Raw genomic sequence first — 144,179 nt, 5'->3', positions numbered from 1 at the left:
AACCATCAGTCCATTGGATCATCTGTGACATCTTCCTCTAAACAGTGCTCTCTCATAAACAACTTAGGAGCCTGCCATAAATCCATGGTATTTTTTATATAATTACAGGAGCTCAGTTTCAGTCATAATCTAGAAACATATGGACAGTAAGAATTTACAAAGGGAACCAATTGCAGCATCAGTCCTACAGGTCTTACATTTACAGGTTCTAGCAGATGTTTAGTCTGCAACCCTTGAGAGACATAGAGTCTTATGAAAATAATATTCTGAGATCAAGCAACGATTTCTTGAGATATGACTATTAGAAGAGCCATCCCTATGACAAAGACATACAGATCTCCAAAAGACTTACCAAGATATGACAATAGAGTCTTCCTTGTTACTATTATTACTGTTCGTTCTGTTCTGAAGTGACAGACATTCTGCATGGTCCGAGTGTTCCACTTGCAAGAGGATGCAGACATTTTGTGAAAACACATCTGTGTCTCATTTAAATCCTGCAGGGAATGGATAAAGACTATATTAAAGGCAAACAAAAAGTTAAGAATTATATGGTCAGAATATCTGGTTTTAAAATAATCCTATTACTTCACAGGATTTTACACTTAGTTTTGCTGGCAATGCATCATAGGAAATTAAGATGAAAACTCAGGTTTTAGGAGGAATATTGTTAGATCTGCCTAGAATGGGTTAAATTCTAAGCTTAAATTTCTGTGATTCTAAAGAAAATTCAGCTCTGACTCTTAGCCAGAATGCATTGTACTGTTAAGGACCCATAAAATGAATCACAGAATTTATTTTCGTTATTAAAAGAAGGTAAAGGGAAATGTTAACTTTCAGTCTTTTTCACATTAACTCAGTATATGGAAGAATAAAAAAAGAATATAAGAACTGAAACTTCCTTGCCATAATTTGCCTTTAAGAAAGGAGAAATAATAATAAAGGGGAAAATTTTAAAAAACAAATACTCCTTTAATAGTCTGAAGATGAAAAGTTTAATAGATTTCCCTGCTTTTCCAAGTGTGGTTTAGCATTTAGAGCAGAACAGCAAATCTTTTATAACTCTGGCTGAAATTTTGTACCCTAGGAATGCTGTTAATAATATAAATTAATAACCTAAAATACAAGCCAAACATTTTGAAATCCATTCATGTCTGAACTGCAAATGAACTCACAAGAATAACTGTTTTTCCAAGGCTGTATTTATAAATATGGTGGGGTTTAGATACACTGTTCTATAGAAACATTACAGTTCTGTTTGTCTTGGCACTATGGTTATTTGATGTGATGTGTTCTTTTATTTTGGTGTTACAATGCAGCAGCTTCACACCCTCCTTCAGTTGTATAAAAATGTTGATTTGAATAGTGTTCACTGTACAGATTAATCATATTTCCTCACTCCAGTACCATAAATTTCTATTACATCTGACTTTTGAAATTTTCATACTTGGCAAGACAATACAGCAAAACCTGTAAAGATAGTCAGCTCCCCCTCCCCTCATTCAGTATGTAATCTAAAACTGAATGCAGAGTAAAGCTCTTTTAAATTGCTGCCACTGATGATTACTCTGCAGTAGGAGGTGAATGTAATCATATTTACATAGTTTAATCAAAAGTCACCAACCAATTGCAGTAACCTGTAAGTCACACTGTGCTGCACAACCTCAAGATGTGCTGCATCGCCAGGAACCGGCACCGCTTCTCTCATGCGTAGGGACACAGAGTTTAACATGCTAAAGCTACACAGAAAAACAGGGTGATACTTGACAGATACAAAGAAAACAAGGCAGAATGCTAGAAGTTAAAGCAAACTTCTAGATGTGACCTTTTCTGCCCTTTCTCTGGGGCTGGACCTTCTGATGACTTACATGCCATAAGCTAAACCATGTAAAAGCTGTATTGGGATGAGGCGAGAGGGGTGAAATATTAGCTGAGAAAATGACAATGTTCTTTGTTGGTGATTTATTCTAGCTTCAGTTAATGTGTTTTCTTAAGCTTTTGGATACTGTCATCTCCATTCTAAATTGTTAAGTTTCAGACATGCAGCTATATTATTAAAAATTCCTTTTGATAGAATTAGACTATCATTACTGGGTAATGAGGAGAACATTACAGACTTTGTGAGGAATTATGTCTTCCAGGATTTTCAACTAAATTAAACTTTGGTCTGCTTTAAAGAAGAAATTGTCTCTGAAGTCTACCGTTTCCTTGGTGATATTTTTTATTCTTGTGTCATAATGCAAGTAAAAGAAACATTTGGAACTTTTGTAAGATGACTTTCTAATACTGCAAAATATGAAGATCACACAAAAATTGAACGATGCCAAATGAATGGAGTAGAGAGCATGCAATTATGACTAAAGTGAGATTAAATAAGTAAAGGTTAAGTGCAAGCATGACATGATAGAGCAGGGAAAAAGGAAAGGAAAAATTTCACAGTGATTCTTTTCATAACTCATACACACAGGTTCAATAAGTCAAAGATAATTTATGCAGATCATATATATAAGTGTTGTGCAACTCAGAGTACTATGAAGTTGCACAGGTAGTCAAGTGACTGCATTAAATGACAAAATAATAAACAAACACACATAGAAGGCAGAAATATTTTTTAAAATTAGATGTTAAAGTTATTTCTGCTTGAGAAAATATGACTACAGCTACCCCTGGGGTCCATATGCTTCTCTGAGACTTGTATTCTCTTTCTCTCTCCTTACATACCACACATACATACATATATATATATATATATGTATGTATACACACACTTGTGGAAAGGCAAATGGAAATAAACACCATAAAATGGAATAAACACCAACATCTTTAAAGGAAGACCTCCTTTCAATATTCATACTAATATCAATGACAACAGAATACCTTTAAAGAGAAGTTCCTGGGTTTACCTTCGAGAACAACCACTACCACATGTGCTGGCCCCCTTTTCACCTTGCAGAAACTTCCAGAAGCAGGACTCCTGAAAGCACATATTTATTCTAGGGCAGCCAACTGCTGTTTTTTCAAGAGTTTGTCAGATCAGTGTCACCCTTTTGTAAATGAAGAGCCATTATGATCAGAGCCAGCTGACTCTTTGAGGATCCATATGTAGAAGCACTCTTCACGGGGCAGATGATCCTCTCTCACATTGACATTATTTGATGATGATGTGTTACTATTTCAATCGGGAAAGGTCAGAGCTGGCACTAAAAGAACAGTGATATATTAGTCAAAGGAAAATTGCTTGGCAACCCATAAAGCACTCAGTACTAGCATTAAGACAAAAACTACAGGCAGAATAGTAACAATACTACAGTCCAATGGTATTTAACTGCTGCCCCAGCGGGAAGTCTAAGGATAATCCCATTTATTTAGCAATTTCAAATCTACAGTTCTGTGCCTTTTTATTCTCTCCTAATTAAAGTAATAAATAATAATTTTATTAATAATGGCCAAAGCCACTGTCTGATCTTGATTGTTTTTTTCCTACAGTCCAATACTCTTTCAAGGATTAATGAAATATTAAAGTTTTTTTGTTAGAAGAGGAGAGAGACACAGAGCATTAGCTAAACATTTGACTGTTATACTGCAAATAGGATCAAGTACATTCTGTTTTTTAAATTTGATGTGGATATTTTCAGAAATCTGAGAAGACATAAGCCTTGATAAACCAATCTTTTACAGAAGAATATCTCAATCAGTATTCTAAGATAAGTATTCACTAGTCTGGAAACATATAAACTTCATTAGGAGGCTAATTGTGGATCAAATCCTGTGAAACTGAGGACATCCACAGCAGTGGAATAGCCAAGAGCCAAGGTGTAGGCTCAGTGCTGAAGCAGCAGTGGGAGATGATGCACCTCATCCCTCCAGTAAGGAGGAAAGTGCAGCTGCAGACAAGGGCTTGTTGGCCTGTGTGAGGCCTCAAGGTCATTACCTAGGCAGAACAGCAGTGTCTTTTGAGAGAATTCTCTACTTTATGAGTTGAAGTGAGAGGAATAGAAAACACTTCATAGTTAGGATCTGTGCCTAATTTTTCCACAGATGAGCATTCCCCTGGACTTTACATTCCTCACAGCAGGGAAAATGGCTGCAGCTGGACTACATGTGTGCAGTGTTTTGTTTCTTGAACCAATCTACAGAATGTTGTTTCCAAATACAGTTTGAAGAATAATAGGAAATACTAGTGAAAAAGTGTACTGTTAATAGATCCTTTACCCCATCATTCCAAAGCACCTACCAAAATATCAGGAATCGTTTACAAATTTTCAACTTATTTTGCCAATGTAATGAATACTTTCTCTAAATGGATTTTTTTCTCTGAATCACTTGAAAGTCTTCAATTAATCTAACCTACTATTTTATAGTATGCATTAAAATATTAACTTAGTTCTTAGCATCATTAGAGCATTTCTTAAATGCACATGTCCATCTTCAGTAATGCTGGCATCATAAGTGACTGTCAGAAGTGTCTTTAAAAACAAAGACAAGCTAATCCTAAAGGAGAAAATCAAACATGACAATACTTAACTTTCTTGAAAATTCCATTTGGGGATCAAAAAGCCAGCATTATTTTATTTTATTTATTGTTGAGGAGTGGGAAAGCAAACGAGCGAGGCAGGATTTCCCTGCAATTGTGTGGAGAATGGAAAACTAGAGACCATGAAAGAAGTCGAGATAAGGTCTCAGGCTTTAAAAGACTAAAAGACTTCTGTGGAACAGAGAGATCTGAACAGAGATGAGACAGCTTGAAGAAACAAGCCTCTATGGAGTGAACAAAGTTACAAGGTTTCACTATCAGAAACTAATTTCATCATCATTTCCACCATGGAAAAATGAATCACAGGTGCTCCTTGTATTTCAGAATTATTTCTTTTTTACATGATAAATAATACCTGCTAAATAGTTTGGACCATACTAATCATGTGAAAAATCATCACAGGTCAAGGCACAAGAAGATAATAAGCACTGCCTGAATATGCTAACAAGCATCTCCCTTAAGTAAAATGAGAAAGTGCATCTGCAGCAGAACTAGGAATAAATGTATATGTCAATTTAAATGTTAAGATCATTGTCTTCTTTTATCTTGATGGTGACTTTTATTTATTTAAACAAATTACAGTTTCTGTAATCATTGTGTGTTTTTTTCTCTGTCTTTAAATGGAAATTTTGAAGCTTATAAGGAATCAAGGCTTTTGGTGAGCTCTGAACTCTGAAGTGAAGCAAGTTCAGGTTGTTGTAGAGCAAGAAGGGTTTTACCCTGTTGCATACAGTTTGCAAGCAGAAGCTCTGCTATTTGGGAACTCGGTAGCAGTGGAAGAAAATGCATGAATGTAATACACTCGAGTGCTTTAAATAATGTGTGACCTAATGTACTGCTTTAAAATATTAAAATTTTAAATTATGAACTATTCCTCTTATACTTGATATATGAAAATGTTTCAGCAATTTCCATTATATGAACAATGAAAGCTGATTTGGAATTGCTGATCCTGACAACTTTACTGAATTGATTGTAAACCTGGAGGAAATGTACCCCAAAAAACAGCTGGCTACATAAGGGAAAATCCACAAAATGGTTGAAAGATAATAAAATAGATGCCAAAAGCTTAATTTTACCATTAAGATATGTATGCCAGTGGATATATCACTCATTACATGTTGTAAAGACAAGGTAAGTAGGTTACAAATTCACATCTTACATTACAATACAGTATTTATGGTAAAACTGGCTTATTTCTAGCATGGCAACTTCAAAGTCCATCAGCCTGTATACTTATGCCCAAAGCAGAGAGAAAAAAGAAAAAAGAGTTCCATATTTAAGAAATAAGAATCTCTAAAAGAATACTGGTTAAAGTATGGGTATTAGAAATAAATAAATTAAAAAAAAAAATAGAGTGTTAAAGACAAAACATTCATCTCATCATCAGAATGTATGAAGAACATCTACCAAGGAGTTAATTTTTTCTGATTGTTACACCTATGCATTAACAAGAAAACAGAAAGACAGAGTTAACTGTTCTGAGGCCAAAAAGGCATGGATTGCTACAGCCTATTAACCTGCCTGGCCCTGGACAGCCTCTCATTGATATTAGGCTCCAAACATAACTGTCTTGGGTGATGTATTTGGAATATCTCATCTGTGAATACTTACGTCTGCTTCATTAAACTGAATCTTAATTTCTTTTCTTGTGCTCCTCATTTTTATGGCTAATACCTACTAGGCCAAATGTCCTTTGAAAAGCATAATTTGGCTTGACTTTGGGACAGCACTATAATCCCCTGTACTGTTCTACCTTCAAGTAAGAGCTCTCTTTGAAAGGTAATTCCATCTTGCCTTTTTGATGTCTGTTACCTTCTAGATCATTTATTTTGTCAGCAAATACTGAAGAGAGGGTTCCACCTTCTATAAATTGCTGCTTCCTTGTTTGTATGGCAGTTCAGATGGATTTTGAAGCCTTGAATTCAGACTCCAAAGCTCCTCACATTAAGTCCCTTGGCACATCAATCTTGTTGACTTCACTAATTAGTTTCTGTAATTTCTCAGTCTGCTCTTTTGGAATAAGAAACCTCAGTAACCTACCTGGTTTTGTTTATCCTTCTATTTAACTGAAACTGTATCAATTCATGCTCATTTACTCTCATTTATTCTCTTTGACCAGCTAACAGCCTAACCTCCTGTGGGTTCACTGCCTGCCCGGACTGAAGGCATCTAATGACTAATGCCTCCAACAGGAGGAACTTTCTGTCACTATTGGCAGCACTTGCTCCAGTCCATACATGCAAATGTAACATCTACTGTAATGACACACATCTTGGTAGAATTCCTCTCTCCTTAACACTAACAATCTCTGCGTCTATTTAAATCTGCCCATGGAAACTGGAGCAGAACAACACACTGACTTACAGAATATTTTTGCACAATCTTTCCCACAGTGATTTTCTGAGTCTTGCCTCTTTCGTGCTGTGTTTCTTCTGAAACATGCTACACCAGTGCCATTGCCTCCTTTGCTTCGTTTCAAACCCAGCTTTCTGAAAGGCAAGAACTCTTTGGTTTCTCTGTTCTAGTTAGGATGGCTTTTAGTAGTATTTCCACACACACACACCCCCCCCCAATTCTATTTTTTTTTTAAACCATGATCACTTGACATTAAAAAAACCCCAAACAAACTAAACACAACAAAACCCAAACCTCTGTGAGTCAGATACTTCTGCACAGGAATACCAACACACATTCTGGAACTTCATTCAGTGGTACTCAAGCTCTGGCTGTAGCTATAGCATTTAAGATAGCATTCATGCTGTGTTGTAGCATGAGTGTCTGTAATATTAGTAAAAACATTGTCCAAAATGTCTAAATCGGAACCCATGTTCAAAGGACTTGTACAAGTGTCCTGTCATGATACAAACAGAACAAATGGAGCAGGGGATGTCTCTGCACATTGGACTGCATCATTTTCAGATGGTCCATAGATATATTTGATATACTATCTTACATCTATGTGTACATATATGAGAAACTTGAATAAGCATAATTTAAATGCAATTATCTCTGTTATGTATGGTTCATTAACAAAAAGGAAAACCAATCCTCCAAACTGCCAAACCATTGCATGTGGTTTTTTAAGCCTCATTTTAACTGTAATATTAATCATCTATATTTCAACCCCCACATTCTACTTCAACTATTTTATTTTTTTCAAGTTTCTGCTTTGAAAAGTGAAAATCAACAGTGTTATTCAATCTGGTGTTCTGCTTTAATATGTAACAAAGGCAGGATAAGTCTTTGTTATTTCTCACATCATCTTCTTTGCATTTGTATTCAACATATATTTGGGCTATTTTTCTAGTCTTTGACTGAACAATACATTAATTATTCCTTCTAATTAAAATCTCAAATTAAATTTTACACACAGATTGCCTATAAGAAAGTTGTTTTTTATTATGTTATTTAAAGCACGTTAGTAGGATAATATATATTGCTACAACTGATGTTATACTTGTTTCCTGTAGGAGTTTTGAATCTAAATAGCAACAGACAAAATAACAAAAGAACATTTTGCAAAGAATTATTTACTGGATTTCTGGTTTAGTTCTGTACCAAGTTTTTTCTACCTTGGACCTCAATGCTGGCTCCAGGACATGTTACTGTACATCTGACCTAAACTGGTTTCACCAAGAGATTTCAGTATGCTCATCACAGTCTAGTTTATCCTTTTGCTTTTTAATACTGAACCAAAGATTTACTTCATGTAATTGATCTATAAATATCTTAGAATGAAACAGTCCATTCAACTGGGATCAATTTAAGATTTTAATTTCTACACCCTACATAACTTTAACCTCTAAATATCACCCATGTTCTCAATCTGAGTAGCTGCTGCTGCTTTTTTTGCCTTTTTTTTTTTTTTTTAAATCAGAAACCAAGCCTTTTGCAAATCCACGGTTCAGAACAGAACCTGATAGTGAAACTGCCCTATTAATTCTACTACACGTTGCATCTGAAACAAGGTAAAGGACTGTGTGCAGAACATCAAAAGGGCATTCCTAAACTGAAGCAAACCATAAAGAAATAAAGAACCGACTCTTCAGGGTGCTTATTATGTCAAGATAGGAGTTGTTGAGAAGAATTTTTAACTACTATAGTGTAAGAATTGTTGTCACAGTCTGGTAAGAAGACAGAGTTGGAAACCATAAAAAAAGAAGTTATCGTTGTAATGAGCTTTGGTCAAAATGGGTAAGTACTTACTTGGGATTATGATTGCACAAAGACAGACACTGGGGAGATGGACTTGACATTGATTCCTCAGCTTCTTTTCAACTTGAAATGAATTCTCAAACACTTGCTGTGATTCCATTCCCATCCAATGGCAAGCACTTCATTGCAATTAATTTCATTTTAATGGCTGTTTCAAAGAAAAACAAAACAAAACAAAAACACACACACACAAACTTCTTAAAAAATCAAACACATCCCTTTTAAGCAGCACTCCAAAAGATCTGCTGGTTGTTATTTCACCATATCAGAAGATCTATTCAGCCCTTCACAAAACTGAAAACCTATCTTCCATTACCAAAGCCATTTCATTTTTAGGGATCAACTTTCAGGCAAGTCATCCAACATGACCAACGCAGAAACTGTCATAAATGTCTCCATATTTCGAATTGTGAATTTTACTTAGTTACAGCCTACAGCAAATAAGTAAAATAATGTTTGAAATATGATGACCAGCAGTAGTCAGAGAAACAGAATTTAATAACTCACAGTGCAGTGTTCTTCAGCTAAGTTAACTTCAATGTATTTATCATAAATAAAATGTTACCTAGTCCAATGAATCATATGTTTGAACTTAATAAGCAAGCCGTAAACATAGAAAGTTCACCATATCTGGGTAAGCTCATGGCAGTACGTGTTCAAAATCTGCCTTTTATCACGTGGAAAGCAGACATATTTGCACAATGAAAACAAAATATTGTGGAAGCTAGCTCAGAACTGTTTAAATCCTAAAGATAGCAGGTATTTTACAGAGCATTTTTTAATGAAATAAAATGATGAAACCAATTATTTCAAAGTAGAATGTTATTTTGCCTGTCAGTTCTGCAACAGCAATATGTTCCCTATTTCTACATTTATTTAAATCTCCAAGAATTCCAGCATCTTAAGACCAGATGACTCTTGTCTCCACATCTTTTTACTGCAAAATATAACTGCCCAAAACCAAGCAGGATCTGTCCCCACAGTCACTCCAAATATCATATGGAAAACCCAAGTCCATTCCACATGTCTGATAAACTACCTGTATGCTGAGACTGTCCTTCCTGGCTTTGGTCATGCTCTCCAGCTTCCACGCCATTACTACTGCCTTCTATTTTCTCCTATTCCTATTTGACTTAACAGCTTTATCAAGGTTTCAACACAGTTGTTCACACCAATTCAATCCCAGTTTAAAATTATAAAATATATATATATATATATAATTTTTATACCTGGCAGGAAAAAGAGTGATAAAGAGTTGCAGAGGATTTGAGAAAACTACATCATTGATACATTTGATTTTACAAGCTTAAAAGCCTCCAGTATTTCATAACATGCTTGTGCATAGCCTCTATGAAAAAAAGAAAAGAGTTTGGATACTTTCATAGAACATTTATAACAGGAAACAAGTTTAAAGACACAAATCTTTGCTAGCAGCAAAAAAGCTGATGTGGATTCCCTTTGACTTCTCTTTCACTTCACTGGCAACACATGATAGCATCTGGTTTTGACAGGAAAATAAAAGGAATTAACAAAATGGTAACTGAAGACATGTTCCAACTCTGGATCCCAATTATAGCCCACATTGCTTAAAGCTAGGAAATGTGCAAACATCTAACAGAAATGAAGGAGAGAAATCTAATGAAAAAGACAACATGACATGAGAAAGCAGGAGCAGAAGCAGCTAATTAAACCTATACAGCTGTAATGCAGAAGAATTATTAAGAGAAGCAGAAGATGGTGATAAACTTGTAGATCTCTTATGCTGAAAGAAGATTTAAAATTAAACAACCTGCAAAACACAAGATATATATGCAGGGTTGGGGATGTTGCCTAGAGAGCATAGAGGATTTTTCCTCAGCTGTAACCTACTATGCCATCCCATCTACATACCAGAGATTGCACTGGACAGGTTTGCCTCTTCACTGCAGGGTTTTAATAACAAGCTGTATAGTGTGCATTATGAAAAGTTTTTTTCTATCCACCACCATTACTAAGAGCAATCAAGTATAAGCATATTTAGCAGAAAGCATTCATTTCACTTACAAAGACTCATTCTGTAATGAAAATCATCTGCGAAGTAGATAGTAGTAGTAGTAGTAATAGGTACCTTCCAAGTAAAGAAATTTTATCAAGGAATCTGACCTGGTCAACTTCCCTACCTTAAAAAACAAACAAACAATAAATAGCATACAAATAAAACTACTCCCTGCTTTCCAGAAGATAAAAGTACACTAGGGAAATCATAGTTACTAAAAATGTGGTCCAGCACAATTTCCTATGAATGAGAAACACCAGTTTTAAATATTCAGCCATTTCTCACTTTGGCTTCTGATGCAACAGGTTTTATTTCCTGGATTTCAAGGGTTATACAATTCATTTTCCTTCTCTAACATGCAGACTTGCAGAACATAATGAAATGTGGGATTGTAAATACTAATGCTTTCTCACTCACGGGAAGAATAGAATCAACTCCTATAAAAATGATTTCATATTTCTGAGTTTTATTTACCAAATAACTCAAAAACTTTGATGTGTAAAGAAAACATAACAGAGAAGCATTAAGTAGGCTGGTTCTTAAATTTACTAGGAAATAGTTCTCCTTTTTAGTGGCATGTTTTATTCTACATTGGAAAGCTAAAATAAATGCAGCATACCCAAAACTGAGCTGATCAGGAGTATCTCTTATTCTTGGTGGATGGTCTAACTGGATTGCTACACAATTTTTTCCTCAGAAGAATGAAGCTACGCCAGAGTTTTTGTTAGATTTTAAGTATGCAAACTTAACACCAAACCCAAAAGCTAGAGTAGAAAACACTTAACACCCTCAGTAAAAACAATCAATATGAAATTTCTAGAATGGAGTCATTAGTATTACAGAAACAGAAGGAACAAAAGTCTTTCATAAATATAAGTTAATTTTGTCATTTATTAATTTCCAATTTATGGTTCAAAAAAAACCAACAACAAACCACAACAAAACCAAACCAAAACCAAATGTTTTCCCAGTGGATTAAATAAGATTCTTTTGTTTCCCTACTTCAGGAGGAATGATACGGAATTATCAAAACAGCTTGGTCAAACTTCTAAAAATATAGAGATCCTCTCTTCTGGGTTTTCTTCTCTGACACACTTATTAGACCTTACTGAATGCATACTGCAAAGTAGTAGAGGTTCAAAAACACAGCTGGCACAGAATAGAAGAGCACTTAACCAGAACATGGGGTCCTCTCCAAATATCCAACTTTACTTTTTTCCATTTGAAGACTCACCACAGTCCTGCTTCATTTTATCCTCTTCAGCTTGAATAATCCCAGCTCCTTTAATCTTTCCTTCTGTTGTGCCTTCAACCATTCTTGCTTGTATTATTAAAATTGTGAAAAAAACCCTATTAAAACTATCTAACCTTTTATTAGCCTCTGCTGGAGTGCTGTGGGCCTTTGTGGACTGCCCAGTAAAAGGGAGACATGGATATACTGGAGGGAGTCCAGCACAGGGCCACGAAGTGCTTAAGGGACTGGAGCATCTCATACCAGGAGAGGCTGAGAGAGCTGGGACTGCTCAGCCTCAAGGAGCAAAGGCTTGGCTGGGATCACATCAGTGTGTAGAAACATCTGACCAGACAGGAGAAAATGGGCACAAACTAAAACACAAGAAATTGAAAATTGCATATACATGGCAATGGGTTGCCCAGACAGCTCTTGGAGTTTCCATCCTGGAAGATCTACAAAACCCAACTGGACATGGTCCTGAACAACCTGCTCTAACTGACTGGTTTTTGAGCAGGGCTGTTGGAATAGATAATCTCCAGAGGCTCCCTACTATTTCTTTCTTTGAGTTCTTAACTGGCTGATTATTTTTACTAGCCTCTGAAACTGTGGCATTATTTTCACAGAAGAATGCATTACGAGTGCTTTTATGAATAATAAAATTTTTATCACGACCAATTTTGCTTAAGCTGAGCAGAGTCAAAAGTTATTGCAATTAAAGAGAGCTGCAAAATTGTCCCTTGTTTGATAACCAGTAATAGTTATAATTATTGTTCTATTCAGATATTAGATATGACCCAGATACAAAAAGCAAACCAAAACCAAATATCCCTTGTACCAGCCCAGCAGTATGAAATTAACTCTTACTATTAAGCAGCTGCTTGTTAATTTTGCTGAATAATTTTTAAAAGAGCAGATAATTTTATATTCCTCTACATCTTTCTAATCTTATTGCCAGTTGGAGTTGTTGCAATTTATTCTTAGTTACCTTGTTCATGTGTTTGAATAAAGACAGCAGAAACGCTCTCAGTGTCTGAAACAAACAACTGTTCCAATGACCACACTTCTCTAAGTTTGAGCAGCATCCTTTAGGCTGATGAAAAGGTATAAACTAAGTTTACATTTGAGAATCCCGGCAGGCACCACCATGCTCTAGCTGGCAAGTAGGGGGCAGGATATTCACCATGCCCTGGCTGAGCCCCCAGTATAGAAGATGTGGCCTCCACTGGAGAAAGCCCAGCAAAGTGCCATGGAAGGGGTTCAGCTCAGGAACCTATGGTGAGATGAGACTGAGGGCATTAATTGGGCTTCTTTATTCCAGGATGAGAAGGCTAAGGCAGGAGGATCCACCAGCAATCAGCCACCTAATGAAAAGCCTCAGAGAAATCAGAAAGAGACAATGACCAGAGACACACAGTGCAAACCAGGAGGTGATGGTCACAGGGCCCTGTGATGGAGAGCTGGGCTGGATACAAGGGAAGAGGGAAGCATCAGACCATGGCTTTGGGACTCTGTGGGCATTACCAGTTCTTGGACTATTTCAAAACTTGCCTGGAGAAGGCCATGAGCAACCTGAATTTTCTTCCAAAATTGTATTAATACAAATTGCATGGACATAACTTCATTTAAGTGAATCTTAGTATTTAGCCTTGGTTTGAGAAGGAGTCTGAAATGAGAGACTTCTACAAGCAATCCCAATCTGATTTTTTCTCCAATTCCTGCTGCATGATGCTATATAATCAGATATTTCTGAAATATTACAATCTGATCTGTATTTGAGACTCCTCTTTAAATCATAGTGATTTTATGGTTCACTTCCTATTTTGAAGAATTTGCATTGAAGTTAATACACATATTAATTTAAGACACATTCTTTCATAATACATCTCATCAGGGCCATTTTATTTAAATATAGCATCATATCTTTGTTTCAAAGCTTTTCTTTAAAAAAATAAAAATAAAAATGCATATTCCTTTGAGACTTCTCCTCCTCTATTGATTTATTCTTAATGAAATGAGCAAGAAGCATAATTTCATATCTTTTTATTTTACTTTTCAAGGTATAATGCATCATTTAAAAAGGAAATTTAGTTCTAAAAGTTGCTGTTAGGGACCATAAAGCAGAGAAATAATATGTAGTTCCTTTGCAAGGTTTTTATCTTAACAGCATTACTAACTGTGACATTTATCCTGCTTAACCTCACCAAATGTACCCTAGGGAAATGTCAACAGAGTCTTATGGTTTTAATACAAATGAATTATCAAAGAGTTTGAATAATGTAATCATCTTAATGTATTCAGTTTTTATAATGAACATCTGTTACGGGGATAGGGAAGCAAAGTGACTGGTTAATGTAACAATTCAATAAACAATTAAATGTATAAATTAATAAAACTAATTTTACAATTTTAACTATTTGAGTAACAACCTGAATTAACTGTCATTTAAATATTCCTTACATTCCTTGTTTCTACTGGATACATTTCTTCTTTGATGGAATTCATACAGGCTTTCTAGATGCTTGTTCTGGGTATAATCCTGTTTACAAAGACAGCTTGTTCCCTAGATGGAAATCTTCTCCCTTGAGTGATGTGTATTTGTGTTCTTAAAGTTCCTGCCAAATCTCTTACTTCACGTGCCTTTGCCAATAATCCTTTTGCAGTGTATTTTCTATCAACTCCATTTATTAAGAGGGTTGTTTTCAAACATCCTGCTAGCATACATTACAGTCATTCTGCTCTCATGGGAACACATTCTCTAATTATCGAGATGGTCTAACAAATGTCTCTGATATTTACTGCTATCATATTTTATTCTGGCTTTATGACTTGTATATACATTTTTGAACATTTACATGAACGATACACATTTTTTCAGTCTATACTCTTTTGAACTATGTTTTATGAATAATTCCAAGAAATCATGAAAAAAAATTAAGGAAATTCTGCTAACATTTACAACTCAGAAAATAAATATCCTCAGCTTTATCCGATTTGCTGAATGACATTTCACTCAATCTCCACACTCTGAACCTTGTTCATACACTGTAACCTGTTTGTTCTTGTGCTCCTGAAATGCAGATATTTGAATATACTTCAGGCATATTTTTCAGCTTGTCATCACACATCCAGATAGACAGGACGTTTTAGGTTCTTGCATACACCAGATGCAAATCTGATACATTGAAATTACAGTCTCAGACATCCCGTACCAGGTTGGTTCAGGGCTTGATTAATCTGCTGTTGTCTGATGTTGTTTGCTTGACAGCTACTATTTGCTATTCTTGTTAGATGGTGATAGTGCAAGCTGCATCTGGAGTACAATGACAGTGAAAGTTACTAATGATTAAAGGTCTTCATTACTCTTAGATTAATCACAGAATCAGAGAGAGAAGTCATTACTCTGACCACAACCATGACTTAACTGGAGTTTAACATATGTTTAAGTGTTATTATAACATTCAGCTTTCAGATTTCTCACCGAAATCTACCTCCTCAGTGTGAGCGACTGTGTTTGGTATGTCGTGTCTGGGGGGTTATACACCTCTCTGTGGTATTCACAGATTCTGGTGTATTGGCTAGGAAAACCCCCACGTAGTTCTGAAGGAAAACAAGTCTATCCACTTGAGTTTTACACACTAAGCTCAGGCCTTCAAGAAGTTCTCTGCCTCCTGTCAGGATTCAGGATCAGCACTAGAGTAACTGCCCATCTATTTAGTAAGAATGAGTATGGTGATACACCTTACAAATCTGGACATGAGAATGGTGTTTTCTCCCTTCATATAGAAGTGTTGCAGTCAAAATACGTAAGAACATAAAATCATTTTGTCTGGAAAAAGACCTTTAAGATCATCAAGTCCAACCATCATCCTAGTACCTTGCAAAATCCACCACTAAACCATGTCCCTTACTACCACATCTACGTGGCTTTAAACACTACCAGGGATGATGACTCACCACTGCCCAGGGCAGCCTCTCCCCCTGCCTGACAAACCTTTCCAAAAAGAATTTTTTCCTAATATCCAATCTAAACCTCCCCTGGCAGAACTTGAGGCCATTTCATCTTGTCTTGTTGTTGGGAGATGAGACCAACCCATACATCACTCCAACCTTCTTTCAGGGGGCTGTAGAAAGCTAGGTGATCTCCCTTTAGCCTCCCTTTCTCCAGACTGAACACCCCCAGGTCCCTCAGCCACTCCTTGTGAGACTTGTGCTCCCTTCCCCTGCTCTGTTGCCCTTCTCTGGACACACTCCAGAACTCCACCTCCTTCCTGTCATGAGGGGCCCCAAAATGACCCCAGGATTTGAAGAGCAGCCTCACCAGCACCAAGTACAAAGATATAGTAGGCAGGTTCAAATATGATTTAAATGTACATTTCTAGCTGTTCTAGAGAGTTATTTATGCCATCCTAAAAATCTTCCCATTGAAACTATGACATAAGAAAGTGAAGATTTCAGAAATCACGATTAGGCAGAGTATGATAATTACTCCTGAAAATCCATGGAGAAGGCCCTTGGAAGAGAGGACTCCTGGCTCTCAACAGCCAAGGGAATAACTGTGTCTCATTTCTGACAACTCTGAAACCCAGGCACATAGGCAAGTTTTCTCACAGGGAAAATCAGTCATTTCAGTCAGGAGCTAATATAGAAGTTGCTCCTGTCAAAATCACAAGAACATATGCATAATTCTCATTCTTGCATTCATGGTATTAATTATGATTCACATTACTAAGAAGCACATAGAGTAGGCAAACCAGATACCTGTGACTTGGAATGTAATTTATTCAGTTTACTGTGTGCTGGGTTTGATTACTTAGTTGAGGATGCCCTCATCTGTCTGTCTGATTATGGCTTTCTTTTAATTTCAGTTTGGTTACCACAATCCAGCCTGGATTTTACTGTAGTTCATGCCCCTTTACATATCCCACTATTCAGCTTCAATGTTTTTCAAACCACTGGATCACCTAAACCCTCGTCACATGAGGTAGACACACATCTGGATGTTCCACAGAGTTTTCTGCATATCTTTTTTTTTTTCCCCTCTATACACAAATTACACTGAATTCTTTTAGGAATGGTGACTCTGTGATCATCCAGATATCTGTGTCTACCTCAAGTGATCCAGGGGACAAGGGACTCTAGGTATCAGGTATGGTCTGAGTGTAGCTGGTCTTCCCTTTCAAGCAGTAGGGACATGGATTAACTGGGCAGGAGATCTCACCTAGGGCAAGATGTGAAATAGAGACTAAGCTGTGACATAGAAGTAGCAATATTGCAAATGAAAAGACACCAAAACTTAGATAAATCTTCCTGGACTATCTGCAAGCACTAGCTGATTTTTTTCTCTTCATATTTAGGCAGAATTCAGGAGGATTACACTTCTTGACATAAAATGCCTATATTCTGCCCCAGTTATACTTTAAATGCCTGCTGTGAACTAAGCCTTGGTCTTTTAAAATTAATTACCTTTAATTACCAGGTTCACTGTTCTGTCCTCTGAAAGTTGTCACTTCATTTACTTTGTTCTAATATTTGCTTACCTTCCCAGTTAAACATGACTTCTCATAAAGAAATTCTCAGTTGTATGGCAGGGTATTTCTAGCTAATTTCCTTAATACCCAAAGGATGCACATAATCTGGACTCTGAGAAATGAGTATTAATTTTTTTTCCTGTATCCTTTGATACAGGATCCTCCTTTGATCTTAGTTTTTACAAGGTCAGTTCTAAGCATAACTTCATAATTTTCCAGATGCCTCCTCTAGTTTCATTTTCTGTGTCCTTCAGCATTATCAGTCAGAGGTAAATGATAAACCAGTCTTTTTTCCATGCATTATTTTCCACTTCCCAAAGATTTCACTGCTATGTTCCCTGGAGTTTCATTTTGCATGCCAGAAGCCAAGATTCCTTTGACATAAAACTACCTCTCCAAAGGTTGCCTTCCTATGGCTTCTGCAGTTACTAATTTTCATTTTCATTAACATTCCATGTATAGGAACAAGCACATTAGATTTCGGTAACGCATAGAAAATCACAACTGGTGCCCCCCAGTGTGCTTCTGGAGTCAGCTGTTTCAGTTTGTTTCTTCTCTTTCCACACATCCATTTTAATATTAAGCTGAAATCATCTTACATGTTTTAGATCAGGTGCCCCTCAAACTCTGCTCTCTCCCACCATCCCCTCTGCCCCAGAACAGGTCTTGAAGGCATCATGGTTCATGCAGACCATGACCAGGGCTGCTATTGAGAAAGGATTCCTTGCTGAAATTGGTAATTATTTGTCCTGGTAAGTTTTGTGTGCCTTTGCACTGTGCTTTTCAGGGAGAGCTTCAAAGGCAGAGGGGAAAAGCTCTCCAGGATTTTGACGATGACTAGTATATCCATTAACGATTAATAAAATTCTTTTAATGCTTGAAAATTAAAAATAATCCAGTGTTTTAGGTTATATTAAAATAATAACTTGGTAATATTCAGTATAATGGATTATAAGATATAAATTGAATAATGGCAGAAAATCCAAGAAGTCATCTGTGATAATGATTCTGTAATTTTAATTGACATTCAGATCTTGTTTAAACATTGGCCTATTGAACAGTAAGTCTCTGTATTTAATTGAGTTTAATGCTGAAATAGAAAAGGTATTTTAATTTTAGATGTGGCCACTAAAAAACCTAAATTAAAGTGATAAGAACTGAAATCTCAGGGAATTTAAAAGCAAGTTTTTCTTAACTTAGTAAAATTTCTTTTACTGGGCCTAGTCTTTTTGAGGACCTGATTTGCTATATATGATTGTCCCTATTTTATTTTGCATATTTGCATATTTCTAGTATTTTTTTTCTCTTTCCTTTCTTCAAAGCTGAGTTGAATTTACTTTGCAAAATATGTAAGGGGTTGATGTTTTCTCAAAAGTATTATGAAGCACATCATTTGTTTTAGTGCTGCCAAAGCTAAGAAAGGAGGGAAAGCTTGAGCACAGACTTCTCACCCTTCCCCTGAAGTAGAGCTAATAATGAAGATTTGACAGGAGAAATAGCTTTATCTTTACAAAAAAATTTCCCTTACAAATGTCTGTTTTGACTTACAGAGTCATCCAAAGTTCATCCCCTAATATTTTAAAGAAGTTTTTTCCTATTAAAACATTAATCATTTTCCAAATTATTCAGCTTAATACAAAGACACTTACACTCCTGAATTCTACACACACTCTTCCTCACAAATTAGGTGTCTTAGAAAAACAGTCAGACAAATACTCCATAAATACACAGAGCATCACAGATTGCATGAACCACTGGCCAATATACTGCTATGAAAATGTTCTTTGGAATACTGCACTGTATTTGTTACAGTGTTAGATAAAAGAAAATAAAAAATTCAACAGAACACTATTCTGTGGAATTGTAAATAAAGATGTTTCATTTTTAGATTAGATAATTAATCAGCCACTAAAGGTTCTATAGACTTTTAAATTATTTTGACCAACAAAACATACAAGAATGTGTGCATTCCACTCTGTCTTCCACAGAAAGTTGGACTTAATTCCAATTTCTCTCTTTGTTTTGTCTTAGAATTTCCAAGGGTCCATGTGAAGCAGTGTAGAAATTTGTCTTACAGCTGCAGTAGCTCCATTCCCCACTCATCTCTTTTCCCTACCCTTCCCTGGTATCCCTCACAATCCCATTACTCATACCAGCAGTTTTGGACGCAGAACAACAGGCTGTGCTTAGTCTAGCAAGCTGCTTGTTGTCTGCTCTGTTTCTTTTTCTTTCTCCACAGATTATTTTTTTTTCTTTTAATTACACAGCACATTTGTTCAGAAGTGGGTGATTCCGCTCAGTTGTTCTGTTTGCCAAAGCCACTGTGCACTGCTTTGTGTCCTGAATTCTCATACAATTGTCCTACAACTAAAAAGTTTAAAACAGGGTTTAGCCTCTGGGTTCTGTTTTTTCTTTTCAAATGGGAATCCATCAAAAAGAATGGATATGATTTTTGGATTTGGCACTTCAGAGATTTGTAACTGACTTGTCCAAAATTAAGTCACTTAAGTGTTTAGTGACTAAGTGGGGAAATTTACTAAAACGTAGGGGATAAAGCAGTCCATCTCTCCAAGAAAACTGGAAATTATTGCAAAGGATTAGTCTATATTTGTGCACATAGTGCCCATCACACACAAAAAATGCCAACACAGCAAAAAACACACCCCTTGAATTCAGCAACTGTGACTGTAAGTCGCCCACCGGAGGACCAAGTCAAGCCCTTCCTGCTAACACCAAGAGGACTGGCTTGCTGAAAAAAGAAATTAGTCAGAGCTTCTATCACCAAACTGCTTTATGATACAAAGACAGACACACAAAACTCTCATGCACTTCAGAGCTAATTTTTTTAAGAGGAAAATTGAACACTGAATAGCAGTCTCAAACCAAACTAGTTTCTAACTATTATTAAAATAAGGCAAAATTAAACGTTCAGATGTATTAGAGAATATATGATTAATACATTCCCTTCTCAATACCAGATGTTCTTTTCTTCTAAAAGCCTAAAATTTGTGAGTAAAAAGAAAAAAAAAATTCTTCTCCATTGCTGATAAACAGATAATTAGAAGCAAACTAAGCTTGAAATTAGATTATATACTTTTACAAGAGGCTGTATACCTAAAGAATTATAAACTAATTGCAGGGGAAAAAAGGTAGCCTTTAATTTGTTGAAGCACAGGATGAGGCAAACTTTCAGAGACTAAGCTTGAAATGAGAGCCTTTTGTAGTACAAAAACATGATGAGACAGCCTTTCGTAGCATTTCAAGCTTTTCCGTAATGTATTGTCATTGCAGCCAAAGAACCTGTCATATATGATAATTTTCAGAGTTTTGAATAAGAATCTTGAACAGATCAAAACCAACTTTCAAGTTGCTTTGTAAATATATTTAGAAATTACTTTCTATCATAAACAATAGCTCTCTAAGCACTTCAAAAAGAAAGCTGTTAGTTATGTTAACTAACGAGAGTGATGTTATTTACTGAGACTAGTTTCCAACATGTACAGTGGATACAAACATTTATGTAAACAGCAAAATACTGGAATGACTTTGTAAAGCCTATTTGTACAGCAACCAGATTCAGTTACTGCTGAATTTCATTGCTTTCAGTTCTCTTAATATACTGAAAAAAAATCAACCTAAAAAAAAAATATCAGTGAACTGACTCAGCCCAGGGAAGATGTGACTTGTTAAATATTTGTAAATATATTAGACTGCACAAACCTCAGTTTCCTCTGATGAATAACCTAGGGGACAAAAATCCCAAATCTTCCTGATGCTGTTGCTCACTAACCTCAGAACAGTCACCATTTTAAAGCTGCAGATTTCAGTTAAACGTATTGGCAAATGTTGGCAGTGAAATACATTGATAAACGTGTTGTACAGAGAACACCCAATGAACAGCTTATTGCAGGAATCCCATCTAAGGAAGGCCAAGCCAAGGCTGACAGCAAGGGAGATAGCACCAGAAAAAAATATTACATATTCCCAAAAAGATTCATGTTAAGAAAGTCATTTATTTATCTACCTGATTAGCAAAGAGGAGTGATTTTTCCATTAATTATTCCATTTTCCATACTGTCTAGTTGATGCTTTAACAAACCAGTTGGCCAGTCTGCTCTCACGGCTCTGACTTACTTCACAGGAGACTAGTCTCCAAAGATGCTACAAGCCAAAAACTGTCACTAATTAGTAAAGTAATTTAGGAGCTAAATTGAAAAAAAAAAGGGGCTTTTTACATAATGACACTTGGAAAATGAAAAAGAGAAGTATTTTTTTTCATGGGAATATTTTCATTTCCACAGGACAAATGTGAGGATGTCATGTTGCCAGAAACATACTACTAATTTAGGAATGTGCAATGTGAAAAGTACTTTTCTTTATTAAAAATTTTATAGAAGCTGATTTTTTTCCATTACATCCAGCTCCAAATCCTTATTTCATTTTGTGACGAGTGTTGGAGGAATTTGTACTCTTAGCTTTCCCTAAATGCTGTATGTTGAAAGATACTGTGCTAGCTATTTAATCTTTATCACTGCTATATAGGGAGGTTTTATTCATTTTAAATCATACAGATCCCAAAACAATAATCTAAAAGGCAAACTTAACTGAGTTCCCTTGGAAGCACACCACTCAGATTATTTTCTCTAAATCTCTAAGGCCATTAGCAGAAACCTGATAAATGAGAAATAGCACTGAATAAAGAGAATGTTACTGCAAGGCTATAATTTCATTTCACAGAATTTTTCTAATAATTTAAGTTTTTAATAGTGCCAAGATTAACTGAGTCATACTTCATTATATAACATTGCTTCAAATATTTGAGCTCTTTTGATTTCATTAATGGAAAGTATTCTTCTCTCTGTGAAAACTATTAGCACTGTTATTTTAAAATAATTTCCCTAACTTTTATTGTTCAAAAATGGGCTAGTAAACTATCCAAATAATTACCAGTTTTCCTTTTGTTATTATGGATACTGGTGGATATTGCTGAATATTCAAAAAATCACATTTACAAATCTGTAAGTTAATTTATAGTAGAGGTACATATTCAAAGACAAATCACATAATCTCAATTATTCTTGGTTCAGCAGTTCTGTGTGCATGCACACAGACAACAAATATGCCAAACTGATGAAAAACAAATCTAAACAAACACCTCCTTTCAAGTTCTTGCATAATCCTTCCTGTGCAAAGCAAATATCTACCAGGAGCAGCTCCAAAAATCTCCCATTAATTTCCTTTATCAGCATAACTCCCTTTTGTAACATTCCTTTGCAAGGCATCCTTCTCCTTGTAAGCTCCTCTCCCTGTTCCTGGTGGAGATCAGGCTACATCACAGGGATCCTGCTATATTCTAGTGGTTCTTGCCCTTTACCTGGTGGCACTGGGACAAGTGTTTCCTCTGATTCTCTCCCACCTCTGACAAAAGATGGGGGCAGATAACTATTTCATAGTCCTGCAAGGATGGAGGTGGCTGCTGAACCTGGCCTGTGTCCAGTGCAAGTCAGACAGTTTGCACAAACATTAATGACTGAAGAAAACTATCTTGTATTTTCATCAGAGGGCACTACATGCCCAAAGGATTCAGATTTCTGTCCCCTACTCAACATTGCTTCCTCTACTCAACATCTTTAGCCTAGTCTCATTTAATTTGAATTTCACCTTTAAAAGAGGGATTTCCACCCCAGTCTATTTGAAGAGCTTTTACTAGAAAAATAGATAGTTTCACCATTGCATAAATCAATAGATTTATTTTCCTAAAATTGAAGGTCTTTCTAATAATAAAAACAAAAACATAAACAAGTCTTACCTTAAAAATAAAATGGCTTAGTCAAATAGGGATTTACAAAACACTTGTAAATTTCTTCTTTACTACAGCCCTAGTAATTAAGAGTTGGACAGCATTTAATTAGCTTGTCAAGTCAAACTACAAGCTTTTAAATGTACTTTTTTTTTCCTTCAAAAGAACTGTATCAAAATTTTATAATCTGCCTCTTCACAGACTGAACCTTCCTACTGAAAACAAATGATTTTATTCCTTCTGGAACTGTGAATCATGTCCTAAATCCCATGCCTATATCTAATACCTCCTGGACACAGACAGATCAAACACAAAAAGTTTAAGCCTTAATCCTCATCCCCAGACAATGCAAGCAAGTTCAGAAAGCAAACATATCATGTGTCTGAAAAAGGCTGGTTCTGCTCCAAAATCAGCCCAACACAATCACCACTGAATGCTTTTGTTGCTTCCACACCAGTTTACCCTTAAAAAAATACTTGTTGTGTCCAACAATGAAGTGTTCGTAATAGCACTACAAGATATTTGTAAGGATAATTACCTTTCAGATCAACAAAACTGAGAAAATGTGGAGGTTTTTTTACATTCTTCAGAGTAACTTGAGGATGCAAATGCCTGCATATACACAACCTTTTCAAATTATCTACCACCTCTCGTCAAGCAAAACTTGCTGCATGTGTTTTAGGCAACAAAGAGCTGAACTTTCAGATAATTTTAGCAGTTTAAAAGCTTTATTAAAATGTCATTATGAAAAGTAGCAATGATTCCTGACTAAGACCATACTGCAAATGAAGAATATTATTGTTCAGAGGTGGATTAATCATGTGCAGGGGCTTTAGAAATGCTTAATGCAGTTGTTTTTTGCTTGGGAGTCATTCTGTATTACATTCTTCAGTAAGACAATGAATAATTCTTATCTAAAGAGCAATTACAGATCCCTAATTTCAACTCTTTCATTTCCCTTAATTAGAGAAAGTACCAAGGGCAGAAAATATAGGCAAGCTCCAACTGCCATTAACAGTAAATGAGATTTGTGTAAGTAACTTATTGGAATCCTAAGCCTCTCCACATGCACTGCATATGTCTGCTACATAATTAGTATATATGTTTTTATAGATGCCACATATTCTCTCAATTTCTCAAGAGGTGAAATAACTTTCCCACTTTTGTGACCATAAACAAAGATGACAAACACTCATCAAGCAGTTCCCATGTTTCTCCTCTCTTAAGACGAAGAGTTGATCCAAACATCGTGTTGTGCAAGATGCTGTCCAGACTGCAGGACCCAAGGCACACTGTGCCAGCCCTGTCCCTAGCTATGCACCCGATTTTCTCCCAGAGAACACACAGCCATGTTCTGAAGAGATGTCAGAGAAACACAGATTGTACTCCCACATCCTCAGTTCAGTCGCATTCTTTGTAAACATACAGTCACATTTTATTTTGCTAGCAAGTTTGATTTTGCTTAGAAAGAATTTTTTGCTATGCTAGTTCTCAGAATACAATATGACTTATGGGAATTCCACAAATGTAAATGTTACCACAAACAATGTCACAGAGCTTTGACTCTTACAATGTTGTCTTCTCTACTGTCAGCTGGTAGTATGCCTGTGAATGCATACATTCTTATTTGCAGAGTCGATGTTTTTAAAAGTTATTAACAGCATGTGACCCCATGTGGTAGTATAATATGATCTAGCACTTTCTCTAACATGATTTGTTGGGTATATTAAAGAAAATCTAGTTATTAGGTGGACAAAGTGTCTTTTTACCCCACATCTTTGAAAAAGCTTGCAATTTTCAGAGAAAATCTGCAGCACGACTCGTAGGCTTAAAATTTTCATACTGTAGAACATGAAAGGATTTTCAAAAGATTTTTCTGTGGTAATTTCTTGCTATATACTGTAGGTGATAGTTGAGAGTGTCTAGACTAAAAATGAGATGTTATCTCAGAGGCTCTAAGAAGGTTTGTCTGTGCTTCAACATCTTTTTAAATGGCAGAAATTAATGCTTCTTAATATGATGTCATCTTTTACATTTCTTTAGGGCAATTATGGTCACTCCTCAGTAAAAAGAACTGTTGCCTGTCCCCTACCTACCTCCACTCCATTAAAGAAAACTATAAATAGACTAGATTAAAAAGTCCAATTCTGCCACTGGACATAGGATCAGTAAGATATTAATTCACTAATCATGTCTAGATATGAGAAGTACAAACTTTTCAGATGACCTGAGCAAAGCGAATCATTCTCATGGAGTTAGATAATAATCTTTTGTGTTGTTTATTCTCCTCTACATTATCAGTATATCTTAACATGCAGAAGTTCAATGATCTCTGGGTGCTCTGCAGATATCCTTTTGCAGGTGAATTTGTTTTCTGTTTGAACTGTGCTTGTTATTTGCCCACTTTTTACATAAGTATTTCCCCTGACATCTTATGCATAAAAGCAAGTTCCATACCAGAACAGGTGAGCACCACCTTAGACCAAACACAAGGTGAATTAGTAAAACAACCTGAGTACCGAGAGTTTTTTGGGCGTGGGAAAAGAAACATGAACACTGCATTGTCAGCAAGTGATTGCACTGAGAATACATAGATGCAAGTAGAAGATAAAGTGTAGAAGACTAAAAGGAAACAAAAATATTGGCCAGACATCTGCTACAAAATTCTTCCCACACTTAGTTTTAAAAAATTTAAAGAAAATTTTGTAACAATGTAAAACAGTGCCTTGGATTTTTTCCTACCCTGCTATTTTTAGCTCTGTTTTTCTGGTATCTTAATTTCTCTGGCTGTAATGTTATAAATCTGTTGGTCATGTTAGAGGGAAAACAGAACAAACAAAACCCCCTTGATAATCACAGAATCCTAGGGGTTGGAAGGGACCTCAAAAGATCACCTAGTCCAGCCCCCTGCCAGAGCAGGGTCACCTAGAGCACATCACACAGGAACTTGTCCAGGTGGGTTTGAAAGTCTTCAGAGGAGACTCCACAACCTCTCTGGGCAGCCTGTCCCAGGGCTCTGTCACTCTCACAGCAAAGAAGATTTTTCTGATGTTTACGTGGAACCTCCTATGCTCCAGTTTGCACCCATTGCCCCTTGTCCTATCACTGGAAAAAACTTGGCATAACATAATCCCTAAGTGGGAAAATAAGATCTGATTTTGGTGGAAGCTTTGAATAGCAAACTTCTCTGAGAGCTCTACCTGAAGATTACTTTTTCAACCAGCCATGCAAATGGCAAATATGAAATAAATTCATCAGCACAGCTTCTCAAAGGCTGTGCCTCTTTTATTGAGTGAGTTAACTTGGAGCTACTCTCATTTCACAAAAATAAAATTTGAATTTCTATTAAAATAGGTCAATTTTATTTTTTTTTTAATCTCCCCCCTCCCTCAGATGTTATTTGCTTGTACCCTCCTTTTATATGGAAAAATAGTAATGCCACTGACCTCTTACAAGCACCTCTCTAAAAGCGTGTGCAAATATTTACAAAATCAGCAATTTTTTATACAATGTGGTAGCTGTGATATTGTTTTGTATTTTCTAAGGTCTCATTTTGTGTTATGATAGGCAATTAAACAGCTGGTGTATTTCAAACAAAGTCACGGTTGATGAAGTTTCTGTGCAATGTTATCACAATATTAAACTATGTAAACAAGCACACAGCAAGGGTGACAATCTTTTTCTAAATTTAGGAGCTCTCTGATAGATTTATAATGTAACTCACAGAATTTCATTTCCTTAACATTCACTACCATATTTGGATTTCTTATCTGTACTAAACAGTTGACTTTCATCTTAAAGAGGCTATCAAGAATGTATTCCATACACTTAGAATGTTGATAGGTTGTAGGGAGAAATTAGAACAAGTTGAAGTTGCAATTGAACACACCAGCTTAGCCTACAGGATTTTTTTAGTTTATCTTTGTTATGTACATTATTTGGGAAAATATATTTTTAGAACAAGATAATGGCTATCATCTTGCATGTAATATATAATGAAAATGTTAAGAGGTTTACACCACATCAGCAGATGGAGAAACTTTTCTAAGATTTTTGCTTTGATTTTTGTGTTTTGTGGTTTTAGTTTTTTAGTTTCATGTTCTGTTTTTCTTTGGTTTTTTGTTCTTGTTTTAAGTTTACAACAGTTCAATTTCTAATCATATGGGAGGAGGAAATCGTGAGCCTCAGCTCTTATTATAGTTTGAAAAGATAGGAAAATTAATTTTTGCTTCTAAAAAATCAAGGTTTATTTGCAGAACTGTTCTTCCTACTTCTTTGATGCTTTCTATGCTGTCTCCACCATTAAAAAAGCATTACTGGAGGGAGTCTCATCACCACTGTTCGTATCTACCCATATAACCTTGTCATTAAAGGGTTACTAAGCTTTATACTGTATGAAATACATCTTCAAACCTAATTCGGTCAGAGAATGAACAGGTTCCATGGGAAAACAGATCAGAGTTGCTGCTCTTTAGATCCCTAGCCCTAAGATGTAGTTAATTTTGAAGCTTCTTCATCTCTCCTGAAGCAAAATTATGCAGCAAGATTACACTGGTAGGCCTGGTGTACACTTCAGCATATGATGATAGATAATATTCTTCTTGTGATTACAGTATTCTCAGAAAGCACAAGAGTCACATTTTATCTAGGGATCTGCTTTGGTTTTCTGGGGTAATATTTTATAACTCAAGTAGCATTTAATTTCAAGGTAACCAGTTCACAGTAGAGCAACTTCTACAGAATGTTTATTCTTTTTTTCTGAATAATGCTCACTACTATAGGTATCCTCAAATTATAAATAAATTAAAAGACCTTTGTAATTACATGAGCAAGACACAAATATTAATTCCACTATGCTGTGGAATTTTTATTACTCTTTTATATAAAAATTCCCTATAGTATATTCACTTAATTCCGTTAAAGAATAAAACAACTACAAATCAACTATAGCTCATCCAAGTTAAAAGCCTCTCACAGGAACATTGTTTGCCTAAGGAATGACAGCAAAGCACACTGGGATCCTGAAAGCTGATAGTTAAGAGATGCATTAAAAATGGTTGGTATTCCAGCCTGGATATTCATGTTGCAGAAGACTCAAATGTTCCATAGTTTTTATGAGTGTATGTACGATTGATAAATAGACTCTTAGCTCTGTAGGATAAAGGAAAATGAAGTTTCAATTTCTATAATTTGATTATTAAAATTCACTTTAGACTATAAGATATTTTAACAACTTTTGTATGTTTTATTTTTAAGCTTGTTTTATCTATTAATTAAAATAGAATGTGAGACGATCCTTTTAACTTTCAAAGTTTTACAGCTATGCCATCAGTCTCCAAATCTGTTCAGCTACTGTAATAAATGTGATCAGAAAAACTTTCTTCCAAACCAAATCTGCCTACTTTATGATTATTTACACAAAGTTCCCAAGAGTGCTTCAGTAATTAATTAGTAGGAAACATGCTGAAAAGGGTAATAGATATGGGATATCCATCCTTTTTTTTTTTCATAGATACAAGTTCAAGTTTATTTGTTATTAAAGATGAGAAAGAGTTTCTTTCTTTTTGTTTGGGTTTTGTGGGGTTTTTTCCTGGTGCCAGATAAAAACTGTTAATTGCACATCTGGTTTTAGTCCATCCATTTCTTTCCTGGCCATTAATACAGAATTCTTTAAAAATGTCTAAAACAAAGCACTGAACAAACAAAAAAAAAATGTCAGACACATACCCAGCATTTATTCTGCTAAACACACAGGACAGTAGACATCCTGAAGACTCAGTGGAATCAGGTGTGTGAAACTGATGTAAATGTCAGAAAATCCCTCTGTTAGCCTGTGCTAGCCAGAATTAAGGCACCTATATCAGAGTCTCTGAATATGAGCAACTGTTAAACATCAATCTGTAGCAGAAGTAAACCAGCCAGAAGAGGTAAAAGGCCCACTAAAGATAAAGCTCTCCAGAATGTGACTTCAGAATTTTTGAATGCACTTACTCTACAAAGTGTCAGTACCATCAAAAAGACAGTTGAAGTTTTGACAGTAGATACTTCAAAGAGACATGATGCTTTGATGTTCATGAATGTAGACTAAATACCCAGAAAACAAACAAACAAACAAACAAAAAAACACAGCAAAAAGAATGGAAAGATATTCAACAAATATAACATACATGTTTTGATTAGGGGGTTGTAAGAAACAGAAGATGTTAATAATACAATTACTCAGCTTGAATAATAAAGTAGCCTCTGGAGAAGTATTTGCAGAAGGTGAACAGTTTTGAGTCATGCACAGAGCGAGATCCTGAGCCAACAGATTTGTCAGTGTTACTTCCTCAAGGCAAACTGGGCCAAGACAGCAGATGTGCACCAACCGAGTGGCAGGACTCACCAGTGTGAGTTACTAACACAAGTTAGTTTTGAATGAAATCTGGTTCAAATCCCAGCTGCCTTCAGCTTAGGTCAAGTTATCCTATCATCTCTTCCAGTGTCCTGCAAACTTTCCAAAGATAATTTCACAGAAAACAAAAAGAAACCAAGTTGCATATGGTTCTGATATCTTGGCAGCAACCTACCTACCTCTGTTTTAGAACCAGGCATTTCAGCATGCATGTAGGTCTGTAACCCTCCAGGGGACAGGCACACTCCAGAAGCAGGTCAGGGAGGCTCCTTCTGCACACATTGGTTTTGCAAAGGGCTGTGTTACACAAGGCTGAAATCATTTTGAAATCAAAGACTGACTGAAACAGATTTTCTGTCAGATTTCTGTGTCAGAACAAGTGCACCGTGAAGGCTTCCCTCACTTTTCACAGATTAAAATGAGATTGAGCCCACAGACTAAGATCACAAAGCAGCTGTCATCCCCTACTCTGAGAGCAAGATGTAGCTATGCTTCTGTACATGGCAGTACAGCCAGCTAGCTGATACCTGCTCAGGAAAAGGCAGCGTTCACGTACAAAGAAATCCAAGTTAAAAACAGTGTCCTGTGTAATAAGTGGTATAGGAAGTAGAAAGCAGTGTCACTGCACTGGGACAGTAATTACAAGGCATGATGATTCTCTAGTATAGTCATATTTGTATTCTCATGTCCACTTTGCCTGCCTTTTTGAATTTTCTGTTTCGTTGTGCACCTATCTTGCTATAATTGCTCTTGCTTTTCTGTCCTCAGAGTATGCACTATTATTAACTTATTAATCTTTATTTTCCTGAATGTCAACCTTAATAAATATGATTCTATGAAATTAATGCAAAGCAAAAGCAGAGATGAATAAGTAATGAAATATGTTATCTTTTATTTCTCCTAACATCTCTCAATTCGGTCACTACCTCCTCTGTTTTAATGTCACTGCTTTAAGATCTCTAAACCGACAAGCACAGACCTAGAGATGCAATGTAGGAAACAGAAACATGAGTCCCTCAGGCAAAATATTAAATATTTCTTTTCCTTTTTTGAGAAATATCATTTATTAATAGACAAAGCCACTTAAGTAGATATTTCTTAACAGAAGCTTTTCTTTCCCTTTCTTGAGAAGGGAAGTCACGCACCCTGTTTGCAGAGCTGTCATATAATGTTTCAGTAAAGCCAAAGGAAATGTGGGTATTTAAAAAGCTCTTTCAGGCAAGGAGTATAAGGCACTGAGAGTTACTAAGTGGCTCCTGTTTGGGTGAAAAGCTTCTCATGACAAACTGCCCTGAAGGACAACTTGAAGATTCAAACAGAATCTTTCTTCCTCAACAGGGAAAAATCCCTCAGATGGCCAAAGCTCCCAGTACAGCAATTTGACTACTGGTTTTGGTCCCATTAACAATGAAAAGTACAGCATGTATTATAAAGAAAGCACTACATTATTTTTTAATATTTTTTTTTTTTTGGTCAACCTTCTTTCTTCTACGTGTTTCATGGAAGTTGACTGACGCTTCTGTAATAAAGCATCTTTGGGTTTCTTGGGCAGCTGAGGTTCCTGACACTGGGGATGAACAGTCAGTTTAACACCATCAGTTGAACATGAACTAGTAGACGGTGTGGGAGGCTGTGAGAAAGCAAGATCAAATAGGGGAGTCTGGCCTCTGAAACCTTCAAGATGGAGTCCTCGAGCCCTAACTAATAAGAAGTCAAGCCTTTAGGAAGACAGAAGTAGGAAAAAGAAGCATTCAGGCAGAAAGAGAAAAGAAAAACATATACACAGAACTGTTATGACTTTTGTACTCATCATCTTACATTGCAAAATACTCAGAAACATTTTAAAGTGAAGCATTTCTATCTGAAAAGTGCCAGTTTCTTCTTTAACAGAAATAAATTGTGGGCGATTATTTACATTTGGCAAATAAAAGCTGAGTGCCTAATTCTCAGCTCATTTCAAATTTGTGCTTTTGCAATAAAAGTTGGTAAGGGATCAGTTTGCATCCCTTGAAGAACTGCCTTGAATCAGTAGTCTGAGATGTGAATAAACCATTATTCTGTCAACTTTCAGACCTTCAACACATCTAAGAGAAAGACAGTGCAGAGTTTGGAAGGCTTCCCAGAAGGTTCCTGAAATTAACTATCAATGAAGTAAAATCTGAATTAAGAAGAAACTGGCTCTTTGCAGATTCAACAGAAGAGGCTGCTCCAAATGGGAACATTTACATGTGATCAAATTGGTCCACTTTCCTAAACGATGATAGTAAGAGGTTTATGTCTAGGAGGAAGAGGGTGAGAATTTATAAAGAGAAACCATATTTTGTCAACTGACATACTGAAATTATGCAAAGAAAACTGACCTTCATCTTTCTGTGAACTGGAAGACCAGAAGAGAAGATTATAATATTTTCAAGATTTTCTACCTGACTCAGTAGAAAACAGTATGAAAACAAGACAGAAACAACTTATCAGCAGATATTGTAATTTGCACAAGCACATGATCTCCTCCATAATCTCAAGTCAAAGTATTTTACTTGTATTCAAGGAATTTCAAGATATCTTCAGTAAATCATTACATTTCTCTAAGGATTTTGGTGATTCTAATTTCACTTTGTAAGAAATATCATTTTAGACACCTAATACTTTTTAATGTAGAGTTTCATATCAACACTAGTAACTGCAGGTTGGAATTAATTTTAAATGTAAAACTCACTGAATTCTCAATAACTATATGGTTTGGTCACAGAGTCATAAACCTCAGGTCTCCCATTGGGTTTGTTTTTTTAACCTGTAATTAAGTTTTGTTTTTTGCTGTTTTAAAACCTTTAATGTATTGATTCCTTTAAGTTACACTGTGCTTTCTTATTAATAATATGAATTTTATAACCAGCCCTAGAGTAGGACTTAAAACTGCAGTGAAATTGAAAGGGTAAATAAATACACATTTTATAATGATTAACTATAAAATTTCTTTAAAGTTAGTATGCAGAACTAAGTTTGTAAAGCCAAAGGAGCACATTACTATCAGCATGGTACTTCTTGGTTTTCTGTGGCTCTGGTAGCCCTAGTCAGCAGCCTGGACTGAAATGAATGCAAAATACATATATTATTTTTCAGCATGTAAGGACTAAAGAAGAGGCTCTGATTCTTATTATTTTAACTCTGACATTTTGTCTGACAGGCTTCCTTAAAGGAATAGGCTTTCTTAATATCAAAGCTAATCAATTCCTGCCCACTGTTGTACAGTTCTTTTAAGTATTGTACCTGTCATCTTTATTTTAGGGTCAGGATCAAGAAAACTGAAACATGAGTACTCCTGTTTTAGGACCTCCTGAGACCTCAAGATAATAAGTTTTGCAGTTTTACTTTTCAGAGTAGTCTCCTGGAAAGCTTCAAGAGAGATCAGAATGCCATTTTAAGGGTTTACCATCTCCCTGTGAGATAAAGATCTTTCTGAAAGAATTAAGAAGCATGAACTGCACACTTAAAAAAAGTTAATAAAAATAATTGTAAAAACCTATCTAGTCAAAGAATAGGTATTTACTAAAATCCTAAGCATCACAAGTTACTCAAATAGAGCATTTAGTGATTTATGATGAAGACACAGAATTTGGAAATGGCTTAGAACTAATGACTTCTGATGTTAAAGCAACCTCTGAGCTGAGGTTATACGGAGTTTCTGACATATATTTTATCTATGACTCATATAATCTCCAGGTCTTATTATCATCTTAGAGTTCCTTTAGTTCTTGAAAAAAGCCAGAAAGATAAGCTTTCATGAAGCAAGTAAATCCATTTGAGGACTTTCTTGACTCCAAATCTGCTAAGATCGAAGTTTCTTCCATTCAGTTTTCATTCCTAGTCAGCTACAACGCTCAGACTGCAAGATGACACACCACTGAATTAGTATGCCCCCTTGTGAGCAGGACTGACATAATGACATTTAAACTTTTCAGGTATATTAAATAGGGAAACTAGCCTAAGATCATTATCTAAAGCACGTTACATTTGAAATACAAGAATTCTGTTCTACTACCCTTAAAACCTATATGCAACAAAAGAGCTCATTTGATCTTATTTGTAGCTCAAGATTCTGTATTAATTTGTGTTCCTCTGATGGTTTTGTCCACCTATCTGGAAGCTGGAAAGATCCCCAAGCCCCAAAAGCATTAGACTGCAGTGTCCTGCTGATGGGCAAACTTCTCAAAAGTCAGAATAACTGTCCCCAGCTTTCCAACCACAAAAGCCTGGTAGAGGTTTGGTAACGATCCAGTCTATGTTTGAAACATTTTACCTAGCATTCAGGCTCTTACATCCTTAATTCATAATAACATTTTTACATAAAATGATCTTTGCTTCATCTCAAAAAAAAAAAAAATTAAAACCATAAATTAAGATATTTTAAAATGCTGTAATCTTGTCTATTAAAGTCAAATGAAATTAAGTATACCCATACTTTTGTACAATATGGCAGAGACTAAAGGAAACCTTTAACCAGGAGCAGAAAGTAAGCTCTAAGGCTTCCTGATGCAAAGAATGACATTAATTATTTTTATTGGAAATGTAGTGAATAGTTAAGCTGGGTGCTTGAAAGCATCTGAAGATTTGTTCATTAAACTTATATTTATGTCATAATCTGTTTGCTTATTCAACACTAGTGTTACATATTATGGGGTTTAGATACATGTTGCAGGAAGGAAACCTATCCTTCAATCCATTAAAGAGAAAAAGATCAACTTGGTAAGAGAAAAGATCTGAAGTCCAAAAGATTTAGATCCAAAACCAACACAGGTTTTAATCCACTGTTGCATCCTTAGAAGATATACTCTACAGAGCAACAATTCCCTTCACAGAATTATTCCCAATGTTGCAGTAGTATCCAAGTCCAGGTCAAGATTAGTGTCCCATCACATTACAATATATTCAGGCACAAAATCAGATAGCATTTATTCCATAATTACAATTTAATTCCTAGAAGGTTAATTTGACCTCAACATACATTGAAATGCTAATTGTATTTCACCTATTCATAATCAGCTAGGCAATTTTATTAGATATTTGTAGAAAGATGACAGCTTTTCAATGGATTTTACAAGAAAACAGTTTAATTTTCCCACTTATCACTAACTATTAATATCTAATTTAATCAATTTCTTTAAGGACAGAGAGCAAGCAGTCCTTCAAACTATTCCCACTGTCAAGTGTGGCTAAGAGTTGGAACAGTTTATGCACTGTTGGCATGTTGTGGTCTCTCCTGAGACACAGTGAAGCAACATTACCACATTTGTTTCACTGATGAGAACACGTTTTCCTCTTTATCTTGCCCATTTACTGTATTACTCCAAAGTGAAATAAGCAATGGAAGAGATCTGTCAAAAGTTAGATACCTCCATTTCTGAATGAGTTTGAATTTACACGTGTAAAAGGACATCAGTAATTTTCTCACATTTTCCTAATCTTCCCTGATGGATTCAGGCCATGCTTTTCATTTACTCCAGATGCGATAACCAAACTGTCAGCTATGTTTCAGCTTTTCCTTTAATCTTTCCCTGGAGCCAATAATAAAAGATTAGTAATTGACAGCAGTAGCTAGGCTGAGGGTAATGCTTATTTTAAACACAGGAAGCAAGAGCTGTGTTCTTTGAAGGGATAATTTGTGGGAAGCTAGAAAATTAGATTATTTTGTTATCTGTTGTGTAAATGACAAAGAAATTCAGTGTCCTTAAAATGTCAAGGCAAGTCTAATTAAAAATTTACTACTTAATTTGAAGGTGGGAGAAAAGAAGTAAAGAGGGGGAATGGAGCAATGTTTACAAGTAATTTAGAAACTTTACTGGGAAGCATATGATGTTAATAAAAGTTATAAAAATTATAAAGGCTGTACTGCTGTTCTGATGTAAAAACATACCGTCACTTTTTGAACCATACAGACTCTCCTGAAAAGGAAGTAGCCCTTCTCATCAGAAGCTAAACATATACAACACATTGTCAAGTAGATATTAATGACATCCTCATCTATATTTTAGAAGTCCAGAGCTGGGAATGAGAGAAAATTTCAAGAAAACATTGAAAAAAATTTACCTTCCCTATAAATAAATTCTCCAACCACATCCATACTTCACTAAAGTTGTCTGCACAGAGATGAATTGCACTTTAACTGTGAAGTCAGTTAATTACACAGCCTTCTACTACACCAAGTAACATTGCACTTCTCCTAGATTCTATGCAGAGCATATATTTGTTTCCCTTGTAAATTGAGGGAAATTGCATGGAGAACATTAATACTTTGGGACAGATTCTGTTTTAGGCAGCACAGCTGAGCTCAACTTCACTACTGCATGTAGACATTCATTAACTAAGCCAACAGGATATAGCAAATTTGAATTGAAATATTAGTGCACAACTTCATTGGTGTGGCTCTAACTGAGAAAAGCTGTAGACAAGATGTTGCCATTGACAGCAGACCACATAACACACGTTTTGCTGAAACAAGGTACACAGCTTAAGTATGATCAAGAAATTTCTGCAAGTAAACACAAATTACAATTTTATTTTCAAAAACAATGTTGACATGTCTCACTAAATTATCTATCTTTAAGCTGCTAGTACCCATTTCAACTTTTATTTTCTGTTTATTAATCTGGCTTTAAGTTACGAAGATCTTTCTTATAAATCAGAACCGTGCATAGACAACTGTGTAGGTATCTAAGGCACAAGGTACCCGGACAGCTGATGCTCAGGGTTACCCCGCTGCAATCCTCATGCTCCCACAGGTGGGTGTCACACCGGTGTGGCAGAGGTGCTATGCCACCTCTTGCCAGCTGGGAGCACAGCAATAATCTGAGCACCTTCCTTGGCACTAACCTTCTCCTACTAGTAGCGTCTAGCGCCTTATCTCAGTCACATTCTGCTTTTCTTGTAACTAAGGAAAAGTTTACTGCAAAATACACAAAAAAAGCCAAACACAATCCAATACTGAGATCTTTTATAGATAGCACAGATGACAGCACCAGGGAACAAAGCAAAAATGAACAAGAAAACTGGAAAAGCAAAAAAATAAAAATAAAAATAAAAAAATAGAAATGTCTTTTAATTTTCCAACCCTTTTTAATTCATAAATATTATGGCTTTCATGGAAATGTGCTGCAATGCCACTGAGCTGATTCAGTAGCAAGGAACTTTACCCAAATCATCACAGCCTGACTTATGCCTTTTCTGTAAATGCAAAAAAAGACTTAGAGTTTACAAATTAGCTTTGAAATATGATATTGCTATTCGCTTACAACATACTGTGCTATGTGACTGACTTACAGTCATGCACATGGCAGACAGCTGAGTATGGTACATTAAAAAAATCTGGCTATATTTGTTTATTCTTTCAAGCTTCACAATCATTTCTGATTTCATTCTCAAGAGATGAAAGCCCAGTTCTCCATACAATAACTCACTGGTCAATGAGGAATTTGAGTACTCTCTGAAAACAGTCTCAATATGGAAGTAGTATTTGTAGAAACACATATTTGAGTTAGATGGTTCCTTGTGTTCTGTGCTGTCCTTCACAGAGGTCACTTGGACTATTAATAGACAGAACTGTGGTTTCACTAAAAATGTGTGAAGGGAAATTGCAAGAATTTAGGAGAAAGAGAAAGGCAGAAAACATGACAGATCACTATATGTCTATCTTTAAAGACACTCTCACTTTCAAAAACATATTTGGCATTTGCAATTATAAAAGCCCCCATAGTTTTCTGTCTAATTTAGAAAAACATTTTCTGCAATCAAATGTCCAGAAAAATTGATAGAAAATGGGATGGTATCTTCCTATAAATACTTTATGTATGCTGTTAAGTACAGATTCTTTCTGAACATTTACATTGTTAAATTAATAACAGCCCCATGTTCAATTAACATTAAGACTAGAGTTCAAGAGTACATAGAGTGATCAGCTAGATTTGACTAAAAGCCTGAATAAATAACTAGCTGCTTCATTATTTGTGAAAGAATCTAAAGGTCACATAACTCAATATTGGGATAAATTTTCCCAAGGCAGGTAAGTGAAACAATAAAATGCTTTTTATGGTTACAAATTAGCAGATAATTTTAATATTTGAACCTTTAAGAGTGGATAAAGCAGCACAGCAGGATGATTTATAAGATGGATTTTTTAAAATAGAGAAAGAAACACAAGAACATTTTCATAGTGACTCAGAGTCCAAGAATCGCTGAATTCATAATCAATATCGTATAGCAGAAAAATAAACAGCTAGGATCCCTATATCCCTAAATTGAATGGAAAATATTGACAATGTAAGTCTCTAAAGAATTGAATTTCCCTGTTGGGAGTTTCACGATTTGTTAATACAACTCTATTAAGTACTATCTCAAAAATCTAAGATATTTTTTTATTTCATAAACAATAAAGTAAACAACAACATGTTAGAAAAGAAAGACTGAAAAAACATCTTTTAAAAAAAGCTAGATGGAAGGTTTTTTTGTCTCTATTTTATTTCCAAAAAATGAAGAGATATGGAGAGTGCCTGAGTCACAGGTGCCTCCATAATGCGGTGATACATATTTATTCATACATCTTAGACAGGATACGTTTGTGGGAAAGGAGTTGATCACAGTGAGAGACTGCATAAAACTTTTGTTTTATGAAAACAAAAAGATGCAAAAGACCTACAAAGGAAAAAGGGATCCTTGATAGGGTACACTTGGGAAAGCATATTCTGTATTTGTGGTCGATATGAAAACATTGCTTTTGTAACATGAGAGAAGGGATGCAGCCCACTTTTACTGCACGAAGTTGGCAACAAGATCAAGCTTTAAAAGCAAAATCTTTCTCCGTTATGACCAAACATCACAGCTGGGATTTCTTTACGAGATAAATGTCATTTAGGAGCATTGAAAGGGGATTCCCAGACTCATTTTCCTTGTCCACAACTTCACTTCTCTCTCCCTGCTTGCATGAGAGCCTGTGTCGAGGTGCTGCTGCCGAGCGTGCCCACCTCCAGCCGCTCCATTGCCCGCAGGCCCCATCCAGCAGCAAAGCTGGGAGACAGCCCAAGTCTAATGGGCCAAAACATTTTAAGGAGCACAAGATGATTCTGGTCTCAGATACGGATTTCACTGAGTGACAGAAGAATTCATGTGTTTCACAGCAAAACCTCAGAAGGAGGACACTAAGAAGGTTTCCCCACAGAATGAAATCACATCAAAAGGAAGAGGATGCTCCCAAGGCAACCAGAGACATGCAGAAGACAAAATGAGAGACCCTCTTTCTCTTGCAAGCCCTGGCCTAAACCCTTCTCACTGAAAGAACTAACAAGTGAAATAGAAGCAGCCCGGAAAAACCCATGGGCCAAGAGCAGACAAAACAGAGCTGATCTACCTTGTATTTCAGAAAATAAGTAAAAATGCAACACCCGAATTAACTGTTACCAAAAAAAAAAAAAAGTAATTAGAACATATTTTCATTGACATTTATAGCTAAAAGTTATTTCTTAACACTCAGCAGAAGTCTGTTAAAACTCCATTCTTACTTCAGTTGGCTAAAATTCACATAACTAATGAAAGCAACAGTAAATCTGGACTCTAGAAAGTACAATTCCACTTAGCCATGACAAGGAGAAAAGCAGTCTGTGTGCTAAGATCCATTAAATACCAGAGTAATTTTAACTGTTCAGTAAATGACTCAGTGAAAAAGGCAGTAAATCATAAAATTAAGTCTTGGTGGACTGAATTCATTCAAATCTTTTTCCCTTCCCAAATACCCATGGAAAACATAATTTTCCTTCTCTAAAAAATAAAGAACTTCTAGACTTATTAATAGCTAACACAGTGCACAGGACAGCTCTTGACAGATTCTTTTTTTAATTATGGATAAATTCTACTTCAGAAAATGTACTGTTTAGACATTAAGCTGAAGAAATACCAAAAAAGAAAAACAATCTTTAACAATATAGTTCATAATTATGGAAGTACACTTACAAAATTGCTTGTCTCTTATTTTTCTGAGTTCTCTCTTTTATAAAAGAAACATGATACTGGTTGAAAACAATCCAACTGATAGAGGAGTCTTCATCAAAACCATCTTGTACTTTGTCATAATAAAAAAGGTTAGCAGTAAAGAGCAGGATTTTTGCAATGAGATATGAAAGAAAAAAAAGTTAACTCCAACATCACTTAGAAGTAAATGACAGCAGCACTGTACAAAAAAGATGCACTTACTTTAACAAGCTCCTAGTGATGCAGAGGCCTTTTAAATTGCCTTCTAATGCCATTCCACAGACCTGTAAAACCTATTAAAAACCATTTAGGAACTTCTTTCTGTGAGAAAATTAGCTATTAGCATGTCACTCTCAGACAGGGTTTCACTGATTTTGTTGCAGTATAATAAACTGGGGAGTTTTGGTCTCAAATAGAATTTATCAGTTATGGGGCTAAGTTGAACCCATGTCATTGAACTGAAAACTTAAAACCAACCTAGAGGGCACTAGGTGTAGAAAAATTATCTTGAATAAATTGGCAAAGCAGACACCAATACTGGTTCCTTTTGATGATCCATCCACAATTTTAGCCTATAAAGTTGGAGATTAAGGAATTCCCACCATTTAAAACTTGGACATTGAAACAAAAAACATGCAAGTAGAATAATTTATCTTAACAAAAACTGCATACATATTAGTTAACAAAAATTATGGTGATACTATAAAGACTATTTTCTCATGAAGCAGCAGATATTGCCATTTCTTTATAACATTGCTGATGGGTCTTTACTAGTAGACTGCTAAGCAATACAAAATAGGAAGGGTCTTGCAAACAGTCTTCTGTAGTAAACACCCACAACAGTGTCCCCCATGTTAGCCTGCCCCTTAATTGTCACCCAGAAGCTCTCAACACCTTCTTCCTTCTCTCCTAGGTAGAGCTTAATATATTCCAGGTGTTTTTTCACTTAAAGAGCAACTCCACCACCTTGCTTTGATGACCTATCTTTCTTAAACAGTATGTAGCCATCCATGACAGCATTCTAATCATCTGAGCTGTCCCACCATGTCTCAGTAATTGCAAGGAGATCATGGCCCTGTGACCACACACAGATCTCTAGCTCATCATGTTTGTCCCCATGCTGGGTGCATTGATATAAATGCACTTCAGCTGGGTTAATGGTCCTGCCAGCTTTTTGAAGCTCTAATTCCCACCAGACAGTTTGCAGATGCTTCCATTACACCTGCTGTTAAAGCCAAACAATTCCAATTTCAATGAAACTGAGTGGTAAATCATAGATTTTCCTCTGAGATAACACTGGCTTTTCTGATAAAGCTCATCTTACTGCAATACCAGTTAACTTGTTTCTTCAGTACAACCGGATTGTGCCCAAAAAGCCCTCACACTGTATAATATTGCATCTATTTTAAAATAATATATTGCTATAGGGTATGATTTATAACTGAAGAAAGATACAGTTGAAAAATGTCAACGGTTTCATATGGAGCAACTGAGTTTTGAAACCTGCACCTTTTTTCTCTTTTCCCTCTCCTTCTTCATGTCTAAATATCACCTACACAGGAACATAAAGAGCTGTCTGATTTTAGCTCTTTGGACAAGATGTAAAAGACTAAATTACAAGGAACAGTTGGTTTGAATCAAATGGAAATATTGAACACATTAGTTTTTAGGACCAAGATCTGTGAGACATTCAATAGTCTAAGAGGCTGTGCATGGCACACTCCATATCTATAGAAGGTGTAGAGATTCAAACCCTAAATGGTTTGTGCCATATGCCAAACTGTTACTGTAATTTATTCAATTCCAGGCATATGAAGATCACTCGTAATAGCAATGTATATGATCAGTAGATATGCCACTGTATTTTTTTTCTCTTCACCAGCCATAAATAGTATTTACAAGTACAGAGCTAGTATTCAGAGCAGTAATATTCAATATAAAGGCTTGTATTAATACTAATCCACCTGCTAGGTCTAGCTGTTTCTGCTGCATCTCTCTCACCTTTCAAATCCCATTTGTAAAAACTTATTCAGGATCACATTCTTTAAAAACATCAGCTTAAAGCTGATGACCAATTTACTTAAGTTATTACTGAAAGTAATGACTACTGGTGGTACTGTTCATCAGCAGGTGCTTTTATTACAGCTACAATGCACTGGGCATGTAGCAAGGGCAGAGGAGACAGACTGAGAGAGGTGGAGTACATCACAGAACTTTCCAACTAAAGAATTTCTAAAGTGGTATTGACCTTTTCCATCTTCCACTCCCTTCAGACATACTGAATTTGGGGATGCTTGTAAGAGATCTTTTGAAAGTATTTAAGTTTACATCATGAAACAAGCTAATGATACAGGACATAGGAATATGAACTGAAGTTGGGATAGATTATTACATTAGAAACTACTCAAGCAGTATTCAATTTCTTTTGATGAAGGACTCAAAGTGTTTGGGTTGTGTACTTCTGAATATGCAAGTGGAAGTATCTGCAGTCCCAGTTTGATTCCAAACACATTCAAAATTGTTGCTTCTTTTTTGAAAAGATTCTCACTGCGAGCATTTATTCAGAATTTTCATTTTGACAGTAATTAAGATAAGCATAAAAAGCTGTCTTTCAAGAGGGCATGATGACAAGACAGTCAAGATCGTAATGACAAATATTGGCATGATTTACTTGGGTAGAAAGCATATTATTTCTCTTCAAAGGCAGTACCTTGATAATCATTATGATAAAATACAGGTAAAAACTACAGATAAGCTTAACAGTGGTTAAACATCTCCAGAAACCAGCTTTGGGAGATTAACAAACAGAGGGTATTTATGCCATTGACCCTATGAATATTCTCCAGTAAAGCTGATTTTGTATATATTATCTGCTACTGTATTTATTTGATTTTGAAGTTTATTTTTCTTTTGCAAAAGTAATCTTGTTTTGAATAAATTGTTTTCACTGCTTTTATCAAACTTTTGCAATAACTTTAAACATGAATATGCATGTGTGTTATTTATCTACATCAAATGTTGTAACATGCTTTCATCAGAAATTCTTGCAAGTTTTTCAGGGTTTTTTGTCAGAATGGCAACTCTTTTATATAGCAAACCCTTTACACAGTTAATATCTTCAGAGTAATGAAGTTTTGAGGATGACAGATTAAATCCCTGAAGGTTTACAATCTTGAAAGTATTTTTCACAGAAATATTCCTCTTTTCTTCGTTGCAATTATTAAGACTAAGCACAAGTTCAGAAAAACACTCTGCTAAACTTTCTAACTACACATCCTACTCATCTAGATTCACAATATATTCCTATTTCTAATATTATTTTTAAAAGAGGTTTTGTTATCTTCTATGGACTAAAAGGATAAGTCAAAATCACATTGTACCCAAAGGTGCATTTAACCTTGAATGAATTACTTTACGGCCTAGAAATCACTTACGAGATGTGGAATTGGTATCTGAAAGATACAAACTAGAAAGAAAAAGAGAGTTCCTTGTCAAAACAAGGAAATTTAGCTCAGCTGACTGAGATATCCTATTAAACTCCATATTGATTAACATTACTAATAACAGAAACCTCACTGTGTGACTTGTGGGAAGAAGAGGGAATGCTCTAAAATGCATCAGTAAAAGCAAAACTCACTGATGAGCTGGGATTTTACTATGATTATGAAGTTACAAGAGGATAAAACAAACACCTCTTCCCCCACACATATAGAAATTTACATGGGGGGGATTACAGGGGCCAAGTGAAAACTCTACCCGAGATACAACTCTTATCAACACAATTTTATATGGAAATTTGGTGGGTCCATTTTTGGCTTGGGGCACCTTCTGTCATGCTTATTATTAACACATGCTATGTAAAGCAAGATGAGATTCAGCTAATTTCACTGTTACAAACTACCTCTGTTTTCAAGGAGTAAATTTTCTACTACAACCTGAGGAATTTACTGAATTTCACAATCCTAATAATTATCTTAGTGAGGCAGAAAAATACTAACCCCCTTTTGACAAAAGATGGGTCTGACCTTATGATTATGGCCACTTATTATCAAAATGAAGTGATTTTTGATCGCAGAGGATAACTGCACATATTTTGTATCTTAGATGAAGTTTTAAGAAAGGGCATCCTTCCTAAAAAAAACCTAGAAACTGAATATGTTGACTTTTCTTTTAGCTTATCTTCAACTAAATGCAAACTCATGTACAAACTGCCTGTTTGTTAATGGAAACTGGTAAACAGTTCCAAGCAGTAAGGACTTAGAGAACGTGAAGAGCTTCATACCACAAGTAGCAGTTGTATAAACAATAGCCAAAAGCTGAAAACAAGCCCCATTTATGAATGAATTTTTATGATCTGGTTGCCCCCTGTTGTGGGGAATTGAGCTCTATGACCCAGCAGTCCCATTGCACCCTCTCTGTCCTTTATTAACTTGTATTTATTCAGATATACCCTTTTAAAAGAAGCTAAGCATCAACAAACTGAACGTGGAGTAGTACAAAAGGCCCAAAGGAAGGTTAAAAAAAAAGTAATGAAAATCTGTGTAGTTTATGGGAGTCTAGGGAAATCACAGCTCCAGCTCTCTCTAAGTTAAAATATAACAATTTCATTTTAAATAGCTTTTGTGCAATTCCAGACAGCTTCAGCTGATACAAAAAAAAAAGCATATTTTGCATTTTTCTATGATTCAGCCTCAGAAATTTGCCTCTTGATGCAATATGGATACATGTGCAAAAGGTAATTCTGAGGTCTTTAGCAAGTAGCTAACTTTTCCAGAGGAATTAGCAGACTAAATCTTTACTGGATCCTTACTTGAAAGGGCTACAAATAAACCTAGAGGAGCATATATGCAACACATTGATGAGCAGGCTGTTTTTATACGTTGATGAAATCTACCCCATGACGACTTTAAGGTCTCTACATAATTTTCTGATGTGTTTCAATCCAATCAGCTCCTCTCACAGATAAGAAATGTCTAAAGCACTGTCCTGGGACAGTATTTTACTACAGAATCTCAGCACACACCATTATCTTTCCCCTTTAGACAGCAGCATATTAAAGCTGTCATGATTCTGCTATACGTTTTAGCAAGAGCCCACTTTGCAGGCCTAGATACTGATTCCTAGGCAAGTATATTCATAGAGATATATATATGCACACATATGTACTAATTGACAGTACAGATTAGGGATTGTTAACTATATCCTTGCTCAGCCACCACAAACTCTGACAGAACGTCGTGGGCACCAAGCTGGAGCCACAGGCCTTGCTTGTGTAAGCATTAACTCTGACCCTTTTCTGCTTCCTGCTTGTCCAGTCAATACCGTATAAACCCACTTACCCAAAATCTCTGCTATCGTTTGCACTGGCCTATCCAGCATTTTGCCAAGAAACAGATGAACAACATAGCAGATATAGAAACAATGTGAACAGATTAATGCTAACAGAAAGAGTTAATCAACCTTATCATCATGTTGGGCTTGAAAAGGTCCTCAGAACTCCCACTAAGCAAAACCAACCCCCTGAGGTTGGCTGAGCAATAAACAGATCCTGGGCAGGATGAAGCAATAGTGTCTAATAACGAATTTTAATGCAGTTGTCAGAATTGTCATTAAATAGATTCACTTCAACATGTCATATTTTAGTTTATTTTGCTTGGAATTAAAGAACTCCTACTCTACTGTATTTTCATTGTGGTTTGTTTTAAAAGCTTGAAACCAGTATCAGATTTCCTCTATGTAACAGCCAGCTTGTTATTCCTGAGATACCTCTTTGCTAAATATGGGGGTTTTTTGATTGATGAAAAAATTACTTGCTTTATTCACGGCATATTTTAAATTGAAATTCCCTAGCTATACAATATACAAAGTCTCACAAGCCACAGAAACTTTAAGCTGATTAAAATTGGAAAAAGGAAAAAAAGACCCCAAAAAACCACCTAAAACCCAAAAGAAGCAGGTAAAAACTTTGACCTAAAACCAAGTTCTGCAGCAGCAAATCACATGCAGGAGACATGTAGCTAAGCCAGTGTCACAAGTTGACAAGCATTCCCTCAATTATATCACCCAACATAACACACCAACTTAAGGCATTCTTTCATGGAGATGGGAACAGACAGACTTGACCTGGAGGACCCAACGTTCATCTGTGCCGTGCAAAACAGGATCTATCAGCTCAAGAGATGCTCCCTTCACCCACGCAAGCTCTTTTCCCAGACCTAAAGCTATTAATACCTTTTGCAAAGCCATTATTTTCTTTTTTTTCTGATTTTTTTTTTTAACACCATGTTTGAAAGCACCAGTGAACACTGCCCAGTGTTTCCTAAGCAGAAGATACAGAGAAACAGGAATAAAATTTTGACCAGCTGACAGCTAACACAGGGAGAAAAAGGTGGTGACAGCTCCAGCTGTTCATATCTTAAGTGCCACTTATTTCTTAAATGATTGTCAATTTGCAATAAAAAAATGTGGAAGTGAAGTCATTCCACAGCTATACCATTGACTTAAATTATTACAGTGGTATTTTACATTAAATTAATTGAGAAAGTAAAGAACTAGCTCTTGGTTAATGCTTTATTTTTTCACTATAAGTTTATTTTCCCTCCTCTCTTTAATTTTCCTGCCCTATAGATTAAAAATTTAAGATAGTGAACAACATAATAATAATCTCTAAAAAACATTTTCTGTAAAAATATATTTTAAATAAAGAAAGTTCAATCTCAATTTTTAAGTTTCTTCACTTTGTGACTAAAACTCTAAAGGCCCTGGACTTTCAGACTTCTCTTTTTGGGCTTTTAATTTAAATTTAACCCAACTGCCTCTCTTCTGCACATTATAAAAAAGACCCATCAATGTTAATTTTTTCTTAATCTATTTATTACGTTACAATCTCTTTCCTATAGTTTCCAGCCCATGCACCCCTTTCAGAGGACTGCCTCACAAGTTATCTCAGAAGTTAACCCACATCCCCACCTTATTCTAAGGCACAGTGACCTTCTTGTAATTGGAAACAAATACTTAATATGCTGAGAGTGTTCTTCCTGAGAACACAATCTGTCACCACAACTTAGTCTTAAAGACAGAAGAAGAATTAATGTTTGCAGACTTTACAAACTAACACACTAATTAGTCTTGAATACCACTGTTTTCTACATCCTTTGTCTTTTGAAAGGAAAGTCTGGACCCCTGCCACAGTGGTCAAAAATTTTGCTCCTCAAAAGTGCATATATTGTGTTTTTTTCAGTGAACTCTACCTAAATGAGTTATATCAGAAAAGTGTTCTCTTTTATTTCATGTTCATTCCTAACTTTATGCTGAAAATCTGATGAGACAGAGATCTATATTCAGAATTTCTACAACATGACCTTTCATGAATTTGATTTACTAAAGCCTCAGATGTGATAGTTCCCATTTGCATGCTTTGTTTTATATGGATGACATTTTCCTTCAAACATTAACCTGCCATTTTATTGTCTTCCTGCTACCTTCAATATGTTTCATAGATAGAACAATTTTGACTTGTCACAAAATCAAAATTGGCCCACAAAAAATTTAGCTTTGGTAAAGAAAACACATTTCTGTTCTTTTCTGCCCTTGTGAGAGCAGAATTTTGCATTAAGCCTCCTGACATTTTTTTCATAGAACACACAGATTGCTTTTCTCCCAGGCCACGTATTTTACATGAGTCTAAAGGGCCTTTCGTGTGGTGCTGCATGTCATCTGTAGCCATTAAGGTGTTACTTATACAACTATATTAAAAAAAAAACAACAAAAAAACAATCCACGAAAATGCTTTCACACTATTGCACTGACTAAAAACTATGAGTTAGTAAAGAACCCCAGGCCAACGAAATCACTGACATATTTTTTTCTGTTGTTGTTCAATAAGGTTATTGCCATGTATTTTGCATGTTAGTCTGGTCTACACGAGCCATACAAAGAATTAAGGATTTACTAAGACAAAACATAGAAAAAAACTGGGGAGGGTGGGGAGATGGAGGGGGGGGAATTGTTTCATATTCCTTCTTACAGCACAACATTTTTACTTGTCACTGTATCAGAGACAATAATTCCTTTCCTATCATGGCTAACAAAAATGCTGAAGCACTGCAGAACAAACCTGATGGCTAGCAGGTCATCCAACATATTTTAGTGCAGGTCTTAATGTCTCAGAAGACAAAATGCTGTGAACTCATACCCAGGCACTGTCTGCTGTCAGCAGACAGGACATAAAAGATCAACGAGCAGCTCTCTGGCATTAGTAAAAATGCATTCATCAGTGGGAATTAGCTTGTTTTCTGTCACCATGAACTTCTGATTTCTAACCTTTTGATTCTATTCACACAGGTAAGATAGGTGCAAACTTCTATTTCAGTAATTGATTCCTTCAGTGAATCATTCATACATTCTGTGGGTTGTGCTGCTTCATCATTCCACAAAATGTAGACACTAAGAGACAATCACTTTTCTCCAAAAATTATCTGTAGGTTATTGAAATGTGTTAGTAACACATTAAGAAACACAAGTTATTATTTTGGTTCAATGGTTGTCAAAATAAGGGTACACAAGAGGGTACAAAACCATGTAAAAATTACTGGAAATTCATGATAGAACACATTTCTCTATAATTAAAATACCTCTGGAAAATATACAGTGTGAATTTTTAATAAGCTATTGTTATTGTACTACCAACTTTGAAAAATAAATACTGAGCATCTAAGACATCATGACCCCTCTGCTCAAAAAAGCAGTACAAAACACAGAATTCCCTGCACACTAAGTAGTTTGCTGAATGACTTCCTACAGATCAGCATTCTCTTAACTCAGTTGCCAAGCTTTTATAAAAAGTTTTTATAAAATGTCCAGAGGAAACAAGTCCTAAATTATGTCTTATCTGTATTCCATACTATCACATATCATGGTAAATAATTCTGATTAATGGACATAATTTTAATTCTAATATTGTTTGAACTACAGAGAAAACAACAGGTTAATGAGAAGATATTCCATTCTTACGACAAAAGAAAATCAATTCTTTAAGAAGACAAATAATATTTTTATGACTATATATAGCCATACATATATATATAGTCTAAAGAATCCAGATCTTGCAATCCAGACCCTAATTCTTCATGAAAAGAGTGCAGCATAGATGAAAAAAAGTAGTTTTAAAGTTCTCCTGGGTTGGAAGTAATGATTCTAATAATTTAATTTACACTTGCTATTTCTGTTCCTAATTTTGCCGTCAGTGAAGTAGTGTTTATCCTTTCTTTATTGTTAGGATGCAAATTCTGTCTCAATTTCCTCAAATAGCCACGACATTGTTATACTGGTCTCAGATTACTGTACTGCTCTGATGAACTGCAAGCTGTTCTGAGTCCTTCCCTGCAAGTCTGAAGCTCTCTCTGTTGATTCACCGAAAACACACTTCTCAGAGAAGTGGTTTTGTCATATTTATTACAAACATTAATGATAGAAGTGAACCATGTCATCTCAGAAAGCTCTGTAAAGCAAGTTTTACTTCTTAGGGACTCTGATGCAGTTGACATTCTGCATAATAATGAAATACATGAAGAAACATATTTATGCATTGACAATACAGGGCTTCTCTAGGGTAATTTTTTTTTAAAGATTAGTTTTTAATTCATAGAAGTAATAGATACTAGGAAAAGGCAGTCTTACCCATGCACTTGCAAGGAAAAAAAAGCTTTGGCACAGGAAGCCCCTTCCCCTCCCTGACCCTACTATTCATCAACCACAAAAAATCTCTAACAACAAAACAGGGATATGAAGGAGACATCTGCAGTTAAATTCTTTGCCTGAAAACCTGCGGAGGACTCTATACTTTTTTTGTTGTTGTATTTTACAAGTTTGTTCTTTCATGTGTGTGACAATTGAAATAATTATCTCCTTTCCTGCTGAACATGTATCTTGGTGTTGTCACGAGTTGATCATCAGTTTTCAAAAGCAAGTGCTAAATTTTCATCCATGTGAAACACCTCGATTTTGTAGTAAGGAAATTGCTTTTCAAATCCACAGAGAAACAGACTCTGAGCTCAATATCGTAAAGGTAGGAAACAAAAGGACTACAAACAAATAAATAACAAATGAGATAAACCCCTCTGCTTTCCTGCCCCAAATAATACAATACCAACGCTGGAAACTGCTTAACAGAAAAATCTTTATGCTACACTATTCTCCCTAAGCATTCATCATGCCACCAGCCAGCCTGACAAGAAGGAGGTGCCAGGCCTACCAGCACTACTGCTTGCCACCATCTACCAGCAGAAAAAACAGATTTCAGTTATCTATTTGCTTAGCCTTGATGCAGACAGTATAAATAAATTTGCATTTAGCTCCACAAAAATATCAGCCTAGGGAAGAGGGTGGACACTTAGGAGTGTCAGGGTATCTATCAAAACAAGTCAGTGTGACAGCTGCGTTGGAAAAATGCAGCTATATAAAAAACCAAATAAATAAACAAAACCCATTGCAACATTCACAGTAAAATGGCAGGATTAAATAAGAAGAGAGAAAGATGAAGAAGGAAATTACCTAGAAAATGGAAAAAAATTCTGCCTGGTTCTCAACAAGTGAATGTCAGATGCTACCTGGGGGGGGGAAATTAAATATATACATAACGCTGGAAAAGGCCATATATAAATAATGATTAAAATGGAATACTGCAAAGCAGGTAAAGTGACTGATACTGACATTTGCAGTGGTATCAGCATTCCTCTAGATATTATGGTCCAAAAACTTGGCTTTGTTTTTGTTGGGCTTTGTTTTTGAGGGAGGGGCGTTTTGTTTGGGCTGTTGTTTGGGTTTTCTTGAGGTGATGTGGTTTGTTGTTTTATTAATGTATGCTTTATAGAACATTTTTCCTGATAAAGGCAGACCTAGTGCAATGAGTTGGAACACTACCCAGGAAAGGTTCAGGCAGGGCGGAGCAGCACTGCATGATTAAGAGTATTCCATCCAGTGAACAAGAGTTTCCTGTGAGCAGCAGCAACTTCACAGGGAAATACCCACCTACCATCAGCCTCAATGAACTTCAGCTCTGCATGCACTCCTGGCCTTGAACCGAATGTGGCCTGAGGACAGGGCACATGTCACCCCCTTACAGGCAGGGATGCCCAGCCAGGGCCCAGCTGCTCCTCCCTGCATCACCCTGCACAGGGACCTCTGACAGCAGAGGGCCCAGCCAGCTTACCAGGCTCATCACTTCAAGTAAATCCCTCTTGTCAACACCAATCACTATAAAGCCACCCTTTCATGTCTCAGGGTATATGAAAGGCATAGGGGACTGTGAACAGAAGTCTCTGCCACGGGGGCTGTTTTCAAACCAGAAACTGTATGATTTTTCCCATTTCCCTCTTCCCTTTTTGCACCAGTGCCTTTGATCACGGTGACCACTTGCTGCAGGCACATTTGCTGTTTTGTGGGTCTATTTTATTTCCCAGATGTCAGAGTATTGCTCATGTAGCTTTTGCAAAATTACAATATACATGTTTTTGCTAGACCAAGGCTCCAGAACTAGACTTGTAAAAAATAAAGTTCAGGTTTTCTGAGGATGAATTGTCACTCCTTGAACTCCTGCCACTCTTCACACATGCCATCCATGAGCCTATCTCTGACAGCCCCTGATTCCTCATCCTTCCCCTCTCTATCCCACCTCTTCTGGTCCTCAGGACCAGCAGCCACACCACTGCTGCCCTCTGTGCTCCTGCAATAGTTTCAGACTGTCCACTAGTGTTTAGTGTTCAAACATGACAGAACAAGTTGTTCAAAAGTGATGCAAGTAATGTAAAGATACCTGGAAGATTTCACATTCAAGGGTGAAGGGGGAGAGCAGGAGGACTGTTGCTTGATCAGCAACACTTTCATATCCCTACAATAACTGACACAGCTGAATTAGAGAAATTATCCTTATTTAAAAGTCATTCTAGCAACTTAAAAAGTGATTAAACCACTGCTTGATCATTTATTATTTCTGTATTCCCATTTATTTTTACTGAAATCTTAAAGGAAAATTACTGCCACAAATATAGCTGTTTTATTTCCCATAATAATCTAGATTGATTTTACCACCATCATATTTAAGAGCATTTTATTTCCTAAGGCATTAAATGCAGTTTACAGTTAGCTGCAATAGAGTGTCTAGTATCAAAAATGCTGGACATTTAGCTGAGACAAAAGGATTGTGGCTTTTTCATATAGTTATGTATTTTATATTTGCCTCCCCTCCCATCCTAATTCCATTTATATATACATAGGAAATGAAGTGATAACCAAAAGGATATAATTTTATTAATCCATTTAATTTTACGCATTTATGTCTAGAATTCAGTAGAAATGTAGTCCATAGAGACCTGGATTTAGAATAGACCAGGTCATCAAATCTCCTCTGGAGAAGTTGTATCAGCTAATTGGGTTACTTGGGTTTTCTACAGCCTGCCCCAGTGACAGAGGAACTCTACAGCTGCTTAGAAAGGCAGTTTTGGCAAAGATGAATGCACACACTTTTACAACCTGAAGTACAACAGGCAGAGACCTTTATAAGGTAAAATCAATCTAGAGAGACAATAGCTTGAACAGACACCATAAAGTCCCACCGACATCTCACATTCTGGGTTAGGTCTGTGCTAAGAAATAGTGCCAGGTGTCACATCTGCAGGTCTAATAGCATGTTTAGGGTTTAAGCAGACAAAATGGGATTCAGGAGGGTTCTGCTGCTCATTTAGGGAAGTTGGAGCTATGCTCTTCATAATGACACTTTGCATTCACAACAGGTACAAAAGAGAATGAGATTTATAGTTTTGAATTCTGAAACCCAAATATGAAGAATTATTCTCCAAATATATTTCAAATTCTGAGCATGAATGCTGTTCAGTTTCCTTATAGTCAGACAAATTGCTGAATTGAACTTTAAAGTTTAGAGCTACAGTCACAAAGATGTCAGTGTCATAACTATTACATTCAGCTCATGTACACAGAGCTTTTAAGATAAGCTTACGCTCTGAAACACCTTCTTGAGGTGCCATACCTCCTTAAAAGGGATGAAATCAGCAGAGCAGTGGTTGGTTTTTATTTTGCTTTGAAAAAGAACATACTAGATTTTATTAAGAATTTTCTAAGTAATTCTTATACATTAAAGACACGTAAGTGCCCAGGGGACACTGTCACCTGGATTTAATAAGCAAAGATTTTTTATATTTACAATAAAATATAGAAGGTCTGGCATTTGAATGTAAAACTGTACAATGGAATAGTTAGAATTTTTTTTTATGTCTTCATATAGGTAAGGCTTAATGTTAATTAGGAAGGTTAACCCATATTATATTAAAATGAACAACAATCAGGTTTAACTATGTAGAAAAGATGGAAGTAGGTAGGGCATCAGAAAAGATTTTAAAAAAATAGTTGGTCTTAGCTGCAACTGATTAGAAAAATGAACACAATTTATTCTTGCACAGATGTTCATAAAGCATTTTTAAAGGCATTCAAAAGCCAGGCTGCTATTTCTCCTTCAAAGACATTGATAGGGCAAGTATTAGTATTAAGTTTGCTGTGCCAATGTACAGACAGATTTATCTCAGGGATCAAAGTTTTTCTTGCAGTTTTAGCTGAAGCAGTACCCATCTGCCAGGTACAGTTTGGGGATTTTGGGATTCTACTAATAGACATTAATAACCCTTTTGTCTCTCTTGCAATCTTCTGCTCTTGAACAAAAAAAAGCCAGTCTAAATAATTTTGTTTAGCTCTAGCAAACATAGAATCATTAAGGTTGGAAAAGACCTCAAAGATCATGGAGTCCAACCATCAACCCGACACCGCCACAACTAAACCATGTCCTGATGCTTAGCTTTTTCTTGAAATTTCTAAACAAAATAGATCTGTAGAATAAAAACTGAAGAAATCCTAATTAGGCTGTAATTGCAAAAATACTAAATTATTTTAAGATTCTTTCACAAACACCAGAGGTAGAAACTGTTCTTTAAATGACCTACTAAAGTTTGTAAAGCTAAATAATTTATGAACTAATACAACTAAATTAAACTTAAAATAATGTTTGAAGTTTGGTTCTTTTATTCAAGATCTGAAGGAAGACTCCACCTGAAAGACTGTTCTACGTTTTACCTGAAACCCTTTGTTCTCTCTTCCAAATAAAATTGTTTATAAGGAAATATTAACCCCCTCCACCCCCCACCCCTGAAAAAAAAGAAAAAAATTACCCTTTGTCCAGAAATCTTATCTTGAAATAGAAATAATGTTTTAGGCTCTCAGAGATTTATCTGTTAATGTAATAACCACGATATTATAAACTATGGAATCCAGTGCAGGAATATCCTTGGCCTGGACAAGACCAAAGGCTTTGTGTCATTCTGTCTCTAACAGGCAGCCATAGATGGACATTCAGGAAAGACTTATCCTTGGATTGGATGGATTTGACTATTGAATACCCTCCAAATAATTGTTTAAAAAACTTGTCTAGTAGATGCCACCTTGCATATTATTTGACCACATTTAATATGTAACCTGCCCTCCCTGCTCCTGCCCCAAAAAGTGACAGAAAGGCAGCTGTCATTACAACAAGTATTAGAGCTGTTTGTATTGCTCATAGTCTGTCAGAACAAGGAGCAGAGGACAAGGCAAGTGAGGGCATTTGTCACAAGAACTAGATCATTACTGCATTTTATGTCAAACAAAGCCAGGGTTTAAAAACAATTCTTTATATTATGTCCAGCCTCTTAACTTCCATATGCTGAAGAGCAAATAAATTTCACTTGTAAAAGCTTTAGCTATAAAAAGACATCAGGAGTAAATCCATAGAAAATATATTAATGGCTAATCCACATTTCAAAATCTAGAAAGTGCAAAGGTGACCCTAAACACGTATCATTTTTCTACTCCTATTATTTCCTCTCATTCTTTCCTTTTTGCAGAGCAATTTTTTCATGGCTATTTGTTTCAGATACCAAAACCATTAAACTGCTGTTGTTCTAAAGGCCAATACTGAGCCAATTTGCTTATGAATTTTGGCAGAATTGGCTGTTGCACAAGACATTTCCAGGAGTGGTAATCAATTAAGGAACAGATACAAATAAAAACCAGCTCCATGGGGAGAGCAGTTACGTGCTCATACCACGGCTTGGCAACTATTTGCCTAATGAGAATGATTTCTAGACTGTAGGTATTTAGATCTAGGGGGAGGAAATACAAAAAGCATAAAATGAAAAAAGCCAACAGAAGACAAACAGCAAGGGTCTCTGAATACTCCAAGTTGATGTGCTTTGCTCCATAATAACAAGTTTGGTAATTGCATTTTTTTTCCACATAGCAATGTTTTCTTAGTTGTCACAGATTACAGACACTGATTAGAACGTCAGGTATGTGGGTTCCTAAGAACTATATGTATGCTAAGAAATGGAATAATGAATATTCAAGCTGCTCACAGAATACCTACAACTGTGCTAACAGTCTTTGATAAGAAAATTTTAAGCACTGCTGTTAATACCATTAGTAAATAGTAGGTGTTCATTATATAAACCATCATGTTCCAGAAGACATTTTACCAAACTGTTATTTAAGCTGTACAAAAAATAAACTGTTGGAAATTCTTTCCACTACTACACTAGTAATTTTTCCTATTGCTTTTCAAAAGATGATAACTTTCTCCTCATTTTTGGCCTGCCAGATTACCAGCATGAGTTATTACTCACTTTAAGTGAAAAGTGAATTAGTAAAGGGAAATGACACATCCACCAACTGCAGTTGTGAGCTCTGAATTATTCTAATACACATTTGCAAAACCAAAACAGGTATGGATTCAAATCTTCACCAAACACATACTTTGAATATCATGTTTAAAATGTGGAAATAAAATTATGTGTCTTATAGCCAATATCTTAACCTAAACAAGATCATAATTTTATACTCCTGTAATATCTGTGGACTCTCCTCATTCCATTCATTTCTCCAGTAGCTTTTTTTCTAGGCATTATCTCTCAGAAAGCTCTCTTAGCACAGTGACACAAAGGCCATTCTGTGGATTAGTTTTGCCATACCCAGGGCCTTCTGACAAACAGAACACGTGTTCTTAGGAAACCAACCCTCAAGTGGAGTTTCCCATCCCCTGACCTCTATCCACCTTTCACTCTGTGTGCTGCCATGGGTCAGTTACAGAAAGCAGTAACACCAGTCAGGGAAATGCAGACTTACCACAGCTGCCTTTGATGTCCTGCTCTTTGGAGGCCACCACCACACCAATCAGCTGGCACCTTCCTATGGAAAAGGAAGAGTGAAAAACAAATAATTTGTCTTTTACATTTCAAAAGTTCGTGCAAGCCAACATTTCTCTCCGTGTTTCCTTTGTCCTCTTCATTTTTTGGTTTAAAATAAACGTTATTCTCGATAAAGAAGTCTGTTAATTCAGTACAGAAAATGAATGTTCATACAAGTGTCCTTCAAAATCTGTATATATTCCTGCAAGTAACTCTTCAGTTACTTGAAAGAAGTCCAGCTAGCATCCAGACAGAAAAGAAACTGCATTCTCCTCCACCATACTTATCTTAGGATGCATCAGAATGACCTATCTGGATATTTTTCACCATTATTTCCATATGACTGTGCTCGTGGATGCTGCAGAAGCGTAAAAAAATGTGATGCATTCCTGAGCTACTTTTATAGAAAAGTACAGTATCTCACTGTGACAGACCATAACTGATACATTATGTTTCACTCTGTTTTCAGTGTGTGTGCTGAAGAACTCGTAAGGAAAAAAGTCAGGGAATTCTGACTGCCTGAGGGGTACATTATGTTTTGCTTGGGTATTTTGGTTCCAAGACTATAATCTTTTTTTTTTTTTTTTTTACCCTCTGAAAACTGATACAATGTTGACCAGTGTTCTACGGAGCAGTAGTTAAATCATAGTTCATGCACAGTGTTTAATATATTTATATCCAAGCTATAAATATATTACATTTTTCCCCTGAATCCAGCCATCTCACTTTTCACAGTCACTATGCCACCTTAGGAGTACCTTGGAACTATAACTAGCAGGGATAAAAGGTAGTTGCATATCAAAGTCAATTTGTGTGGCATTTCTTAGATCAGCTAGACAACTTCGCAGAGACAGGGAATGAAGGAAAAAAACCTACTCTGACACTCGGAAGACTTTAAATGTTGAATTATTATGATTTTTGGTTTAGATAAAACTTTCAGTGATACTTCAGGTATCTAGTATTGTAATTCAAGATTCTGAATGGTGGTAAAGTTTCATTCTAATTTACTCAGAACATGCACAAAACATTCAGTTTAACTGGATTATGGGTGGATAGGAGGGTTTCACTCTCACCTAACAAACTATCAGTAGTCTGCCACCACAGAGCACCAGGCAAGGCCTGCAATATATCACCACATACACTTTTTATTTTTTCCTCCCTGTAGTGAACCAGGTTGTATTTTGTATTCTGCAGAAGGGTGGGATATACTTTCAGCCTAGTGAAGAGTATTTGATGACTACTTCCTAAGTCGTCACCTTCTCTGGAGACTTTCAAGACCTATCTGAATGCCTTTTTGAGTGATCTGCCCTAGATTTTTTGGCCTTGCTCTGGCAGGGGGGGTTGGACTCTATGATCTTCAGAGGTCCCTTCCAACCCCTGACATTCTGTGATTCTCTGTGATTCTGTGAAAAGAAAGATACACAGGTGGAAGCATCAGACTGAGCTGCCTGTCACTTTCCTTATACCTTTTGGCTGCTCACTAGTTGCTGCAGTAAAAGGCTCCCTGAGACCTATGAGGTGCCAAAAACACATGATGGCCTGAACACATAATAATTACAGAAAGGAACTCTGAGCTTGAAATCTGTGGTTTAAGAATTCCTACTGATTCACTCCCTCCAAAGCAAAATTATTTTGTTTCCTCAAAACATAGGCTTTGCCAGAAAACATTGAAACCTTTCAAAGAGTTATTTTCTTGACTTGTTAGCTAACACACTTCTATATAAACACTGAATTACCATAGTCCATTTTAACGTAACACAGCACAGCACACATAAGCCCCTATTGAAGGTAATTTAACCTGTTACAGTTTAAGAAGAAGCAGAATAACTCACATATAACCCTTATGTCTAGAAAAGTTAAACCATAGTTAAGAGTTATACACTTGTATAAACTGGCCTGTTTCATGCCTAATCTACAAGAAAAGCCACCATCTATTGCAGAAGTCTATAATTCTTACAATAACATCTTTAGCAAGAGAATACCCACAATGACCCGCAGACAACCTTCTAGAATGCTGTACCTGTGAGGAAAAAAAAAAAAATCCAGATTCCTGTGCAATCTGTGTTCATAATCCAAACCAATTTGTACACTCGTATTGGACACGAACTCCTAACGACATATCCTCTACAGGAAAGTAAATAAACAAAGTCATCTCAAAGAGGTCTTGATCCCCCTGGCATTATCTTTTATAGGCAGAATGGCACTGCTCAGCAAATATGTCCTGTAAGACAAGCTGTTTGTATAAAATCTGTATAATCCTTTCTAGGCTGAATTGCCCCCAGCGAAGAAGTGCTGGAAAATGACCTCAAGCAACTGTGCCACTGGGATCTGTCATCATCTGACTACAACCTCATAAAATTTCAGTCTAAGGCAAATTTTCATTAATTTTATGGCTCCTAGAAGACTAATATTATACATATAACTTTTAAGTTTATATCTATGCTTGCTGAGCTAAATCTTTAATTGTAGCCCAAATCAGCCAAGCACTTAAACAGATGCTTTATTTTTCAGCACATAATTCTACTGACTTTGATGGGTCTCTATATGTGCTTAACATCAGGTGTCTTCTTCACTTGGCATGATTTACATTGACAGTCCCTAGTGCTTTGAATATCCATCCCTTCCTAGAGGTGGGGTCTCTTGTGTCTTTTTTGTTTGCTTTCCAGGGCTGTTTTTTTTTATTTATTTTGTTTTTTGGTTGGTTGGGGCTTTTTTATAAGAAAAATAAACACAAGAGAAAATACCCCAAACCTAAGACTAAACTAAAAATAGTAACAGCTTTCTTAACTTTCTAAAATTATAATTGATGTTGTGGAGTTGCTGAGCATTTTTCTCCTTGTACTTTACAGTTGATGCAACTTAGACATTTACTTGTAAAGAAATCAGCTTTTATTTAAGCCAGTGAGTTTTTCATAGTACCTGTAATAATTGTTATGATTTTATTATTTTCTTCGTTTGAACACATTTGTAGTTTTAAATGACAGGAAGTCAAGCTAGCACTTTGTAAAGATGTGTGAATAAGGAAATTGCCCTATTCATATGTTCATAATGAACAGAGAGATAACATAATAATACTTTGTATTCTCTCACCCTCCAACAAGACGAAAGAAAAGCAAAAGAGGTGGCCTGGATAATTTCCTGCAACCCTCCCATTGTTCTTAAGCCTTTTTAGGAGTATTTATTGAGAAATGAAAAGGAAGAACAATCTTCCAACCCAGGCTTTCAACATACTGCTTTAGTGACACAGCTTCCAAGAACAAGAAAAAGCTCATTCATTAGAATGAAATGCTGGAAAAAAGCCAATGCACAACTGCACACATCACTGCAGCCGTTCTGTACCACATCATACCACCACTACTCCTTTTAATATCCTATTGCTAAAATATGTGCAAACATAAGTTGTTACAGCCTTAAATTACCCCTTGTGCCAAACTCTTCAGCTATGTCAACAATGTAAATAAAAACTATTTAAGACACTTTACTCTTCAAGAAGCTCATTGTCTGGTTAAACAGTAGGAAGCAAAGGGTAGAGATGCTACTTTGATCTTAAAGGCTCCATAGATACACCTGACAGAGGACAAGAGGGAGGGGAAGGAGAGCCTCAGTGACACTGGCACTGTCTTGTCTTCTCTCCCCTCCCAGGCTGCAGAGCAAGCTGCATACTAGTGATCACAGAAGGGGTTCAGCTACCCCACCACCCTTGCATCATCTCTCCCCACCTAATAAGCTAACTCTGCCCTTTCTGCCTTACTTCTTACAGATCCTGGAAACACCACTAAACAAAGATATTTAGATACAGGGAGAAAAAAACACTTTTTAGTACATGTTTTGTCAAAGAAATAACAGTCAGTTATTTTAAAAGATGTTATAATGGTATTCAGTCATTTTCCTTGATGTTTTCCCCCACTGTTTACAGATAAACCATAATGCTCAAACATTGCTGCTAATGATGTATACAATTCTGAACTGCAGATACGTGAACATATATTCATGCCAATTTGCTCACTTCAAGTGTTGTTCATATTCCAAGTTCTGTCAAAATTTCTATTTGAACCTGAATACATTTTCAAAAAGAATCCTACATTAAATGGATGAGATTAAAAGTCCAGACATTAAAAGCAACAACAACAACACAAGAACTATACTTCAGAAGTAAGACTCCTTACTCACCCAGATTTCCTGGAACTATGTCTCATTGATCTACTCTTTACAATTTTATGTCACCCTACCTACTACGTCCCCCTTCCCCCAAGTTATTTGTTCTAACTACTGAAGTTCATTTTTGTAAAGCAGGTAATTTTTTAGACAGGTTTGAAAATTTGACTTTATATCACATTAAGAATTTCTTAGGCCCAGCATAGCTTTTCTTGCTGATACTCCTTTCCAAATATAACAGCTGGCTTTCAGAATTGTCAAGTACTTTCAATTATCATTCAAAATGAAAATTTGTGGTTTATGTTTGGAGTTACTCTCTAATTAATTAATTAATTCTCTAAACTAAAATGAAATTGTCACTTCAGAGTTTCGTGGAACTGAAAAAGGCTGCAAAAGAGTATGAATATGCTATATGTCAGTTGAGCAGCTAAGGGAGGCAGCTTGAACTTTCTCTTACATTACAAATGTTGAAATTTTTTTGCCTTTGTTTTCTTTGGCATCTTTTAACTAATTTTAAAATAGATATGCAGAGTAAAAACCAAACTTGCTCCCCCACCCTCAGAATGTGAAAAGTATTTATATGGAAAATATTTATCATGTCATTGCAGTAACATGATTCACCATGAGATCTGAATGCACCTGACAGCTCTCCATGAGCTCTCCGCAAAACAATATACTGCCCAGAGCTACCCAGCAATTTCAAAGAATCTTGGGTGTAAAATTGGTGTAAATGCAAATAGTTCACAGTAACTATTGAAATCTTGAGGATTAAGATTTGTTTTCTCTTTAGGAAATTATACAGGGAATAGGCTGACAAAACCATGATAGAATAAATATATTCCAATTGGAATATGTTTGGATTATTGTATGTTTGAACTTGTTAACTTTGGCAGCACTTTTGGATAGCTTAATTGTTTATGTTGCCAGGAGAGTCAAGGGGTTTGGCTTTCATTTGTCTGCTGATATTTGTATTTTGCTTCATTTCTGGCTGGCTATCCTGAAAGCACATCTTTTCTTTTTCAGCCCTTAAAACAGTCTTTGATTTTAGGCTTCTATTTTTTCTAACCTATTTTATAACCCTTCTTAAATCTGTAATTCTAAACTTCTTTTAACTTGTCTGTACCAATATCAGGTTTTTAATGGCAAACCTTTTACAATAACCCTCGAGAAAAAAATTTAATGTTCTATGTGTGGCATTCAAAGCCCATTTCAAAATTTTAAAGGTATTATTCGGATTTTATTTGAAATAGGGATGTTAATATATGGAGCTAATGTTAGTACATAGCTCTTCTATAGCTTAACGTGTTGTGTGCAGGAGCAATGAACTACATCTGCTTGTTATCTTTTTCCTGACAGAGAATAGGCACAGTCTCTCATGGGGAAAGGGGGATCCTAGAAAGGCTGGTATTATTGTGACTCATCTAAAATTAAGATTAAATTACAAGTCGATTGTGTGAATCTCCTAATGAAAAGAAAATACACACATATGCTCTACTTTTACAGCATAATTTCAATATTCATATGTACCTCTCCATGCAACAGTTGTCTGAAATCCCAATTTATATATAGAATATCAGTCTTAGTTTCTTAACATCCTAACTGGCAATAAATAAATTTTCCTGAAATGGTGTCTGTTTTGCCTGTGATGGTGATTGGCAAGTGATCTGTCTTCACCTCTACTCACCAGCCTTTTTTTTTTTTCATCTTCTTTTCTTCTCCTGTCCTATTGAGGAGGGGAAATGAGCAAGCAGCCTGGTGGGTGTCTGGCAGCCAGCCACGACTGACACACAACAAATAAACATCATCTTTATGTAATCTGCAGTTCATTTGATGCCCCCAAATTATAAAGCCAAAGGAAACAAACAAACAACTCATAAAGATGAGAACAACAAGTTATCCCCATGGATTGGTTCATTAACATTTTCTGCCACCTAAGAACTAAGATTTGTAATCACATATTCTCCTGGAAAGATAAAAGCTGGATTTGCTTTCAGTGATGCGTCTTCTCAAATAAAATCTGTGACAGTTTTAACCAGTACTGTCATTTTTATGCAGCTGAAATACTAAATGAGCAACATAAACATACAAAGTGTCTAAATGTCTTCAAAACATATGTAAGATCAAAGAAATGGCTAATTAATGCTTCTTATAAACTACAACAAAATAAAGCTTTGTATGTACAGCTTTAAACAAAGAGCATTCTTTGCAACTCTGCACTAGTCGCACCCATGTTCTATTTGGGCCTTAGTAGCACTTTGTGCTCTGAAATGGTAAAACTTGTTTTCATATGTTATCACTTTTTAATAAATACTTTGCCTCAGCATGAAGCAGGCATTGGTGCAGATCACTTAAACTTCAAAATGAAGACGAGGAGTTCTGCAGTTTTTCTCATGCCTTGTGCACAGATAGATTTCCTTTAATTTGGCTTGAACCTGCTGCACGCTGGTTTCATTTCATGTCCCTAATTCTTTTTTCTAGACACCTACAATTTTATAAATTTCAGTTTTATACCCACACTGCTTGCTCCAGTATGAAAACTACTTCTTGCACCTCAAACAACCGATCCAAGAAGTTCTAGCAGGATTTAATTATGCTTTTTTTCCTTCTTCTTCTTTTTTTCTAGCAACATGAAGAAAGTATGGTTTGGTTTGGCTTTGGTTTTTCCTCTTCTGCATAAGTTTCCTGTATTTCTTTCTCTTTTCTGCAGTAAGCAGTTCAAGGAAATATACTGCTGGTATTAAGATAGCTAACCCTTTCTATTTATTTAGAGAAAAATACACAGTCTTTTCTTATTTGCAAATATTTTAGCTTCTCTTCAGGTTTACCCATGCAAGCAATTTTTCTGCTTTGCATGGTAAATATACAGCAATGTATTTGACCTTGGCAAAAATAACAAAAAAGAGCAATAAAAATATATTATATGTGGTAAAGTCCTAGAGATAGTAAAATTCAATATGTTTAGCAAAACCTTTTTTTTTTTTTTCTCCCATTACTCAGAAATATGAGCCTCTTCTTTCACCAATGTATTGGGGGGTGCACATTCTCTGGCAGACTATTAGCCCTGCTTTGGTAACTGCTGCTTGTTTTCTGTGGTTCTGTCCTGAAACATCCCTTGAGTGCTCCTAGCATGATGTAGCCACAGGCACGAGCTCTACTGACACACTTTATTTACTTCCCTCAGAGGTCTTGGGAGAGACTATGATGTCCCAATAGATACCTGAAGACAGCATAATCACTCCAAATGCTGGCAGTTTAGTTTGATTAAACATTTCATTCCTGAATTCAATTCCAGAATCCAAAAAGTCACCACTAACAGCCCCATTGACAAGTAAACAGCTGATTGGGATGTCTCTTTCCATCAGTCTTACTGCCAGATCCCTATCTTGGTTTTAGTGTCGACTTTAACTGCTGCTGCAACACTATCAACCAGTTTAATTCACTGAATTCACAGCTGAGCAGTTTTAGCATCCACTCCTTAAATTACTTCTAATGGTCTTTTACAGATCTATTCCACCAAAATGGTGATTTTGCTGAGGTGTCTGGGAAAGAGGAAGGGGAATGCTGCTGAGGTACATATCATTACTGATTAGTCCTCATCCGTGTGAGATTTAAAAGATTACATACACTTACAGGTATGCTTAGGTTAAACATCTTAATACCTGACCAATATAGGGATTACTGTTACATTTGCTGTTACATTGTTCAAATGCTTTGGGTTGTTGCCTTCACTGATTTGTAGATTTTGTTTATCTACCTATTTATATAGTTGTCCTTACTCCAGTATCTGAATATCTTCACATAATGTAAAACTTCCCTGTAACTATCTTAAGAGCAGATCTTAAAGAGTATTCATCATGTGCATTATCCACAATCCACATTGACTAGACCTAGTTATCTTCTCACAGTGCTTGTGCAGAACCTTGCAGCAACACAGATCTGGCTGCTTGCTTTGTAAGTGAGAGCTGTCCAAAAGGCAGCCTTGGAGAGAGGCTGACACCACCTTCGATCCGACCATCCCACATCCCCCAGTGGCCCTCCAGCACCAGGCTGAGCTGCAGGCTAAATCCCACACACAGCCTTTTTCCCAGTTGCATACAGAAATGAAATTGTGGTCACGAAATTGTGGTCAAAACCACAAATGTAAACAGCTTAGACATGTTTGAAGCTATTTACAGAAATGCACTCTAAATTTATAGCACATTTATCTAATATCTATCACTTTAAAACACAAGCTGGCACTTGCCCTTAGCCAGGGTAGCAATGTTATTGAATGCTGCCCACTCAGCAAGGACAGGGAAGTTTCCCAGCAGTGGCTGTCCTTGGGATCCCAGGCTGCCACCTGAAAAAGGAAGAGCTCAGCTGAGAGCCCAGGGTGCACCAAGTCACTGCAACACAGCAGGAGAAAGGTAAAAGCTGAGTTGCCTCTGGCAATACAGATGATCTGAGCTTTTAACTCTTTGTCCTTATCGCTGTGTTGTAAAATACATTATAATACTTATATCACATTAAGATAATTTATCATAACTGATCTGAATGTAGAACAGGCATATCAGGGCTGAAGAGAGCTTATAAAAACCCTGTTTTGAGTGAAATGTCACTGTCCATTAATAGATAGACAAGACTAACTCTTGCAGGAAATAAGAGCTGAGATTTTGGCATTACAACAGAGAACAAAAGTTAAATGTTCAGACTGAGTTTAGTACTGTCTGTGCTTCCTTAGAGGGGAGCAGAGAATAAAATTGAAAGAGATTAAGACCTCTGACCTACGAAACCTCTGCCTATTTATTACTTCTATGAAGGAAGCCCTCTTCCCTGCTTTGGACATCATAACGTTTCTGGCATCCTAGAGTCACTAATATAAATATCTTTTCCTACTGTTGAGTTCATTGGCTGGTGATCCACACTGGTGTCTATAGCTGTATGCTGCATCTCATTCATCTTCATGTCTCAATTCAGTGATTTCTCACTGAGCAATTCTTGGGTACATATCTAAACCTATAAGCAATCTACTTGCTAACTCATCCTTTTTTATATAAGGACATCTTCCAATTTCTTACTTATACCTGTACAAAAGTCAGATTTCCATGTTAACATGCAAAGATTGTTCTATCAATCCCAGAACGTTCCTCTGTGGCAACCTTTTTTTGGCAACTGTACACATGAAAACTGATCACAAGTATTTACACTAATATAATTGTCAATTATGGTATTTTCTGCTTCATAATAAAGAGTGAAGGGATTTGTCCTCACATGGATCCATTAATGGCTGTGGAAATCCCTCATAGAATAGGAAGTTTGTAATAGCTGTATGGAATAGTGTTTTTTCCAAAAGTAACATACCTGCAAGTTTCCAGTTGTTTGTTTTTGGTTTTTTCTTCTAAATAATTTTCCCTATCTATGAACTTCTGTGCAAACAGTATAAACCCAGTAAATGCAGCAATTCCATGAATTCTTACCTCCAGAATGCCAGTAGACTATAAGCAGTAGGCCATAAAGTGGCCCACTATAAACACCAGAACTCAAATTCATTTGCCCAGTCCTGACATACAGCTAACAAACAAGTAAGTTCAAAGTTTAACAAAAGTCTGTTGGTCTAGAACTAGAATTCAGGTTCTGAAGTATCTGTAGACAACTACTTCAACACTGCAGAGTTTACTACTTTTCTGAAACTCCATAAGCATTTTATAGACTAACAAAACATGGCCTTGTATATTTTCAGATTTGGTATTTTCTCTACTTGCTAATATTCTACTACTCTAGCTACAAAGAATAGCTACTTTATATTCCATCTTCCTAGTATCTAAATTTTATCTAGTATCCTAATTCAGCAAGGTACTCCTATAACAAAAGGTAAGCGTATTGTATATTTGCATATATGTTCAAGATGTAGTGTCAATAACATACAACTGTAGAAAACATCATCACCAAGTTTAGTCATCATTTCCTATACACAGCATATATTGCCTATGCTGCACTGCAGGAAACCGACACTACCAAGCAGGATTTCCATCTCTCGATGGATTTCTAGCAGCCCAAGAGACCTTTCATTTCAAGCCATCATTACTAGAACAGAGACTATATTTCTCACATTCCAAACACGAGTAGCATCAGTTTCACTGGAATGCATCTTAACAACATTATATGGGTCACGATAGTCCTGAAACGACTCAAAGAGGAAGGGAGAATGAATGAGTTGACTAACATGGAAAAGCATGTAGGAGGTGACATTTGAGTACAGAAAAGCTTCTTTGGATATAGGAGAAAAAGACAGTGTTTTTGAAATGTCTGCAACAGACTTCACAGTTAAATAATGCCTCCAACTTTGAGCACCATTTCCAATACCCTCCAGATTTTAGCAACCACATTCTATTTTGTGTTTGTAGAGCTTACACGTAGAAAATCAGTTACTATGGTGGGAAACTGTTCAGTGGGTTGGGCACTCAAAAAGTGTCTTTGTCAGGCACTGCCCTGTAAATAATCCACAGGAGGAAAGAAAAGTGCTGCCTATTTACCTTCCTTTAAGCTATTTAAGCTCACTAAGGGATTGCTTGAAACCCCTATCACAGGATTAACAACTGACCACTAAAACAAAAAGGCAATTTTTATTCTGTGCTTTTTTCATATATATTGCAGTAACTTTAATACTTATCTCTCTTTTAAATCTTTTAAAATACAATGGATTACTATAGAGAAGAATAAAATTTGGACAAAAAGAACCAGCACTCCTAGATATCAAGAGGTACAGGTATATGAATGAATTTCCTTCTACTACGGTATTTTCACTATTAATACTGATTTTATTAGATAACAGCATCTGGAGAACTGTTAAAGCAACAAATTCTAAATAGCATTAAATTACCATGCAGAACACTTGTCAGCAGACACTGGAATACTCTGAAAAGACCTTGGGTTTTTGTCCCACCTTCCTACCTAAGTACAGACCACAGCATGTTTCACACCATTTGTTTCTTGATGCCTGCATCTGTTCTGACTCCATACTTTGTCTTCTCCTCACTGAGTAGGTACATATCAACCTCATTACTCCTGATTCATAAGGATGATATATAACCAGAGTGCAATAAGTCACTGCTAATTTAACTCATAGTAAGAAACTTTTTTTTTTTTTTAATGTTACTATCATGTATATATATATATAGGCTGTGAACAATCTACTAGGTTGTGAACAATCTGGTTTAACTTGTCTGCAATTAGCAACTAAAACTCTAATTTGTTCATCGTGCTACTTTTTCCTTCCAGCCTGTCACCAGCTGTATCAATCTCTGCTTTGGCCTGTGACTTCCAAGGATGAAGCCACAGCATGAAGTGGAAGGTATTTCCTCTTTTGTTGAGATAGCAACAGCAACATCATCAATTTTTCATTAATGCCACAACACAATTTCACAACTCAAAACTGTGCTGAAGTCCAAATAACCTGATTGTAAAGTGTCTGTTTAAAAAAACATGTATTGGAATACCAATACCCAGAAATCAATCATTTTCAGTACAATTTCCCATTAAATTATAGGTATATGAAAAGAGAACACTTCAGTTTTGAGCTAACAAGTTGTGAAGAATTTCCGTTCTTTAACAAAAGAAGAATTTCATTGCTGTAGCACCTGTCCTTTACCACTTCTCTCATACTTGCTCGTAATTCAGTGTTGGCAGCTACAGATGCCAAAAGGCTTTTGTTAGTCTGGAAGGAAGTACTTAATGTAGTTGTATCAGATTTTAAGTACTGTGGAAAACTGGGACAGATGTTATTGAAGCACTAGGCAGAGAAGCACTGTTACAATAGTCACCGAACAAACATTTTTGTAACTACATTCCAATCAAGGCATAAATATTACACTTCCTATGGATTTCCACAGGTCAGTGAATCAACACCCTGCCAATGACTTACGATATTATACGTGCTTGTCAGTATATACATGGAATTGCAGAGTCATCTTTAACCAGCACCATTTCATGGCAATCACAACAGTAACCCATTACTTGAGTGACTTCTCCCAGTGTTAGCCTATGACAACCTACATTTGTCATGCCTGACAATTCATTACAGAAATGTCAGAGAATATGTGAAAGACTATGTTTACAAAAAGCCACATGCACTGGATCATGAAACTTTTGTTGCAGGTACTGCAGAAGAAAACACTGTATCAGATTAAAAGGTGGATTTAAACACTTTGTTTTGATGTTTTCTGCAGTAACTGGTTTTTTATAAGCTCAGTTAGATATCTGGCTAAGATTAAAACAAGATAAGCAATAGCAAAACTATAATGAAACCAGATTATCTTTCTCCTGAGAAAGCATTCCATGAAGCACCTCTGAAGCAGGTAGTTTTGAAGTTCGTTCTGAACATGTTTTTATTTTTAAAAAGCAGTTTCTAATCACCGAAATGCATCAAAATACACTTCAGTGCTGCACTATATTTCCATGCCTATTGCACTATAGTCAGAAATCCTTATTAGAACTATATTTGAATTGGAGAACTGCTAAGAAAGTCAAATTCCCGTATTTTTAATGCAGAGAAAAAGTAAAGAAAAAGAATTTATTTCATCACTTCTCTTGCCTTCATTCCTATAATTTCTAACATCTGATATATTGTCTACAGGAGAGCTGAACTAAATGCATGAGCACAGTTCTTTCTATCAAGGATATGCTTTAGCTAAAGGGCAGTTATAAGCCGTAAAGCTATTATTTCTCCCCTGAAAATGAAAGTAGCTCTCTCTCTAAATGAAAAAACTTTTAAGCCCAGATCCTTAGAATTCACTGCTACTGCTATGAATGAAAGCTGTATGTCTATACCCAGAGAAGCTGCAATACAGAGTAAAATACCACTGCTCAATTCTTTGCCAGTGTTTTGTTGTTCTGTTCTGCTTCACAATGGACAGGTTTGTCCAGAGGACAAAATCGATGATGGGTAAATTCATTACCAAGCACACAAATGTGGGTCCTTACACAGGTTCAACTCCAGCTGTATCCTTTAAGTCCTCCACAGTACATTTGTAAGAGAGTTGAGCAACAGGATTTTTGCTTTATTTAACCTAACGAAGAGAATGCATCAATTATATGATAATTTTGCTAAAACACCTGTGCACCCTTCCTACAGACAGTGCCAATGTTAATATGTGCTTACTTCTTGGACTGTACTTGCAAACCTTTTTTTTTTTAAAAAACCAAACAACAAAGATCTAACGTACTGTATGTCACGCAGACTAAAGATTGCTCAGGGCACTGTAGACACTAGAGGAAAACTGAATTTGAAATAAACAGAAGAGGGCAGCATTTTACCATGTTTTAAAGTCTATAGGCTTGGCTTCCTAAAGCTGAACCATTCTAACAGGCACATTTTATGGAATGCTAATTTTGTCCAAAGATGCCCTACATTTGTTAAAATTTTCCTTTTCGTTAACACAAAAGATATCACCTTGCTAGTCAGGCATTTAAAAAAAATCCTCTGTAAGCTAATTGCTAATAGCAGCTGATAACATTTGCAAAAGGAAAGTAACTTGTCTTTGTACCTGCAACCACAGCTTCCATTTTACTTTGGTAAAAATTAAATTTTTAAATAGAAGCAGCAGCAGTAGTGCTTGAGCCCCAAAACAGAGCCCAAACAAAGCACTGCAGTTTCATCACACAAGTCCTTCCAATATTTAATCAACTATTTAAAATCCTAGAGAATATGTTAGGATAACACATGACAACAGTAACTGTAATATTAAAACATTTCTGTGCAATGTAACCTATCTGGCATGTCTATGCTCCTATTAAACATACAGTTATGTGTTCATACCTATCACAAAGTGAACACATATCTATGAATGTCTAGACTGGTTAGATACCATGAGATTGCATGAAATGTACAGGTATTTACACAAACTGTTAGCCACTGATATTAGTAAGTAAAATGAGATTTTGGTCAACTAGCAACAGAATCTCAAGTAATGGAGAAATTCTAATATTTGAAGTATTGTGAAAGAAAACACTGATTAATCCTTTTAACATTTTTAAGACTGCATACACTTTTCTGTGCTATATGACCCTATCACAAGCCCTGAGCTGCCTATAAACTCATTGTCTTAGAATTTTAACTTCAGATGCCAACTGCTGTGCTCCCTTCTAAGAACATTCCTGACACTTTTGTTTGCAAAAGTTGCTCACCTAATTTTATTTGCTCCATCCACATGCCCATAGCTGCCTTACTAGAGGAAGCAGCTATTCATATTTTCAAATGCAGTAGTAAATGAATTCATAATAATAACAACAATTACATTTGAAGGACATCAGACCAAAATAGTTATGCCTGTATATATTTCTAAAAATAAGCAGTACATTAATGCCTTATATGCAGATGAATTTGTTTACTTGGTAAGTTTATAAAAGCACTGTTTATTTAAAAACATGAACTATGACAAAACATATAAACATATATGAGTCTTCACACATTAAAACAGCTATCCCTTGAAACAGGAAGGTTTTTCTGGTAAAGACTCTTGCCTCTGGAAGCTGCTCACATGGACTTTTGGCCATTGTACCCCATTTTTCCCAGCAGAAATCAAAAGGGAAAAAAATATGGGGAAAGCATGAACTGATACTGTGCCTTGTTATTCGGGAGCAAGGCTGGCCAGGTGATACCACTTGAGGTCTTAGTCCCAGTCCCTGTTCTTCCTGGCACCTGATACTTACCATAATCTTCACCAAGGGGAAGTCAGAAATTAAAAACTGAGCTACCCTGTAGCAAGAAAATTATCTTCACTGTAATATTCAGTTTAACACAAATCAAACAAGGCACTTCTAATACACCTTATGCCAATGCAAGCCATTGTTATGTGATTATCACAATGCTGTCTCCACCCTCTTCTTCCAACCAGAGGCAAGGTAGGAAGAAGACAGTTTCTGTTTAAGTGTATTGTGTATTTAGGTAGTGAAAAATAACTAACTTGATAACTGAAGCCTTTCTATGTGTGTCTGTGCCAACAATATACTGCTACACGCTGGTTTTCAGGAAGAATATAGTGTGTTCTTACCTTACCCCTTAGTTAGGGCAAAACACTGCAAACTAGTTGTGGGAAGAAAGCAAAATAGAACTATGAGGGGAAAAAATGTTCTCTGTCTTTACCATTCAAATCCGTAGCTTAGCTTTTTGTAAGAATCATATCAAATACCTTTACATCATATTAATGACCAGAGTCCAAGGCAAAAGTTAATATTATGTCTGTGGGGAACATTTCCCCTTCATGTTAATATTATCTTTACTTAATCTCCACACGTATGTAACTTTCCTCTTTTTAATAACATCAATGCCCTATCAGCTGTCTATCATAACTTTTAAGTACATTCCACTCCACTCAGACCAGGTAAGGTATACACCAGCCCATGATCTATTCCATATGCCAACTGCAAAGCACTACATGGAGCAGCATGCCCTAACTTGCACATTCCCTAGCTGGAAAGCCAGGCAGCTCTGAGTCACTGTTATTCTCATGGTTCAGTCTGCTCTGAAGTGGTAAGGAAGGGTTAGCAAGTACCTGAGGCAACCATCCCAGTCTGCCGAGTGCCTGTGGCACTTCCAGGCCCCTTCTAAAGACCTAACTCAGGGAGAACTGGTTTTGTCCCTCTATCCCCACAGGGAAAACATGCTGAGAACTGAAGATTGTTTGGGTCCATGCTTCACCATGAGAGTCAGGTACCAATATCTTCTGGTTTGCTTTTTACTGTTAGAGCCTCCCCCACCCAAACAAGTTGTTTTTCCTGTACTCTTTTCTATCATACTCTCAGTTACTTTATATTTTTCTTTCAAAACCAGAAAAGAGCCTGCAGTTTCTTCTGCCCTTCCATACCTAAACAGTTTCCATTTATGTTAATTGCAGCCATAAAAAAGTACTTGGAATCAAGCGAAATTTTGCAGAGTCTGCTGAGAAAATTTACAGATAGATGGACTGGGCAGAGAACCTACAGCGGAAGGCAGAAGTCACACAGAAGAAAATCCACCCATGGCAACAGAGCCAAAGCTTCACTACACACTTTCAGTGGAGAAAAACATGGCTCTGCTGGTGACCACCCCATAATAGGTTGCCTTGGGCTCTTTCTGCAGGCTTCATATTGATGCTATTTTAATGTAATTGCAATGCATTATTTATCTTGTTTGAAACTTTTCTAAAATTTACTTAACCAAGCCACCCAGTATGAATCACTTTTCTTCCTTCCAACATTAATCTTTAATGTTGGAATCAAATCAAATAATCAAATAATCAAATAATGTGTAAGGATACAAATCTTTCCAGTAGAATAACCTCATTTGTTTGAATAACAAACAAATTAAAACAAATACAATTGGAATATGAGGTAACATGTACAGCATGTAAACTATAAACCTGTATCTCTCTACACAAAAAAAAATTGAAGACTAAATTTTTGATGGAACAAAGCTGATTGGTATAGAATTCCTTCTTAGCATTAAAGCCATGCATTTACCCTCACTAAGGGATAACTGATTAATTGCTTTAAGAAGCAAAAACTTAAAAATAATGAAGATGTGGCATCTTTTAACTACTTTTTTTCCCCCCTGAGTTCTCTTTGATTCTTATTGAGAAACAACCACCACATATTTCCATTACAGTAAAATATCTATTAACAACTACTTTGTAATTAGAAAACATTGATCTCTACAGAAAGGTGGTCTTGGAAGATATTAATTTATCTTAAATTTCCATACTTGAGATCAAGCAGGGCAGAACCAGGTGGTTTCCATAATGAACTACCTTATTATCTATTATTCATTTACTTTATGCCAAAATGCGTACATCTTTCACTTGCTTAGCTTGTGGTATCCTTGCACATTTTGAATTCCTGCTAACAATGCAATTTTCTCCTATTTCATTTAGGAAGAAAGCTGTGTGCTGTTTCTTGTGTGTAAAACAGATGTACATAATACGAGCAAGACACTAGACCAGTTCATCTTATGCCTATACTTGAATATGTTCCAGAGCTTTAATGAATATCAAATAGTCTGGGTTGTTGTCAACATACTAAGACAATTTGATAATTTCTTTCCATTCTTCTCCAGCCACTGAACCATCTTAAACACTCAACAGCCAGAAGTCTCGTTACCACAGGACTTAATAGCCTCACTAATGCTATGTGATGACTAGGTATTGACTTTTCCAGTGCCATTTGAGGGACATTGCCAGATAAAGGACTCAAGAAATAGTTCAGATGGGATAAAACAGGAAAATGTTTTGCTTGTACCCATGGGCAAGGCTGAAACTGGAAACTAAAGGATCAGAGAGGGATGTACCTAGTTTCCCAAGACCTGGATAGCTAATACATCACATGATTCTGTACTGACCATTTGCTTAGTTTTGTTTTTTAGATGGCACTAAAAAAGCCTATTTTTTGCTGCTAATAGAAACATTTTTGCCCATTTTTTTGGTTGCTGTTGTTTTTAATTTCTTTTATATTTTACTTTAGTCCCAAGTTGATTGCATAATGGCCATGAATTTCTGATGGCTTAATAATTGCTACTATAAAAGGGGCAATTTATTTTTCAATACCTGTTTTGCTAGAGGTAACATATGTACTTGTCCCCCTATTTTATTTATTTATTGTGTGTCTGACATGTCTAGTAACTATTACAGTTGGAGTTAAAAATATAAAATTTTCAATGGAAACTGGTAAGTAGTGGTTTGATTAAAAATAAATGAAAGAAAACATTATCTCTAAGATTATTTTAAATTCCAGCAGGTTTATAAATTATTATATAACTGGTAATTACATATACTGTAAGGTCTTGGTTAGAGTTAAAGGTTTATTGAACATGGCCCTGTGGCTCTTCACTGGAGTACATTGCAATTCCAACAGTCACCCCGGGACAGAACAGGAAATCTGAAAGCACATAACATATTTTGGTTTGGTTGCTTTTTGGGTTTTGTTTTTGTTTTAATCACTTGCTTTTTCCAAAGAATGAGATCAGACTGAAATACCAGAATTACCACAAAACTCTGAGCATAGGTAACAGATTTAACATGTAAAAATCACTTCAGATTGCCTCCTTCCAGTGTTAAAAAGATCTCCCCAAAATCACAAAAGAATGAGAACATAATTAACGTACAATAAAATGGGAGTCAAATAGTTCATGATACCTCATCTCATGTGAAAAATATTCCTGACCATACATTTTGTTCCAATTTTCTATTTACAAAGGGCTTGAACCTTACCTTTTTTAAGGACTTTGCCCAATCACCACAAAACCACCAATTTGCTTTGCAGGATATGCAAGAATTATGTCAAGTACAGTACGCACTGAGTTTTATTTCAGCTAAGTTAACAAGGGACTCCAAAAATCAGTACGGCAAACAACATTATTTTCCCAACCTATTTTGCATGGTAGGAAATTGTAGTCATATGGCTTTTTACTGTAGTATCACTTTTTTAAATCTTTAATGAAATTACCCTTACAAACATCCTGTAAAACTGTAAAGTGTTATCTACTCTGTTCGAGTAATTGAGGTACTAGAACCTAAAGAACTTAGAGAAAAACTGGTGAAAAAAGGCTTAAGCTGGAATTTCTTAAACCCTAGTCTAGTGGCTTATTCACCTTGCTATCTCTGGGAAATGTGATTAAATTAAAAAAAAAAATAAAATCAATAAAGATTTAGGTTTGCCAGATAAAACACAAAAGCTTGAAAGAATGCTGACAAGAATTCAGGGCATGAGGCCAAGTTTTTTCAGTGACTATGAGTGGATCAGGTAATAGCATGAGAACAACATAATAAGGAAAATATTAGACATCTGCTTCAGGTGCAGCCATGAGGTATGTCCTCAAGGACTTCACTTTTACTTCTCCCAGTGCTAAGTGCACATGATGAATTCTTGACACCATTAACATGAAGGGTGAAACTTGCTTTACTTCAGACTGGCTACAGGCTCACCTGCACTCAGGCAGGGCTAGTGCAGAACACTTCACAGCAAATTCTCATTTCACTGTCTAGGAAACTGGCTCAGTCTCTAGATTTAAATGCTGCAAAGAGAAACAAGTTTGAATACTAAAAATCTGGGCTCCACAAAAGCCCCTAATGCAATGTTCAAAAAAGCAGGGAGAGCAACAATTTTGATGAAATAGCAAATTAACTAAATACGTAGTTTTAGGAATAATCATTGCAAAATTAAGTCAATTTTGTTCAAAACACTGGTTTTATATACATACTTACATATATAATTATAAACCTCTACAGGTTTCGTTCAAAAGTTTCATTTACATTTCAAACCACATTGACATAAGAAATAACTTGCATTTAAAATGGTTTAAACTATGATCTTGAAAAAGAAACACAAAATGCTGTGTTTCAAATAAATATTTCATGTTACTGCGAAATATTTTTTCTGGTTTGTGCTTTATTGTTAGTCTTCTTCAGCTCATCAAGCCAAAAAGATCAATTACCTGACTAGCTTTATACAAAGATGATCAAACAAGAGATAACACACAGTTTGTGAATCTAGGAAACCATCAGCAGCAAGCATGATCAGTAGCTTCTGCCGTGATAGATAGGAAACAAGGTCAAGAAACTTTCAGAACTGAGCTGAAAGAAAAGAGGTGCCTTCTCACCAAGGGAAAATGCATCAAACCTGCTGCTGTCTGGAGAGAAAGTAGAATATTCACCTTAGAGTGGAACAAAATATAGTCTAGCTCATTTAACTTTCTTCCCTTTTTACATGTGCCATAGATTAGGGGATTAGATACATTTTTTATAAGAAAATGTACAGACCTTTAACACTCCTGGCAGATTATTTTGTAAAAAAATCCTGTAACTACAGTTCTATTACTGACAAATGTATTTTGTTCCTTTCTAACTCCTAAAATTATCCTTTCTTTTTTTTCTTTTATAGAAACATCTATTGTCTTCTAGCCAGCATACTTGCCTAAAAATGCTTAGGAATTAGTAACTACAGCCTATAGAGATCTCTGCCTAAATGTCCATGGACTATTTATATTTTACTTATCAGTAGTAAATAAAAAGTTCACCATCACCGGGTTTTTGTGACTGTATAGGGTTTTTTGGGTGTTTTTAGTTGGTGTTTTTTTTGTTTTGTTGCCTTTTTAAAAACAGACAGAGCATGGTCAAGTAATTAATTCTGCATAAAGAACACTCAATATGTGATTAGTTTAAATTAAATTAATCCTAATTTATAGCTGTCCAACTAATTGTTTATTTTTTAATATACCTTTACCATATATTCATGTACTCTACAAAGCAGTGTAATGCTAAGGTAAAAAACCAATTCAATTGAAGCAATTTCTATTAGAAGAAAGATAATAGTTACCCACAAATGGAATCCCTTGCAGCATAAAAAGAGTATTAGGAATAGCTTAATGCAAGAGCTGTGTAATGATTACAGATAAGATCTGAAAGAGCATCCAAATCTGCTACCCTATAACCCTCTCTAGTAATTCCTATATCCATGTAATATAACAAATGTCTTGCAGAAAAGGAGCCAGGATTGATTGCTCACCATGTCTTCAAACCGAAGATTTAGGTGCCTGCAATGATGTTGGCAGATGGCAAACTCTGAACAGACACAATTCAGATGACACAGGTCAGCTGTGGCCTTGCCTTGTCACAAGACATGATGGTCACAAAATATTAACCTCTCTGGGCTCTCACTTGAAATCTGTGAATGGGCAGAAATCCACTGAGAGTTACTGTGTAAACCAAAACTACCTCTGGCTCAGGAAGCCTGCTCCACAAATTCCTACATGTCCCTGGACATCCACTTTTGGCTGCTATCGGAAACAAGGGAATTAAAGGGCCTTTACGCTGATCTAATGCTGTCATTTTTTTTGTCTTTGTCAGGTTCAGGCAAGGCTTTTATATTGCAGGACCAATAATGGACATGAACTCACTTACGGAGACCTCGTGAAAGGCTGTTTTCTCCTTAAATTATTTCCAACCTTTGCTTCAGGAAGGCAATGATGGCTAGATAAGGTAAAAGAAGAACAACCTTTAGGTGATGAAAAAGGATCCCTGAACAGCTGTGCTGAAGACAACTACATATCAGTGTCTGTGGAAATACAAGTATAGTCCCTATATTTTAAAAACAAAAATTAATCAAATATAATTTCCTAGGAAGAGAGAGGAATTCCAGCAACAGCAGTAATTATTGGAGGTATGTTGCTGTTAAATTTCTTCAGGCAGACTTACCATCTAATATATTACTGATTTATCTTAAACACAGTTTAATCCAAAAAGGTGCCCTGATCTGAAGTAAGGCTCTGTGTGGCAGTCTGATGCATTGCAGCTATAGGTCTGTGCTTGCTTGGTTATTAGTAGTGTCACCAGCAGAACTGCACTATGTTGAGATTTTTAATACCCTGTTGCTATGGTTTACTTTAAAAAGCATGATATATCAGCCAAGGCACATTTTAACCTTCTGTAACAGCCAACTATTTTAGAGAAAGCCAAACAATGAATTGCAATCTTCTGGCCTTGGATTGGATTTTGGCCAAGGACAGGTTGATTTAAATCACTGTGCAGTTGTCCAACTAAAACAATGGTTTACACACCACTTTGATTTATGCACTCCCTGAGTTCTTCCATGGTGCTGACACCCCTGAAATTTTCATATACTTAGGATGCTAAAGGGCATTTATTAACTTACTTTTTCTTAATCACCTTTTGAGGACTTTTAGAAGCAGTATATTGACAGCAAAGCTGAAAAACCTCACAGATCATGCCATGGCCCATGAATTTTTCAAAATGCAGATTGAGCACAGAAAAGTTTCTAAGGAAAGAGATACAGGTATCTTTATTTCAAAGGTTAAAAAAAAAGGAAAAGACTAAGATGACCACTACACTCAACACTTAGTTTAACAAACCTGTGAAGTACTGCCACATACTTCTGTGGCAGACAGGGTAGCCACATGGCTTTGTCTTTGCTGTACCTGCACCAGAATGATGCCTTTTCTACAAGTTAACCAGCCCTGCACTAAAGATATACTGGTTTGCTATGTCTGCTTCTATTTATTAACAGGCAGAGCCCTGATGTCCATTGACACCACAATCAGAACCGTAGGAGAAACCTAATTTTCTGCCTCATACAATTTAAAATCCATAGCTCTTGCCACATTTGAAAAGTTTGACATTCTGCTTGCCTCCAAGTGGCAACGTGCAAGAATATATCCAGTTTTCTGCTTTACAGACAAACAATAGGACATTTGGTCAGACTTCTGCAATGAGCACAAGTCGATGAAAAATGACTCCATATGCTGTGATTCATTCAGCTGCTCTATCTATAGGAAAATAGTAGGACAAATACAACTAACACCCTGCTGGCAGAGAATTCACATTTTAAAGCCATTTTTTAAAAAGGAGTAAGCATTTGATTTCCCATTCAGCATGAAGGCCTAAAAATATTTTACTTCAAATGCTGAAGCAGACCTCTACAAAACCTTGATTTAAAATTAACCCTGAAGACAAAAAAAAGACCACTTTATAAAACTGCCATGTTCTTTTTCTGTCCAAAGCAATTCTGTGTTCTAGCTAAATACAGTAAACTTCAAAATCATAGATGTGTGTGATCAGCATGATGTTTTCTAATTATAAATAAAAGATTTATTAATGGCTACCCATTGTTGACAGTTCACTTTTCTTTATTGATTTTTCTTTCAAGAAAAATTGCCCAAACAAGGTGTTTCTTGCCATTTTTAATATTATTTTTGCACAGTTACACTGAAAACTCTCACCCATAAAATAACATGACAATGAGTGAAGTTATTTTAAAAACTAAATTAGCAAATTATCAGGGGATTCAGTTTTTCACTGATACAAATACTAAGTTTTCCATTTACTTTACTGAAACTACCACTTTTTTCCAAATGATTTACAGTATTTCTCTATTAACCGTGTTACCTCAGATGATAGCTACGACTTTTTAGTGGAATAATAACTGTCCATAGTTAGTCTTCTTTTATGCAGGAAAAGATTCTTTTTAAGATCTGGCCAGGCCTTCAAACAAATAACGTATTCATATATAATTTCATATTGCCAAGCACATAAATCCCACTGAAGAATATACTAAGCAATTCTCATAAGCCTTTTCTGCCTTCATTTGGAAGAAAGACATTATCAATAAACTTAAATGTGAAGACTTTTTGTGCTTCAGGTTAAGGTTTTCTTGGCATTTGATTAAAAACATGAAAGAAAAAAGGGTCCCTAAATCTTAAATATCTAAATAACTTACACAATGATACCTGCAATATGTAGGACGTACTGAGTTTGACGTTTTTCTCTCTGTGTGTATATATATATATATTTACAACTTAGAGGGCAGGAATACATTAGTGTAAAACAAATCCTAGGCAGACATTCAGAAGCATTGAACACACATTATATCAACAAGGAAGAACTATTACCTCTGAGTCCAGCCTAAAACAACCTGAAAACATTCACAAGGGAATGGAATTTCCTGGCTATTTCAAAGATATTTTGTAAGGAAAAAAAACCTTAATGTAAAAATATTAACTTGGTAACTCTGATGCATCATTTCCCTGTACATTTAGATCACAAATGAAAACTAATAACATCCTGCTTTGATTTTCCCAATCCATGTCTGGACACTGCTTTCTAATATTATAATACATCATTGCTTCAGAGCCGAGACAGAGAGTGGAAATGTTAGAAACCCTTTTGTTTTTGAAGTAGTCCATACAAATTGCACTTGAAGTTTTAAATGCAAATTTTTCATGGATATTTATTGATTGCCCCTAGGTTTAAGCATAATGATTTAATGTCTTCACAACACTGCTGTAAATAGAAATTTATCACAGTATTTTATTACCCATCACAGTTAAGTTTAACAGCATGTTTTATGAGGGTTTGGATGAAAGTGGAAAATTAGATATTAGAATGCACGGCATACAATTTACTTACACAAACTGTTATTTTAATATTTCTTGAAAACTGTATGCTGTAATTTACTGTTGCATTACAAGCACTATCTGGTTAAATATTTCTAGAAACAGAGTTTCAAATGTTTTTCCTCTCAAATAGTTTGGGGTGGAGAGGGAGCAGAGCCACAGGTACTACTAAATATAAATGTTATACAACCATCTATGGTTATCTAAAAGTTCTATTTTTTATCATAATTTCATATGTTTCTGGACCAACAGAGTTTTTTTCTAATGTGCTCAAATTTCACTACAGGATACACTTGAATAAAGTGAAAACTACATAATGTGCATAAATATGCAATACAGTGCTCACACCTGAAGAACCTTTGTAGTTTAACTAAACATACAAGGTAAGGTAGCTCTTAACAGTTTCAGTGCTGTTTAAGTATGCATTTTGAAGTAAAAAAAAAAGGTAGATATTTGAAGAACTGACAAATCTATCTACCCAAAATTGGTATCTTGCCAAAACGAAGTCAAAACTAGAACAGGTGAAATAAGAGTTCTCACTGTGTTTTTTTACCTTTGCATGTTCCTATGACAAAGCTCATTGAACAATTCATAGACATGAACTCAAGTTAAAGTTTCAGTTTTCTTTGGCTTTGCTATTCTCTTACTTAGGAAATAATTTCAGAAGAAAAAGAATAAAAGGCCAAAAAACAAAGTCCTAGATACTTCTTCTTATGAAAAAAGAGCAAGGTTCAAACTGAATATCTGTATCTGTGGTCTTAAAATGAAATTATATAAACTTTCACACATTTCACAGGTCTTTATGAGGTAGGCCAATGTCAAAGAGTCAGAAAAAAGAAACAAACAGCCCAGTTCTAACAAACTTGCCAATTCCTTTGACTCAAGCAGAGTAAGTAACCTTGCCCCCTTTCCCCTCACACACAGAGCATATTTCGCCTCGTATAAATACCCAACCTTTTGCATGTTGCCTCACTCCAGTGATAATAAAAACTACAAATTCCATTATCAGCTGATTTTCTAAATGGAATGTGCAACTGACAGTGAATTTAATGTGCAATTCTAGTCACTGATATACGGATTAACACATTAATATTAAACAGATCTGCACTAATTAATACCAATTAATGTAAAGGACAAGTTAATTTACAAAGCATATCATGCAATATACAAGCCGATGTGTGCCAAACACTATTATGCTAATTTGATAGTCCTTATTTTAAGTCTTATTAACTGTGTTTGGGTAATCTGACTGTTCAGGGGCTAAGATCACTTGAAATCCTACGTGTTTCAAAGTCAGGCAGGTGCAAGTACAGTTCAGTTTTAGATCTAATTTCTTTTTTACCATATTAGCAAATCAGAAGACAAAAGACTACGAAGAGAAATATTTCTTGAACATTTCAAGTTTAAAACTTTTTCTATTATAAGTTTCAAGCCTGTAGAATTTTACAAACTGAGATTTGTTTACAAAAGTAACTATTTGTGCTTCAGCAGTCTTTGATCTTACATTATTTTAATAAGAATTACTAGACAGCCCCCAATGCTTTGAGTTGACTCAGAATACACTCAAAAAGTGTGTTGCTGCAAGTCTTTCCATAGCATATGTTCTTCATGTTGCAATATAAATATTACCAACTAAACCTGTTTTCCCCACATCTTATTAATATCAGCCAAATACTTGTAACGTTACATATAAACACTAATGATGAGCACAACTGATTTACAGACTAGAATATAACCATATAACTAGCATATAGTGATTAAAACCTAAGAATAATTTTCAAACATTGCAGGTTTGCAGTAAAATCAAGAGAGGATTGCACTCAACAATGGAGAACACATACAGAAAATAATAGTAGTGGGTGATGTAATTTATGACTCATCTAGGATTACATTTTCTTGAATGTCAATGTTTGCTTGGACATTAAACATGGCAAAAGAAGAAAGAGAACTTACTGAAATTGAACAGACATTACATACACAAAATAATTGCATTTCTGGACACTTTTTTTTTTTTTTTTCCTTTTTTTTTTAAATCCCCAGCAAGGTATTAGTTGTTGTGGTTTACCTTTTAAACATGGTAATTTAGGAATGATTATGATACTCCTTTCTGCAGAACGAATGGGAGGCGTCCTCCGACTGCCAAGCACCAGGCACCTATTTTGAAAATGGACCTTTCCAGCTCTCTCGGAATCTCACAACCCCACAGCATTTCTGTGTCACCCTTGATCATGCCAAACAGCCTGCAGCCCCCCAGCCCCTGAGGCCAACCTGCAGTCTGGCAGTGTGCTAACAGCACAGCAGGATCAGGGCAACTCTGCTGCTTCTAGCCTTGCTCTTTGCTGGACACAAGAGAACTGGTTTGACAAAGGAAAGCAGGTATGGAAGCTGACCTGCACAGTAAGACAGGGGTTTAAATCCTCAAGAAAACACTCTTTCCAAGAAAGGGTGGCAGTTGTTACTTCTGTTTGAACTGCAGGAACATCAGTTGTGTTTGTTCTCAGCCAACTGCCAGTTGGTGCAGTACTTCACGACACTTGCCTGGACCATTTCCGTGGTTTTAGCACCCATGAACAATGCTTGTATGAAACCTGAAATGGCTGCCAGGAGACAAAGCCACAGAGGCCACTGGAAGCCTTTTAGGTTTGAAATTGTCAGCATTACGGAGGCGTTCTCAAAAGTAAGCAAAACTAGTGAAAATGTTTGGAAAAGAACCATTGTGTTTTATAAAGTAACTTCAATAATAATTTGTCAGAAAACATAAACAGAACACAGCTGCTTTTAAAAACCGGCATGAGTTAGAAGATAAGACTGGAAAACTGGAAGAAATTTCATTAAACTGGCTGCTTGAGGTAAATACAATCTATTTTATTTTCCTACGGTGAAATTTTACTTGCTAACAATTGAAAGCTAAGCTTGCTCTGGTGCAGTGCTGCATTGTGTGGCCCTGAGCAACTGCTGGGTTTACTGTATTGGTTGCAGAGGCCTTGTAATTATGTACCTTCATATTAGCATTAACACACCAGAGTACCACATTTAGAACTAAGTTTACTCAGTAAAAACTAAAAGAAATCCCATTACCACTGGGCTTGGGAGGGAGCAGGGAGTAAGAAATACTCTGACAACACATTCCTGACGGAGTCTTATCAGTCCAGAACTGCTATCTTTCTCCAAGTGAGCTTGAGAAGGTCATAAGGAATAGGAATTAAATGATCACAACCTGCCCTGCTGAACAATACACAATCACTTGTCTGCAATCTGTTCAGAAGCTTCAGCTCAAAAAGAGAAAGACAGAGGGGCAGGAGTATAAAACAAAGTTTACTTTTGCTATTAGACTTCTAGCACACACAGACCAATCCTTAATATTGTTATAAAAGCAATAATAATAAAAAAGAACAACTAATTTTAGCTGAATTTATTCAGGAGGAAGGATATGTACAAACTCTTATGAGATATACACTTAAATGAAAGTCACAAAATGCTGACAGTATCACAGGAATATATCAGATTAAAGATGATAAAATGTTCATTAGACCCGAAACTTCTGTCAGTACAGCTCTAAACAATAGCACACATAAGTGATTCTTCTCTTCACAGCCTGTATTTGGCTGTATATAAAATACTGGCCAGCATTACCTCCATATTTACTCTAAGTCACTAAGGTACTAACAGATGTGACTCTGAGGATAGTGCTAAATTTAACTAAAATTACCTTAATAATTACCATTTCCACATTTCATATTAGATGATATGAATAAATTCCATGGAAAACAAAAACAAAAACAAAAGTATTTTCTCTTTTAAATAATCATCCTTGCAACTTTTGGGACCTTCAAAAAGTTACATCCAAGAGAATGTTTCTTAAAAAAAAACAATAACACACCAAACCAAACAAAAAACCTCTGATAAAAAAAGTAGGATACAATAATTCTGGGTTAAAAGCTGAAATCACTTTCCTGGAGTTACAAATATCTGTGTGCAGCCTCATAACTCCTTGCTTGAAGCAGGAGAAAAGAATTTGCCCACTGACTTAAAAATGAGAATCTGTTTACTCCTACACATTTGAGCCTGCAGCAAAAATCAGGATTGAAAAGCACACCAGTTAAATACTGTCTCCAAAAAAGTTTGCTCTTGGAGTCACCACAGTATCCATAAAAGCTTCAGGTTTTTTCTGTTTTTCACACACACACTTAAAAAGGCTAAATCAGCCCAGTTTCCAGTATTTATTTGAAAGGTACTCTAAAAACTGACTCAAAATTTCCATTTTGCCATCATCACTATTAATGCATTTAACCCAGCACTTTTATGCATACCAAAATAAAGACTTGTCTCTTACAATGGCAAATTCTCTCACTAATATTTCCCAGTTAAGAAGTCTATTTATATATACACTAACCTTACAAGAAATCCCACCTTTCCCTTTTGTTCATTCCTCCCCTACCAAACTCAGGATAATGGGGGGAATCCCTGTGCTACCATAAAGGAGGCAGAGTATTTTCTACATGAATCATAGTTTCTGAAATGGTATCTTAGTTTCTTTATAAATGTTCTACACAATATTTAAGGTTTTCTGACACACAGTTCTCAACCTAATCAATTGTAAGCTATTAAGTTTCACAATCTCTTTGTTACAGTGATGGCCACTAGAAAATTACAGGAGAAATTATGAGAGAGGACATAAAACATACTGCATTGGATTTTCCTTTGCAACAACACAAAACTGGGGTGCCACTCAGAGACCTTGACAGGCTGGCAAATGGGCTGGCAGGGACATTGTGAAATTCAACAAAGGGGAGTGTGAAGTGGGGAGGAATAACCTCATGGACCAACACAAGGCTGGGCCTGCCTGGCTGGAAGGTGGCTTTGCAGAGAAGGACCTGGAGGTTGTAGGGGACACAAGGTGGACTGTGAGCCAGCAGTGACCCCTTGCAGCCAAGGCAGCCAATAGCACCATGGGCTGTGGCAGGCAGAGCACTGCTGGCAGGACTGGAGGGAGGTGATCCTCACCACTGGTGGGACACACCTGGAATGCTATGTCCCATGCTGGGCTCCCCAGTAAGAGAGACATGGGCATACTGGAGCAAGTCAGCAAAGTGAGCAAAAGTCGGCAAAAGTGACTAAAGGGTGTGTGGGTTTTATGAATATGTATAAATACATGTTGGGTGAAGTACATAAGAGAGAGCCAGACTCAGTGGTGTCCAGTGACAGGACAGGAAGCAAAGGACACAAATTGAGGAACAGGAAATTTTAAATTTAAATGTAAGAAAAAGTCTTTTCCCCGCCCCCTCCTAAATATGAAGGCAGTTAAACACAGAAACAGGTTGCCCAGTGAGGTTGTGGAGTGTTTATTCTCCAAGATATTTAAAACCTGACTGGACTCAGCTCTGGCCAACCCTGCCTGAGCAGGTGGTCGGACTAGGAAATCCCCAGAGCTCCCTGCCAACCTCAGCTATTCTATACAAAAACTCAAATCTATGTAATGGCATTTTGGGATGACACAAAGGATCTGTAGACACTGAAGGGGACATCAGTGTGTGTGGAACTGTGGCTAGACTGCTTCCTTTCTCCAATCTAATTTACTTAAAGCTTTCTTCTGTTAACACTTGCCATATGGTTTCCGGAAGCCTTCACTGAAGGTCTGAGCTAAGACACTACAACAAGGGGATCCAGCTGCTGCGGGATCACTTGCAATATAACCTGGCAAGAATTCAGAGAACAGAAAAAGGCAACATTGAACCTCTTCTGAAAATCTGTAATTAATTAAACAGAGCGAATACTATCACAGAATCACAGAATGGTTTGGGTTGGAAGAATATAAGGAGATTTGACTGGGGCAATTATGAGGCTTTACTCTGCTGAGCTGAACCTCATTTTGAGTGTAGGGCTTTAACAACAAACAATGCTCACACTGTTGGAAGTTTTCATAAATAAAGAAGTTCCATCAAATTATCAGTAAAATTCCAACAGAAATGCTGAAGAGTAATTAGGTGCATAGAACAAAGGGCTACACAATACATTATGAACATTCTAAACTTTTTATTGGACAAGAGTTAAAAATCATAAAATTCTATAAAAAGAGGTAATATAGGTCTAGAAAGGAATGCAAATGGTAATTCATCCATATATTCATTATTACACATAATCTGTTAATAAAAACAGACTGGAAGCAAGCACAACACTTTTCTAAGTAACTTATTCTAACACTCATCATCTCTGAGGTATAAGGACTTTCATAATCACTATTCTAAAATTCTGTTTATGTAAATCTTGCTCTTGAACATAATGAAGCTTACTTGATTTTCACTCTTTATTAAAAATACTTAAATATTCTGGAAGACTTATCAGCCCACTTTTGTCTCATGTTTTCAACACTAAATAAACCCAGTTATTCAAACCTCTACTTAGAGGTTTCTGGGCTAATGTCTCTTAGAGATACAGCTGAACACAATATTCATTCTTGATGTGCTCAGTTGATGACTCACTGACTCCTACATCCTTCCCTGCACTTAGCAATGCCTACTCAATACTCCCTTATGTTGTAATTGTGCTTTTCATTTCTCCTTGCCAAATGTGATACTTCACACTTCTATTTACTGAACGTTATCTGTGTGATTTGTATCATTTCTCCCATTTACAAAGGTTAATTTAAATTGTAACCTTGTCCTCCAAATTGTTTGCAGGCCCTTCCAGGTCATTGTCATCCACAGATTTGGTAAGTTTACTTTTTCCTTCCATCATTCAAGGTTAAAAGTATGAAAGAACTGAATCCAGAACAACTCCCTCAGGCTCTACATAGGCGTAAATGTGGAAATTTAGCAAAAAGTCATTCCAAATGAATGATCCTGCTTTATTTTATTACATGCAAGCATGTTGTACTAAAAATACCACATAAAAGAGCAAAATGTTTCTTTTCAGATGTATTTTAAAAATGTCAACACTCCAATTCTTTCCTTACGAATTAAGCTTTGGGAAAACAAAACAAAACAAAAAAATCAGTATATTTGTAGATAGTATTTTAACTTTGAAATCAAAACTTCCTGATTAAAATGGGGATTTTAAGAACTTTACAGTGTTGTGTTTACTATACAGCTAATTCACTAGCTTAACCTGAGAATAAGTTGTAAAAAAAGACGCACACTAGGATGCACTTGAAATTTTTCTCATTTTACACTATAGCCATGCTGGGGTTCTGCTTTTGTTTTGTAAGCAGAAAGTAGAAACATCTATTTAGTTACAGTCTATTGATTTTTTGAAATCAAATTGTAGAGGGTATATATAATAGGCATGAAAGGTCTCAAACTGGTAATATACAAATCAATAAATATTCAAGAGAACCGAGTATAAAGCAAATCAGGAAAAATGAAAGGTATACACAGTATTCATGTCACTGTTCAGAAAAGATCTTTTCTTATTGGAAACTATAAAGCTAAATGAGAAACTGCTGAGCACTGATGCTACTGGGCAAACTTCCCAGAACTCCTTATTCCACTTCCCTCATGTCTTTCCTTTACATAGGTTCATGGACTCTCTCTAGATAGCAATGGGCAAGGTTTTAGGCCACAAGTAGGGAAGAACAAGTGGAAATTAAATCTAATTGCTTGGGAGCAAAAGATGTTTTCACTTGCAAAAAAATGAAGAAAACACTCTTACCCATGAATACCTGCTTCTGGATTGCTGAACTGAGGAACAATTAGCACCAGTAATGTAGAGCATTTCTAGAGCAAGATGCAAGGGGAAAACATATACTAGAGAACCCAGCATGGTTGCAATGTTATGGATCAGATTATTTACATGTATTTTGCAAACAGTTTACTAGAAATGGCATTGTCTCCAGCCTTTTTGATGGAGTTTTTCTATGTCATTGTATTTCCTTACAGAAGTTCCTCATGCTCCTGACTAACCACGCTAAGATTCATCATGCTACCAAACAAGGACTGAAGCTTCTTCTTTTAAAGACTATCATTTCCACATAAGACATAATTTTAAAAAAATTAAAAATAAAATAAAAATAAAAAGCCCTTTTATAGAGGGACTTTTAGTTATGTCGTATTTTATGACAAGGAACATGATTCCCAGTCCTTAACAGAAGTCAATATGCAAAGCACATTGAAAATAAATCTGAAAGGAAAATACCAGCGGGTGGAAGAGTTAGATAAATTATTTTTAAAGTCATCCTAGCTTACTTATTTGGAGATGCTGGTTTGCAGTTCTCCCTCAGCACATACACTTTTGAAATGTGGAACACAACTCCTCTCATCTTCAGTGGTTGGTTTTAGTTACAAAAATGTATAAATGTGTTTAGATGAGTTATCTGTGCCCTCCTGAGTACAGAAGGGAAAAAAAAAACCCAACATAGGTACTGAATATGCTGCTGCCCTCATTATACTGTCATTTTCTTATCAGAGTTTATAAGACTAATCAAACTTTGTTTGATTACGCAGAATGCAATGCAGAAGCATTAAGCCTCCCATGCTGCTCTTTCTTTAAAAGCAAGAAAACAAACCAAAAATACCTTCTATGTTTGTGCACAGGTAACCTTGGAAGTTGATGAAATTCTCCTGCTACTGGAAATGCGACCACACAAAGAAAACATTAGAGACTAGTAGAAATCCATAAAAAGGAAAAAGAAAAGAGGAGCATTTTACCTTTTTTTTTTTTTTTTAATTTTTCTTTTAGTAAGAACCAAAGTACAAATTAACAAATTATTTAAATTCAGAGCGAGAGATTTGAGGTCAGCTTGGTTTGCCTTTTGCTCTCAAGCAAACCTCCATCTGATTATCAGAATGCTCGAACAACACATAATGAGAAGGAAAAATGTTCCGTTTATTTAAAAACAGTACTGACTCGGTATATTATAAACTTCTAAGACTATTTTTGAAACATAGTTTGTCACCAGAATAGAAAAACAGGTATCCTTTACAGGCCTAAAGGATATCCAAACCATCAGCTGTCCTCCTTGTGAAACCCTGACAAGACTGTCATCTTCATGTGCACAATCTCCTACATTTCTGATGGTTCACCAAGCTGCAAGCAACCGAGACAGGAGCAACACACATCATACTGATGCTCAGTTTTAGAAACTGGCACTAGTAACTCCCTGGGCTGTAAACTGGTTAGTAGTAACTGGAGTAGTAGCCCCAGTTTGTTTCTGATACCCTCAGAAAGAAGCCACATCCAGAAAGCCATAACCACTGTAGCAAGCTCCTCATCTGAAAAACATTGTGGCAACCAATTTGAAATATCAAGGAAGAAGAGTTTTTTTGGGAGAAAAAACCAAAATAAACCAAAAAACACCAGCAAAAAACCACAACAAAAACAACAAAATCACCCCAAACAAACTAACAAGTCCCAAAAAAACCCCACAGCAAAAAACAAGCCAACAAAATACACAGCAATGCCATGGGCTTCAAAAACCAGAGTGAAAATACTCCAAATTATGGGTAGACAATGTTCAACTTCACTGCTTTTCAGTTTTCATTATTTCTTCTCATAGTCAGAATGAGAGTTACAGAAACACTAGAAGACTATCACAGATATATTGGAAAGAAGGTAAAACAGTGAGTTGGATGAGGATTTCAGCAAACATACATTACTCCTCTAGACTTTTGGAACACAGTTCCTTTGAACTTTGTATTTATGGGTAAATACAACTTGGAATTTATGTTTGTAAGTATGATCCAAACCCTCAGATTGAAAGAGTGTCAACTGGGAGCATATGTTGAACAAACACCACTTGGGAGTTGAGCAGTCACCCAGAGCAGTGACTAGGTATCAAGAAATAACTATTTTACATACTTCGAAAACGTGAGAGCTTTCTTCCCTCAGGGTGAGTCCTTCACCCTGTGCTTGCTCTGAATGGTGCTGGGAGGGCTACCCATGCTTCTTAACCATGCATATAAATAGTTTGCCTATTCCCTTTGTGTCCTTCAAGTATATTCACTTTCCTGTCCCTCTGGACAAATAAAGATTCACATTTTCAAACCTGATTTGAGAAATGAACCCTTTAAGATGGTGAGGTTCTATAAGTGTTTTTCAACACAGTGAAAAAGATGATAGTATTTTATTCCCTCTTTTCACATTAAATTAACGTTAACATTCTAAATGAAGGCAAATCATGCCTTTGCATATCCTGCAAGCTATGCTGGTACCCAGCTCAGGCCAGTTTTAACCAGTTACATACTTGAGGCTACACATTCTGTTGATATTTTCTTTGTATCATTATGATCAATTAATCATACCTCCTAATAAAACACAGTCAAAATGTTTACTCAAACATATGTGCCACTGACTTGATTAAATTAAAAAATAAGAACAGCACTTGTTAAAAAGCTCTCAAATATGATACAGCTGTCTGAGCAACTGGTATTGTCCAGTCCCCAGTTACTATGGGATTGCAAACAATATGTGCTTCTATTTCTAATGCACCAACTGAACATATGTCTGTCAGAGAAAGACAGAAATACAACGAGGTTAGGATAATTTAAATAAACAGCTGTCACTTTGCGCAAGATTGCCTTTGGTGAGCTTTGATTTGTTTGTGTACAAAAAAGGAAAAGCAGAATTATAGAACTAAACAGACTTACAAAAGTAAAACTTAATAGGAAGGTCATCATATTTGTCTCCCATTTTTCTGTAATCCACAAACAACTCCAAGCCACAACCAAAGAAAAACTTATTCATCTGTGTTATTTGTTCCTTCATTATACCACTGGCTGTCAAAGATTTCACTAGCGTGCTCTCAGCCTATTAAGATTCATATGGAATCCATCTGTGAACTGTGTTTGTGCTTTCAAGAGAGAAAAGAAGGGCTTAAAAACATCCTTTTTTTTTTAAGGTGAAACATGCTTAAAGTCAAGGAATTTTACACAGCTTACATAGACCTTTCTTGGAAAGACAGTTTCGTTTTTGCATTTTGCATTTTGGTTTTTAGGATGTAGGTATGGCTGTATAACAAATTAAATTTGCTGTCATTTTTTGTTCTTATTGAATGATTCCACTGAAGAATGGGGCTCAAAAAGCCATTTAGCTGGAAAATTTTCATGCCAATAATGGGTACCCTTTGAAGTTCTCAATTTGCCAGCTAAGCTAAGTTAAAAACCAAGATTTCAAGCCCTTTCAGGTTTCAAAGCACAACGTATTTCAATTTAAGTGTATATGCAAGCCCTGATGTTAACATAAATGTCAGATGTGGGAAAATTACTATCAATAACTTAAAAAGAATGCAAGAGGCAACCCCATAGGGAAGTACTATATAGGGATTTTCTCCACTTTGAAATGGACATGAGAAAATGTGCAAGATTCCAAACTACCTGACTGATTTTTTTTTTTCCTGGATCTAAATGAGCAGCATCCTCCTTTGGAGCTATGTATAGCTGAGGAATAAACTGATCTTTAGAAGACTTTGGGGTACATTAATTTTCATTCCATTTTTTCACATCACTAACACTAGAGCAAGCAAAAGGGTGTGATGCTCCTCTAGATAAACTACTCTCCTAGCACATTTTCTAGGGTGAGGAGAAGAGAATAAAAGCATATTTCTGTTGACATCATATGGTAATTTTAGGGTTATGAACATCAGAGTTAATCCATTTGCATGAGAACTTCAGTTCTTGGCACTGCATCTTTTGCTGGCAATAGGCACAAAAAATCCTCCAGATGTCACAAATTATATTGGGATTTGATTGTGAAAGGCAAAGCAGGTGTAATAAGCAGTAGCAATAATAAATAGTAGTGTGAGTTAACTGAATAGATAGGACATTTGATAGCAAACTGGTAGCTTTAGGTTTTTGGATTAAAGCTTATGTCTATACTAGACCTAAAGCAGTCAACCAATAAATTGACATTTTCCCTAAGAAGCAGTAGGACATAGACATGTCCTGTCCTCCATGAATCCACTGCACAGAAGTCTTAACAAACCTACACTACTAACCCATGACACTTCACGAAAACTTACTCAGCCTCAGAAACAGAAACTGCTATTGCAAATCATGATGTTGTTTTTCTATGGCTGTGCTTTATAGGACACTCACCTTAAATAATTAGTGGCCTTAATGGTCTGGAAAACTGATACTCAAAGAGCCTTTTAGACTTCAATTTATTTATTTTGTGATTATCAGTAGGCCAGATAGCAGCAAAATAGATCTGATACCTTGACAAACTTCTACAGTTATGTTTACTGCATGAGCAGTCAGTGATACACACTTTAATCCTAATAATTACTCTGGTATCATCAATACACTTAAGCTCTGGTGAAAGGAACATGAACTGATCATATCAAACAGAAAATTAGGGTAGAGATTCCAACATTTGAGCCAAAGCAACTATGTAAAACCAAAACACACAATACTTGACAGTCAAGGCAATGGGGAGATACTGAGTTATCTCTTTCCAAATAACAACAGGTATTAAGGTTACAGAATTGGCTAATAAATATTAAGCTTGTGTTTCTGAAAAACAGCACAGGCTAAATATGTTACTGTTTGAAAGCCAAGTCCAACTTTCACTGTAGACTTAAGCCATCAAACTTTGAGGAAGATTATAAATGAAAAAATAGGTAATTGAAGTTGTTTGTTGGATGGCAGACAATAGCCTCATTGCAGACACAGTTTAAACTGTGGGTGGAGAAATAAAAACGGCTATAAAGAGCTTCAACAAAGTTCTATAAAAATAAAATTGCTGTATTCTTTGAGCCCAGGGCTAGATTTCTAATCCACTACCCAGGTGCTTTAGATTGCATTTAATTTGATTACTGGATAAACAGACTCAGAGTGATTTTATATTAGACTTGGATTTCTACATTTTTAATCCAAGTTATTTATATGAAATTTTACTGCTAGACATAAAACACATAAAACCCCAGAAGCTTGTTAATATGCACATTAAAATTTCTATGAATCAGTTCAGGTTTGGTAGAAAAGTAGGCAAGTCTAATTGTACACAACATTAAGACCAACACTGTATCTTTAACTTTGTTAGATGTCTACTATTAATATCTTTGACCAAGATAATTATGTTTTCACCACACAAATTTGAGCACACAAGAAAGTGCTGATACATGGCCCAAGAGGAGTAAAGAATAAGATTTATTAAAATTATCTGAAAATTATCTGAGTCAATTAAATATCCTCCAACTTGATCAGAAGTTGTGTTTTTTCTTTTCTCTCTCTTTTTTTTTTTCCCCCTCTCTCCCCCCAGTAAACCACAAACTGTGCAAACAACTAGTCTGCATATAATCTTTCTCTGGAAAACCCTTTTGATTTCCAGAATTCTTTTCCTCACAATCATAATTCCTGATGGCAAATCTGTATGTCACCCTAGTATCTTGAATTATGGCCTCTAAACCTGCATGTATCCTCCCCTATGAGGGTGAAGGAATTCTATCATGTTTCTCTAATAGGCAATAAGGATGTTTCTGTAACATCCATAAAAGAATACACATTTTTCAATATTATAACACAGCTATTTTCCTACTTCTAACTCAATGGCATGCAGTGAGGCAGAAAATAGCCATATTCTCATAGATCACTAATAAACTTCAACCATGTTGAGAGTGCATAACCTTACTTAAATGCTTTTTTTTATTTTGTACGAGGACAGCTGTAATTTCAAAAGTGTATGTGGACATCACCAAAAGCATTGCTTTTTCCTAGCAAACCTTACTCGTGAATCTACATTTGAACTTGTAAAGAACAAAAGTTAATTATATATTTCTTAATATTTAATAGTACCTCATAGTTGTATATAGTTTTTATATAAAAGGGAATTAAAAGGCAGTTTAAATTTATAAGCATTCACCTGTACTGTAAATTAAGAAATTAACTTTTAACATTTTCTTACAGAACTAGTATTTACAGTACTTGGAGGGTCTCCTTCATCTTCCAGATCTTAATTATTTTCAGGCTATGCCATATATCTTTCTAGTCATATTGGACAGTCTATTGCCCAAGACAGGAGGTGGCTCCTCCTTGCAGTGCCTGTGGCAGACAGCTCCTCTTTCCATACCATAGCAACCTTGCACTGTGAGCAGGAAAATGGCCCTGCATCTACTGTGTCAGAGCCCTGCTTTAAGAGCCTGCCAGCAAGGACTGTCGAGGAGGTCCAGCCTTCCCTCAGCAGCTTAGAAGAAGGCTGTGACAAGGAAATTACAATATGCAAAACCATGGCCTTCCTTCCACTTAAGAATCTCCTTGTTTGAAAAGCAAAACAGCATATTGTATTAAAGGTTCAGGATAACTGATGAAAACACAAGAGTAGAAAGAAAAATTAAAATAATGTTTGTCACCAGACTTCAAAGCCTCAGTGAAGTAATTGAGGTATATTCATCTGTAAATGTTTATACCCTAAGGAGCTTCAGAGATATTTTTTCTTGATACTAACAAGTTGATTCACTGCAGCTGACTCCATTCCACACTGTGCTTTGTGTAGCACACTTAGTGCACCACAAAGAAGGCATTTTTTTAAAAATAAAATTTAGTTTCATAATGGTAGGAAGCAGTAGTTCCCACCCCTAGAGTCTTGATGTTTCCTAGTATGAATTCCTCTCCCTCATGCAAGAACACTGCACAATCAGCTCAGGCTCAGACAAGGCTGCTCCCCTGGCCCATCGCTCCGGGAACCGCCCGGCAGCCCCGACTGACCAACAGCCCCCAGCCCCCTCTCCTCGGAACCCCTCCCCGCAGGGGCAGCCACCAGCAGTCGAGCTGCAGAGTCTATTGGAATGTCATTGTAAATATATCCTGCTTGGACTCATGACCTACAGAAAATATGCCCTCTCTTCCTGGTTCTTTAAATCCTACTCCTACAATCTGCTTAGCAAAAAGCCTGTTATTTACGACTCCACTGAGAGAATTCTCCAATTCCCTTATGATCTATTTAATTGTGTGAATATATCCTATAGAACATGAACAAGCAATGATTTACTGTGCTTACTGGTGGTTACTTCAAAATGCTAAAGATGTTTATTCTGTTATTTTCCTTTCAATTTCATTATTTTGTCATCGATGTTGCTAAAGTAGACATAAAATAAGAATAAAATAGACATAAAGAAATAAAACAAATAGAAGTAAATTACTAATGCCTGACCCCAACTATCCACTATTTTATCAGTTTACCAACAAAAATTATCTTGTTCATGCAAAAAGAAAACAAAATGTTTCCTTAGTAGACCCACATTGCTAAATAAACACTACATTCTTATAAAGGAAACCTCAATATTCTGCTGCTATGAAGCCCTAACTTTTAAAGCACCTGTGTGTTGGAAAGTTTTTGGCAAACTTCTTATGAGGCAAATACACTTATTTTTTCTTCCAGACACGAAATAGACAATTTTGCTACTTTAATAAAAGAAGTGAACTTATGCATTAAAGTTTTACATTTTCAGCTATATGACCTTTTTGAATTTTCTCATTTTAACAGAGTTTTTTTATCTCTGTAAAACAATTCAGTACTTCTTTACAGGTGAACTTAGTTTCTAAACTGTTAAAATTTTAATGGCTTCCTGTCTTCAGAGAAACAAAAGGTGCTGTGTTTAGGTTTTTCTGATAATACGTTTGCTACAGAGATGGAAGCAAAATATAAAAGCATTTAAACTCAGCTTGCAAATTAAATTCAGAAACAATTTCTTTTAATAACTTCATGAAGGAATGACCTAGGTTGCATTTACACATCCATAGGAGTATAGCAGCTAATGTAGGATTTTAACGTAGAGCAGGTTTACTATTAAAATAGTTTTTAAAAAAGAATTTATAAATCCATTTCAATAGAATCTGTACTTAATTGTATAATATTTATGATAATATGGAGCATATAAAGAAAGAGCAAAATTTTCATCCCAGTTATCTTTCGATTACAGATTTTGATTTCCAAAGATGTTCTGCTTTAAGCAAACAAATCTGCACGTACATGAACTTCATGCAAAATATTAGAAACATAATTCACCCACACATCAGGAGTGAGTAAGCATTGCTTCTTTTTATATCTCCATACAGAATGGGCCTGCACACACAAGCACCCTGTGCAGAAGGCATGGCACACTAGAGCTGGAAAATCCTGACCTTGCTGGTGATCATGCCAGTTAATTTTCCAATCTGGCCTATATATAGGTGTTCAGCTCTACAGATCTTTGCCTCTCTGATGCAAGCAATAATTCCTGTATGTGTCTTGTCCTTGCTCCCTCCTTGTACCCATATAAAGCAAACCCTCTGAAGCTCCATTACTTGTGCACCTTAATGGAAAGTGTTCTTCCTCACAACTGTCAGTATACAAAGAGAGTCACATGTGACACTGAATGTGTTTGCTTTGGGTTTTTTAGCTAACCTTGATATTTGATATGATTAATCACATTTAATCAAAATATTCTATTACTTATCAATATTTAAGAGTAGTATATATGAAATATTTTCTCCTCTCCCAAGGAAGGAAAAACAAGTAACAATATAATTATTACTACTTTCACATTGCTAGACAGCTATTCCTTGATACTGAGCTCCTGGAGGTAGAGAGATGGCCAGTTTACTAGAAATCCAGACTTTTGTGCTTGCCTTGGATGAATGCTAGTAGTACTTTTTTAGAGGATTTAATACTCCTTGTTGTAGCAGCAGTCCTCCCACCTTAGGTTTAGGCTGCAGTGTTTAAGTAACTTGAGCTGGTTCATATACCAGCATTGTGATTTTACATTTGTTTTGAATCAAGTCTATAACTATCAATCAAATACAACATAAAAGAAGATTGCCCAAGAGTAGATGCCACGACAGCCCAGATTTATAATTACTAATGCATTTAGCAACACCCTGCAAATGTGTAATAAAGATCAATGGCTTACAGAGTAATTTGGCATCTAAAGCACAGAACTCTGATTATATTGTATTTGTAAACGTGTTTTAAGCTGTTGATAAGATAAGGTCTGTCAAGCAGAGGAAATTGAAGTCACTGTGGCAAAGATCCCTGAGATAGTTAGCATCAGAAGAGAAAATTATATGCCAACTTCTCAGAGTATTCCTGCCAGCTGTGACATATGCAGCTGTACAAAACTGGCTTATGGGAGATCCCTGAACTAGTCAGGGTAGACAGTGCCATTCAAAACAAAAATCCCAGAGGTGAGGTTGCTGGTAGTAGCAGGATAACTCTAGATGTAGAAAGAATATATAATACTAAAAGCAATAGTTATTATCTTGTCACGAGGCCACTGCAATAGTAAATTAGACATTTATTTTGCAGCTATGACCACAAGTCATTAATTTCAATTTACTAGCAGTAGTTTGATTTCTACGTAGTACTGAAGATCTGTAGAAATCCCCACGTGCACCACATTTGAAATTACTCATCAGTGTGGATTCTGCTGCCATCTCCTCTGGATGGCAAATTATCCATGATGGAAATCTCTGGAAATCTTTCAGCAGTAGGGAATATTTTCATCTGGGCCCCAAGTCACGGCCATAGAGAGCTTTGGGACTGATCAATCATAGCTAACAACTATGGATTTTCCATGGAAAATAACTTTCCAGAAAACCCAGGAGATGCTGGGTATTTCTCCTAGGAAAATGGAGACAACAAAATGAAGAAGTAACGTTGCACAGCTAATTTCAAAAGGTCCAAATTCCACCTATTTTGTGTTTCATTTTGTAAATGCAATAGAAATTGGTATTTTCCTAATGCTATCATTGCAATTCACAGAGTAAATTTACAAATGGATTTCTAGATAAAGAGAAAATAAAGTGTACAGAACAATATGATAATAAAGGGAAAATAGGGTAACAGATGTTTGAAAATTTGGAAAATTCTCATCCTTCTGAGGAGTGCTAATTATAAGCAAAGTATTTCCCTCAATTGTTTACAGAGGGAGTCACAGATACTAAGCACTTCTCTTGACAATCTACTGAAGCAACTAATCTACATTTTTTTCTGACCAGATGATCATTAGATTTGTATACGTTGCAGGTTTGAAGAATATGAACACACAAACCAGGACTTTAATAATTATTAGAATAGAAGAATTTTAATAATTATTAGAATAAGAGTGGTCAATCTAGCTAAGTCACAGGGGGTTAGAGAATAAATAAAATTGTTTGTATGATAAAAGCATATTTATTCACACTATTTGTTATACAAGGAATTCAGGTAAAGGAGCAAACAGCCAGTCAGCAATGGAGTCTTGAAGAGATGTGTCTACATTCACAGCATTAGTAAATCTTATTAATTCTTCAAGTTTAAAGCTTTGATATCATTAACTTCCAATAATAAATTTCTGTGTGTCATATTTTAAAAAATATTTCTTTAAATTAAGGGAAACCAAACATGCTCCTTTAGAAGATGGAGTTTTGACACAATCCTGAGGTCATGCTGATAAAAAAACTTCAAACACTCCTTAGCCAGATGTTACCAGAAAAAAAAGACCATTATTTATAAAAAAGTACTCTGCAAGCCTTCAACAAATTATCAGTAAGTATCATTAAGTAAGGGAAGGAAAAAGAGTCAGACACTGCATGCACTCCTGTGCTGTGGCAGAGTGCAGAGACACCTGCAGATGAAGAAGCCATATTTTGCTACCAGTGCAGTAACACAAGCCTGCAGCAAAAGGAGTCAACCCTGCATTCCCTGTGCAGCAGTAACTGTAAGGTCCCCCAAGATGTCACAGCAACTTCAGTGAGGTTATTTCTTACAGTAGAGTTAAAAGACAAATATCAGCTGGTGCTGAGGACACTAGACTTTTGGGATAAATTAAATGTAACATTGTTTGTGCTAGGTCACCTGGCCCGGGGACAACCTAGCCACAGGGCAAATTTGCTGAGACAGAACCTTTTTTTTAAGGAGGGTGTAGATCAGCTACAAGAGCTATCTGTTTAATTATGTGTTTCTATAACATTCATTGCAGCTCTATTTGAACACCTATGAAGTCTGACAGTGGTGGAAGATGCCTCTGGTGGAGTTGTCAGGATCAGAAAAGAATTGTAAATTAACTAGGCTTGAAAACTGATAGGAGGTGAAAGGTACCTGAAGGTCTATTGCTTTTCACTAATTCCCCTCTATCTTAAGAAACTAATTTTTAGGCATAATTCTCATTCTGTTTGACAGTAACTGACCCTGCAGCTATTCTACCTTTTGAATTCATCAGTCAATCAGATCTCTGCTTCTCAGTGGTTGCTAAACCTATCTTATACTTCAGCTCCTGTACTGTCCAAACCCCCCTGAATTTAAAAAGCTCACAGATAGATCATAAACCATCAGGTTCTATAAGAGGTTGCCTCATTTTTTGCATATTAAAACCTTCAGCCAGCAAGGGCAAATGGTCCTATTTCAATGCAAAGAAAGAAACAGAAAAAGAAATAAATAACTCCTACAGTGCAAACTAAGACACGTGTTAGCAACTATTCAGAAAAGACATGTCAGGTTCTGGGTTCTCTGGCTAGAAATGACAAGTTTGCCATGTAATCACTGATGCCAATCTGGAACCAAATTTTAAAATATTGATATGTTAATAACTTATAGCACTTCTATTTCACATCTATCAGCTTTGAGTAACAGTTTCTGTTTTGTGTGCTATTTAGTTTTGTTGTTCACAGGCACCGAATACTTAACTTGCAAGAGACTAACAAAATATCCTGTACATATTGTAACAAGTTAGTTGCTACCAGAATACAAGTCTGGTAGATGAAATGAAGCTCCAAACTTCAGGTCTTCACAGTATTGAGTGTAGCAAAGGGAGCCTAGAAGTTTACCCTCTTAGTGACACATGCAAGAGATTCCATGGTGCAGATAGCCAGTCTGAATACTAAGGAGAGCAGACAAGGGGGAGTATCTACATCCTAAACAGCATCTGATTCTGCCACTGTTAAGGGCAGCATACGGGTGTTCACAAACCATGACACTCATCAAGTAGAGTAAATCCTGCATCTTTCAGTAAATTGGTACTACTTACGCCCCTATCCTATAATGACATAGCAAGTATTGGATAAGAACAGTCATTATAACTAAACATTTTGTTATTAAAATATTGTCTTAAATTGACAAACTACTTGGTACAGAGGAATTCAAGAACTAGTCAACTAGAAAAAGCCTTTCAAAAGCATATTCTACTTTCACATCTTCAGTTTCATGATCCTCCCTAAATGAAAGGGCTAAACATCAGGGTTCTGAGATTAGTCTGCATCTAGAATTACTTTTCTATTTATTATTCTTTGTTTCATTTACAATTATTTTTTTCATTTGTGCTACCAAATGTTAGATCTCTTACTGATTAAACCAGGTTTTATTTACTATGTTCAAAGAAAAGCAAATTTTTACATTGAGAATAAAATCATTCATCAAAATAAAATCCAATTTTTCTCACCAGCAAGTAATTTATGTTCTTCTACTGAGTCATGACATTCTGCAGCTCTTCTCTGGTTACAGGCAAAGAAAAAGATGTCTGACAATGCTAAGCTTCTTTACTCTCTGCTACAATCTCTATGCTTTCCCTCTCCCTTTAGTGATACAGAAGAGCCCACTTTCCCCACGTGTTTTCCCTGAGCATCCTAAGGTGCACAGACTGTGGGATACAAATGTCCTCTAGTAAGTGAACTTTACTCTTTCAGAAGGTGCAGAAAATCAGCATCAGCATCTCAGTTGAAGTGCTAACAACTCTGGTGGTACGCAGTGAAAGTATTGATTTCCTGAATGAATATGCTTCTTATTTAAGCACAAATTTGCAGATTGCAAGTGTTATTTTAATCCTGTGTCACAGACTTCTCACACATTCTCTCTTTATGTCTCAGTTTCCCTATACACCAGGGTGCTAGAAAAGATTATTCCAGCCAAGAGCTCTGAGGTGATGTAAGGCATTATTTGTATTGCCAATGATAAATGCTGAATTTATATTTTGTATCTGTCCACATGAAGACTAAGAAAAGAATATAAAAATGCAAAGGAGTATCTCAGAGCATGCCAAAGTGCAGCTTCACAGGCAAACTACTGTCTTTCAGAGAAGAACTGTCAGACACACGTATAACAAACCACAATTGTCTTCAAAGCTAATGCTAATATGGCTCAGTGGGAGACTAGTTTTAAATGTCATATTTTCAAGCCCCGCTCTAAACCATCCTTCCTAGAGAATACTTCAAGGGAACTGGCATTATCATGAATTCCTTAGGCCTGATTTTCAGAGCTATTAAGTGCACCTATGATCACAAGTGCAATAGAAGATACAGACAGATATTCAAGCTTATCCTATCTAGATAGACAGGTTGTATAAATACGCTATTAAAGTATTCCCACCCAAGTGGAAATGAAGTAAAATAAATCAGCTTGAATTAGGATGAAGGTAGCAGGATGACAACACAACTCCTTAGCTACCAGAAGCAAGCCAGTTCAAAACTACATGAAAAACTATGCTTAAGATATGTACCCAACCATTTTTTATCCAACCACTATAAACACGTATTACCAATAGACAATAAAAATAACAAATAATAGGATTTTGTCACAATGAAAGGAAAAACAATGAACTAATTTTACAGTAAGAAAGTTCAAGTCATTAAGGCAAACTCATAAGCACATACACGATTGCACAGGCTTTTGAAATGTTCTGATTTTTGGTGGAACACATTATCTCATGGAACTCAGAGCACCTGTCTACTGCTGTACTAGAACAAACAGGTAATTTAGAATAATTTGCTCGCTTTGGACATATCCATCCTGGTGTTGCCTAGACAACACGCACTCAAATTTTAAATCTTACTGGCATAAAAGAGCTTTGCCTGTATCTCTCAAAACATTGTATTTACTCCTTTCTCTCCTGTTGGCCATTTGGTAGCTGTATCAGAGGAAAGGCTTGTGCAAACAAAAATATCTAGTGCGTTGCACTGGGTAAGGAGACAAAGCATCAGACTGAGATAGCAAAAGAGGGAGTTTCATAGCAGAGGAGCAGCAACAGAGAGCCCCTGGCCCCAAGTGCTCTGATTTTCCTTTAAGTGAAATTTGATGAAACAGAAATCCTGCTCAGAGCTGTTCATCACAGCTGGAGTAAACAACTGAACATGAGCCTCCTAGATGTTTAGTCAACAGGGAGCTGTCTGCCTAACATGCTTTAGCTGAAAAATATGAGATCTCAGAGACCTCCATATGTATCTATTTAGGATGTGGGAGATCAGAACAATTTGACATTTGATAAAAACGGAGTCCACAAAAGCTCATCATTTAAATTAAGACCTATAAGATTAAAAGTATTAATTAACACATTTGGAGGCCTAAATGTTCTCTAAATATGAAATATACAAGTGTCCCCCTGTCTCCCCACCCTAAATTTCTGCTAAATAAAACAAAAAATAGCTAAAGAACAGAGATACAGTGACAATTAGCCTCCCAATTAAAGGACAAGGATAAGAAAAAGGATAGGCTGCAAAACAAGTTATTCCAAGTAGGATATTCCCAGTTGTTCTTCAGTATAAATAAGAGAGTTTTCTCCTCAAATGTCACAGCATATTAAGTGCCAGGAGAGAATTATTTCAGCATATGATGAACAAAACAACACAACCCCAAGGAACAAAGTCACTATGTGTTAAAGCTGTCCATGAAGTGAATTATGGTTCAAATTCCAGATAATTCAGACCCAAGACTCCTACAGTATGAATACCACTGCAGATCAGAAATACCTGTGACATTTAATACCTTAATCATTTGTTTCAGTACACTCTAACCATTGGTAAATGAAGGTCACAGTAAATTTTTCAAGTGTCTCAAGAAATATAAGAAAATGGGTCATCTCCAAACTTTCTAAATCCAATAATAAATAGAATAAATAAAGGCTACAATAAAGAAAAGTGAAAGGAAAGCCAGCACTGCTATTACAGCTCATTCATGTGTTGCTCCTTTCAGGTCTATATAATGAAAAAACCCTATTTCCATGTCTTACCCTGACAATGATGCAGCTCTAAAGTCTTTCATCTATTGATACTGTGCTTCAAGATGTCATGTTCACATTAACAGAAGTCACAGACCTCTACAGACAAATTTTGCTGAACTGTACATATACCAGGATTTCACAGACTACAGATCATAGACTTAGCCACATGTTTCAGAAAGAGGGATGGCATAAGATTAATGCCTTATTGGTTTGAAACTATTTTTAAAATTCTCATGTTCAGTCTTCATACTACTGTGGCACAGAATGTTATGAAAACTACTGAATATAATAAATAATTTCTGCCTAGGAAGAAATTAAAATTGCTTTTTTGGAAGAACAAGAAGGCCATTTAACCACTAAATACCTAGGTATGATGCTTTCTATATCCTTATGGACCTAGAAACAACAAACTAAAGGTCATTTGACAGGCATGTATTCTTTATTTATTTAAGAAGACAGTTGTGTCATGTTATTCAAAACACCAAATAAATCCAAAACATATTTTCAGATTTAGTAATCTCTTCCATCAACATGATTAATTATGAGGTGGCTAAGTCCTCAAGTAGTCCAAGCTACAAATAAAAGTATACTTCTGATGACAAATGATGTATAAATCTCCTATCTGTAACGTACTAAAATAGACCACAAGCACAGTTGTTTCTCTCAATGATCATTAATTCAGGCCAAATTTTAGTATGAATGCTAATTAAAAATCTGTTGGTCTTCGCTGCATTATGACAAAAAAAGAGCCAATAGTTGCACTGAACTAATTTTACTGACAAATGCTTGGCATCACAGTCTGCTGAAACTTCAGATTCAGTGAAAACCTAACAGTATTTTGATCAATCCTGAAATATGCTCAAACACTTAATTTTGTAAAGCATCTGTTACACACCGACTCTTCACATGCTAAATATTTCAATGCATGCTCATCTTCTGTTGAGAAAGTTCACTTTATAATATTCAAAATTTTGCATGACATCCTGAGAATTCTGGAAGATACATGCAAATTTATTCTGCTTGATTATCTTTATAGCTTAGTTATCTTTTAATATAGTTTTACTTACCTGTGGTAAGAAATTGGACATGACTGGATATTCCACTAGTTCTAATTTTTTACATTGTAACAGTAAGACATGAAGCTAATGGCACACTCATTTCACTGTTTCAGATTTCTGCTGTCAACACCCAGGCAGAATTCTTAAGAAGCCTGTATTATGGTATTTGCATGGAAAAGTATCTGCTGTGTTTTTACCTGCTGGCCCTTATAAAAACATGAAGGGGCCCATAGCTCACAAGTGGCAAGCACAAAGGCTAGTGGAAGGGAACATAACTCTGCAGTTTAAGTGTGCTGTTACAGTATTAGTTTGCAGACAGTGTCACAAATTTCATTGCTACACAGAATTGTTAATAGAAGGATAGGCTTTTACTTGTAAGTGAAGCTACAGCAACTGTTTTAATTCTAGGGATTGCACCAATCCATGTCTTTCATATCCCTTTAAACTTGCTTTGCTGAAGATAATGGAAGGAAGTCTCCTGAGACAATGTGGTCTCCTGTGTGATTATTATTCAGCAGCATGAACTTGCCTAGATCCCATAGTGCACTCTGTTGTAAATCAGTATAAGTATTGTGCTTTCTGACATCTCCTGAAAACTGTGACTGGATCTTAGGGGACAGACTTTGCTGTAAATGATTTATTCTGAGTTACACTGCTTGCTTTTCTCTTCTCCGAAAGAGCTAGAATGGCTAGACCCTGGTGGCATGTTGCTTGACTGGACTTAGATTACTTCAATCTCATTGCTTTGTAACTATTATCTTTGTCAATACTCAAAAGGTAGTTAAAAAAAAAAGCTTAAATAAAGTTTTTAAAAAGTGTTTTCCTTATGTCTTAGTACAACATTCGTACAATTACATATTTAGATACTAAAGTTTCACTTAAGAAGAAAAAACATCTTTAAAAGATTTTTAAAAATAATTTAACTAACTTCTTAATTATTTTTCCATTCCTGGTTATATTGATTTTTACCTCAGTGTACTTCTATCTGTGATGAACTAGCAGAAGTAATAAAAGAAGTTTTGTTCTGATCTTACTAGACTTATAAACAATTATTCCTTTCCTCTGGACCAGCACTTATAAACATTCTGATTTGTTGGCTTTGCTTCTGGTTTTCTGTTCTTTTTTCAGTTGTTTGAGAGACACAGCGAACTTGTGATAGAAACAGTTAAGTGAGGATCTGAGTTCACCAATGAACCTTTGACTTCATTTCATTGACATGCTATCCTGGTTTTCAGCTTGGTATTTGTTCCCAACCTCTCTGGCAGCCACACTAGCTGTATGATGGCTCAGTATGCCTGGAAGCAGCAGTGAAAATTCCCAAACAGAAATCCTTTAGTCTTAGCCCCAGTTTTCTGCTACATTTAGTCAACTTTGGCTAAGAGGGGAGAAGAAATAATGCTCATGCTGCACTGGGAAAAGGCAACCAGCATCAGAGCTGCCTACCAGCTGGAGGCAGAACCTGTTCCTCCAACCCATTTCATTGCAGGAGTCTGCTAACTGCTTCCACCTACTGATGGATGTTCAAAGAGGCTTAAATGCAAAGTAGAATGCCTTAGCTTGTTTATAAGTTTTTTGTTTCCTGCTAGGAAAGAGCAGACAGCGAGTGTCTCTCAAGTGGTAGCTGAGTTAGGCATTTGGTGCCTGCTCCTCAGCATGACTGGCTGTGCCCCAGACCATGGGCTTAAGAGAAATTCATCTCAGCTTTGAGCGAGCCACATCTGCATTGTAGGACAGATTATCAGAGCTTGCTCACCATCAGCACCACCCCAACAATTGCCACCAGGTTACATGAGTTCAAGCCCTATAGGCAGGATAGACACAGTCATTATGTTTGATACCATTAAACTTCTGTCAGGCAAGAAGAAAAATGTAAAATAACTGCCTCTACAATAGGCATTTTGAAAAGCTAACAGAGCAGCCCATAAACATGTTTCATCTTGGTAAAGCAAATTCATTTTTGCAGCCAAACGTGGCACTGCATATTGTTGCAAGATGGCCTTTCCGAAGACAATAATAAATCACAAAAACCCTTAATAGGATAATACCACCATGAATGTGAAGAGAAATAAGCATCTGTAACCTACAGATTAAGAGAGGCAGTATATTTAATATGAAACAATATAATGTAATGCCAACATGAGATGAGAAGATTACAAATTTCTTCAATTAGTCACACAGCCAAACCATGACTACAAATACTCAGTATCAGCACTCTGATAAAGCATATCAGAAAATAGGTCAAAATAAAGTGTCTCAGGACTGCTCAAACAAATGACAGTAATGTGAAGATTATGTTTTTCCTCATTTCTTGTATGCTATCAAGATGCTGAATTCTGGATGTATCTATCAAATAACTTCACTATTTGTTACATTGCTTTTATTATTACGCTGTTATGAGACTCATTCTTCCACAACATCTAAAAGACTGCCTCCTATTCCTCCTTTTGTTTGGGGGTGGGGAAAGAATGGCTTATTTCCTCTCATAGAGCAGCTAGCATTGCAAGGCAGAAAGGACCTTCAGGAGACTAGTATTTTCCTTCAATTATCAAATTCTGATGGGCCAGTACAAAAAAAGTAGCACAGCCTGAGCTTCATCTTTATGAGAAAACACTTTTTACACATTATAACATTACACATTATATGTCCTTTGTGTTTCTCCTGTAGGGAGCAACTCTGTTATTACACAATGGCCAAATACAGGAAGTCCCAAGGGTAAATATGTCCAATTTAGTAAACAAACTGGTTGTGTCTAGCTTTTTTATATCATCTGATGGACTTTCAGCTGTGTCATGGCTGTACACTTTACTTGTAGGGGTGACAAATGTCTTGTAGTTTAAGATGCAAGTGCAATGTTGTGATTTAAAAACTGGTGAACATTCTTACCAAAGTTGTTCACTTGCATAAACAAAGAGAAAAAAAATTGAAGCCCACAGTATCAAAGCGCAAAGTGCCATCCTATGAAAGCAAACTCAATGAGTTTCTGTCAATGCATCAGATTTGTCCTGCTCTTTTATTGAGGAGCTCAGAAACAACATTCGAAATGTGAAACACATTGAAGTGAGTGACTTTAATGATACAGAATAGAGCTTGAAAAGAAACTTCAGCCTATGCCATCTATTCTCTATTAAGCATTAAATCACCAAGAATTAAAAAAAATATTCTGGCACCAGGATTTCGAACTCCAGCTGGTACTTATGCTGACAATTTATTATTATAAACCTTTGCCTTTCAATCATAAAGACTTGAAGGTCTTTCCTGTACCAACAGAGCCAGCACCTGCCTGCTCACTCAGTAGCACTATTGGCACTCCTGAAACAAAGAGCTCTGTAATTTTTCACCCTCATTCCTCTCAGCAGTTGCTGCTAATGAAAATTATAATCAAGAGACCTATATTATGTTACAACGGGGAAGCTAATAGTAGAAATTTCAATATTCAAGCTGTATTTTTTATTTCATTCATTTAAAAAATATATGAAAAAATTAAAGTGCTAACATTGTGCCCTAATGTCGTTAAATTTTATACTAATACTATTTACATATATTTTGGACCATCTTTGTACTTAAGCTTCATAACATGATGTTTTTACAAAACTTCATTTGTACATTTTCATTTTGCCTAACTGTCAACGTTTGACCCAGTTGGACAACAATGCTCTCGATCCCCTCCCCCTCCTACCCAGGTAGGGAAGGAGAGAGAGAAAAAAAAGAGACTTGTCTAGATTGAAAACTGAACCGTGCAACTTTATTTAGAAAATTAATATGTGATGTTAGAGTGTATATATATATAGTGATTATACAAAAGTGTGGCAGAAACCTCTCACCTCCCCCCACCCCCAGCAACTCCCACAGCACTTCCCTCAGATGAGACAATTCCGAGGAATCCCGAAGCTGCTCCTGGAGAAGGCAGAGAGTTACGAGGGTCAGGAGGGCTTGGGGTCGATGGTCCGATGATGATGGGCAGATGGTGTTGTCCCAGACGCCGGCCACGAACAAAAGAAAGAGGAAAAGAGAGAAAAAGGAAGGCAGATAGACAGGCAAGGCGAAGCGGCGAGAGAGCAAAGCAGGAAGGAAGGAAGTTTTCTTCTGTCATCTCCGACCTTCCCCCGAGCCTACGTAGATATATGGAATGGAATATCTCTGGCCAGTTTTGCTGTTCATCTAACCCAGCCTCCCATGGGGGGGGGGACCACAGATCCCCCCGTAGTGTCTGAGCCAGCAGAGCAAAGGCACGACCTTGAGAGCCCAGCAATTACAAAAACATTCCAGTGTCTTATCAACCTAGCAGAACACGCAGTTGCTAGTTGAAGAAAGCTCACTGAAATAAAAAAAAAAAAATCAGCAAAAGAAAAACTGGCTTCATCCTGGCTCAAACCAGGACACTAACTCAAGGTAATAAAGAAAACATTACATACAACAGATCTTAGAAAAGTAACTTCCTTTCAGTCTAAGAGCCTTTCAATGCAAACGTTGCTGTCTACCATATACTCAATCCTAATTCATATAAGGTTCACCTTCTTCAGTTCAACAAATAGTTTTCCACTCAGACCCATGAGAGATGTATTTCAGAACATCAGATAGATCTATCCCACTCTCTTTGTTAAAAACATACTTTCCTATCAAAGAAAAATAACATAAACTCAACACATTAACTTTTTTAAACCCAGCAATTTTATGAGAGTCAAATCTCTTTGGATTTGGGAGAAATGTAGAATTTTGGGAGATAACTTCAACACAGGAAATCCCTGGGTAATGCTTCCACATTACAGGTATTAATATCTGTTCCTATGTCATACCAGCTAGACATTTTGTCTGTCTCAGTACTGAAAATTGAAAGTTTTCCTATTTAATCTTTTTACATATATTAGTACTGTTTACAGATGGCCTGATAATTAGCATAAATGCAAACTGCACAAATGCATTGCTCGCCATTACCAAAAATAGGGCTTCTTCAACATGATGAAGGCAACAGTTGCTATCAGAATTAAGTAGTTGTTTACATTTTTGTGATACCTTCCATATTTCAAGAACTACAGCACAGTGAGGGTTTTAGTTGCCCTCTTCCAATCTTTTTTCCCCCAGTTCCTATTTATGCCTGATTATAGGAGATGTTTCTTACTCAGTCCTGATCAAAAGCCTTTGAAAGAAATTCCTTTAATTTAGTCTGTTGAGGTTTTTTTCTAACTAGTTTGAAATATCGTAACACCTGATTTTGAAATGTCTGCGAAGAAAAACTATTAATAGATATTATTCCTAATAACATTCTGAAGTGCTGCTTTTCATCTTTCGTTCTTGTAGTTCTCCAGATGTGAAACAAATGTCTTTTTGTAAAATTCTATAAAGCCTCAGAGAGAATAAAAGGCAGGTGCTTCTCTCAATTCCCAAGCATCTTGCCCTGGAATGCTGTAGTTACAAGATTCACTCATAACATGATTCAGTGTGTTTGTCTCAGGAAGGAAATGGAAGTGACTTGAGGTACATCAGAATTACTGATTCTCTAAAGGATTTTCTCTACCCTCTCCTTTGAGGAAAGGTTTATTTTAGTAAAGACTGAAGCCCACTTGTCAGAACTAGAGCAGCTTTTTTCCTATAAAGGAACTCATTTCCCAGCTAAACAGCAATACAAATTCATCCTGACTGCGATGAATTGCTTCACAGCATTGAGTGACTGGCTGCAGATCACTTCATGAATTGGTCAGCTGAAATTCAGTGCATCAGGTTGTGAGGGAAAGGTGTTCTTAACTGAAGATTAATGCTGACGTATTTCTGCTGCAATTAGAGAAACAGGGGAACACAGCTTGTTATAAATTATCTCTAGATTATCCAAATTTGCATCTTCTCATATTTCATCAGAAAACTTTGTACAATGGACTCAGTGTTTCTGAAGAATGGTATTTGTTCTCTTATTGAAATGTTGCCATCAGAAAGCATAGTTTGTTCCCATCCATAATTTAGAGTTCCCTTCAGAAAAGGCAGAAGCTGACTGTTCAAATATATTGAAAGTCTCATAGCCTGCAGCACCTGCTGCAATGCATTATTGATATTCTGTACTGGCACTGATGCATTTCTAGGAGCATATGTTTCCTCTATATTGGAGAGCTCCACATGCAAAGACATTTTCTGTGGACTTCTTTTCCTGGTACTTTCCCAAGATGGATACTTGAAAAGAATGACCAACTTAAGAGTTGTCCAGTGGCTAGAGTTGTCCAGAGGCTAGAGTATCTTTAAGAATCCTCCACTTTTTGGTTTTTTTTACTATTGTTATATATATATTTTAAAAAAGGAAAAAACAACAACAACAACCCAAAAACTTTTTCCTAACCCATCTTTTCCTTTGCTCTGCATGGGAAGGGAGCAGGGTCAGAGGGTGTCAGCCACGCTGGCAGAGCTGTCCCCTCAGTTGATGTACTCAAGGCCTCTTGGGATAGTTTCTATAAAGCCTGCCCAGCTTCTCTGAGGCCTGGCCCAGCAGCTCCCATTTTTGACACAGTCAGTCAACTAACTGATTTCTTTTGGGAGTAAAAGGAATTTTACTTCTTGCTAAATCTTCCTCTCAAGATATAGCTCAGTTCCTTGCTGATTGAGAACTACTTAGGCTGTTCAAAAAGCAGTTCAGGTTCCTGACAGAACATGAAGTGCTCTGTAACAGCTGGGGTTGGGTCTCATTAAGACTTCATTCAAAGCAAGTCTGCTGGAAACCCTCAATCCCTTGTATTGCATCACTCATGACATCAACATGACAACAGCAAAAGGCACAAGTAGAAATGGAGGGGAATGAATCTACAATATGTAATTTATTGCTGCAATTTTTAGATCCCAAGTGAGTTAATTTTAAAAAGCTGTGAGACAATTATATTTTGGGTTTTTTTTCTTCTTGACTGGAACAATGAATCATTAAATAAGTGAGAGCTTGAAGACACCATGCTGAGGAGAATTGTCTAGATCAGTAAGCAGAGAAAAATCTGATTCTGATAGCAGCCTCATCAGTTACTACATAATTTAAATGGAATTTGGATAATCCTAAAGGGCTTTAGAATCTCATCTAAACAGCACCATTACTCATTCTCAAAACATTTTACTGCAACTGAGGACAGCTTTTGTGCTCTCAGATAAATTTAACAGAATCCCTGTAAGTTTATTTTTATGTAAATGTGTATGTCCCATATATAATAAAATGGTTCACTGCTAAGAGTTTAAAGAGTGTAGACTTCTACAGGTTTGCTTGCATAGTACATAAGACCTTAAATAAAACTTGACCAATAGACTACTTCTAATTTCAACAGATTCATTCCTCTCTTTCCTGCTTCCTAATCATTCAGAAATTACCATTTGGAAAATTCATACTCAGAGTTTAAAAAGCATTTAAGAAAAATATTTTAATCAGCTTTTGTTTTAACCTTCTATACTGGGAGACAATGATATTTCTAAAGTAAGACTATAGTGGGCACAGGTTTTGGAAGACATCTCCTATACCCACTCTTTGCTCTCAGTAGGCTGCTTTCTTCACTGAAACCCTAATGACTAATTTCATGCTTGAAGTGAAAAGCAAACACCCTGGGTGAATGGCAGCAAGCACATCAGCTTTGAAAAGCTTACGGTACTCACTTTGAAACCCAGGGAAGTAACTATTTTGATTGAAGCAATAAGCTACACATTAGTGCCAAAGAAAAGCAAAGCTAGTGCCAGGTTAAGTACACTGTTGTTTATTCAGAAAACCAGAATTTTAATAAGTCAATCGGAAAGTGTTCCAATTTAGCCTTGATCACTGCAGAATTCAAGACAGCAACATCACAGACAATTAAAATGTTTGTACATTCTCAGCCTAATGCACTGCAAAGCATCTCATGGCATCTGTTTATGTTCTTAACACATGATGAAGAAATAGCAAAGACAAGATTCATTTACTAAAAATATTCCAGAGCCACCAAAAAAAATCCAGAACAGTGAATGATTATGAAGTACAAAGGTCTTATGACATAAAAATATGCAGGGCTATAAAGGTTGGAAGTCTGATTAAGCTCAGTCTCCAACACCATTATCAGTTCTGTGAGTGAAAAGGAGGTTCTGTTTTCCTACTAGAGAAGGGGAACATAACTGCAAGCTGACTTCACTTTATAGTACAGGTATTCAATCTTTCAATAAATAAATGCATCCTGTTCTTTTTTTTACTTCTGTGAAATATTTCTGTTTTGAAGTCACTCCTATTTTTTACTTACAGAGACATGCAAGAGAACAGAAATACAGTACAGTGACATACATTTTTTACTCTTGCCCCAGTTGCAGAAAATGTGGTAGATTATATACGTATTTGGCAACTAATCTAATGCCAAATGTTTTAAGGTTGGCACTACTTACTCTCTTACTCACATTGCAACTACAAAAAGCTTACAGTATATTCATGGTTGGGAAATTTCCCCACAGTTTTGTGCAAAAATGCCATGTGTGGTTCATATAAGAAGTTGAACAAAAGACAGCCAGAGGAAACATTTTGATACAATGACCAAATTAAAATCTATAATTGATGTGTCATACACAAAAAAGCTGGGTAAGCACTGCTAAACATCAGCATAGTATTTTCTGTTGTCCACACCACAAAAACCAAGTGGAAGTGCATTTGTGGCTTATCCAGTATCTCAGGAAAATCCTAAGCAACAGCTAAAATAAAGAATTGATAACATTTTTTTTAAGACTATGTCTTGTAGAATCAGATTAGGAGAGTGACCAAGAACAAGGACCCCCTTAGCAATTTGATATAGCTGAACCACAACTGCATAACTATCCTAAAACAATTTTCAAAATTAGTCTGTGCAGTTATTGCATTTATAAGAAGGCTTCTTAGTCAAGGAACATGACACACCAGAACAAATACCAGCATGGCTAACAGCATTGCCCATAAAGTGGGTGTTTATTTGTGCAATGATACCAGCCTGCTGAGATAGTGTTTTGGGCAGAATAGCACTTCACAGACTGCACTAACTCTTTTCTCTCACTAGTGCAATTTTCCTACCGATGGCTACGTTCCCAAATCAGGAAGCATGCACAGGCACTATGAAACACTTGTGAAATGTGCATTGGCACTTGTGAGGCTGCACCTGGAGCTGAACTGTGTTCAGTTCTGTGCCTCTCACTATAAGAAGGACATTGAGTTGCTGGAACATGTCCAGAAAAGGGCAACCAAGTTGGTGAAGGGTCTAGAGAGCATGTCCTATGTAGGAGAGGCTGAGGGAACTGGGATAGTTTAATTTGGAGAAGAGGATGCTGTGGGGGAGACCTCATTGCTCTCTACAACTACCTGAAAGGAGGTTATAGAGAGGTGGGTGTTTGCCTCTTCTCCCTAGTGAATAACAACAGGGTGAGATGAAACAGCCTCAAATTGTGCCAGGGAAGGTTTAGACTAGATGTTAGAAAGAAATTTTTTACAGAAAGAGCGGTCAGGCACTGCAACAGGCTGCCCAGGGAGGTGGTGACGTCACCAACCCTGGAGGGATTTAAGAAATGTGTAGGGACAGGCTTTGAAAGCTTCTTTTTTAACCAGAAAGATTATGTTGAAATGAATAGTTCTTAGGATTTCTGGTGTTGTCAAGGTTTTGATCAAATGGTCACAAACACTTCACTTGAACCCATTCAAGATCTGCTAGGTTAAGGACAAAGGGATTCAGCTCTTGTCATTATCTCCTGTTTCTTCTCATTCCCTTGAAGTCACATTTGTTCACATGTGAGAGGTTACAAAGAGTAAGAAGTCAACATCATCTATGAAGACCTAACAGATTAACTGGAGAGATTTCTAGGTAGATTTTTGCCACTAAAATAAGAATTACTTTGCACTGTCTTGTCTTTCAAATCTCTTCTGTGTCAAACTCAGTCCTGAAAATAGTGAGAAAAGATAGGCCTGTTTATTTATTGTATTGGTTTGGTTTTTAATTGGGCAGAGACTCCTTAAAAGAAAGATAAAGGAACGACATGGACATTTGGTCTCTGTTAACATTGGCTAGCCCAGGTAACGATCCCGGCTGGTTTTAACTACTTCCTGGGAAGACTAAAATGTAAATTCAAAGCGCAAAATTAGAGAAACTAGTGTTAAGTCCCTCACTTCTCAAAGCACTCTCCTGGGAGCTACAGTATTAAATGAGTTCAGAAAGAAATTAAATATAGAATGTTTTCTGAAATCAGAACTGTATCAATCTGACAAGAAAAGCAAAACTCACTCATCACTTCTTACAAAAAAATTTACTGCAATCAATCCACAGCTCACAGAAGTACACATTTTTATATTCTTTAGTTGTGGCACATTAAAGAGAAGGTTTAAAAATGGTATGCCTGATTGTGGATAGATCCCCTCCTCTCCTTTCATTTCCCTCACTCTTGCTTTCTCTTACCTGTGCCGCAGTTATATTGACTGTGGGACTACTCACAACCTGTTAAAACACAAATCACCCTGGGCTGGAAGCAAGCCTTCTCATTGTCGCAAGCCGGTACTGGGGCGCTACCGGTTGTCCTTGAGAAGCAAGTCTGGTTTAGTTTGTTAGCTGGGGATAATCAAGAGAGGCCTTCGCTGGCTTAAAAGGCATTTTGTTTAGACTGATGTGGGGAAGAAAAGAACAGTTTCCCGCACTCATGATGAAGGAATCCGTTCATATCCTGTGGACACAGTACATAAAACGTCACATCTAATTCCCTCACTCACAGATTTAGGAGAAGTTAGTTTTAGTTTTGAGCAAATGGAAGTACAGGTGACTGTAGTGATTATAGGTCTATTACTAGCTGACCTATCAGCTTTTTGGTTAGGATTCATCAGATCACTGGACTAAGGAATCTAACTAGAAATTACTCTTCCAAGCAGTCCATTTCTGCAGAAATGCATCATGTCTCAACCAGATGAAACAAAGTACATGCAGAAAGGACTCTGCCTGGCAGAGTTCTGCTGCTTTCACTATGCAGCACAAAACAGTTTGCAATAAGCAGTTATGCTACAGTATCACGTGGCACTAAGATGTCAGTGGCACACAGTTTAAATCCAACTGATAATGAGGTAAACTCAGGGGGAAGATCTGTTCCAGGTAACAGGATAAGCAAATGTCCTGGTTTAAGCCAGGGTGAAGCAAATTTTCTCTTTGCTGATTTTTTTTTTTTTTTTTCTTTCAGTGAACCAGGACCACAAGTGTTCTAAACAAAGGTGGAAAGAGTTGTATACCAGTTACTGATATAATCTGGAAATTCTCAAATGGTCATTTAATCCATTTAGTTCCTGCCCTCACAGTGATGCCAAGCAAACTTCTTGGTGCCAGCAATTGGGTCAATGACTATAAACCAGATGCTTAGAATAAATCAGCTAACCAAACATCTGTATTAAGCAGTCCTTCCAGAAATAGGTTAAGAGAAAACAAAATCAATTTCATAGAATTTCTCCATATATATTTTCTAGACCCATTCTTGTTCAGAAATATCCACAGAACCACCTTCACATCTACAGATTATTATGTATGCACTTCCTGCTTAGTTCCATAAAACTGCTCATTATTTTTCATTAACAAATAGAACTGGAAACAGAGCACATTTAAAGCAGAGAATTCATTTGTCTTTAAAAAGCTGGCAATATAAAATGAAGCTACCTCTCCATGTACATTAATCATTTAGCTCAGGGCATTATGTTTCATGTTAGGAAAATGTGCTTAATATGGTGGGGCTTTTGCTCGTGCCAGTTTATCTCAATCCACAGTAGAATAATTAGGGAAACATTAAGTACTCAAGTTACCTTTTTCCTCTCCATGATTCCACCTCCCCTCTCCCCTTTTATTTTCTTTGAAATACAGTTAAAGTTGCATACAGGGTATAATCTTGATCTGGTATTTGCATGTATTTATAAAGTGTCAAATTGTATTGATTTATTTTTAGAATTCAGGTAACTGCCTCAACAGCCTTCTTCTAGTCTTCCAGTGAAACACCAGCTTTTGTAAGGCTCAGAATGCTAACTGGAAAAAACCTGATACAACATATAACTGATCTCAAATGGTCAGAAAGAGAATATGGGCATTTATACCCCAAGAGCAAGGAATATTTTTATTTGCTTTTTCCAACAACACATTTTTGAATGACTAAGCTTCATGCAACTGCCTACTGTGAAACTCCCCAGCCTTTTTCTCTAATGCCCTGTAATCCACTTTGTGCATAACATGTGGAGTAGCAGAATGGCAAACGCAGAACCTTGCAAGGATAAAAAAAAATCCCCAAGAGATCAAAGTATTTTTAATCCAGATCCTCCCATGAAACATGGATAGCATCAAAACAGCAACACATGCATTTTAGGATTATGCAACAGACAGGGAAAGAATGTTCTGATAGCTCAGAAAACAAAACTAAAACACAAAAACTAAGTGACAAATACTACTGGAATGCCAAAGGACACATTCATATAGTCCACTGCTAGTTCTGCTTTTTTTTTAAAAAAAAAAAAAAAAAAAAAAAAAAAAAAGAGTGCCAATTGGAAATATGAAGCTGCAAGTTTTTCACCACAGGACTGAGATTCCTGTCAATAACTTCACTGACAGTAATGAAAAAGAAATAGCATGTGAGACTAATTGCTTCGAAGAGTTACTAACTGCATTTTGTCTTTTGCCAGGACTTAAAAAGCCAAAATTACATTATAACAAAATTCTTAAATAGAAAGTATTCTGAACACCAAAAGTATACATTTCAGAAGTTTACAGACAGCAGGTAAAAATTAGTTTTGCAGAATGCATGTCTGCTGCACATACACTCACACAAGAGGATATTCATTTCCTGAATTAGGCCTCTTATTTATGGGGAGGAGAGAAACTGAGTATGAAACTTTCTTGTTACAAGACGGGAGCTGCTGGAGTGCCATTTGGGAACCAACCCTACAAGTGATGAACCAAGAGCCCAGAAAACAGGGCTAGGAGGTAGGAAGGGGCTGTGTTTATTTCAAGTCAGCACAGCCACAGAAAACTGGCTGTGAAAGTAGAAGAATAAGCTGTTATATTTTAAGCATTTTCCATCTTCAGTATCTAATATTAATTGTATTTACTGTGAATTTACTCCTCACCAAATAGGATTATAACTATTTCTTAATCTCATCGTTACTCAGCTTCATGTATTCCCCAATATTTACTCAAGCTATGTAAAAACTCCCAAAGCTGTAGGGTTTTAAATGAAGTAAAGTGTTCTGAGTAACTAAAAGAATAGTAGCAAACTTGTCCAATGATGTCAGTGCAAAAACTGAATTATTTGTTAACTCTTCCCTGAATGACTGCACAGGTGAATTAATACTTTGAGTTGCCTCTGTTACTGACCATCCTCTGATCATCAGTAAGGAGTCCATCAATCTAGCAGGTAATTGAAGCACAAATTAAATATATTTCAGTCATTTTTATTATATATTTATACATATTACTAATCACCTATGGGGTTATTTTTAACTTCTTTCATGGTTATTTTAAAACTCATTAGTTCAGTGGTCAGATTCCAGCCTCCTCTGTAAGTTCTAAATGACATCAAGAATGAACTGTAAAAACTTGGAAAAGGGATATCTAAGGCACTGGATCCAAGAGAAGTATGAAAAATAGCATTCCAGCACTGAACTGAAACTTTACAATGTCTCGTATCATCAGGAGTTACTCTGGGTTTGTCACTGATGGCTTTTTAAACTATACATATAAAAAAAGTAATGAATGCTTGGTAAACAGTCACCTTAAAATTCTTAATTATTAAATCTGAAATTTACATACAAACTTCTTTCAAATACAGTCCCTTCCCTCTCTCATTTCTCTATTTTCAATTAATTATCATTGGTTCCTCAGCTCTTTTTCAAAACTGTTTTGCAGATGCATTGGCCATAGTGTGAGAAGCTATAAAATGAAGAATGGATTTGGAAGAGTGTGTATGCATGTTCATAAAGCCTAGAAAAAAACCCAGATATTTTCTGTGATAAAGACATCTATGCCAGAGCAATCTGTACATACAAAGACTGCTCTGCAACTTCTGCTGTTGCCATTCTCCAAGAGTTATTATAGCAACACAAAAGAGCAATATCTCTATTTCATTTCAGACTCCTCCTTCAGCAGTAGGCTACACAGTCAACAGGTAGTCCTCATATTTCTATTTATGCTTTTCTTAAAAATTGACAATCATTAATAATTCATTTTGTAAATCATATTTGGATGCCATCATGAATGATGTCACCTTCAGAAGCAAAAACTATGAGTGACTTCCATTACATACTTCGTAAGTCCTCATTCTGTCTCAGTTTACACTCATCATCAGCTGTCAAACCTAATTTCCTGCCAGCTCCTTGTCAGAGCTCTGCTTGATGTTAGATACCAAACAAAACCCTTGAAGCTCACACAGCCGCCTCATAATTCCCTGAGATGGTGCTCCCTCCACCTTCTGGGGGATGTAAATGTAAGGAGAAGGGTGACATTTGTAGGTTTTGCATCAAACAAAGCAAGCTAATCCACCACCTCATTTGTAAACAGTTTGTTTAAGAAGCAATCCAAAATGATTAAGTACTAAATAAATAAATAAATCTGCAAACAGCAGAAATTTCTGCTCTTTCTGTCCTTGAACTACTTTTCACAAACTTGGTAATCATCAGCAGCTTTGTTCTGATTATAAGTTATTGAATGTGATCGTTTTGCATATAAATTCATCTCTATTTTTAAATTTAAATATACTTGAAATGGTATATTCAGTGAAACAGACTCAAACATTTACCACTAGTACTGCTGACAAATGTCTTTTAGAATAGCAGTCTCTGACACAGACATTTTCCAGAAAGTGAAAGTATAATTTATTAAAAAAAAAAACAACAACCAACTTTTCCATGAAGTACACCAACTCCTTTATAATAATCCAGCTTGTTCTAGCCTCTCTAAAGTATGACCAAGATATACTATGAAAAAAATCCCAGCAGCACTATCTTATATTAAAGATGTCCAAGGGCAGAAATGAATTTTACAAACAAAAGACCCTGTATCTATGAAAAACTATTTTCAGCCCTATAACATGCTTGTCAGGCACATTCATAGTGTGGCTATGGAAGGCAAGGTCACACAAAAACAGGATCCACACCATTCACATTTGTTGTGCATTAGTGGACGTCTACTGTTCTCAGGAACGAAGAGCTCTGCCTGTCTTTACAGGTCAGACTTCTTTCGTTCCAGCTTCCAGGATATAATTTGTAACTGCTTTATCTCTGTGTTTACTTAATCTTTGAATAGCAATGAGAATTTTATTCATGTGAACCCAGACACACCAAATAAACACAGTTCATATGTGATAATTACGGTATGCCCTCATTTTTTACTTCGTGGTCACTTCTATGTATTATATGTTTCCTCAAATCTGTCTACGCTCTTCACTAACATCAAATATATGTTCTTTTGAAGTAGAAGTACTTCTATGATGAAAAGCATTTATAAAAATCTAATTAAAAATATATTTAAAGTAAAATAGATCACTAAGCCAGACTATTTTTTGCATTCTCCCATTAATGCCACTTTTAATGAAGAGTAAGATTAGCCATATATGTTAGTTTACATTAATTCTAAGTGTATTTAGTGAAAGAAAAAAAAAAAGTGTAAAAGTAAGGAAAGCACTAGGATTAAATGAATTTAAGTTAGTACCTTTCTTGATTCTGCTGGCTTGAACAAAGGAGGCATTGTAAGAAATTTCATTCACAGAGAACCCCTTCGTAACATATTGCCGCAATCAAACTGCCCAAATATCTTGACAGGATTGTGCTGCAACAGATTGGACAGCATGGAGTAGACTCACAGCTTGACTTCCAGTGAAGCTTTACCACATCATTTGGCTGAAAATCTAGTGCATTTTTCTAAGACTTTCAATTAATCACTTCTAATACAGTGCAGATGTAGCAGATGCATCTCTGCAGAATTTCAGACTAGACTTTGGGTATAGAGAATTAGTTACATCTCATAATGACATTATTTCCAGATGTCTGAAAAAGATCAGAAGAAAACTAACATGTGGTGAGGGACCAAAAATACTGGGTGGATCCTCTTAAATATGCAGTAAGAAATACATCAAGTTTCAGAAAAGGGAACATTTCCTAGGAAAGCTACAGTAATAAAATATTTTCAAGAGAATATTTCTGGTATCAAGTTGTTCTACATATTCCCCCATATGAGAGGCAAGTATATAGCCTCCTCCTCCACAATTTTAGAGAATGGTATCACACACAGATCCAAGTCCTAACAAAGAACCAGCATTCTCTAGTTTTAAATCACACAGAGGAATTGGTACCAAGCCACCATTTAAAAGTCACCAATGCTTTACTCATTAATCTGAACAGAGATAAATTGCTAAAACTTGCTATCTGCTTTCCAAAAGCAAATATTTAGCATACCACAGTGTTATGTTTCTCCCCACTATTTCCAAGACAATGTGTTTGCTGTTGCAATCCTGATTCTCTGTTCCAGTCCTGAATCACAGAAATACACTAGTTTTGTGCTGCCAGTCATGTAAGCCACATCTCATAAGGTCCTAAGTTATACCCTAGCCTTGTTTATGTTACAAGCCCTCCTGAACAAAGTTATTTTCATTTCAAAGAAACCTAGGTAACTTCCACTAAAGATGTTTTTATCATATAACCTGAAGGATCTGGGATATGTCCTTATTTGTTCACTGCCACTGGCATTTTATAATACAAAGCAAACATGCAGCTGTAGAAGATAAAACAGGACAAGGACACACACACACACAAAAAAATCCACTTCAATGAGAAAAAATTAGAAGCAAAAGCAAGACAACTACATCCAGACCCAAACAACCAAGCAATGTAAGAGAGAGTTTTGCACTTATCAATTGGACTGCTAGGATCCAAAAAGATCCAAAGTACTAAAAGATAGCTAAGGCAGGTTTGCCTATGGGATAGAATCCTATTCAAGTAATAATTACGGAGTCTTTGACTCTTCTATACCTACATTGTGCTAGTAGGAACTGGTTTAATGTACTAATTCCAAAGGTAGCCACATGCTGACAAGAGTTAAAAGCTTCATAAATACCAGTTGCAACACTTCCCAGTTGTACTGTTTGATTTGAAATGACTCAGAAGTACAGGAAAACCATGATGGACATCCACTTGGAAAGTGTATGGATAAGATTAGAGAGAACTTTTTCACTGAGTGGGACTAATTAAAAGTCAAAGATAATACTATATGCTTCTATATTGTGGATAGCTTAATTGTGAATTATTTAAACAAATCCAAGAAAGATGTGTCCTTTTATTAATCTTATTCCTAGATAATGCCCCTGAGCTGCTTCTGTGTGGCTTTTGCTGGAGAGGTTTTGAGGTTTGAAAAGTTCTCCTAGGTTCTCCCAATATGAGTTTTAAGCAAATAACCAGCTGACACATTTTAAGAGGTGACCTAATTTAAGATCCCTTATGAACCATTAATTGATTCATCATGTTGATTTATTCCATCCATTGCCTGCTTTGTCTATTCCCATTACTTCCTCAGAAAATTAAAAATTCTTTTAATTATTAAAGACTAAAGAAGACTTACAAAGTCTTTAATTTATTAAACTATTGTTCATGGATTACAAATACATGATACACATGTGACTTCTCTAAAGTAGTTCCAGTAGAAAGATAATTCATGCCCCCAGTGTTCTAGAATAATCCACTCAAAGACTGATGGAGCATATCCTCTATCACTAATTCACATCACTATTCATGAGAAATCAGTTGTAGCTTGTTCCTCTGCAACTGTGAAAAGCAAAATTATTCAGCGGACCTGTGATGTTTTAAACAAGGTTCAGCATGTTGTAGACCAAAATACATGTTTCTGACTGTCCACTAACCATGATACATTACTAACACTGCAAAGAAACAAATTTATAAGCAAGCTATATTTTAAAAACACAGCTAGCATCTGTTGCTTATGTTTCAAAACTCAGCATGTTCCAAATTTCATTCATTTGGACAGCAAGTGCAGTTGGAAAAGTCTCTCAATGGAAGTGTAAGTTGATCTAGTATTTCTTCAACCTGCTCAGGAAAAGCTTCTATAAATGAAGAATTCAATTCTTCCATTACATTAGCTGCTTCCCCAAAGGCAAGAGAAAAGTAGAAAACCAGGGCTGAAACTAAAGAGGTCTTTTCCTAAAACTACCAGTCTATATTCTAGATACTATTCCATTTGTATGACACAGAGATGCTATGTATAGCACTGTATTTACATTACAAGGTAAAAAAGCATATTAATTATGTGAATTAATTGCAATTCTCATGTTATGCTTTCCTTCAGACTTTTCAATGTGCCTCACTCTTTGTTCTGCCCCCCCAGATATCTAGCTTTGACTGTCAATAAGAAAGGTCTAATTTGGGAAATTAATGAATTCTAAAGGCCCTGAATCAGAGAGGATGTTTGGCCTCTAAATTACATGCAGATATAAGCAATGCAAAAAAGACCTGGACTAAATTTTTAAATTTCTTTCTGTACACACTTATGAGAATTCAAATCCCAAGATTCCTGAGATTTAACCTTGATACAGTGGTTAGATATAACCACACAACTACCATTTTTCATTAAGTTACTTTTTTGCTTGTTCAACATAATTTCTTGCCATATGGTGTATACATTTATGTAACAACATATGAGATAAATTTCAGAACAAGGGTAATGTGTAATCCCTTTTCTCTTTTCTTTTTTTTTTTTCTTTAACCAAAATCTGAATAGATCACCTGCTGGTCACCATTCACTACTCAGTTTGGCTTGTGCTGCTTCAACTTTGGATTCAGATACTTTTATTATGTACCATTATGAATGGAAAGCTCAGACTATAATTAAATTAAGCAGAATTTCTAGCAAACTGGTTTGTTTTCTTCAGTAGAAACTGTGCAATTAGCTAATATTTATCAAAGAGTTTATTTTAATATAAAACAAAGTTGATACAAGTGAGTTAATTCTGGTGCATCTACCAAGATCTCATTCAGATTCCTTAAGTTCTACCTGGAAACTTTTTTTTTTTTCTTTTAGACCACTCTTCTTTGTTCCTACAGTTCTTGTGGCACTAGAATGCTGAAAGTGTTTACTAAATAGTGGATTTAACTAAAGCTTTCTAGATACTATTTTAATTTTTTTATTTTTTACAGTTCTTTAAGGATGAAGAGAAAATAAACTATTTTAAAGGAGCAAGTACATCTCACTGAGCAGGTAACTCCAGCAATAAGATTTTATAAAAGCACTCCCTGGAAATGTTGGAGTGAGGGTGCAGAGTGGTGGGATTTTGTTTTCTGGGGGGTTGTTTCGCTTTAGTGTGTTTTGGGGATTTTTCCCTCCTTTGGTAATTGTTTGGTTCTTAGTTTGGTGGGATTTTTTTGTTCTGTTTTTTGTTTTCATCTCCCTTGCCTGAAATGACAAACACAAACTTTTTATATATTCTTTTATATATACCCTGACATCTCTCCCTTCTCTTACATACCTGTTTCTGCTCAGAGACCACAGGGTCTAGTACAGGCTTAAACGATTAGGTATCAGCATTGCTGAAACAGACTGAGCAGCAATATGCCACAGCCAAAACAGTCCTTGCTCAGTGTTGCTGACAGTTGGAGTCAATAGGGTAGACCTAAAGAGACACGAAGGAGACTGTCTTTCATGTTTCAGCTTTCCACACCAAAATACAACTTAAACATCAATGAAAGATGCAGTCTGTGCAGGTTTCTGAAGAGTAGCTCAAAGTCTGCTTTTTGCTGTTTGAAATCAACAGGAAGCATAAAAGGACACTTGCAGTTTCATTCTACTGTTTCTTTAAAACAAAACTGCTTATTCAGTTCAGTTTCATACTTCATTACTTGCCAGATGCTGGGTTGCAGGGAAAGCAAAGTTCCTACTTGACAATACTTATGTCTTATTTTGGAACAAATAAAAAGGGAGAGTTTTTGTGTATCAGTCCCTTCTTTTCTACATAAACAAAGGATTCCAAAGATCCAAACTTTCAACAGCTTTCAACAAGTTTTAAGGTTCTGTGTATGTTTGGGTTTGTTTTGGTTTTTTCTTTTAAAAAAATCAACATGGGATTGTCTATGGTTTGAAAATAACTTTGAATTTCAAAATAACACTACTTGCTACATAGAACAGCTCTAATTTAAAATAACAAGTATTGCTTACTGTTGGCACTTTGAACTATTCTACTTTTTGCAAAAACTGTCAGCTGTTAACAACAAATACACAGCTGACTTTGGTTTTGGTTTCACATAGTTGTTGGCCATTTCCTGGATTTCTGATACAGGATGCAAGGCACATATAGCAGAATGAACACTTAGATGTCCCAGAGCAGGTCCAAGTTTCTAGTTGATCGATTTGCCCCCATGTTTGCTTCAGAGCAAACCTAATGATTGGCAATGCTACAGGTATCTTTTTTAATTGTTGTACACTGACACTTATTTTAATAACTTCAAAATTTTACCCTTGTTTCTTAGGGAAGAGGAATAATTCTCCCTAGCCCGATTCAGTTATCATTTAAATTAGAGCTGAAGTAAATCTTTGTAGCATGTAAAAGTACCTCTGTACTTTTATTATGCATATTAAAAATGAAAAAATCATGATCTGTTCCAAGATTTTATCTGGAACATCTTCAACATTCTGTTCTTTGGTGGAATTAGTCCTAAGGCTTTCCAATGACTTTAAGTTTGTTTTTCCCCTGTGTGCCATGTTGGCATACTGCCACCTTTTTCAGTGTGGGGTTTTTTCAGCTTTGCTTTTTCTAGCAAAATGGAGAGATGTGAAAACAAACCATTTTTACCCAAAACTGCCTTTTGAAGTACCCAAAAGAAATTTTAAAAAATTATATGGCTAAACATCAATCACTAAGCGTAGTAATAAATATAAAAACCTTATATTCATTGCCTTCAAAACCATTCAAAACCAGTAGTTGGGGGCTGCCACTTATTACCCTTGGCCTTTTCTCTGCCAGGTTGAGAAAAGTCAACCTCTCCCCAGAGACCACATGCCTGTGGGTAACGTCTGTACAGCCCTCCACAGGACCCACTCCAATTTTTCAACATTTCTCTTAAACTGGATTTGGAGAGCCTCACCAGCACTCAATGTGGGAATACAGTAAGTTCCCTTGGTCTTTTTTGTTGTTGTTGTTTTATAACTTATGTTTTTTGATCACTCATGATATAAGCTATGCTAAAATCAAGGAAATACGGGATTTCTTCACAGGCAGTGTATCTTTTAGTCCCACATCTTCGTAATAACTATCCAATGACACAGAAAAGTGTCACAATACCACAGCTCCAAAGTGGCAAAATTTCCATCCCAGTGGTGAATATTTTCCAGTTCAGCTAGAATCTGGCAGCAGCTAAGGGACAGAAAAATACATCTAAATTGAGAACACCTAAATATCTACTTCAACAGCATAAACAAAAATAATTAAAAGCCTCTTCGTTTCGTACAGCACTATGTAGTAATATTATCTGATTAACCAGGAAAAGCTGCATCTACAAATGGGAAAAGCAGAAGGCAGTACAAATATAAAGCTATGTTGAATATACTTAAGCTCTTTGACCTTGTAATGATCTCACATTGAATTTGATTGTGGCCAAGCTTCCAGGGAAATATTTTGCCATAGTCTGAAAAAAGTCTGAGACTGATCATAGTCTTGTATGAGATCTAATAATATCTTAAGATTCTTCCTGTTACATTTCAAGCTGTAAAACCAAACTGAATAAATATAGTCTATTTTCATTAGATACTTAAAAATTGTTCTGCTTTTAAAAAAATGTCACAGTCACCTGTGAGTTCACATACAGCTACAAACATTGCTGTTGAGCTCTCAAATGTTGTAACAAACAAATATCTGGCAAGACACTGGAGCTCCATTGTTTTATGTAAAACTTATGGAACATAATAACTGCTAAACTATGTTGAAATCAACTGTGCCTCAAAGCACTTCTTTGTTACCACCTTTAAAATGCTTCCCTGATTTACTCAACATTTATTTCACAGATGAATCAGCAGACAACAATGGCAGGTGATAACAAAAGCCTTATTTATTGCAGTTTATTGAATAATTCTATTATTAATTGCATCTTTCTTAAAATGGAACATGAGATAAATTTGTATTGATATAAAATAATTTTAACTTCTCTCAATTAGAATTCAGACTCATGCTTTTATTAAACCATTCCCATCGTAAGGATCATATCTAGCTGAGGACAATGATGTCTAGGGGTGGAGAAATTCCCCTTACATTATGATTGTCTCCAGCACTGCTTTTATTTTGCAAAAGCAGCTCTCACTTGTCAATAACTTCTGTGCCTCATGTATATGCTGCTAAGTTGATGCAAAGATTTGGGAACTGTTTCTATGATCACAGGAGGAGGCATATAGTTCCTTCCTAGATGTGAAAATATTTGCTGAAGTACTTCACAGGGACAATTTTGAACAGTATGGCAGAGTGAAATATCCACTGTCACAGCTGGAAGCTGAATAGGTCATCAACACAATACACTGATTTCCACATATTAATTTTTTGTGAGACTCTGCATCTGTGTGTGAACTCCTCAAAGTCTGGACCAATCGATTGTCAGAAAATATGACTGAGAAGTTTCTTAAAACCTAGGTACCGCAGGAACTCACTGCAGGTTGAAATCATGTTAAGATCCTAATAGAACCACAGAATGGCTAGGGTTGGAAGGAACCCTCAAGATCATCTAGTTCCAACCCCCCTGCCATGGGCAGGGACACCTCCCACTATATCAGGTTGCTCAGAGCCCCATCCTACCTGGCCTTGAACACCTCCAAGGATGGGAAGTGTCCATAGCTTCCCTGGGCAACCTGTTTCAGTGTCTCCCCAACCCCACACTAAAGACTTTACTCCTAATGTCTAACTTAAATCTCCCCTCTTACCGTTTTGATGCATTACCCCTTGTCCTCTCACTATAAGCCCTTGTAAAAAGTCTCTCTCCAGTTTCCTGTAGCCCCACCAGGGACTGGAAGACCCCTTTAAGGCCCCCTGGAGCTTTCTCTTCTCCAGGCCAAACAGCCCCAACTCTCTCAGATCTTAGTAGATGTTTTCATTGTGCTTTATGTTTCCAGATCTTCAAAAATCAAAGCAATCATGTAATTTTGTTGGCAGTTAAGACATGCTTGGGTTGGTTATTGCTTTTTTGTTTTAAGTATTCTTAGCAGAACATTACACACACTCAGTGACTAATCTCAATTTTTTTTTTCACAGGTGAGATTAAAAGCCACACTTTTGCAGAATTTAGGCAACAATTCTGGGTGCCTACTAATGCCATTTACTTTCAATTAAAAAACCATCAACTTCACCAATGGAACACAAATCTCATTGTTTTACAGTATCTGAGAGAGAGACCAATTGTCTGCAATTTGTTCCAAATACCTGAAATGCTAAAAAGTGACTAATGTAATTATGGAGACAGCAAGATTTGCAGTCTTAAAACTGAGCTTTTCACTGGCTGAAAACTATTGCTTTACATTCTAAGACCAACCTCCTACTGGCTTCAGTGCAGGCACCCCAAACTAGCTTTCAGTTCCATGTCTACCTTCCATAAATCAGAATCCTGAATTTTTTATTCACTCGTTGGAAATCAGTTGCTGCATCTCCTTAATTGTTTCAATTGCTTTCATCCATACATCTTTCTAATTACATTACACATTCTTAAGCTGAAGCAGACAGAACTGCACAGAATGCTATATACTTGAAAGTACCAAGATTTTATACAGAGGTAAAGCAATGCTTTTTGTGCTTGAAGAGTCACATGCTCTACTGTAGGGGAACACACAATGGATCAGTAGAAAAAGGAAGGGGAGTAAACAGTTTTATTACTGAAGGTTATCCTACTATAACCGTGTACTTGATGACCTTTAGTAAAAAATTGCCACAAATACTTGGCAAAATATATGTATATTTTGGTAGAGGTTACTAACTGAGATAGTAGAACATAAATACTCCAAAACAGAAGAAAGCATCAAGAAGCTATATTACCACAGTCAAAATCATAGTTGCTCTGAAAGCCAGCATTTAGGATAGACCAACATACAGACAGCCCCAGACAAACACAAGATGTTCAGAAACTGAACAATGCTTTTTAGAGAACTCAGGTAAAACTAAAAACAGTCACTACTAACTCCTGCCTTCTTATAGATAGCAAACAGGACAGAAACCCTGCCAAAGTTTTGACAAGAATTTTTCCTTATCTTTCAAGACAACAGCATATTTGAGTATTTCCTCCAGGCAGCACATCAACCTCCCTCCACTTTCAACAGGGAGTGCATCTCCAGAGGCAGACAAAGAGAGCATGGACAGTAACAAAGTCATGCAACTAATGTATAAGATATGGAAGTACAAGAATGTAATTTGTTCTCAGCATATTAAAAAGAAGAACAAGTTGCCAAAAATCTCCAGGCTTTTGCTCCATATCTCTGCTAGTTACACATGCTCCTTTTAAGATTATGTTCATAAACTATGATTGACTGCAGCAAAGGTTAAATTTTCCTTACAGAAATCAAGTTACTTAGCTAATGTTTCATTTCAAATACAAAAATCCAAGAAAATAAAACTGTTTGTCAGTCAGCATCAGTTTCTAAATATCAGGATATGCTTTTGGTAAACAGAAGGTAAGATGCTGGTATGTTCAAACTTGGGCACATTGTCTGGAAAACTCATGTGTGGAGAAAACAGGATTATGCTGTTCACATTGAAAAGCAGGGCTGGGGGAGAGATCCCATGGACAGGGGTTTTAAACTTGCTCTCCTTCCTGTGTGTCCTTCTTCAGCTAATCACAATGGATACTGCTGCACATCCACATGCACAGCCATAATCCGAGAGTCACAGCACAGAAAATGCCAACAAAACCCAGGAAGAGCTGAAAAGGTTCTGCATCTGTAAGATTTTTAGCCATCTACCTCATTAGAGGATAATGTTGCTGACTCTGAAGAACTAACTGCAATTTAACAAGTAATTTCACAGTATAATAATGTATCAATGGGGCTATATAATAATGAAAAATCTCTATCCATCTTGCTGCTCCAAACAATTCAAAGATCTAAAGCAGCATTTCCTTTGTCTGGATGTCATTGGTGTCATGGTCAAAACTCCTTTTACTTTACTGGGCTCAGAATGCATGAAATAAGGAGAGAAATATTCCTTCATATTTTCCATTTAAGTATTTGAGAAGATACTGCATAAACTTCTACAGGACACCCACAAATATTTCAGCGGTTTCTAGCTGTACATTCTGTAAATAAATTCACTGATAGCATAAAGTTGAATTATTTGATGTGCCTTATGATAAAAATATTCTTGTAAACAGCAATCTCTCTTTAGGCTTATGAATTTGTGTACAAGCAAAGGCTTCTATATAACTGCAGAAGAGCAGAAAAGAAGCTTAGGCTACACCAATCAGAAGCAATTAGCATAGCAAACACGGAACTCAACCTAAAGAATAAGACAGGCCATTTTAAAAATTAAGGTACATTTTTACTTTTACTGCAGTAACACATGCCTTGTGCAAGCAAAAGATTCCTCAGCTGCATTGGTATCACACCAATTTTTCCTTATCTATGAAGTGGAATGTGCAACAGCACAGAACCTCCCACTTGTCTTGATTTCTATTCAAGCAAAAAGTATCAGCACCTCCAAAATCTATACAAACATTTCCCTTTTCCCAGAAGACATCATTAGATCTACAGCTTTTCAAGAATAAAAGCGTATAGCTTTATTTCATCTTGCAACCTACCCTGCCTGTAATATAAAAGAGAAGCAAATTTACACTACTTTGCAGAATCACTTTAAATGAGCTGTATTCTTCTGCTAAGGAAGTATTTGTGAAAGCTTATGGTCAACTCTACAGAGCTGGTAACTCATAAAAGTTCAGCTATTCTGCAATGACAGAAATAATAAAATATAAAATATTTGTTCATCACAGAAATTTTACATGTTATAGTTAATGTTTTTCCAGCACAGCAATTCATTTTGCTGATTAAAAAAATTCTTATTGGTCTGGCAAAAGTTAAATAAAATACAGGATTAAGTATTTAAAATATGAGTTCCTAAGACCTTAATTTGTATTAATGCCCCCTTCTTAAAGTTTTTGACAGAATTCCATTCATAATGAAATGTTCAGAGGTAATTATTCCTCTTTCTTCTGTGTGAATTATGAGAATTATTTATATACTCAATCTTAATATCATAGCTTCATTGCCTAATAGGTAAAATCCACAGGATATGAATCATTCTGCAAAAGAATTAAAATCTTTTCTTCTGCTTTAAATAAAGAAAGATAGATGAAAAGATTTCTAATGACACAAAATCCACACTGCTGCAGACCTTGCTTGCAAATCAGAGCTCTGGCTACGTAACTCAAAGCTACCGGTTCGTACTTTCAGTCTCCTTGCCTGTAAAGCTATAAACTGCAACGCTATAATGATTAGTTAATGAAATAGTAGAGTGCTAATGAGGGTATAAGAAATGTAAGTTTAATTATTAATTAAAAAAGGTAAAGAATAAGTAATGAATCTAGCAGGTTACAAGGCCCTTTTTGTAAAACTATGGTCAAAAAGATATAAACGCAGCAGCGGTTTAGCACCTCGCCCCAGCCTGCGGTCATGCTGTAATGAAACTCCTGACATTACAAATACATTTATTTGACAGTCGTTCTCACTCATAAAATAATGGGCCATGCACAAAGCTCAGTACAAATTGCAGATATGCTCTAAAAGCCATAAAAGTTTCTTCTGACATTTATTGGCAGCAAGTAGCTTGAGGATGTTGATACATATTGATAACAGTCTGCTTTGTGACATTTTGAAAGTTTACTGCTAATTCACTTGCAGAATATGCAGATATTTTTTCTACCGTACTTTCAAGTCACTAAGTCACTGCAGTAGCTACCTGTATTTTTTTATTGATTTTTACCTATTTCATAGATATTCTTCTGTATGTGCTGTTTATGCTTATCCCTCAAGCCATTTTTCTACCCAGAAAAAAAAACACAAAAGGTTCTCATGAACATTCAAGTTAATTATAACTGCAACAAGACTTTATTTACAGATAGCTTATAACCTCAGCAATAGTGTTACAATAAAAAAATCCCGTGAGAGATGAGGATTGTATGCCTGCCACCATATATGTCTATATGTACATATACATATGCCAGACAACTTCACATGGAAGCAATTCTACCTGCACTGCCCCCAGTCTTATTTACTGCTCGGAGGCACCAAAAAAAAGGCTGTCTTTCATGCAAGTGACTTCACTAAAGAGCTGATCCTATCCCCCCTGAGGCAAACTGTACTTCTGTCTCTCTGTTTGGCCACAGGAGAATGCAACAATAATCTCCTAGTGCACGTGTGCTTCCGCTGTGCTGAAGGTAGAGGCTGAAAACCATCCTTCTGTTACTTTGAACCATAGCTAGTAACTTTTAAAACAAACAAGCGAAACATTTAGAACATTAAAGTGTTATAACATTTTTATTGACTCAGCAGTGCTCCAGCTTGCCCCATTCTACTGCCCAGGAAGTAGTTTGCTTTCCTGAATTTGGAAACACAAACTCTGGACACTCCCATTCTTCCCAGAGCCTTGTTAAATTTTGGGTACTATTCTTGTTGTAATACTTCTGCAGAAAACACTGAAAACCTGGGCGTGTTTATCACAGAATACATCTTGTAAGATGAACACAGTGGTATTTGTGATTTATTTTTTTTTTAAATAATATCAGTACAAGTTCTGGACACATTTGACCAAATGTTACAAGTAGAAATGTGTTTTATTGCTTCTTAAACAAATGGACTGAACATAAGTATTTCTTTTAAATAGCATTAAAAATACTGAGAGCGAGATTTTATCTGTCATGCATGAAAATGCTACATTTACAATGGGTCTCATCATACTAATCCAGTCACTGGTTTATTAGCTACAATTCCTGTAGGAAACGTCACAAATCCACAGGATGTACTTGAGCTGTAAATTTTGCATTTGGATCTTTCATTTAACAGGTATCAGACACAAACCTACATTTAGCCAGACAATTCCCAAATGACTACACATCTGTAACAGCCCAGAAATAAGTTATTCTACTGAACATATTGTATAAATTATGATCAATAATTTTTATTTTAAAAGGGTTGTGGTTTGTTTTTTTTTGTCAGAGAGACAAAAATATTCAGTCTCAGAATAATCACTGAGCTTCCACTCTCCTTCATTTCAGAAACCCACAACACATTTGGAATAGATATCATCTGTTTATTTTCAAACACAAACATAATGCCCCTAAAATGCACCCTTTGAGCAGTGACTGCAGCAGTAGAGCTCTATCAGATGTAGACACTGGCTAAACAGTAAATAAATCTTTCAAAAAAATACTCCTGAAGTAATATGATTTTAAATTAGAGGGAATTAAAACCAAAGTGTTACAACATGAAAAATAATATGTCTATAACATTGTTTGCAACACCTGTTTAATAAACAGTTATTTCCTATCTGTTATCTATATGCCATGTAATACTGGCATATAACAAAAATTGATTCAGAAGAGTTTGGTCCCATAAAAATAGAAAGATAAAATAGCAAGCCCCATTAAAAGCATCCCAGAATTTCCTGAAAATCAGTTGTGTACCACACATCTAACTTTTATATTTGTATCATGTACCTTCATGTGCAATAAATGTGTCAGCAACACTATAAAAAGCTTCCTCTGAGATGAAGGATGGCAAAAATCTGAATACTGACTAGATTCAAGGGGAAGATAGCCTTTCTGCACACAAGTCACTCAGCTCCATCAAACGTGCATTAATTAGGACCTTTTAGTACTCATCTCCTCTGGGAGCCATCAAAAGCATTTGCTACATACAGTCCAAAAGAAAAATCCAGTTAAACAGAAGAGGTATAAAGAAATGGAAACGAAAACAGAGCAGTCTGTCCCAAATGAATTAGCCCTAGATTCAGAAAACCAAGCTGCAATTAGGAGAACACTCAGAAGAAAAGCATTGCTTTGAACTCTCATGCTCCAGTTCTAATAGATATAACAGGTCTTTGGAATGGTAAATAGGCCACTTTTAAAGTTATCTATAGATAAGAATTATCTATTTGTTTTACTTTTTATTTCAGTCTTGTCATAGAAATCCTGACACTGAACATTGCCCAGCAATATTTTTCCTCTGTGATAAAGCCAATCCAGAGTTGGGGACTAGGTCAAACAGGTTAAACAACCAAAATAAACACCCACCATGTATTGTTCCAATAGAAAAATGCAGAACAAAAGAGAGCAAGAAATACAAGTTGCTGTAATGGAGGGAAACAGTTGTTGCAGTAAATTGCTAGGGCTTTCAAAGCAGCAGTTTTCAAGCTAGGGAAGGGCATTGCCATGTTCTTTCAGATACAAGTGTTGGAGAAAAAGGCCTTTCTTCAAGAACAGAGAAATGCTTTGTTCGAGAGGCAGGAGAGTCATCCCCACACCTCAGCCACAACCTAACGCTGCTCTGGGGAGATTGGTTACTCTTTGTGTAATTGTACACTCACAGCTAGAGCCACTCCTGTTCCTTAATTAGTTGCTTTCTCTTCCTCCAAACACAGAACAGGTGTGAGAGAATCAAGTCAGAAAAAGCATTTAAGTGCAGATGATGCAATTCTAAGTAAATAATTACTTTAAAGAAAACTTTGCCTTTCGTTCAGTATTTCCTTTCAAAATATGACATCGTTTGAATTTTTCTTTCTTATTAGGAGAAGAAGCAATCTTCCCAATTCTCACTTTGGCAAATCACTTAGTCATTCTTCAGTTCTGACCAAAAATGCAAGATTATTTCTACTTAATGGAGTACATACCCTAAACTCAGGGTTATCCAACTCTTCTATAATTTCAATAAACCACATAATGCCCATTATCTAATAGTCTTTCAGTACAGCTGAAATGAATTTTGGATAGATTGAACTCAACCATGACTGCATCATATTTTCCATATTTTTTTTTCATAATTTTTTAAATACACAGTGAAGAGATTAAACTATTTCAATAAAAAATCTGGTTTAAATTAATAAGTTTAACAAAACTACTGGCTAACTTGAAATGTCAGACTTCTATACTGCAGATCTTCCACAGCTCTTAGATCAAAAAGCAATTGTCACATGATTTCTGATTTTTAAAGATTCTTTTATTTTTTAAGTGAAAGACTTACATAGTAGTTCGGATATATTTAAATTACTATCCTATTTCAAGCAACTAGAGAACACAATTTTATTTTATTGGGGTTGGATTTTGGAAGGTTACTCTTGTCACAAGAAATTTTAAAAAAAAGCCTTCTTTCCACAGGCCAAATAGGAACTTATGCAATATCCTATATATTAGCCTACCAATTGTTTAAATTTAAAGTTTGGAAGGATTAAAGGTAGCTCATTCTTTGTTCCAGCATGCTCTTAGGATGGTTCTGCACAGTTTGCCAAAGCCACATAAAGTTGTTTGTGGCAATTTCATAAAATTTCCTGCTGTCACTAAAGAGTAATCTGAACTAAGTAATTTTATTTATGAATACAGAAAGAATTTAAAGAGAGAGATGAGCACTAATTCCTTGATTAAAGGATTGTCTGTTTCACAAAATTTTCTGTCTAAGATAATTTGAAAAAAAAGTGTACCACAGACTACAAGAAAAAGCCCCCACTTTGTAACAGATAAAGAAGGATGGAGCAGAACTGCCAATATTTGCAAACAGCCATAGGCAGTACTGGCAGTCATACTGCCTTGCTGTCAGGCCTCATAAATTAGGCAGTACTATGTGTGGCAAGTAGTTGGATGGTGGTCCTCTAAGGAACACAGTTTTTATAGGCAGTAGTAATGGAGATTAAGTAGCTCTTCTCTTTTCACTGACTCACTACTGAATCAATGCCCCAGCACTGGTAACAAGGTAACTGGGGGACACTTTACCCATCATCAAGTGTTAAAACAGAAGAGCTAGGGTCTGACTATGTAAGATAATTAAGCCCACTTTTATTTGGGTTTTGCTTGCTTCTTCTTTAAAATATAATCACTACAATATAGAACTAACAAGCAAAACACAAGTTTGGTAACTGTTGGCCATCTGAATCCCTGTTCCAGTGGCCCACTGCCACCCACCCTGCAAACCACTCTAGGATTTGGGGTATCCCATAATTCTCTCTCTCAAGACCATTTTACCATGCACTCCATAACTCTCTACAGGTTGAGAGACCAAAGCAGCTGGCTAATACACTTAATATATATTTGGGAATTTTGTCAGAGGAATTTAAATAATTAGAGAAGGAAAATTTTATCTATATACTTATCTCAGTTGACAAATACTGAATTCCTCATTTGCTAGTCTAAACTTCAGATCCACATGAAATATATGAAGCAATAATGCTTTCTGTAATTTAAACATTAGCTGATCATGGAAGGTCCATTGGTCACACTGTAATATTAATTTTTCAAGTGCATTGTTTAGTGTAAATTCATCACAAGACAGAGGTGGGCTAAAAAAAATAATCAAGGCAGTTTAGGCCATCTCACAGTGAAAATGCAGAGTGAAGTCCTTACACTGCTGCTCATATGAGTGTCGAAGGCAGTAAAAACATGAGCCAAGCACTCACTCATTCTTCAAATCAAGTGAAAAAAAAGGGGTCTGGATCAATGGAATTTTGACGTATATCCACCCTTTTTTCACTTCATGTTTATTATCAAATATAGAGTTGAGATATTTGCCTTCTCTCCTTTTAAGATATGTTATTCTGCTATGTTGGAGTTTTTTTACCATAAACTGGTATTTGATCACATTACAAGCCTCTTGTTTCCATTTACACTGATAAAAAGATCATAAAACCATAGAAATTATGGAATTTTTATAAGAATTGGTTTCCCTTAAGAGTACACAACTTCATTTCAAAGACTAACTATTACTGTGGAATCACTTCAATATTAATAAAAGTGTATTCTGGGTACAAATTGGAACACTGAATCAAACACAAAAAGGAACTAAAATTTAAAGGGAAACTAAAACCTAACCACCCACACTCATGAAAAAGTTAATAAAAACTATTTTGGCCTATGGTTTAGCAAAACTAGAAAAAGTGGTGACAACTTATGTTTGTTCTTACTGGTCTAATGTGATACATAATCTTCCAAATTATTTTTGTTTTCAGCTAGCATCTGAAAAGCCAAGAAGAATATTTCTGGACAAATACAAGGGCACTACATTGTTCAGAGAGGAGGGTTTGCTCTTTTAAGTAAACTGAGAATCCAAATTGCACTAGTTACACATGTTTTTAAAGTTATTTTATTATGATATTTTAAGCTGTTTCCATCTCATCAGGTGAATTTAAAAGAAATACAAAAATCAGCAGAAGCAGTAAAAGAAAGCTGCTACTTCTGAAGTGCAGCAGTGAACAAAGGTTTAGTCTTATTTTTACTCTGTGCAGAATATACAAAAGGTCAAAATAAATTGCCTAGAGGCATATCAGTAGCACAAATTGCATGCCTCCTGTTGCCTAGACATCTCAGTGGTTTCTAAGTTAGTGTACTCAAGAATTGAGCACTATCTCTGACTTTAACAAACCACACAATGGGATTATTGTCCCATCAGTCAGGGGATAAAACTGAATCACAACTTTTCCCTCCACATTATATTGCTTTGTAATGGTGGCCATGAGGACTTGTAAACCCTTCAAAGATGTCATTCACTTCAATACAAAAAGTTCAAAGAAGTTTTTGCTCGTTGTTTAGCGTCTCTACAATAGATATGTAACAACAGATTGGATATCAGAATTGCTGTATCTAGCTCTATTACATTGATAGTACAGAGACAGACTATTTCAAAAGAACTATTACATCCACTATTTGGAATTAAATGTATTTAGAGGGGACATTGACCAGAACGGCTGGTTACAGAGCCACTACCAATATTTTTAACATCTCGTCTTCATTGAAGAAAAGATGTAATCATGTGGAATTAATGTATACCATTAATAACAATGCAGATTTGTAAGAGGAAACATGCAGTAGAACAGATCTCCATTCATTTCCTTTTGTAATTTCTTCAGTTTGGAAGTGTGGTCTTTTTTATTTCAGTGATAAATCTAGAAACACTTAAGCTATTACAAAGAATTACTTCTATTGATGAAATGCTGCAGAGCTGTTATATTGCAGTCTAATGGGAAAAAGACACAGTGAATAAGAAGAAATCATATGAAGACAAACATCTTAATTAGCTAGATTCTACTATAATTCTATTGTAAATTTTGTAGCACTATTATAAACTATTTCATTTAACACAGAAGTTCAAAATACAGTCATCCAGTAAATATCCATTGCATTATTTTACAATGTAGAACCCTAATCCTATTCCCATTAAATTCTCATTGACTATAGAAAGAAACCCAGTATGCAAAGTCAGCTATACTTCCAAAATTATTCCTTTTACATTTTCTTTTGGAAGGCAATGAGTATCTGGGAATCTGCCATACAACAAGTTAGCTATCATTCACCTCATTTCCCTACTTTGTTTACCCCATCCTCCTTTAACAATCACCAATGACAACTTGTGGAAGATGGGAATGTTTTAAGCACTGAATTTTTGAGATTTTTCTGAAGCTGTTCTTAAAGGACCTATTTGAGACTCAGTATCTCTGCATGCCTCTCAGTCAACCTTAGTTTTGTACATTTGTCTTACATGTCTGGATTTTGTGAAAATGCCCATAATACTGAGCAGCTGGAAAGGGAAGGATAAAGCATCCCTGTTATACAAAGGAATTGTAAAGGACATGGGAATTTTCCTCCTCCCCAACTTAAAAAGGTAATAAGTGCTGCACTTGATCAAATTTCTAAACCCTTTTCAATTACAGGCAAACAAGTTAGCTTTTATACTTCTTTATAATTAGATTCTTTTTTTTTTTCTTCATCTGCTTTCTTTTTTTTTTTACCATTTCAGCACTCCACATTTTAGCAATTTTAGTATACTTCCTTACAACAATCTGTGAATTGTCAACAGAATGTGAAATTGGTCTCAGTTTCCTTCATCTAATCTGCAAAAATAAAAAAATCTAGAGCACTTCAAATATACACCCGTGTGCTTTATTACTTGCCTATTAAGTATCAGCAATCACTTTTCCTTGAAATGCTCCCTATAATGAAGCTTCCCAAGTCCTAGTTTTCTTTCTTTCAAGCAGGTCTAGAACACCTAAGACATGGTATCATACACAAACTACTTGTAACTTGATTTTAATTCTACTCTCCTAGATGGATTCAGGGACATAAAAGCTTTGAAGGCCTTAAATAAGCACTGTGACATTGAAACCTCTCACCACTGTCTCAAAGTTCTGAAAACCGTAATTCTGAACAGACGACTTCATTGAATAGTTTGCAATGCTAAATCCTGATGTCCCTAGAATTCTGCAGCTGAATATACTCAGAAGCAGCTTATTTTTATAAAAACTAAGCTTCTTTAACAACTCAAGATGTAATCACATTTTTTCATTTTCTCAGAATCCATAGGTTCTCAGATAAGCTTTACTGTCCTCCATCTAGATAGAAATTTCTCATTCCCTGCCATCAGGGCCACCATTCTATCCATATTCTCTATGCCCACCTCTCACATGCATAATAAAAAAAACACTTCAGAAAAAACCACAATGTTCTTCAACAGATGACTGACAAGCTGAAGGGTTTTGGTGGGGGTTTTGTTGTTGGTTTTGGCTCTTTTTACTCAAAGCTTAATATTAAGGTGTCTTCAAGAGCAAAGCAAGTTACCTATATACTAGGTTAAAGGTGAACTGTTTTCCTTATCTTTAAGAAGTACCCAACAGGCAAGGCCTGTTTACATCTATTGCATTGGTTATGATTAGAACTGGACTCCTTTCTCTGTTCTCTTACCAATTCTGTTACAAGTATAAATACTGAATAGTCAGGAATCATAACACTGTCCCTTTTCAGCACAAAAAACTACATTAAATTTTTATTTTTAACTTTATCCTTCTATCACCTGTAAAATTGCATCTCGGCTGCATTCTTTCAAGCCTTATTTTGTATTTCTGTTCATGCACCTATATTCTCCCTATATGGAACCCTGTCCTTCAGTTAAATTCTCTCAAACAAATCAGCTGGCAGAAATACTATCAGACATTTGTCTTTTTTCCTTTTTTTTACTCCACTTCTGATATCATACAAGCAACAGAGAGGATAATCTCCACATAAGACTGTATTTTACAGCTAAGTCAGTTCAATAGTTTGTTGATAAATCTTTAATACAAGCTGACTAATCTACTAAGGAAAAGACTGAACAGTAAAACTATCTCTGAGTCTGTCTCCCCTTTTCTCACCCTAAACTGTGCTAATCCACATGTTATATCAATTAAAATATTTTGAGATATATGGGAATTTTATTTAATACCACAGATTATTTTTTAATTCATGCTAAGGCTAACGTAGACAAAAAGACCTCTGCTCCTGGATCTGATGCTGCCATCTGTGATCCCTAAGGGGACTGAGAGACTCTTTCTGTATCTAAGACAAATATTATTTTTCTTTTTGTGCATGCATATGCCCCTCAAAGATTTATTTGATCCCTCAAAACCACTAATTTTTAATCTCAAAAATGAAGGCCCTTCCAGAATTAAATTAAAGGAAAACAATGCTTATTTTCACACAGAAGCACTTCAGAGTGTTTCAATACCTAAGCAAGCTTTATGGGTTTGACTGCCCACAGACATACAGGCATTTCTGTGTGTGCAGGCTGAAGAAAAACCACAAATCCCAACACAGACCATACAGGTTCCCAGGTGGTAGTGTTAATCAGTTTCTCTCAGTCATCCAGAACTCTGTGTCTAACTTAAGAAGAAATGGTGTATCATAAGCCTCACTGTTTTTTCTTTGGAATACAGACACGGACATATTAAACATGACAATAATCCTCTTATCTGTCAGTTATCTGTCTCCTTCCTACTTAATTTGTGAAGTATCTGCTAGTAAGACAGTATTGACCATTTCTTAAGTTTAGAGAGAAATGTTAATTCCAGATAAAACGTACTATTATGTGCAGTTCATAACCCAGTTTCAAGCAGCAAGAGCGTGTGCATGTGAGGGGAAAAAACAAATGATCTTTACAGGTCTTTCTCCTTTTTCCATTTCCACCAGTTACCGTGTCAGGGGGAGGTCTGCTTCTCTGAAGCATACTCTCCAGAAACCCTTATTTTCTCAGCAAAAAGTTGCAGAGGGGCCAACTTTAAATATTGAACTTCAATAACTAGGCAAAACCAATTTTACTAACAGTCTGTGGTGGAGGCACACACAAAAAAGTCTAAGTGTATTTTGTTGTTGTTTTTTGACAGACCAGAACAGTCCTATAATATGCAAATGCTATCCTAGTACAGGTATCATTTTAGAGAAAATAAAGATATGAAGGGTCATTTATGTATAAGGAGAATTAAGAGCTAATAAACAGTTGTACTAGACTTGTCGTTGGAAGAAAATGTCTTGATATACTCCTAAGTACTGCAACTGTAAGTAGCACCAGTAACAGTGGATTTCATACGTACTCATTAAAAAAACATGGCATGAGATAGGCAGAAATCCCTTTCATTGACATCCTGACTCACATCAGAACCCTCACATTAGAGAAAGCCCTCAGGCTCTGTATCCCTGAGAGCATTTGGGGAATTTTGAGACTACACTTCTTAGCATCCAACTATTTCTTTAACAAGTAAGTTGCAACTAAATTGTGTATCTATTTTTTGGTTCAGCCACGCTGGACTGCAATGCTTTCAGAGAAACTTTGTGTTAAAGGACAGGTTATAACTGATTATAATTATTTCCATAGCACTAAAAAGCCTCAGAAATATAACTAGAGGGGATTAAGGCAGAAGAGTTGAGAAAACTGCCATCAGAACAGCAATGAAATACTTTTCATGGATTCAGTCACTGAGACAACGGACAAAAAAAACCAGTCTGACCAGAGCCTGTGACCCATCATTCATACTGCAAACACAAGTAGATATGAAGGTAGTGGCAGCATTTCCTTATTTGCATCCTGTCACTTAAGTTTTTTTTCTTCTGAATTCTAAAGTATAATTTTATCTCACTGTTCTTCCAGTTCTCAGTTCCAGGATCAGCAGTAAATTTGGCTACAGTTGAATTTATACCAAAGCAACACTGAACAAAGAGTGAGTTTTCTCAAAAGGTGATGGCTCTTCTGAGCAAACCAGACGTGCACGGCCACAGCAGGCGTTCTGGCAAGAGTACAAGGGAATTCTGACTGAAGAAAGATGCATGGAGAATAAAATCCTCGTGTCATCTCTCATCAAGTGCTTGGAAGGCCACAATACCTGCTTATATGAAGCTGTTAAAATGCAACATATTTTTGTTTTATCCCCATCATAGAAACTACAATGTTTAATAATGTTTTACTTTAGAAAAATACTAATTCTCACTAACTGAATCATGTCTCTCTCTATATATATATATATAAAACTTTGCAGGTGCATTTCAGACCTATGACCCAGTAAGATACCCATTTGCAAACCCAAGCTGTGGCCCAGTACATACCCCTAGTTAGCATATGAAAACCTAAATTACAATGAAAAGTTTATTTTGCTCTGAGGTAAGGGAGGAGTCTGTAACAAAAGTACTGCTGAGGGTGTCACTTAGAGATTCATGCCGCATTAGCTGTATGAATATTTAATAAATTCAGCACCTAGGGATTTGGTAAAGAATTCTGTTACTCATGTATAGAGAAATAATGACCCTTATTGCTATTTGATTAAAACCAGTTCAAGTAACTCTTAGTAACACATCGTACAGTGTTGTATTGAAGTTGAACTATTCACTTAATACCACTGGTCAGTATAAAAACATTCACAGCTGTTAGAGGAGAGCTTCCAGTAAATCCCATGATCTCTGACTGACTTCAAGCAAGAAAGAAAAACAGAAATTAAAATTAGTCTGCAACACCACAGTACCATCAAGCTTACACTGATGAAGTCAGTTTTCATTTCTTACAACTACAGGTCTGCCACCAAATTCATAACCATGAAGGCAATCCTGTGTCAAGATGTACTCTTGACAGAAACATGTAGAGTGTAGGGGTGTCTGAAGGAACACATTTCCATAACAACTGTAACAACTGTAATGTCTGAATGGCAATATATTCTAGAAAAAATCTAAAGAAGCAAAGTACACACCAGGAATGAGACACAAAAGATAAAATGGTGGTACTTTGTGATGGCAAGGGTAAAATCTTGAGGAAACAACTGGGAAACAGTGGGTAATAAGGTAATGCCTAAATTGAGAATTCACACTGGAATAAAGACTGCATTAGAAAGGAGTGAGCACCTGGAACAGAGACATCTATTTTTATTCCTTTAAAATATTCAAAGACTGTTTTAATGAAATAGGGTTTTCACCCCCTGTGAGTAACATAAAAATAAGATTAAAAATGTGTGCTTTTCAGAAATATTATTTTCAGCTACCAAAGAGACGGGGGAAACACTAAGACATCCAAAAGACAGTAAAATAAACTTACTGTGGTTTGTTATAATTGTGTGGTTTCTTTTCAGATGACATGCTGTTAAAGAAAGACTTAGGTTTGTTAGCTTGGAGGGTTTTTTGGCTAACCAGTGGTAAACTGAAATACATAAGACTATAGAAAAAATATTTTTCCTGATTCTATTAATTTTCAATATGGAATACTGAATTTGCTGGAAAACCCAGAACACTGATCCAACCAGATTTTAAATTTTATTTTCAATTACATGATTTCTTTTTTGGTGGTGGAGCAGTAAGGGGAGAAGGAGGCATTTTAACATTTGGGGAGACATCAAATACTGTTCTGATACTATTGTTTGGGTTATTCTAAAACATCATTATCCATGCAGTGATGTACAGAAATCAATAACACAAAGTGGAGGTGTTAAACAGGAAATTGCTAGATCAAAGAGAATATTTCATTACCTTTCCCAGATGCATGTTTTTGTTTTGTTTTTAATCTGCTCCACTAATGACCAAAAATATCAGAATCACAGTCTGTGGCTTGAATCTTAACATACAATTATCAAAGAATGCTTTCTTGAATATCATTATTTTCCTGTACTTTGTAGGAATTTGCAGCCTGTCACGTCTGTGCAATAACTATTTCCCAATATGCAAGGTGAATCAAAGTAATACTATTAAGGTAAAAATAATAAAAGTGTCTTGTTTGTTTTTCTCTCCTGCCACAGAGTTTCTGCCTTCAGAAATCATGAGAAACTAGACTAAAGAACATTTTAGTTTTCCTGTAAATGGGTCCATGAGGAAAATAAATATTTATGATTTCTCTGCCCCAAAAATGAAAGTACAAAGCAAAGTGAAACTAACAACCCCTGGATGCATAAGACAGTAACAGGCAATGGAAGCCAAGCCTTCAGTGACAATAGTTAAAATCATAACCTTATTGAACCACAGTTATACGTTTTCTGAACAATTTTCATACCCGAAGATAAATGTAATAAATGTACAATGGGGGGGAGATGTCTTGGATCCTCTGTCTCTAGCTAAGTTTCACTGTCTGAAATGCAAATGTTAAAGAAAGAGCTCTCTTAGGCAAAATTTCCTGGGGGAAAAGGGGCCAGCAAGGGGAGGAGAAAAAAAGACACTGGGCCTTCTAGGTTATTTGATTCTCAAGCTAACTAGAAGTCAGTCTCAATGAAATTTTCTCCCATAGGAAGTACCAATTACAATAAAGAAACTACTGTTACTTTCAAATCACAGCAGTGTAGTACTCTTGGCTCCTGCATATTAACATTTCTTAGAAATTCTATTGCACATTTAAACTTTTCCGAGGGTTTAAATGTCTAAGTTAGATTATATGAATAATGTAAGATTGCTAAATTGTCCTCCTCTCTATACTGACTGGAAAGGAAATTTAAATGAATTACATATCAGTGATTTATCTGGAGACCATGGTCTGAATATCCAACCATTTATCTGTTTAAGTTCTACTTTGGTTCACAAAGATGTGAGAATGTCTGTCTTAGTTTGTTAAGCCATGTAGAACTACATCCTACAGAAATCCTGCTTTTATCTTTCACAACAAAAGCTGATTAAACACTCAGTGAATGTATGTAAGCATAATTCTAACCTTATTTGACTGCTCCAGCTCTCAAATATTTTCTTACAAAGCCAAAT

This window comes from Apus apus, chromosome 12, assembly GCF_020740795.1.
Source record: "Apus apus isolate bApuApu2 chromosome 12, bApuApu2.pri.cur, whole genome shotgun sequence".
NCBI classification, from domain to species: Eukaryota; Metazoa; Chordata; class Aves; order Apodiformes; family Apodidae; genus Apus; species Apus apus.
The sequence above is the reverse complement of the archived record's forward strand: the minus strand, read 5'-3'. Positions refer to the sequence as shown.